We start from the raw sequence: 135,670 nt of genomic DNA, 5'->3' as shown, positions 1-135,670 counted from the left end.
TCTTGACAAATACACGCATAGGATGGGAATAGAGGGATATGGTCCCTGGAAGGGTAGGGGGTTTTAGTTCAGACGGGCAGCATGGTCAGTGCAGGCATGGAGGGCCGAAGGGCCTGTTCCTGTGCTGTAATTTTCTTTGTTGTTCTTTGAATAAAGCGAGCATCCGCAGAATGCAGAAGAGACCCAACCAACCCACATGCTGTCCCCCACTTCACACTCAAATGCTAACCCCCCCTACCCCCCATGCAGAAAGAGAATCTGCCCCGGGAGGAGGGTAACCGCCTGGCTATGCCTGTGAGCAGTGCCAGAGGGACTGCCAGGGTGCGCGGGACAATGCCAGACAAATCCCTCAGCAGTAGTGATTCATGCCGGAGTGATGTCATGCTGCTGAACATGTGTGGGTGGGGTGAGGCTGTGGGGGGTGGAAGGATATGTCGTGGGCAGACGTAACGGTATTTAGAGGTTAATGGATCAAACTTTATGGAAATCGGAATCACACCCAGCAGGTAGGACTTCCGCCCCTGGGGTCCTTGATCTCCGCAAAACCATCCACTGGCTTGTCAAGTGTCTGAGTGGCACTCAATGTGGAGGCCTTTCCTGAAAGAGGCGATGAGGGTGGTGCCACAGGCTGGAGATCCGGTAGGCGAGACCCCATTCGCCTCCATTACATGCAGCCCAATAAATGTAGTTAATTGTCAGGCATACTACTGCCACAAACTTTTCAAATCTGTTACTGAAAAGGATGAAGTAATTGTTCTCTCATCAAAAGATCTCAGCTGTTACGTTGCTTGGTCATCATGTCCCACAGGCAAATCAGGTTTGTGAGGGAAAGGTCTAGCGGGTGACCTGCAGTTGTAAAACCAGGCTGCAGCATGAATCTCTTGCATCAAAATATTGTGATTTCAGATGCTTTTTAAAAGTGAAACTAAGGGGTTTAATGAGTCCTGGTACACATTAATATTCAAGTAATCACCTGCAACATTAATTTCATCGTCAAATATGCAAAGTTAAAAAAATACATAATTCAAAAATATTTTCTACATTTACAGAAATGGCTCAAGTTTGACTGGTGAGTTGTGCAACTCGGGAAGGCCTCGGACAATTCACCTTTTGGCTTGTGCTGAGATGACGGCTCTTAGCTTGGGTGGCAAAAGGGAGTCCACAGTGAATCCCTACAATCCTTGGTTTAGAGAGTGGAGGAAATGGACAAAATTGACCTTCTGGATTAGTATCCAACTTTTGAAATTGAACGTGTGTCCATATCTGACAAAGTCCAGGGAAGACTGGCTGGGGTTTTCCACCAGCCTTATTTAATTACAAGTTATATCAATCCGGAGTTGGGAGCTGACTGCAGTCTGTAGTGGTATAAGATTCACTGAAGAAGGTTTGAGTAGTGTTTCGGAATGCCACCTTGATTTGGTTTCTTGCCTTTTGCTTGTATTGTCTTCCGCCTCAATGAGGTTTCTCTTACTCTGAGTGAGTTGGAGATGGCCAGCATTTAGTCTTCTTGAAACTATTTACTTAGATCTATTTACATCCAAGATCTCATGTTAAATACATTGTTCTCTGGAGATGGACTGTTCTGTGTCTTTCACCCTTGGATTCTCTTAGTCATCTGACCCTGATGTCGTGCATAATTATATATGTTCAACCTTTAACCTTTAATCTTGAACCTTTTACTCTACAATATGAAATTGGGTTTATAAAGTACATGGGGACTCTTGGACTTTGGGAGATTTTTAATAAAAGATTTGTTGAGATTACTTTAAATCTTTAGTGGAGATGCTACCAACCAACTCTCTTTTTTTAAAAAAAAACGTACATTTTAACCTCAAGGAGGGAACTCAGCACTCTGCAGAGCAAGAATATAATAGTTTCAGCTAGGCTGTATCAATGCTAATGTATCAACGTGTCTGCATGGATTTCCTCTGGGTGCTCCGGTTTCCTCCCACAGTCCGAAGATGTGCAGGTTAGGTTGATTGGCCATGCTAAATTGCCCCTTAGTGTCAGGGGATTAGCAAGGTAAATAAGTGGGCTTACGGGGATAGGGACTGGGTGGTACAGGATTGTGGTCGGTACAGACTCGATGGGCCGAATGGCCTCCCTCTGCACTGTAGGGTTTCAATGGCTTCTAAATATATAAATTGAAAGAAATTGCAAAGATGTGCTGGTTTTGAAAATCCAATTGCTAAGACCATAAGATGTAGGGGCAAAAATAGGCCATTCGGCCAATCGAGTTTACTCCACCATTCAATGCGATCGTGATTGTTCAGAAGTCATAATGCTCAATTCCACTTTCCCGCTTTCACTATAATCCTTAATTCCCTTCTGATTAATAATCCATCTATCTCAGCCTTGAACTTACTTAACGACCCAGCCTCTACAGCCCTCTGCTATGAAGAATTCCACAGATTCACTACGCTCTGAGAGAAGAAATTCTCATTTCTCTCTTAAACGGGCAATCCCTTACTCTGAGATTGTGCCCTCGACTCTCCCACAAGGGGCAACAACCTCTCAACATCTACCCTATCAAACCCCTTGGGCGGCACGGTGGTACAGTGGTCAGCACTGCTGCCTCACACGCCAGGGACCCGAGTTCGATTCCTGGCTTGGGTCACTGTCTGTGTGGAGTTTGCACGTTCTCCCCGTGTCTGCGTGGGTTTCCTCCGGGTGCTCCAGTTTCCTCCCATATTCTGAAAGACGTGCTGGTTAGATGCATTGACTTGAACAGGCACCAGACTGTGGCGACTAGGGGAATTTCATAGTAATTTCATTGCAGTGTTAATGTAAGCCTTACTTGTGACTAATAAATAAACTTTAACTTTAACTTGCCATGAGCTTCGAGTGTTGAAAAGATGAACATTTTTTTGGATATAATTCCAGCAGATTTGTGGACAGCTGACCCGTGACCATGATGATTAATTATCTAATGTACCATTTTCCCTGGCTAAAGCTTCGATGTCCATTTTTCTACAGCGTTATAATGACTGGAGCCTACAATAACTTCTTCAGGATGTTTGACCGCAACACAAAACGAGATGTCACGCTGGAAGCCTCCAGGGAGAACAGTAAGCCACGGGCTGTGCTTAAACCACGCAAAGTCTGCACGGGAGGCAAGAGGAGAAAGGATGAAATTAGTGTTGACAGTTTAGACTTTAACAAGAAAATCCTGCACATGGCCTGGCACCCAACAGAGAACATAATAGCTGTGGCAGCGACAAACAATCTCTACATATTTCAGGATAAAGTGAACTCTGAGATGCAATAGGTTTCCAAATACCTTTGGTGTAATTATAAACCGGCCTTTTTTTTTCTGACCTTTCTGCCAATGATCTTCACAAGGTTGTATTCATCTTAGTGGAATTGTGGAGTGTGGTTTCTCATTAGTGTGTATCACTTGTCAGTAAGAATTGTTTTCCTTTATGTCAGTCACCAGGGGTGAGCTCAGCACTGCAGAGTGGAAACACAGAAGAGCACACATGGCTACCATCTACACAGTCACACCTCTTTCTCCAGTCGCTCAAATTTTTATGTTTCAGGCACCATAGAAACTTTGCTGGTTGCTTGAAACTTTTCACCGAAGATCTCTGAATTTGTACACCAGGACACAAGTAGAACTTGAGATCTGACTACCTATTCACTCCTGATTTATGGTCCACCTTTATGGTGGGTTCAGTCGGCCTTGCATCAGTAAATAGCTTTCACCAGGCACCTGAGAGGTTTAAAAAAAAAAGCTACTGTCTTTGTTTGCTGTGTCAGCCTGCCCAAAACGTAATTTTTAATGTACTGCTATTCGAATCGACGCAATGCTTTGTTGCAAAATGGATCACCCTGTTATTAGACAACTCAAGTGGGTTCAGCCATTCTTCTATTGTCACTAGCTTGGCCTGGGAGTTTAAAAAAAAAATCCATCTTTCCTTTGCTGATTGTCATGAATTGTTGGAAACAGGATGAGTTGGAACATCTTCATCCCAAGCCCACAAAGAAGAGCCAAAAAAATACTGACTGCTGCCCAATTAATGCAATTGATAGCAACTTGGCAGTTTGACATTAAGTGCAGTTTAAAAACTGGCACAGTGCAGAGTAGAGCACTCATTTTGAAGTTAGGAAGGCATTGGATTTTCAGAGTAATGTTGTGGGAGCTTTGCATTGAATCTGAACAATTTTGCACCTCACCTGAAACTTTTTGACGTGGTCACTGGCTGCAAAGTGGGGAAAATGAATCATAGCCCAGCACTGCCACTGTTAAGAAAACAAACAGAAAGGTTATGCAATTTTTTTTTTCAAAAGAGTATCTTCCAAATTGTAAAATAAAAAAGGCGGCCTCTCCTCAGTAATTCTCCAGAGCAGATAAAATGTAATGGCCTACCCAGTTTTGTATCTGTGTGCCAAATTGAGCCACAGAACAAAATATTACAGAAATCGAGGAAAAGGTGTTTTAACTGTTTATGGGGATGCATTGTTTGTGTCCTATTGCAAAATTTGAGAGAAATTTTAAAGATTTAGTTGGAATGTAGAGCATAATGTTTACAGGCTGTACATTGTTAAATAGAACATGCTAATAAAATCATTGATTTTTTTTGTAACGAAGTCAAAGACAATGGGAAGATAATGTTACACAGGTTTGATTTTTTTTCTGCTACTTGAAATAAAACATCAGAAGACACACTGCCTTTGGAGAACCTGTCATGTATGTTGACAGTTCTTTTTTATTTGTGTGTTTTTGAAGGTTAATAATTTCTCGGAAATATTCATTAAGGGGGCTAAAAAAAATGGTCTGCTAGACGGTCTTTGCCGTCTGAACACTATTTAATTCTTGCACTCATCACTTCTGGGTTTAAGAATGTCCTGAGATCTTTGGTATTTTCTCACGTTTTGTTGGCTTTTGCAGTAACCCGAAATTGTGTGTCCCGGAGTGGGGAAGGGAGTACTTCAACCGCACCTGCGTCTTCATCCAAAAACTCTGATGAGTCATTGAATTTAGAAAGATTCTGTCCAAATTTGTACACTAAGATTGTTCATCTGCAAAATTAGTTTTGATTCATAAAAGCACAATGCAGTTTTAGTAAGTTAATCTGTGTTGGGAAAGGCAATGAATGTTGTTGGAATATTTAGTGCATCCTCGGGTTACTCTTCTCTAGGTCATCAAATTCACTGAGAAGCTTCATTGGAGGCTATATCCTATTCCACTTGCTGGGGGGACGAACATTAAAAAGAAGAAAAGCATACATTTAAAGCAAATGTATTGAGTGTTAAAATGCAAGCTGCAGGAGACGCCTACATGTAAGAGCTAACTTCAGCTATCGCTATTTCTAAGGGGGCGAACTTTGAAATTTGCTGGCAAAAGGGGTATCTGTATACCTGACCAATGCTTTTTACTTCTGATGTAAAGTTGGAAAATGTTTGTCAAAGACAGAAAGGTTATCAGGTTTGCTAATATCAGGTTTTCAAATAAAATCTAATATCAGCCTTTGCATAAAGGTGTACTTTGCTGTTTTGTGCTGAGGTTCTTTTAGCCCATATCCTTCATTCATAAGAGTTCCTGGATTATGGTGGCCTGGAGTCCAAAAAGTACAGTGGCAATGTTCTTTTGAAGCTCATTACCAATGGAGGAAATTTAAGTAGTTAATTAGTTACACAACAACTTGATAAAATCAAACCTTTTATTACTGGTGACAATTTGCACAAACTATTACGACAAGAAATTGTACTATCTCGTATCAATGTTTCCATCAAACGTTTTATTCTTTTTAAAAAATTCATTCGTGGGACATGGGCACCGCTGGCTGGCGAGCATTTATTGCCCATCCATAGTTGCCCGAGAACAGTTGAGAGTCAACCACATTGCTGTGGCTCTGGAGTCGCATGTAGGCCAGAACAGGTAAAGATGGCAGATTTTCGTCCGTAAAGGGCATTAACTATGAACCAGATGGGTTTTTCCGACAATAGTTTCATCGTCATCAATAGATTCTTAATTCCGGATTTTTTTTTATTGAATTCAGGTTCACTATCTGCCGTGGCGGGATTTGAACCTGGGTCCCCAGAACATTAGCTGAGTTTCTGGATTAATAGTCTAATGATAATACCACTAGGCCATCGCCGCCTCTTTCTGTGGATGGATGGCTGATTCAAACTTTGCACTTTTTCCCAGCACAGGGTTGTCTTCCCACACAACCAACCCAACTCAGCTCAATATCTTTCTTCATCATTTCCATTGTCCTCGGCACCCCTTTGAACTTGATCTTTCCAAAATATAAAAATCTGTCATGTTTTTTCCTGTTGCCTCCCCTTTTGCATCAAATAAAATTTAATAACCTTCCATTGCTTACTTCTGAAACCTTTGCAAACTGCAAAAGCCATTTACTACTCTTTGAAATTTAACAGCTGGAAAACAAAGTTCTTCTCTATCTCCTAATGCAAATTTCTAAACTTTACTTATGAACCCACTTTACCTTAGCTGCACTGCAAATGCATGCATTTATTACCACTACTGCTTTTTTCAACTCTCCAAACAAGCTGTCTCCATTAACCTTTCCCCAGTTTAATTAAATCATTTACATACATTATGGGGGTGACTTTCTGACCTTGCGGCGCTTGACGCGGAATGTGCCGATCTTAAAAAATAGCACGTGGCACTGAACGTCTTGTGACCACCCGAGTCCTGTCCCCCATAATTTATGTTCACAGGAGTCTTGGATGAGAAATCTATTCTATTACTATTTGACGGAGTATCCTCAAGTCTTCCACAATGTAGGCTAGCTGGCCTACATTGCCAGGTCTGTTCTTTCTGTTAACCCTAATGTGCCATATCCTATTCAGAATTGTTTAAAAATTGAGGCAAATCTAAAAGTATATTGGCAGATAGTGAAATAATTGATGAAAGATGATTCAGGTCTTGTGTTTTATAATGATTCCCTGATGATCAAGAATGTATTATTTTCCTTTGCTATACAAGCTGCAAACAAAGCAACATGATACTTTAACCAGGCATCAGTTCAATCAATCACATTTCCTCAAAGCTGGACCTGAAATTTGAGTTTTGCCAACTCAAGTTCAACAAAGAGCCGTGATATGGTGTTGGTGCAGTTTCCGAGGTGGTCTGTACTGCCGAAAGTTCAGACAATACAAGACTCACGAAGCCAGTGTCTCAGTTTAAAGACTTAACTTTTATTTAGACCAGCAGCCGCTTGGAGAAATCATCAAAGGGTCAGTGCAACTCCTGAGATGGAACAACTAGATCTCTCCAATGAGCTCTGATGTATACAATTCAAAACAGATCAATTATAGGTTTTCATATCAATTACTCCCGCCTTTCATTAGCTTTAAATCAATCATCTTCAATATACATAAATCAACAATAATACCTGTCATATGCCTCAGCCAATCTCATCTCATCCTCTGCCATAATGGCATTTTATTAGTCCATAAAATCCGGAAGCTAACTCCTGTCTTAGCTGACTTCACTTCCTGTATTGTCTAGTAACCTCAGACGCTAGTCCAAAGTTCAAATGAATGTTCCCATGAGTTCCCCTTTCGGTCACTGCCAAACCAGGTTAATAAGTGACTCCATGTCTGGGCATGCATCCAACTTATCTGGACAGTGAATAAACCCCAGTCATGAAATATGACTAAGTGTTCTAAATGTTCTCTCCATCCAAAACTCTACTGATAAAACTTGCATATTCTCAAGGCATTCTCTTAGAATATGGCTTTGCCCTAATGCCCTTTACCATGGTGCTTCGTAGCAAATTGCCCTTGGCTAAAGTGAACAATATACCTTTAAAAATACATTAATACATTCAAAATATCAACATATGTGTTTTAAAATCACTTGTTCAAATCTCTTACTGCTTCTCGTGTGCAAACTGCTTTCTTGTTAGCAGGTTTAAAAGTCATTTAATTTAATGCTGGTAGTTCTACAAGTGCCTTAATGTTTAATGGTTTAAAAATCTCCTCTGCTAGGATTCTTCCTCTTACATGGAGTTTGCAATATATTGGTTTGAAATTATGAAAAAAAGCCAAGGTTTGGTACATCTTCATTAACTGAGATTTTCCATATGCTTTACAAAAAGGTATTAAAGGAATTGCAGCCTTGGATCTCAGTGATGATACTTTCATGCATGCACACAAAACGTGACGGGGGAGTGGTTGGGGTGTGATGTCAACTTCTCAGGTGAAAATTAGTCTGATTTGATTTGATTTATTATTGTCACGTGTATTGGGATACAGTGAAAAGTATTGTTTGTCCCCGCTATACAGACAAAGCATACCATCCATAGGGGAGAAGGAAAGGAGAGGGTGCAGTATGTAGTGTTACAGTCATAGCTAGGGTGTAGAGAAAGATCAACTTAAGAGATTGAAATAAAATGTTATTAGAGTTTAAAAGAGCACAGTAAGCAGTCTCACAACATCAGGTTAAAGTTCAACAGGTTTATTTGGAATCATGAGCTTTCGGAACGCTACTCCTTCATCAGGTGAGTCACTCCGAAAGCTCGTGATTCCAAATAAACCTGTCAGACCTTAACCTGGTGTTGTGAGACCTCTTACTGTGCCCACCCCAGTCCAACACCGAGTTTAAAAGAGTTAGAGTACGGTTTTGAAAGCATAGAGTAAAAGATGGAATTAGAGCATATGCTGGGGACAGCTCGCAAGAAGTTGCCACGCTCCAGCGCCCTCTTTAATTTTTTTTTTAGTGGCCAAACTGAGGAAAATCCAGTGTGGGCATGCGTACCATTTTTCTGGCTACATCACTTTTCAGACAGGACATTCAATGGACATCATTCAATGGAACGCATGGACAAGTTCATTTGAACTTTGGGCTAGCGTCTGAGGTTACTGCGCAATACGGGAAGTGGAGTCAGCCAAGACGGGAGTTGGCTTCCAGATTCTACAGACTAATCAAATGCCATTATGCCAGAGGGTGAGATGTGATTGCCTAGAGTATTCCAACCCAAAATAAGAGGGGAGGGGACTGTTGAGATGTGCAAATAAAGATCCTATCCTGATTGCAATTTTCATGGAACATGCACAATGCATGTTAGTCAAAGTTTTCTAGGCACTGAACGACCAACTCTGACATTCTATTAAAAGGATCTCCACTGCCTGCTCTGTAAAGGGAAGTTTTTCTTCCCAAAAAAAACTCCTTCCTTGACACAGGAAGAGAATTCCGTTCCCATTTGGCTCTTGCAGCACAGCTATGGACCTATTTTGAAAATCTTCCCCATTAATATGTATGTGTCGGAGCAGAAATAAAAACAAGAAATGCTGGAAACACTCGAGCAGCAGCTCCGGAGAGAGAAAAACTTGAGTTAATGGCTGGAATTTTACTGCGGGTTTTGGGATCCAATGCTGGGACAAAATGAGTGTGCCAAGCCCACGCTTAAGGGTGGTGGAACTGCCTCAGCAATTTTACTGGAGGCGCCCTCTGAATTGGCAGCCTTTGGGCTCGCTATCCAATTAAGGAGAGAATGCCTTGACTTGGGAGATGCCCTTGGAGATGTAAGTATGAAATTAAAAATCAGACCCGGCATGCCCCTCCAATGACCCATTGGGTCCGGGGAGCAATCTTACCTGTCTGTGGCTCCATCTTTGAGCCAAAGGGACTTGAAACTCCTAATGGCTGCAGAGAGGCTAACTCCACACTGCTGGCATCCACCCCATGTGTCCTTCATTATTTGGCTGTCCACCTCAGTCCCACAGGCGGTTGATGTTCAGGTGGTCTCATTGCTGGGAAACCTTTCGGGAGACAGGAATCCATCAGTGAGCCATCCCAACCCACATTCCTGCTATTTTACTGGACCTTCCTCCTCCCAACCCATCACCTGGGGCCTGGAAAATCCTGCCCAATGATTCAGGTCGATACCCTTTCATCAGAAGTTGTTCTGACTAAGGTCATTGACCCGGAAAGTTAACATTTTTCTCTCTCCACAGCTGCTGCCTGACCTCCTGCAATTTTTGTTCTTCTTTAAGATATTTGGCACCTGTGGTAAATTGCAGTTGTATCTTTGCAGAATTTTTCACATACAATGGTCCGATGTTCACGTGAAGCGGTAAGTAGGACCTAGAACATTTTGCTCTAGTCTTCTCAAAGAAAGGTCATATTACTAGCCCCGAAGAAGGTAAACTTGATCTTGCATCCAGCTTCAATGCAGAAATTCTCTGTTGGTTGGACATATTTATGTTGTATTGCCAATTTGGTTATTATTATAAAGTGTCTTTATGAGAGCTGAAGGTTGGGAAGATGAGCACAAACATATTTTACTTAAGGTCAGATAATTGCTAACAAGTCATACAGTGATGGAGGCTTTTGCACTAATAGGCTAATGGAAATTTATGTTGATGCCAGTTCAGTGGGCCTCAAGAATGACTCTAAGCAAAGAATAGGCCGTACCCACTTAATGCCCTCTTAAGGGCCTCATCCCACTGCCACAGCTATTCAACAAGTGGCGGGCAGGGAGGGAATTCGTCATGTGGGAAGGCCAAAAAACAAATCCTTTTCAGTTTGCTTGAGGACAGAGGGGTTCCTTGTTCAAAAGCACTTAGTGCTTATGGGATTTGGCATCAAGAGAGTTTGGGGGGGTGGGGGGCACTGAAATGTGTGCCCCTGCCTTTGAACTGCCTCCCTCTAATGCAACTCCCACCTGGCCCTCACTCACCTTTGACCTTCATTAATCCTGGGCCTCTGGTAGGTGCATTATTGGCAGCTGCCTCTGCTTCTGGTGGCCCTGATGGCAATGGACAGCTGGTGGCATCTGGTCAACAGCTCTAGGTGGGTATAATTTGCGTCCCTGGAGTCCTAATCCGAGGAAGGCTCCACTCTAATGCCCGATTGGCATTTATACCGCTTAATATCAGCGCGCCTTCAACTGGGGCTCCCGCCAGTTCTCCGGGTGAGACCCACATTGCAAACATTAAATTTTGTCCAATGTTACTGGTTCAATGATTAGGTTAGAGTGCAGTTTACTATGCAACTATTCTAAACCTTGTTAGCTTCGTATTTGGACTGAAATTATAACATAATCTGCAAAACTGGATGACAGAATTACTCAATCATTTTTGAAATAACATTTTCAGTTATTTAAGAAAATAAAAACATTCATTTATATAACACTTTTCGTCCCAAAGTATTGTACAACCATTGAAAGGATAGTCACTGTTGTAATGTAGGAAATGCTGCAGCCAATCTCCACACAGCAAACTCCCACAAACAACAATGTGATCATGACAAGACCATCTGTTTATGATGTTGATTGAAGGATAATTAAAACTCCCCTGTTCTTCTTTAATATTGTGTCCGGAAGCCTATTCCATCCACACAAGAGTACAGAGAGGGTCTTATCTCATCAGATGGAGGGACCAGTGGATGCCCACTGTGCTGCACTGGTGTGTCAGGCTTAGGTTGCTGTGCTCATGTCTCAAACCAACATCCTTCTGACTCAGGGATCAGAGTGCTACCGAGTGAGCGAAAAGTTGACACACGTTGTGTGGCACAGGTTATGTGAGGGGGCGTAGAGGTGGCATCGGTGATCTGAGGTGGTATGGCTGACATTGGGGGTGGGAAGGGATGAGGTTTAGGGGATTTTAAACTGTTGGAAGCTGTGTCAGGGAACCGAAGCAGGCCTTTTCACTGGCCCACCTCAATACCCACATTCCTCGCACACCCCAGCTTGGCTCACAACATGCACTGTAAACCCGATTCTGGTGTGAAAGGACAAAAATAGCTTGTGAAGTCACACGCGGGAGAGGTGTGCAGTTTGTGAGCAGTGCAAGTGTGCAGGTCATGTTCCTGGAATAGTTAACATGATAAGAAGTTTAACAACACCAGGTTAAAGTCCAACAGGTTTATTTGGTAGCAAAAGCCACACAAGCTTTCGGAGCTCCAAGCCCCTTCTTCAGGTGCTGAAGAAGGGGCTTGGAGCTCCGAAGGCTTGTGTGGCTTTTGCTACCAAATAAACCTGTTGGACTTTAACCTGGTGTTGTTAAACTTCTTACTGTGTTTACCCCAGTCCAACGCCGGCATCTCCACATCATAGTTAACATGATCCAGGGCAGCTAAACATCAATGATACCAATTAACTAATGACATGTGCCTGGAAGGAAACACAAAGAGCAATTATGAATGGATTTTCTATCAAACTACCAGGGAGTGCAATGATTCTAATAGAGTCATAGAGGCTGATGAGATTTTTAAAGAAATGCATCTTAATCATGATCATCTTCCAAGCTACCTGCTGCTATCTGAAATTGCAGTCATGACAAATGATCCTAAAACAACAATTCAATTGCAGTTTATTTATTTTAATATAATTTTCCCCTTTTTTTTAGGGTTTCTCTGGTTTCATCTGTTCTTACTAAGGAAAGCCAGATTTGCTCTGCCACTTCAGTGTGATGTCTGATACCATGCTGGGTCAGCTTTGAGAGGTGGAACTGGTTCAGTCACTTCTATTCACTGGTAGTCCAGTGTGTCGCCTCAAGGCCATGTTGAAAACTGGTGAGGATTGTTCCTATGGGAGGTGCTCAAAGTGGGAATGACAGTTGAACATATTACCATCTGCTTGGGATACTAATGCTTTATCGCTCAAACTAACAGACCACCCACTGAGGTTTTGTTTTTCAATTGATACTTCACTCTGGGAGGGGGAATCCTTTTCCCAAGCCTACCATTGTGCCAAAATGATTCTTTAATGCTAAAAGGCAGTTTCATATTTTAGCATAACCCACCACTTAGTTTAATATTTACTGGAATATATATTTTAAGTCCATTCAATGCTTCCAATGAATAATTTATTATTTTGGACTGAAATTGACAAATCAAGTGTTACTAATAACTAATATTAATAATTAATAGTGACCATTGCATTTTCTGCAGTTACAGATTGTGGTGATATTTTGTGCCCAGCATTTTATGAATATGAGTTTGAACAAAGAACAATACAGCACAGGAACAGGCCCTTCGGCCCTCCAAGCCCGCGCCACTCCCTTGTCCAAACTAGACCATTCTTTTGTATCCCTCCATACCCACTCGTTCATGTGGCCATCTAGATAAGTCTTAAACGTTCCCAGTGTTTGTTTTAGTTTTTTCTTGGTTTTTCTCCCATCAGTTTTTAATCCCTTGTCTCACCCCTTCTAGGGTACCGTACTGTCATCAGTTCCCACGAGCCTCCTGCTCTGGCACATCACCAGACTGATCAGGATTGTATAAGCCTGGACTGAGTTAGAGGGCATCACAATGAAGCCTGATCATGAGAAATATCGGACTGGCAGAATTAGTAAGACCCATGGTGGCATTCCTTTTGCTACCCACTGGGTGAGATCAGTGAAATTTGCGCTCATTGAACCTGGCCCTTCTGGGAAGAATCTGGTCAGTTCTATTCTGCCGCTCAGTCACTTCAAGTTATGAGACCTTTTCTAGTCTTTTGGACCCTTCCACTACCCACATTTCCCACTGAGTTTCAGGAATGAATTTGGATACATGGTTTGCTCCTCAGCTATGTTGTCAACTGTCATGTCCTGAGACAACATTTACTTGCTCACTGGCTTCACAATAATGATACTTGCCACTGCTTCCTAGTGACTGTACGTTCTGCTGGATTGTCTGTATTCTAGTTTATACCGTGTCCTCCATTTTCTTCTCCCACACTGGGATTTTTGCACTGTATGCCGCACTAGCTGTGTTGCTCCTGCTGATTTCCATCTTGTTTTGAACGCTGAATTATCTTCCTTTTGCTGCTTTCTATTTACTTCATGTGACTACTGACTCCACTCATCCTTCAATCCTCTTCCATCATCCTCCACAGGCCTGGATTGGTCAGGTCCTACTGCTTCTCCTAGTCGTATGTGTTCTTCAGCTCCTTGCAGTGGTTCCTTGGACCAACTCCCTCATGGATTTGCCTTTCACCATCGCCTGTCTCCCTTGGATTCACTGCTCTTAGTTCTTGAGTTTTTAAACAACATTTTTGTTTTCCATTTTTCAAGCTAGAATACTGAAATAAGTTGCCTTTGGTTTATCAGAAATCCTCTCTTACTACATTCACTGACCTTTGGATGACAGGCCAGGATGTTGAGTAATCTTATATGGTGTAGTCACCTGAAGCATCAGAAGATGTAGTTTAATTGATGGCCATAACACCTGATTGACAGGTGAGAAGACATCAGCAAAAGATGGGTAGACATCTTGCAAAGTCTGCATGGCCTTGCGGTGCCTGTGAGGAGAATTTGATAAGGAGTAATGTTCATCAGACTCCTGTTTTGACAGAGCCTTGAAAGGTGTGGAATGGAGCCAAAAATGTGGCTTATGTGGGTTGCTTCAAGGATTGGATGCTGTGGCCATAGTGAAGGTCACCATTGAAGAAGGGAGGAAGGGCCAGGAATAGAGTGACTGACTGTAGTGTCCACTTGCCATAAAGTTACCCAGTGACTTGATGATAATGTATGTACGAAGGGTATGCTAATGTCTGCACCAATTTTGGGGAGTTGTCATGAAACAGACCAAATTGGGGTTAGTGTTTGTGCTTAAACAAAAATCTATCTTTCTTCTTTTCATGTGTGTGAAGTACTCTCCTTTCAATAAAGTTATCGTTCTTTCTCTTTACATTATTAACTATTATTGTTGTATCTTTACTGTTATTATAATCATAATTCAATCAATATTCAATAAAATTGTTGTTTTAACACATTACTTGTCATAGTCACTCAGTCCTGGTATGTCCAGAGTACAGCTCCAAACCTAAGTGAGGCTCCGACCAGGACTCTCATGATTTCTTACCTTGCCCACCACATTGTCATGGAAAGAGATCACGCTGAGCAGCTTCATTGGAAAGTCAATTTTCACCAGCAGTTTAAATAGAGCCCACTGCCCACAAGGTCGACTGCTTTGGTGAAGTTGTGGTCTCTCTCTTGTTCGCAGCCTTTCTCTTGCAGCTGCCTGCAAAAAAATCATGTTGATTGTGGATCTCCCAGTTTTGCAACTACACTGAGAATCAGCATGCATACATTCAGCCGGGTTCTCAGTCTGACAAGGTCAACACGGGCAAATATTTTCAGCAGGGAGATGCCCCGATAGTTTTTGCAATCACCATGGTCACTCTTAATCTTGTACAGGGTCACAACCTTTGCATGTCACATACTCTGAGCCAATTGCACCCGCCTTCCAGCAGAGACAAGATCATGCAGACACTTCAGCTTTCCTGTCCTTGATGAGCTCGGGTGGAAAGCATCATCCATTGGAGCTTTGCCAATGGAAGCATCAATAGCTTTGCTAAGCTCAGCTCCTCCAAGATAGGCAGGATCTGTGGGATGGCCAGAGCTTCCTCAATCACTCCCTCTGTTACCTTGTTCTTCCTTGAGTACAACTCAAGGTAACCTTTCACCCATGTCTCCAACTGTTTATTGCAGTCAGTGATGCCCTCCTCAGCCTTTCTTCTCAACACTCCTGTCATCTTTGCTAATGGACCTGTTGCTTTTTTGATCCTTTAATTGGAACATTGTTGAGAACTTGGCATTCATCTCAACCTGGCTTCTTGTGCGGTGTCTGCTCCCTTCACCTAACCACTGGTGGTAGTGCCTTCAGATATCTAGGCCTTATGCTTCATTATTCCTTCCTTAATTTCTGGCTGGCAAACCCCTCTAATTCCTCCTCAAAAACTATCTCATTTCCCATTTTAGTCACCCCTTCAAACTCGTCCCGCAATCTCTATTTTTGTGAGTTAATTTTCCTTTAAAGTGTCTTTGCGTATCTTTCAAACATAAATGCAAGTTGTGTTGAGCCATTTTGGAGAGCCCCTTTTGGTTTTCTCCCAATGAGTTGATACAATCTCAGAAAATTTTGTCTAATTATTAATGTTTAAATCTCTGGGCCTTTATTGTTCTGAAAGATCCTTAATGTGTTATGATGATTACCAGCCACAGAGTGCAGTCAAAAAAACTTAAGTGACTACAAGGAGAATATTTTTTAGATTCACACTTAAGATTTTAAAATCTTATATTTTAAAAAATCTAAAATTCACGAGAATGTGATTATGTATTGACTCGTTTTAACTTTGTGTTAGCTAAACCGTGGGCGGCACAGTGGTTAACACTGATGCCCCACAGCTCCAAGGACTTGGGTTCAAATCCCGGCTTGGGTCACTATCTGTGTGGAGTTTGTACGTTGCCTGCGTAGGTTTTCTCCGGGTGCTCCAGTTTCCTCCCACAGTCCGAAAGACGTGCTGGTTAGATGCATTGACGATGCTAAATTCTCACTCCAGCACCTGTTCGGGTACACCGAGGATGACGACTAGGGGATTTTCACAGTAACTTCATTGCAGTGTGAATGTAAGCCTACTTGTGGCACTAATAAATAAACATTGCTTTACTTTTACTTTCACAGTAACTTCATTGCAGTGTTAATGTAAGCCTACTTGCAACACTAATAAATAAACTTTAACCATGAACACCATGTTTCGGCCACTTAAGGAACAATTAAATCAAATCTATTAAAAGTGTACTGAAGTAGACTGTGAATACTGAAAGGCAACATTTAAAAAGCATACCACTGTAGCCACTTTGCAAAATCCTACACCTACGAAGCTTTCTGTTGCTCCCATTCCAAGGAATTACAGAGGACTACCAGGCAGTTTGTTCCCAATGCTGTTTCGAAATTCAGTAAGGCGTGTTCAACTCTTATGTGCAAATCTGCAGCATCACTGTGACTCCTCCGCTGTGTGAGAGTCTGCTGTGTGCAATGGGAGTTCGTAAGCCTCAGTCTGCTGCTCCACAATCAGTGAGTGAACTCACCGCAACAGAGGCTTGTATTGCTGGCCTGACTAAGCTAATGATAGTGGTGTGAAGGAAAAGCGCTGAACGAGTGGGAGGAAGCTGCCTGCCTGTCTAGCCTTTTTGTTATACATATGGGGAGCAATACAAAATATAAAAAGTCTTTAGAAAAAATAAAATCAAAAGGCAATAACTGTTTAATCAGTGTGAAAGCTCACAGGTTACACCGATGTGTACAATGTAATTGGATTCTGAAGCAACACCCTCTGCTAGTTTCAGGATAAATTGCAAGTAGAACATATCGAGGAGACACCAATGGTGGTCCCTGTAACTATCAAGGAATGTTATTGCTGTAGCTCAAGTTCTAACATATTGTGACCATTTCAAGAATTACACTGCCATCTTGTGGCTAAAAGCCTGATGTGTGGGTAAGAGGAGCCTGAGGGGATAAAGGTTCGCAAACACTTCAATCTTGTTAAAATTCAATAGCAGTTTAAATAACAAAATAAAACTGGAGTCCACAGTTTCCTAAAATATACTCCCCTCTTCAGCTTTGGTGATAGCTTGGATGTTCCATTTCTCAAGAATTGTGGATTTAAAAAATCATTTTGAAAACCAGGGAAACACTTTCCAGTTTGTTTAAACTAATGGGGAGTAAAATTAGGTAAACATCCCTCAGAATACGTCACAATAATAGTAAGATGATCAATACATAATCACATTCTCCTGGATTTTTCTGCAAAGTATAAAAGTGACACCAGGCTGTTCCCATGGTAATGAAGTGCCTTCCCTATTAAATGTTGTTAGGGAGGGTGTTCCAGGATTTTGACCCAGCAACAGCAAAATATTTCCAAGTCTGAATGGCGTGTAGCTTGCAAGTGGTGGTATCCTTATGATCTTCTGCACTTGTTTTTCTAGGTGGTAGAAGTCACACATTTGGAAGATGATGCAAAAAGAAGCTTGGTGAGTTGCTGCAGTGCACCATGGAGGTGGTACACAATTCAGCTACCGTGCATCAGTGGGGAAGCAGCTGTTAAAGGCAGTGGATGGAGTACCCATTAAACAGGCTGCTTTCCCCTGAATGGTGTTGCTTGACCACTATTTAAGAAGGTTTGTAGAGATAAGCCAGAGAACTATAGGCCAGTGAATCTCACGTTAGCAACAGGGAAACTATTGGAGGAAATTCTGAAGGAGAGCAGCTGTTTCCACTTGGAGAGGCAGGTATGATCAGGGATAGTCAGCATGGTTTTGTTAGAGGGCGGTCACGCACAACAAATATTATTGAATTTCTTGAAGAGGTGACCAGGTGTGTAGCTTAAGGTAGTGCAGCACTTGATGTAGTTTATATGGATTTCAGCAAAGCCTTTATAAGTTTCCTATGTGAGACCTTGTCAAAGAAGGTAAATGCACATGGAATACAGAGAAATTTGATAAAGTGGATTCAAAATTGCCTCAGTTGTAGGAGACAGCAAGATGCTTTAGTGACTGGAAGCCAGTGGCGTACCAGAGGAATCTGTGCTGGATCCCCTATTATTTGTCATTTTTATAAATTGGTGGGACGGTAGGATTAGTAAGTTTGTGAATGACACAAAGATTGGCAGGGTGGTTAACAGTGAAGTTGAGTGTCTAGAGGTACAAGAAGATATAGTGGGATGGTAAATGGCAGATGGAATGTAACCCTGGAAAGTGTGAGGTGATACACTTTGGAAAGAGTAATTTGACAAGGAAGTATTCAATGGATGGCATGACATGAGGCAGTTATTTTTGGTTTGATTTATTTTGGCATACAGTGAAAAGTATTGTTTTTGCATGCTATACAGACAAAGCATACCATTCATAGAGTACATAGGGGAAAAGGAAAGGAGAGATGCAGAATGTGTTACAGTCATAGCTAGGGTGTAGGGAAAGATCAACTTAATATAAAGTAGGTCCATTCAAAAGTCTGATGGCAGCAGGGAAGAAGCTGTTCTTCAGTTATTTGGTACGCAACCTCAGACTTTTGTATTTTTTCCCAATGGAAGAAGGTGGAAGGGAGTATATCCAGGGTGCGTGGGGTCCTTGATTATGCTGGCTGCTTTTCCGAGGCAGCAGGAAGTGCAGATGGGGTCAATGGATGGGAGGCTGATTTGTGTGATGGACTGAGCTACATTCGCAACCCTTTGTAGCTTAAAGGGACCCTGACATGTTTATCCATAGATCACTAAAGACCAAAGAGCATGTTGGTGGAGTGGTGTAAAAGGTATATAGGACACTTGCCTTTATCAATCAAGGCATAGATCACAAAAGCAGAGAAGTCACATTAGAGTTGTATAGAACTTTGGTGAGGCCATAGCTAGAGTAGTGTGCAGTTCTGGTTGCCACATTATAGGAAGGATATGAATGCACTGAAGGGGTGCAGAGGAGTTTCACCAGGATGTTGCCTGGAATGGAACATTTAAGTTAAGACTGAGGGGTGACCTGATTGAGGTGTTCATGATTTTGAGCGGCATGGACATAAATAAGGAACAGGTGTTCCCCTTAGTTGAAGGGTCAGTCACAAGGGGATACAAGTTAGAGGTGATGGGCAGGAGGTTTAGTCGGGATACAAGGAACAACATTTTTACTCAGAGGCTGGTGAGCTGACAACTATGCCTCACAGACTGCTTCCTATGCCTTAGCTTTGGATTGTACTGAAGACACGTGGGCTCCCAGGCATGTGACCTCCACAGCACAGAACTCAGCACAAGAGGGGCCTTAGCTGCATAGAACAGACAATTAATTCAGCTGAACTGACAACTCATTTTCATGCCCAAACTCTGGTCATCAGAGCAATTTTCACCCAAGCAGCTGTTAAAAAAAGCATTGAAACAAGCATGTTAGACATACCCCCCCACCCCTAGTCACACTCTGCATTAGAATCAGAGCAAGAAGTTTAACAACACCAGGTTAAAGTTGGACTTTAACCTGGTGTTAAACTTCTTACTGTGTTTACCCCAGTCCAACGCCGGCATCTCCACATCTTGGAATCAGAGCCCCAGGCATACCAAGAAGAGTTGTAAACTTTCAAGTAGAGGCCAGCACCCACTTTGAAAGCATATTTTCTTACAAACCCTGCATCCAAGAAAGATTATGGTTATTGCCTGTGCAATTTCCACCCTTACCTCCACATCCTTGGATGCACCTCATCAGGTCCTGGTGACTATCAACTTTAAATATAATATCTTGTCTTTATCAACATTCAGTATCTCAACAGCCTTCTTCATCGGTAAAAAATGATAAAGTATTTAAATATCTCAGCTATGCCCTCTGCCTCCACTCCCTTTCACTGACATTTTTAATATTTATGTCTCTCAAAGACATTTGTCCTTTTATGTAAGCTACCAGCTTCTTCTCATACTTTTTTCATTTCCCTTCTGAACTTCCTATATTTAGCCTGGTTCCGAATTGTTTGATCAACCTGACATGTCATATGCAATCATATTTTTCTGCTTCATCTTACATTTTTGTTACCTAGGAAGCTTTGGATTAGTTTGTCCTACCTTTCTCCCTCATGGGAATGTACTTCCAACTGTTTATCAACCATCTCCTCTTCAAAGGCAACTCACTGTTCTGTTATAGTTTTATGTACCAATCTTGATTCCAATTCATCTGGGCCACTGCTCACTCACTCTAGGGCGGCACAGCGGTTAGCACTGCTGCCTCACAGCACCAGGGACCCAGGTTCAATTCCAGCCTTGGGTCAGTGTGTGTGTGTGTGTGTGTGTGTGGAGTTTGCGCGTTCTCCCTGTGTCTGCGTGGGTTTTCTCCGGGTGCTCCAGTTTCCTCCCACAGTCCAAAAGATGTGCAGGTTAGGTGAATTGGCCATGCTAAATCCTCCTTTAGAGTACCCAAACAGGCACCGGAATGTGGTGACTAAGGGACATTCACAGTAACTTCATTGCAGTGTGAATGTAAGCCTACTTGTGACTAGTAAACCTAAGTTTTACCTTATCGTTCTCACTTACTAATGGCTGCTGTCACCAGCTCTTTAATTATGATTCCACAGTGGTTCTGTGCAGCTTACTGGCTTCATGGAAACAAGGGCTAACATCATGTGCAGCTCTGGCTCAGCATTTAGGTAGCAACTGAAGCCTGCTATCCTTGTGCCCAAAAATAAACATACCTGAACTTCCAAGGCCGTATATGTAATTCAATAAACAGATTTCCTTCCAATAAACCCTTAGAGATTTCTGACAAGACACAAATAAAACACTGGGACAAATAATAGAAGCAACTTTTTTTATTCAAAGCAAAAGTTTCATATGCAGGGGAATGCTTATAAAGGTAGTGGTGCCAATACAATCTTTAATACAGAAGCTAAATATTAGCTTTTGTGGAAAAAATACATTTGTGGGTGATACAGTCACCATGGAGTGTCACAATCAGGCACTTAATACACCCAGATCTTGACAATTAGTGGTCAAATGAGAAGAGGTAATGTAAACCAAAAGCTAAGCACTTGCATGGTTTAGGTAAGGCAGTTAAGCTTCAAATACGTGGTTTGGTTCAATACCAACTCTATGCTGACCAAAGTCAACTTTTCTGGATCATATAGTGAGCTTCTATCCTTTGCAAAATGCACACTTTACTCAGAGGTTTTCTACTCAATGTTACACTGCTCACTGCCCTTGTTGAAACTTTTGAATACTGCACTCACACAACAGATTCTACAGCCACAGTGAAGGGTCATAGTCAGGCACTTAATATCCTGATTAAGAATAAAGCAATCAACAAATAGCTAAGACTCAAGCTGCTCAACTCTTTTTGCAAAATATACTGGTAATAATAACTTCCAGTAAAAGATCTTTGGCTGATCAGATGATGCACAACATGTTTTGAAAAACACCGAGAAGACTCTTGAATTATTTATAGCACTTCTGTCACCTTCTTGAGTTTTGGCAAGTTTGTCAGAAACATATCCACTGGTTTTTTTTAAACTATGTAACTACTGAGTTTGGCAGCTTCCTGAAGTTTCTGAATTCAAGCCATAGATAAATAGATACAGTATCATGTAGGGCACATTAAATATCATGTATTACAGATGCCAACACTTGCTCCCTCCCAAAAAAAACTACAAGTCTTACTTTCACAGATACTCTACTTGCAATGCAAAATTGCTTTTGAAGAAAAAAGTGCAATTTGATTCGTGAAGAAAAATACCACATATGTTACATCAGCATGTTTGTCAGCATTTCACAAAACACTTCACCCTCTCCTAATATCTGCCTGCAAATAATTAGGACAGAACACAAGATGGTTCAGATCATATGAATGCATGATCATGAATATTCGTACCCGAAAAACAATATCACTCTTACTGTAAGATGTACTGTTTTAATATCAGTGAACCGTCACTTAAAAACTAACTTTAAGGCCAGAAAGAGAAACAAGTCTTTGAATACAGATTTATGTTTGAACCGCTTACCAGTCCATCTTGATGGGAGTAGTTAAACCTCTGATGGACAGAAACACAGTTCCCAATCTAATGCTTTTCTCTTCCTCTTAGCATATTTTCTACTTTCTATGAAAAAAAAACCTGAGGTTTTGAGCCACATGCTGGCTAAGCAGACCTCAAAAAAGTTACATTCTTGGAAAAATTTATCCTAACAATAAGATCAATTAAAGTGCTCTTTATATTCAAAAATTCACTGTGAACTCAAGAGTAAGATTGTACAGCTGAATGGCCTATTCTTCTGTTGCTTCTAACTGTATTTCATTTTAATCTATAAAAAGCTTGATAAATTTTATTTTTTAATAGCTGTACAGTGTTACCCTACAAGAAAAAACAACAAACGTTTTTCAATGATCCTTTGGGACTCCCAGGCCCATTCCCCATCTTAATTGACAAGGGTATGTAACACTTATAGATGGAATAGTGATAGCATCATTTTTTTGCAACATGCACTGTCATGCTATTTTGGTCAGAGGCGGTTAAAGCAAAATTTCATGAACATCTACTTACAAAGTTCTTACGAGATCAAACTCCTCTTGAACATCTAAAGCGATTAAAAGAATACCTACAATTTCTCCCCATAGCTAACAATGAACCACAAACCACAAAACCAAGCTGCCATTAAACTGGCACTATATCAAGCTAAAAATTGCCCTTCCAACCTTATTCAAATTTCTCAGTCAGTAGGAATTTAAGTGCTATTCCAAGGATGAAACATCTTCCTGTCAATGAGAACAGATTATTAATCTTCCAAATTGGCCACCATCACAACCTGTGCTATTTTACAAAGACATTACTTCCACTCTGATAGTGGCAGCTGAAAGAAAGGAAATATTAAACTAACCAAAACTCATCCGCCATGGAGCTTCCATATTATATTTAAATAACTCAACCCTGCTGTCCATAAGGGAAAAAATGCAGAGTGAAATTATCAAAGTATGAAAAAAAAAGATTTGTATTTATTTAGCGCTTTATGACCACAAGACATCCCAAGCGCTTTACAACCAAGGACATACTTTTTTTTCCGAAGTGTAGTTACAATTGCAATTATACCTTTGCAGATAATTCTGGGCGATTACATTTGTTCATGTTTTTGGTGAGAACTTTAATGTAATTGTGGTATGGGATGATTATATTTTGTCCATATATTTATACAACAGAAGCAATGGGGGTAGGGGGAAGAAAGGGTGGGGAAAAATCTTTATTTTAAAACAAGCCAATTTTCATATTTATCGTGGAATTGTCTTAAAAATGTTAACTTAAATTGCCATTATATAAATTTGAAGTGCTGACTGTTGAGACTGTCTCCAGTGATGCAACAATATCACTAAAGGTGACCATACCACTTTAGACCATTCATTAGAATTAAACAATTGAAACATCCCATATTAAAATACAAGTATTTCTGTATAGAATCTAGTGTTAATTCAGTAGCATGCACACATGTATAGCTTTCATATCTAAATTAAGATGCAATTAAAAAAAGAGCAATGTTGCATTATCACTTTATCTCAGCCTCACAAACAGGAATCATAATTAAGGTAACAGAGCAAAGTGCAATGAATGAACCCTTTCCCGAAACGTACTCATTTCCTGCTCTTTTCTTGCATGTAAAAGGCAAAAGTTGAACAAATCCAAAATGCCACATTGAGAATGGACATTTTATCTACAAAATATTTATTCAGCAAATATGTGGATGCACAAATACATGCAAGCAGGTTAATCTAGGGCACTGCATCATCCCAATGCATGCTTCCCTATTTACTGTTAGCTCATTTATGTGTTCAATGCATTATTGTATATTTAATACTGGTTTACTTAATGAACGGTTATCCTTAAATGGTTTATAAAGATCTTAGTATTTTACAAATGCAAGCCACATTTAGATAACTATCAGTCTTCCCATTTACTTAGCAAAATAAGATTGGGCTCAAACAATAGTTGATACCTGCACAAAGACCATTCAGGGTCAAATTAAGCACAAGTCCCATGTCCTACAATTCATAAATCCATTTTTGACTCTTCTTCCCACACTAAATCTTACCAGGATGATTTAGACCAGATAGCTTTTAAATTGGATTTGGTAAATGCACATTTCTATTGCCTGAGACATGTTACCATATTTTTTCTATGGAAAGGACTCTGGCATTGCTGAGGAACATTCAGTAGCATACCTCTAAAGGAGTTAAAGGCAGGAGTTTATCCACCAATAGGTAGATATTAACAATTTGTGCTTCAAAGCAAAATTTGCCTTTAGATAGCACATAACATTGGTGCAAATAAGAAATTGAATGCAAATTTGAAAGCTTGCTTCACTATACCTCTCCAGTCATGTTCAATTTTGACGTGTCTTGCCAATGCTGGTGTTAGCTTCGACATACAGTTGAGGCATCGGATGGCTTTCAGCTCAAAGACTGGCCATTTACTGCCTAACTTGCCCTCCAAAATGGTACTGAATTCCACCACACTTCCTTGACCCAAGTTCAGCAGAACATTCTTGAACTCATTACTAGCTTTCAGTACAATATCTTTAGTTGCATCATCTTCAACGGTTTCATTCCCATTTGTACCATAAGGCATTCCCATGGTTATTTCAAATTTATAATGACAAAACTTTTTAAGATGGCAGGTATGCTTGGTGAGAAATTTAAGCCGACAGAGATCTTCGTCCGTCTCAGTCACATTTTTGGGATCACACTCAGGATATGTCTCACCATACAAGCATCTCATCCAATCGCTTAAGAAATATGGAAGCATATTGATTGCAGACTCCGCGCTGTTGTCGATCTGTGTGATACGGACGTATTTGAACCTTCCGGTCCATGTTACTCTGTGTCCCTCAAGATGACCACAAAGGATCTGAACCTCAGCCATGTTAGTCTCTTTCCAGGCACGAGGCCCACAAACAAAGCTGTACTGCTGCCAGGTCAGAGTGGAATTGTACACCTTCATACCTTCTGATCTGTACACATAAACCCAACAGAACATCATAATTGCAGTGAGCCAAACCAGGATGAGTTTGACAATGGAGCTCTTCGTCAGGGACTTAACTAGCCCTATTAATGTGCCAGTCGCTTTTGTCCACATGTGGAGGATAACCGGAATTGTGCACAGCGTGAGGGTAACAATGACCTTGATCAACTCCATGGAAATGAACCATTTTATTAATTGGATCACAAACATTAATGCAATACCTATAAGTAGGATTGGCAGGGCAAAGAGAAACAGGAAATAGCCCACTGACGCCCGAATAAGACCCAAGCCTGTGGACGTCTTCAGGAGGTATACAGCCAGTTCACACCACATAAAGCAGACAAGGTAAGGAATCAAGTAGCAGTAAGTACCTTTGAAGTTCCTCAATTGTGCCATTCTGAAGAACAAGTAAAACAAGAAAAAGTACAAGAAACAGGGGACACCAATGTTCAACAAGAAGACACTACCTATCGGAATAGTCATAAAGGGTTCCCCAAAAATTCTTAAGTAGGACCAGCTTTCAGGAAGGGAGTGAAGGAACCCTATTACTGAGCATGCAACCTCTGTAATGAGAGCCCTTCGAGTGTATGGTTCTGCACTTGTACTCAGACTCATGTAAGATGTAATCAAGAAGAAAATTGCAATGACTGCCAGCTCTGAACAAGGAATCCAATCTTTGTCTGCCATGGGAAAGGCTAGGATCACAAAGAACACAGAGAGCATGAAGTGGATGTTGGGTTCCAAATGACTCCAACTAAAGTTCACCTCAGCCTGTTCAACATCGAGGTCTGGCTCAAAGCGCAACAGCAAGTCAGTCATTGTCTTGAAATTGTCCCATGCTTTGCTATCCTGAAAGACTTTCAAAGTGCAGATTACCATGGAAATGAAGGAGAGGTAAAAGATAACTAGAGGGATGATGAAAGCAAAAAAGTCGATTGTCAAGTTGCTAATTATGAAAAAAAAGACAAGGGCATTTACATGGTGAAGTGGAACAATTGTATGCAGCCAATGCATTCCAGCTTTGGAGGCAAAATCTATTAGGTGTTCCTTTATTTCCATTAAGGCATGAAGTGGATATTTCACGATCTGTAGAAGAAAATAGACAAAATAGCTTTAGAATATGTAAAAAAATGAATTATACGGCTCAGGATAAAAAAATCTAAAACCATGATCGAGTTCAAAATGATCAACAAAAATGAATCAGTTGGCAAGCAAAGGCTTGCAAACAAAGCAAACCGGTGACACCATTGATGGATTAAAAATGTAATAATCATTATACAGTGCACTCAAGCCTACAAATGTATAGGAGCCCACTGATAAGCAGTGAAAATCAAGAACAAGGGATAATCAAAACTCCTTTCACAGCAGCCAGCAAGAAATTTTAGAAAAGACTCATCAGCAATCCTGTTTAGTTAACTCTTTGCTACAGCAATATTTAAAACTGTAGCAAAATTTACAATCATTAACAGCCACTTGGATGCAGCAGAATCATTTATGTTCCCCAATCTTTGCAAGAAGAATGCAATAGTTTTTCTCTGTAAACCTGAAATTCTGATAGCTTAATAATTTAATGCCTTTGTCTTCTGTAACAAAGTCTAATACCCTATAATATTAAAAGTACCAAAGAAAGAATGACCCATACTGATCAACTGTTGCTTAAACTTGTTGCTTATAATAAACCATTTGCATTCTTAACTCTACCTTCTGCTGCAATGGCAAATCTTCAGGTGGTTTCCCTTCAAGGCCATCCTCTTCCTGCATTAACAAGTTAGATGGGATAATGCCCTTTGCATACTTCTTTGTCATGTCGACAAAATCATCCAACTTCATGTCCTCATTACCTGAAGTAGTGACAAGAGTTTAGGTTAACAGAAACACAGCTGTATCCTTAACATTCCTACTACTGCAGGAGCTCCAATTCCTGCAACATTTTATTTACGCTTGATGCAAGACTCTTAGCGCTATTGAAAAATACATGTAGCATTTCAGATATTTCGTACTTGAATGTGAAGTACAAAGTGAACTTTACCAGATTTAGCTCTGACAACTTGATTTAGCCGAAGTTTCAAGAATTATCCCACTGCATTTGTTCCACACCAGAATCCTTGTGATCACAACAACTCATTAACAAGTCATGAGAATGGTTATTGCAAGAGTAATTCAGCTGTAACACCAAACCTCCGCCCACCCCACTTTCTCCAGAGCACTGTAATTCTTCTCTCTTTTGATGGTTATTCAATTGCCTTTTGAAAACTTTAGTTGTATTTGCCTCCACCACATTCACAGGCAGTGCATTCCAGATGCTGATCCCTTGCTGTGCAAAGTTATCTCATGCTTTCACTAGTTATTTAGCCAATCACCTTAAATTTGTGTCCTCTGGTTCCTGAACCTTCGACCAATAGAAACAGTTTCTTTCTAACTACTCTGTCTAGACCCTTCATGATTTTGAACATTTCAACCTTCTCTTCTTTAAGGTGAACAATCCCAGTTTCTGCAATCTACCCACATATCTATCCCTCATCCTCTGAACCATTTTCATAAATCTTTTCTGCATTTTCACTTGTGTGATACAAACTTATTCCACATGATACCTATACCCAGTGATGCTTTCAGTGATTGGCGAGAACCACTGGAATCATCAATAACGAGAACACAATTGTCATCGACTAGGTCATTTGTTTTGTCTCTATAATGCTTTTGCTCGAGAAGTTGTGGAGGTGGGCTGGGAGGATTTGCAGTGATATTGATTCTGGAGGCATTAGGTTTGTTCCCATTGCCACTTTACAAATCCAGGTAAAATAGAGGACACATTTAACTTAAGTGTCTGGCCTGAATTTGAACTAGAAGTTAAGAGAACAGTGTGCTAATACACTTTGCCATCCTGTCTTCTAAATGATTAACCTCAGACGGGCATCTCAGCTATGCTAGCCATGTTATGGTGGTCTCACATATCAATGCCAGATAATCTCAGACCAACGTAAAGCGTGTGTAGTGACACAAGTCCAAATATTAAGCAGGATCACTATGGTACTGGGGAGTTTATGTAGGTGGGGTGATCCTTCTGCAACTCAAAAGCTATTCCCTTGATGTCACTTTGCTTCCATCTATCTTACTTCACTTTTTCCTGCAAACATTTCTCCTTTGGTTTCAATGAATTCTCTTGCCTCAGAAAACACTGCAAAGCAGAAACTGTTTGAAAACAACTGGCAATCCAGATAAAATGATCGATGGTACATTATAAATCACTGACTGAATGTCCATTTTCTTTAACAAGCTATTGTATGAACTGTGGAAAATCCTCCTGCAGTATTGATTTGATTTTCCCACCCCTGGTATTTCACAGCACTGCAGTGTACTTTGGTACAAGGCAGCTTTTCTTGAAACAATGCGAAAATTAGATCAGAATGAATTTGAAATAAGTTAAGAGAATTGAATTAAGACTATTTAACTTTAACCATGTATAAAAAAGTACGCTTTTAAGAGCAACAAAACAAAAATAACAATCGCAGGTTAGGTCCTTACTTTGAATATTGACCAGTCGTTCAAGCACTCGCCTCTCTTTTTGTAGCATTTGTGGGACAGGGCCCGGTTCTGCTTTGCTACCTACATGATAAAACCAGTGCAGGTTAATCTGCTATCGTAACACACAGTCAATGGAGATTTGAAAATGTGTAAACCTCTTCTACATTGTTGGTTTTTCAAAACAATCTCAACTCGTGTTCCCTTGTGTCCTACCTTCAGCGTTGACGTGGCTAACATTTTCCAGGATTTCAGAGACAGCAACCTTCTTCTTTCGGTTTGGATTCAGCTTCTGGTACATGATTAATGTAGCCTTCCGCACAGCCCGCTCAAACTCACTCTCGTCTGCGAGCTGCCTCGCCACTTGCTCGTTCTCGGATGTGATACCTTTAGGAAAAAAGCAGGCGTCAAGCAATGTTTCCCTGAAAACTGCACGAGCACACATGGTCATGCAGAAACCTGGAGGTACCATCCAAATCATTTGCAGGTTTTTCCCCCTTAAAATACTGCACGTGGTTATGCAAAACCCATAAAGATACTGCACATTCAAATAAACAGACCTCAATATAACAAAAAATGTTTAGGGATGCTATTGTCGTCAAGTGCTCAAAATTTATGAACAATGTAAACCATCTGAAAACAAATGATTTTTTAAAAAAAATTGTTACTCCATCCTTAAAGTTACAAAGCCAATGCTCAAAATGGACCGGGCAAACCCAAATCCATTCCTACCCTGATCATTGACTCTGCTCTAGTCTGGGAGATCAATCTGCCTGATCATTGACTCTCCCCTGCCAAGTGAGCATGATTGATTTGATTTATTGTCACAATGATTATTGTCACAAGGTATTGTTTCTTGCGCACCATACATAGAGAAGGAAAGGAGAGGGTGCAGAATGTAGTGTTACATTGTTCTCTTCTACATGCATATTCAATCTTTGGCAATTGATTTTAGAATTGAGTCAAGGCAGGCTGTAAATTGACAATCTGCTCATTTAAGTCACATTTACCATCTATTTCCATTCTCCTTTTCAGGGGTGCAAAAGGCATTGGATAGGGGAAAATGAAAATCAATGTTACAGCACATTTAATTACAAGGTATCGAACAATAGGGAAGCCAAGAATGATCCATTTCTTAGTTAGAACAGAGATCGATCAGATCAAGACTCTTTACTGAAAGTAGGTAAATTCAGGTATCGCTCGGAATTGAAGTCCACCAACTCTATATTCACAGAATATTAATGGCTGAGTAATCATGAAAAACACTGAAGTCTTTAAACATTTTCTAGCATTAAAAAAAAGAGATAAAATTTGTAACACTTTCACAAGGCCAGCAAGAAGTATCTTTTTGTAGGTCAGTGAGTCATGGCATAAAGCTTCCTGACCCCAGCAAGTCATCAGGCTATCGGGAGACATTCAACCCCAATTTCATGTCGTCTTAACGTGCACATTAAATATGCTGCCCTTTCCCCCACTTTCATACAGAAATGAGCAAGAGTATGTGCTTCTTTCATTTGTACATTTTTTGTCAGTGGGCTTGCTTTATAGCAAAGTGTAGTGTTTTTGGGGCTGGGGATTAGGAAAGCATAAGAGCAATCTGTCATTCATAGAATGAATAATAGAATCCCTACAGTACAGAAGGAGGCCATTCGGCCCATCGAGTCTGCACTGACAACAATCCCAACCAGGCTCTATCCCTATAACTCCTCATATTTACCCCGCTAATCCCTCTAACCTATGGCACGGTAGCACAGTGATTAGCACTGCTGCTTCACAGGTCCAGGGTCCCGGGTTCGACTCCCGGCTGGGGTCACTGTCTGTGTAGAGTTTGCACATTCTCCTCGTGTCTGCGTGGGTTTTCTCCGGGTGCTCCGGTTTCCTCCCACAGTCCAAAGATGTGCGGGTTAGGTTGATTGGCCAGGTTAAAAAAAAAATTGCCCCTTAGAGTCCTGAGATGCGTAGGTTAGAGGGATTAGTGGGTAAAATATGTGGGGGTAGGGCCTGGGTGGGATTGTGGTCGGTGCAGACTCGATGGGCCGAATGGCCTCCTTCTGCACTGTAGGGTTTCTATGATTCTATCAGGACACTAAGTGCCAATTTAGCCTGGCCAACCAACCTAACCTGCACATCTTTGGACTGTGGGAGGAAACCGGAGCACCCGGAGGAAATCCACACAGACACAGGGAGAATGTGCAAACTCCACACAGACAGTGAACCAAGGCCGGAATTGAACCCAGGTCCCTGGAGCTGTGAGGCAGCAGTGCTAACCACTGTGCCACCATGTCGCCATTGTTCTTCTATGTTATTCAAATATATTTTGATCCAACCTAATGGCAACAGAGAAAAGGCACATATTTCTTTAAATCCAAAGTTTGTAGCAATGCTCACTTGAGACATGGAAGTGGACATACGCAAATCTTTGAAGATGGCATTGTCAAGGGTTAAAAATCTACTTTTGGGCTATAGAAATGTGATTACACTTAGAAAACCCGTTTCTGACAGATGTGTTAGGACACTATATTTAATATAGGTCTTTCCTTCTTCCTAATTTAAATTTGTGCGCTCCAGTCTTACACTTATGGATTATACTATTTCATATTTATATACTTTAGTTAGATTCTTCCTTTTAGCACAAGTTGGTCCCTTTAACTTGCAAGTGGGTGTTCAAAACATTTGAAGGGGCCACACACTTGCCTGCATGTTCCAAAGAAAAATTAGAGGGAAGAAAATCCTCATTACCTATAATTGTATCATAAGGCCATAAGAAATAGGAACAGGAGTAGGCCATTCAGCCCTTCAAGCCTGCTCCGACATTTAATAAGATTATGGCTGATCTAATACTTACTAATTTCACTTTTCTGTCCTATCTCCATAACCCTTAATTCCCCTACTGATTAAAAACCTATTGATCTCACCCTTAAAAATGTTCAAGGACTGGGTCTCCACAGCCTCCTGAAGTTCTCCCAAGGCCCTTTATGCTATGGCTTTCTGCAGTCTCAATTTAAATAAGAATCCACCTTCTCATTCTTTCTTCAAAAATGAACAATGTCACATTTTCCTATGTTGATTTTCATTTGCCAATTTTCTGCCGACTCACGTAACCTGTCAACACCTCGCTAAGAAATTTGAGTCCTCGTTAGAACCTGCCTTCCCTCCTACCTTTGCATCATATGCAATTTTGGCCACTGATCGCTGTGGCACTCCACTGATTACTGCACTCCAACCTGAGAAAGATCCCGATTGTAACTCACTGCTCATGTTAGCCAATTGTCCATCCATGCCAGAATATTACCTCCAACACCATGAGTTTCTATTTTACGTGGTAGCCTTTTGTGTGGCACCTTATCAAATGCCTTGTGAAAATCCAGATATACAACATCGACCGGCCCTCCTCTATCTACTCTGGTTGCTACCTCCTAAATGAACTCTAGCAAATTTGTCAGACTTGATTTCTCCTTCATAAAACCATGCTGACTCCGCCTGATCAGATAAAGGGTGGAATCTTACAACCATTCACGCCGGTAGGATTTTCTGTTCCCACTGCAATGAACAGAGATTTGGCTGGGTGCCAAATTCTCCATCTTCCCTTGCAGTGGCACTGGGGCATGAGCAGATAATAAGATCATGCCTATGACTTTCCAAATGCACTGCTATTCTCTCCTTAATAATTGATTTCAATGTTTTTCCAATAATTGTAGATCAACTGGCCTGTAGTCTGACATTTTGCCTCCTTCCCCTTTTGAGCAAAGCTACCACATTAGCAGTTTTCCAATCTTTTAGCATGGTCTGCAACATTGAAACAAGTGATTCTACCCAAGTCCTCCATGTCAGCATTTATCCTCTACCAGAGCTTCCTCCCACCATGCCTTATCTAAGGCTCACAGCACATCAGTTTACAGATTTCTCCTTTGTTTTCTCATCCAGCTTCCCCTTAATACAACTATACTACTCCCACGACATTTTCTTCTGGTAACACATTCCACATTCTTAACTTTCTCCTGAATTCCCCGAGGAATTTATTGGCGAGTATCTTATAATTAAGGCTCCAAATTCAAAATCCTCAAACAAGTCGAAACACTTTCTCGATGTCTACTCTATCCAACCCTTTCATAATCTTAATTACCTCTGTCAGAACACACCACACCCTTCTCTTTTCTTGAGAAAAGAGCAATAACCTGTTCAGTCTTTCCACACACACACATCCTCAGCTTTGCGAATATTTTTTGCACCCTTCAGTGTCTTTTTAGAAGTACTGGAGACCAGACTACATCAACTTTGTTGCCCTTCTTTGAAGTTTTTACCCAGTTCCTGCATATTGTTTTGCGGCTCAGAATTGAAAACAGTTTTAAAACATGGTCTGAATAGGTAGTCAGTATTTTGCTACGTGTAGATATATGATAAACCTGTGCTCCAATAGTGTTGTCCATGTAATCATTCAAAGAGCATTCATTTATATGAAATTGCTTCACTATATTATCCAGATATTTAAAAAATGGTATTTCACCTTTACTCCCACATTCCATTCTAAGCCTAACTTATAAATAAATTTACCTTTCCTTTCTTCAAGGCAAACTTTAAGCAATTTTACTGCCTCTTTCTTGCCCTGTTTGGCAGCTTGGATCAACCAGTTTACAGCTGTACAGTTGTTCAGTTCTTCATCCTTATTGCCAGCGAGTTTCAGGTAATATTTACCAACCTAATGGCAACAAAGAAAAAGCACATCATCTTTCTTTAAATCCGAAGTTCGTAGCAACGCTCACATAAGAGACATGGGGATGGACATATGCAAATCCTTGAAGGTAGCACTGTCAAGTGTTAAAAATGCAGTCCGGATCCTTAGCTCTTTAAATAGAGACAGCGAATACAAAAACAATGAAGTTATGCCTTCATAAATCAGTGGCTAGGCAGCAGCATCCTGTGCAAGTGTGGGCACTGTATTTTTCGAAAGATATCACAGTTTTAGAGAAGATGCAGAAGAGATTTACTGGAATGGTAGTGGGGATGAGGAACTTCTGTTACAAGGAGAGAGGCTGCTCTTCTTAGAGCTGTTAGAGCTAGAAAGTTAATGGGAGATTTATTAAATGTTCAAAATCATAAAGGGTTTGATAGTTTCTCTTTATTGACAAATACCTGTAAGCAGGGTAAGAGTAAACTGTACAAAGATTAAAGGTAATTAGCAAAAGAAACAGGTGAAATGAGTAGATTTTTTAAAAATGCAGCAAATTGATAAGATCTGTTGTGCACTGTCTGGAAGAGTGGTGGAAGCAGATTCAATCATAGCCTTCAAAAAGGAAACTGGATAAACACATGAAGGGGAAAAATTTGAAAGGACATGGGGAAAGAGCAAGGGAATGAAATTAATTGAATAACTCTTCCAAAGAATTGGCCCCTTATATGCTGTATGATTCCATGAATTACTGTACAGATACATTTCTGGAGCAACTAGAATTGAGTGGACAGGCTTTACTTTCCACTTATGGTTTGTGCATGTCGGAGTATGGTAGTGGTAGCCCAGGTATCCTAACTCAATTGCAACGCAATCTACTTACTACTAATTAAAAACTGATCATCAGTCGAATGTAGTAACCCAATTGTAAAAGGAAATCCAGTTTGAACAGTGCATTGCACATCAAAACCAACCTTAAACCATCTGTTGGAGATTGCTTCAGCTAAGGTGATAAAGCACGCTTCATTTAAAATGGATGTGATATGTCCAAACAAGTCAGGTAAACTGGAACAGTCTCACCTCCCCCAAGCTAAAACATGCCACCTTTATTAACAGAAGATTTTGACACATAACAATGTAGTATAAGCACTGCATTGCACAGGGTTCGTGTGTATTTATTATGTAATTAATTTGGATTCACAGCAACACTGTCAAACAAAAGGGATATGGTCAATACTGAAAATTGTCACAAAATCTAGAGACAGGTCTTGCCTGCATTTTGAAGTGAAATGCTGATATTCTTCACAAGTCCATCAGGACACTGACATCAAGCACAACACTATAAAGTTCATCATTTCCCTTTCATGCAAAATAGTTATTTCTGGAACTCTGGCAAAAATCAATGGCACATTTTTAGGCCCGTTACGTCGATGGAAACAAAGCCTGTTAGGTAAGGAAAGATTTCAACTTTGGTTAGACAATAAACATAAGAAACATGTAGCCTGTTGAGCCTGTTCCACCATTCAATTAGATCAAGGTTGATCAAGGTCAACTCCACCTACCTGCCTTGGTTCCATAAACCTCCACATCCTTCCCAAAACAATCCATCAATCTCAGTTCTGAAAATTTTCGATTGACCTAGTCTTGACAGCTCTTTAGTGAAGAGTTCCAGATTTCCATTCGGCTATATGGACATCACTGTAATGTCAGCCTAGCTCCACTTTTAAGATTATGTCTCTTTGTTCCAGGCTCCCCCACCAGAAAAAGACATTTCTCTCTATCTACCTAATCAACTCCTTTGATCAGCTTAAACATTGCAATTACCCCTTAATCTTCTATCGTCAAGGGACTGTCGATGCAATCTAACCCAACATGTAACTCTTTTAGCTCAACTATCATTAAGGATGAATCTGTGCTGCATCTAGTCCAAGGCCAATACTCCCTTCCTGAGGTTCAGTGCCCGGAACTGAAGACCAGGTTAACCAGAGCTCTATACAACTGTAGCGTAACTTCGACCCATTTATTTCCTAGCTCTCGAGATAAAGGTCAACGTTCCATCAATCTTTTTAATTACATTTTTGTACCGGTTCACTAGCTATTTCTGTATCTGGACTCCTAAATCTCTCCGCTCCTCTACACTTCCCATTTAGAAATGACCGTCTGATCAATCTACCTTGGATCCAAAATGGATACTATACCAAATTTTAAATGCCAGTTGCACACTCATTTAATCTATCAACCTTTGAAACTTCCCGTTCCCATCTACATTACTGTGCCACCTAATTAAGTGCCGTCAGCAAACTTACATATTCAGCTCTCTAATCCTTACATAGGGACAAATCTTCACTAAACCAAAATTCCAACACCACACGGCAATCTGGAAATGTCCTGGTAAGCAAATCTGGGCGTAATGTGACACTGCACTGCAGTAGAGATCAGCTTCTTGCCAGGCAAGGCCCTCTGAGGACTTATACAGCTGCCTGCTGTGTAACAGGAGGCAATGTGCATCATAGCAAAATGAAATAATCATTTGCAATTACAGCAATGTAAATGGGAGCTCAAAACACATTTATATACCTTTTAGGAGAAAAAAATGTGGTCATTCCCCTATTCTCAGAAAGTAAATAAAACATCACTACTTTTCAAAGTCACAGCTCAAAAATAAGCATCTTTGATGAATTAGCCAGAAACACCACACAAGTTTGCAAATTGTTTTTAATGCTAAATGAAGGGTTTTAGTCTTTAAGGCAGCTTTCAATCGAGACAAAATCATTTTAATTTACTGTGCAACTTGCACAATAATACACCAATACTTGAATCTTCTTGTTTGTCATGCCTATTTGCTTTTACACCTATTTTAATCAGTAATACTGATGCCTTTCAATATATCCTCTCACCAGCAATACACAGTTCCTACCATTAATTCCTAATACAGCCCATGTTCCACTTTATCAGGAAGTTGTGTTAATTTGTTTAATTTTATAGGGCAGCACAATGGTTAGCACTGCTGCCTCACAGCGCCAGGGACCTTGGTTCATTCCCGGCTTGGGCGACTGTCTGTGTGGAGTCTGTACGCTCTCTCCGTGTCTGCGTGGGTTTCCTGCGGGTGCTCTGGTTTCTTCCCACAGTCTGAAAGACGTGCTGGTTAAGGTGCATTGGCCATGCTAAATTCTCCCTCAGTCTACCCGAACAGGTGCCGGAGTGTGGTGACTAGGGGATTTTCAAAGTAACCTCATTGCAGTGCTAATGTAAGCCTACCTGTGACACTAATAAATAAACTTTAAAGCTTTAAACTTTAATAAGCAGTTGACCTCACTCCTATACCTCCAACAGCCTGCTCGTCCTGTATGCTCTCCTCGTCTTTGCAACTGTCATCTGTCATGCTCTCTCCACTCTCAGTCAGTGCCACACTGTGCTCCACATATCTCCCCATCTTTCACCAGCACTCCTGGGTCTCTTTGATTACCTTTTCTTGAAGCATCTGGCTCTCCTGCTCTTTTTAGACCATCTTAGAATTAATTCTCAGCCCTTTTTCTTTGCTGCATTGGAAACTGGCGTGACTCAAGTGTTCTGGTTTCACTTCTGGCCAGTACTTCTTGTAGCATTTTCAATTTGTCCCCCACTATATGGATTCTGTCTACCTTTCATCACCATTCTTTTCAGGCCTACACAGACCTGGTAGAAGGAGGTTTGTGGGATGGAAGTGGCAGTAATGGGCAGGAAATCAAGGGGCGCAAAGGGAAACACGGTGTGCTAAAGGAGGAGTGGAAGTGGCACTGAGGGAATTCAAAATACTTGGAGGCAATAGGGAAAGCAGGCGCCTCCATGGGACAGAGGCAACTGAGGCAGCCAAGGATCGAAGACAGAGGTGAAGGGAATTTAAAGTGCAATAAATGCTTCACAAAGACAATTACAAAGAAAATTAGTCAGCGTTGCAGAATAGAAGGATCCTGGGTGGTGGTGGGAGCAAAGGTTGAGAGTCAGAGTGGATGAAGGATGCTTGCAGCCCAAGAGGAGGACCTCATGAAGTACGGGTTGAACTAAAAGATGTAGGTTGTTAGGAGATAATGTGAAGTGGGGGAAAAAAATGTATACACAACAAGTGATGAAATGGTGGAAGCAATGAGAGCAAGGGAATGCAGCCAAAAAGAAATTGAAGGAGGGAGTTAGGTCAGTGGAATTTTCTATCTTGTGTACTTCGATCTAAGTCAGACTCATTCCAAAACGTACGGGGGCCCTATCTTAAATATACAGGTTCCATAGAATCAAATTTACCGCTACAAGGCTTTCATAGAATGTACATTACTGTCCCTGATATACTGTGCAGAAAGGTTTGCACCCCTTCTTCCTCTTTTTATTTCCTTCTTTTTCTCTTTATCCTTTTGCTTTTCTTCATGTTGAAGTACTGGGTTAGGTGAACCACCTGATTTTTTTAATATACAGTGAAACGATCGTGCTGTACTGTACCAGTTTCATAGGTATGTTGTGTTTAAAAAAGGAAAAAACTCGAAAAAAAAATTTTTTTTAAAGTAGGCATTAATAAACCAGCATCCAGAAAGGCAAAAGAAAAACTCAAAATCGTTTGAGGAAAACAAGACAGCCGCCAAGAATTTTGAGGGGAGCCACGGGTGGGGGTTGTAATGGGCAGAAGGGAGAAAACAAAAATCGGTCTACAATTGTGAACATCTATGGAATGATAAGTGGGGAAAATCATATGGATTAAAGCTTCAAGTTGACTTTTTTCTCCCAACTTCATGATGTAAAATATATGGCAGATCAGTACATGAGGGAGAATGAGTTTATATAATTATATGTTCATACTTTAACTTTTGGACTATTGAAGAATTTTTACAGCAAATAGCTAACTCTACCTCAGTCTGTGCCTTTGCATCACCACCTCTGGCTTTTTCTTCTTGTTCCTCTATCGATATTTCTTGTTCCTCATTCAACACATTTGCTGGAAATTAAGGCACAGCAAAGGAAACCATTAACACCAGTTTAGCAGGATATAAATTGTACCCAATTAAGTTTGGCTGATGAAAATCAACAGAATAGTTTAACAAAACAGTCACAGAACATAATCACACCATGCTGCAAAACAACATATTAATTACACAAACAACTTAACAGTTAGAAAAACAAATTACACACCCAAGAAATAACTTCTAAAGAACAAGGCATTTTAAAATAGCTAGTTTCATTTACATTATCTCCCCCCCACCCTAAAATCTACAGCTGAAGATGCAATCCTGGGACACACCCTCTGAAAACAATTCACTACCTCATTCAAATGGTTTTAGTCCATATGCGTCTATACTATTTATTATCCAGTATGCAAAAATCCCAACAAGGTGGCACAGTGGCTAGCACTGCTGCCTCACAACTCCAGGAACCTGGGTTTGATTTCCTGCTTGGGTCACTGTCTGTGTGGATTTCTTCCGGGTGCTCTGGTTTCCTCCCACTCACCTGAAGGGGCTTGGAGCTCCGAAAGCTTGTGTGGCTTTTGCTACCAAATAAACCTGTTGGACTTTAACCTGGTGTTGTTAAACTTCTTACTGTGTTCCTCCCACTGTCCAGAGATGTGCGGGTTAGATTGATTGGCTATGCTAAATTGCCCCTTAGTGTCCCAGGATGTGTAGGTTAGAGGGATTAGCAGGGTAAATGTGTGGGGTTGTGGGATAGGGCCTGGGTGGGATTGTTGTCAGTGCAGACTCCTTCTGCACTGTAGGGATTCTATGAGAGGGAGCCCTGCTGAGTTTAGCAATGGGAAATGAACCAGATACGAGAAGTAAGCATTGGGGAACATATAGGCAACAGTGATCAAAACATAGTAAGGTTTAAGATCAAGAAAGACACAGCACGTAGTAAATTGGGCAAAACTGACTTTAAAGGAATAAAGAACGGAAATAGAAAAACTGGAAAAGTTGTTGAAAAAAAAACAGAACACCAAAAAGAAACTTTCAAAAGAGTGTTCAAGAAAATCCAGGAAAAATATGTTCCACTAAAAAGAACAAGCTAGTTCCAGTAATATCATACCATGGATGACCTCATGTGATGAAGCAGCAGCGCTCCGAAAGCTTGTGCTAACAAATAAACCTGTTGGACTTTAAGCTGGTGTTGTGAGACTACTTACTATGGATGAAGAAGTAAAGGAAAAATTGAAACAAAGGAAATTACATAGGCCATATGTGAAAAGATGCCAGAAAGAAAATGGAAAGGTTAAGAAACAATTTAAACAGCAAAGAAAAGTTACAAAAGTAAAATATTAAAAAGCAGCATGCCATAGCCACATAAATATTAAAAGAAAACAAATCAGGATAAGTATCAGGATATACATAATAAACCAGGTAATGACAGCAAAATGGCAGAAATAATAATTACTTTACCTCACTATTTCCCAAATAGCCTAACATGGTGGACGTAAAGACATTTAAATAGAAAAAGGGGGAAACAAATGATAAACTAATCAAGTTTCTTGTCTGGATCTGCACATATTAAAATTTAGGGAGACAGCAGATGCACTATTACATATAATTTATTGAAAAAGGATAGTGCCAGATGACTGGCTTCCAGCTAATATGATTCATATATTTAAAAGGAGTGTGACAAAATGGGAGTATAACTGGCAAAGGAACATCAATATAGATATGTCTGAGGTGTGTCTGGTAGGAAGAATAAGGATGCCACACATTCCTCGGAAACTAAGGGCAGGATTTTCCACATAGCTTCAGAACCTGCTGCCACATTCAAATGGAGGTCAGAGCCTTCAATTTGTAACAGTCACTCTCAGCTGTGATTTTTTCAAATTGGCCAGTTAATGGCGAGATGGTGGGTTCACCAGCCAATCAAGAACAGGTGCCAGGTTCTTGAAGCCTGACAGGAGGCCTTGCAGCATGGAGGGAACAACAGGTTGTCTTTTTAGGCAAGTGACAGGGAGAGTGCCCAAGATAGAGAGAGGCACTTTCACTCCCAACATTTTTTCTCAACAACCTGAGCAGTTGAACCACCATTTTGGAGGGAGGATGGCCTGAGAGGCAGGTGAGGCCTTCCCAGTTTGCAACCTGAATGCCCCATCCAGGCAGCTTGACTGATCCCCAATGCCTCTAGGGTTCCAGAAAGTGACTGGAAAATTTCAGTCAGCTGACATTAGGCTTTCTAATGAGGGCAATTGGCTATCCACTGTTTGTGAGAGAGTTGCTTGCCACCAATCTCACCTCTGGTAAAAGAAAAGTCCAGAGTTGGGATGGAATTGGGGAACCAGTACACCAGTAGCTCAAAATTCTGTCTTCCCCTGTCCCCCCCCCTTCCCCTTTCAAGGTCCACCCCATCATAACCAAAACTTTCAGCCCTCAGTGTCTAAATGGGGTAGATGAGCAAATAGATCTAAAAGCACAGATAAGTTAGTCACTAAAAATAGTGACTCATGTTATTAGAGTCATGAAATAAAGTATCGAAGTTCATTTCCATGAAGATAAATTGAAAATCAGAGACGTTGTGTTAACCTCGTATAAAACCTTGGTTAGATACATTTGGAGTACTGTGAACAATTCTGGTCTCCATATTATAAAAATGACATGGAAGTAGTGCAGAAGGTGCAAAAAAAATTATTATTATATCAGAACCGAGAGGAAATATCTCTTAGCAATGATTGAGCAGGTTGTGGGTCCATTGTCTGGATGAGAGAAAGCTGAGGTGTAACCTGTGTCCTGAAGCTAAGACCTCCCTCTATATTTTGTAATCAGCATGGCTATTTTATAAAGTCTTTAACACTGGACAAAGGCTTTAAGGTTGAAGCCATTGCTGATTACGACTAAAACAAAAGGAACTTACTGGCATTCAGAACAACTGCCATCTCATTATATCTAAAGTGGTGATAATAATTACTATTACTGCAGAAATCAAATCCAAGAGAATTGCACAAAGAGCGTTTACATTTCTAAGGCCAGGCCTGGCCAATGGAGACAAGTCTGCAAGGACAAAGGGCCTTGAAATTCTTTTGCAATTATTAGTGGTTGAAACATTACCCATCAAGAATCCAGACCACAGAATATACATAACCCGTCTAAACCAGTGGAGAAGTGAATTAGGGTTAGTCACTTGAACTACCACACCACCACCACAAAGCTGCTGGAATCTGTAATATTGCTTTGGCAGTCTGCAAGATGTGCCGCTCCACATCTTCCAACTAGCAGGCAGCAACTCAGAACTGCTGCTGTCCAGGTTTAAATGCCTGCGCCCCCTCTACACGGTTCTCACGGAAACATTTGAACCAGCGTCTACAAGACGAATCAAACTCCACGAGCCCATCTTTACTGGATGCAGCATCAGATCAGCATCAGTCTTCATTCAACCTGCCGACTCTGAAAGAATACACCATTGGACTTTGATCTGGACTCACATGAAACGATAATTCTTATTTTCTCTGTGGTCTTTGCTCTGTACCTCTTTTTTTTATCCCACTTTTATTGTACGAGTGTAAAAAGTGGCAATGTAATGAACCCTCTTCCTACATTTTGAGTATATGTAAAATAAACTATCCCTCTAATTTTAACCTACTGCTAATTTGCTGTGGAGTTGTTAATAGGGTCACACCAAAATTGAGGGGTTGGGGAAAATCAAAATAGCTTCCCATTTGCCGACGGGTGATGAGCAGAGAAATCAGGGCTGTTTAAATTAAACCCCTTTCTTTCCGTAACGCCTGATTAGAGATGTTGAAGATATAAAAGGATTGGATAGGCGAGATGTAGATAAGCTGTTTCCACTTCAGATGATCAGAAAATATAAGCTAGCCAGTAATATATCCGACAGGGAATTCAGGTGAACTTTCTTTACCCAGAGAATGTTTAAAATGTGAATGCTACTAACACAAGAACTAGTCGAGGTGACCAGCATATATGCACTTAAGAGAAAGCAAAATAAATAAAAGGAAGAAAGGAATAGAAGGATTGGGTTTGTAAAAGAGGTAAGAGGAGACTTGCATGGAGCATAAACATTGGCATAACGCTTACAGATTAACACAGAGTGTTGCCATGTTATTCACAGGAATTTTGCAACCTAACTCATTCTGCAATTCATGATTACAAAGTGTTATGGAGTTCCCCAATTTGAAAATAGCATCTTATGGATTAACAGTGAGTGTCAGTATGCTGTTCATAGGTGTTTCACAACCTAACCCATTCTGCAATTCATATTAAGTAGTTCTCCAAATAGCATATACTTGACTTAACCTTCCTCTCACCTCTGGCTTTTAATGTCTCTCTTCTATCTGATCATTACTACAATTGGTGCACTTCATAACTATTGCTCATTTCAACTCCAAATATGCTTCTTGTTTTAAAATCAAGACCGACTGCATCATTTCCGATTCAATCTCTGTACCTCCTCCATGTTCTTATTCAAACAAGGTCAATATTTTCTAATTGGCTGCTCCTCAACCTACTTCACTTATTCTATTCTTTGTAACTTTGGTGGTGCCCTGCATCATGGGTTTGCCTTTCAAGTTTCAAAATGTCAAATATTTGACTACAGTACTTTAGTCAAAGCAATTTAAACCTAAAGACTCCTTCCTCTCATTTTCTTCTGCTCACAAGCAATGCTTCTATACAAATTCAGTTCAACCCAACATTATCTCGATTGATGCGTTATGAAAAAAGTGCAATAGATTGTGATATTTTCTATTAGTTTCTACAATTTCTGACAGCAATGACAGGCCAAATGCCGCAACTGTCAGTGTTTCAGCTTTTATGCCACATATTTCTTCAGGGTCTTACAAAAACACAACATTCACAAGTGAATTTACCAACACACTGCGTTTACCAAAGGCAACATCAATTTAATTTTAAAAATCTATCATCTTCTCTCCGTTGTTTAGAATTTTAGATGAAACAAATAATTACCCACGTCATAAATGTCTACATTTTAAATAACCATGGCCCGTAACTTCCGGCCCAGAATATTTTGTAAGAAATTTGAAAAGATGAGGCAATTACACAAATGTGCAGCTGCTAAATTAAAATGTTTAGTTAAATGTTAACATGGTATCAAACATTTGTATTTATAACATTTTTTGTTAATAAATGTTTTCCATTGAACTTTACAAAATTCTACTAATGCTTTATTGAAACATTAAAACAAACATTTAAATATTAAATTATACAAATGCTTTATTGAAACATTAAAACAGAAGTTAAATATGAGAATTATAAATTAAGCAAGGCAGAACAATACTAACGATAAACACATTTAGATTTTCCACAGCCCAAAATGTAAACTCTCCTTTGCTCAACCTCATGCACTAAGGTATCCAAATTGTGGTCCGAGAGGTTCTGACCTCACACCTTCCCAATCAAATCTTCAGTCTCCGTATTCTAAATTAAAACATACAAACACTTAAACATTTCACACATAAAATTATATAACATAATACAGATTTAAATAGCTTCTCAGATTTAGAATAAGTAACAAAACCTATGTTCATTTATACATTAAATACTCATCTTCAATCAAAAAAAATTACATTTTAAATGAGCCAATAACAATAGGATTAAGTACTTAAATAAATAGCAAAGATTTTTAAAAAGCTTCAACACACCTTTTATAACAGCAGGGAAATCCTTCTCTGTTTTCAAAGCAAAACTGCTATTTCCAAGCTGGACCTCACTGGGCGTTCCCAGTCTGGCCGCGTCATAAGGGGACATGATTAGGTTCCTCCTGCGTTGTGCTGGGGCCTACAGAGATGGTTCTGCTGAAGGCCTAAGGCTGCTACTCCCATCGGGAGTTCAGGCTCAATTTTTAAACTCAGGTAAGTGCGCAAAAAATGATTTTATTTCTGGCGGCCCAAGGCTTTTCACTATAGATCTAAAGTCATGGGCCTACGTTTTTTGACAGTCAATTGAGGACAGATTATTCAAAATGAGCACATCTGAGGCAAGCTTTTCCCATTTATGTCGTTACCAAATTTGTTGAGATAGTCTTTGCACTGTATTGTGTATTAAGACTATTGAATTTTAAAAGCTACAAATTCAAACAGGTTGCAATATGGGGTAGAGACAATAGTACATATGGTACAGAAATATTTGGCCCAACTGGTCTATGCTGGTGTTTATGTTTTACACAAGACTCCTCCCACATTACCTCAATTAACCTCATCAGTCCTTTCTCCCTTATGCGTGTATCTAGCCTCCACTGAAAATGCATGTTTACTATTTTTCTCAACTATTCCATGTGGTAGCAAGTTCCACATTCCCAGCACGATGAGCAAATAAATTTAACAACAGTCAAACTTGGTGTCAAATATTGGGGAAAAACCAGTGATTTAAATAAAGCATCAAAAAATGCCATTGCTAAATGGTGGTTCTGGCGACGAAAACTTTCCAATGATCAAGGTGTGTTTTCTCAACAGCTTGCATTTATATAGTGCTTTTAAAGTAGCAAAAAGCCCCAACACATTTCAACCAGAACATTTTGATGAAACTGCAACAAGAATGCATGAAACTCTTAACACTGATTTTTCTGGATAAACAATTACAAAATACTACATAAAGAAATTTCCAATAGTTTCTTGGAAGAATTTGGGAAGTTTGTCATCCCAGTTTGTTCCTACAAGAGAAAAAACAACAACTAGCATTACCTATAGTGACCAAGTTCTGTATTATATATAGTCCAGCACAACATGCATGAGCTTCTGGCTGGCTCCAGATATTTTAGTCCAATATAAACAACTTTTACAAGTTGGTACGCAAATTAAGACCCACCACTGCTTAACAACACGTCCAATAAATTAAATTCAATGTTTAGCATTCAGCATTCCAGAATTTTACAGTTTAGAGATTACAATCCACAATTCCAACCATTTCTCATTCTCAACCATGATCAGTGGCCTAGCAAATAATAAATCTTACATGCATGTTTTATATCAAGAAGCAATACCAGATACTAAAAAAAGTGGTATCTCAAAAATCTTCATTATTTATCCTCTTCCCTACTCATTCTCACTAAGATCTTCTATTATGATCAATGCTAATCGAGTGCTTTCTGAACTTCCTCATGGCTGTTCACATAAAAACGTTGACAAAAGGATTTTCAGCCCACCCAGGTTGCCCTGAAATCTCCAAGGATTTTAAGGGGGCATTAAAAATAAAATCTGACATGGGAAAAGTGACCGTTTTGTTGAAGCCTACACAGATGCAAATGGGTAGCAAAGAGGCTGCTCACTTTCCTTTTGCTGCGTGAGGATCGGGGGTTGGGGGAGACAGGAGACAGTAAAGGCAAGGATGGACACGTCAGGAATCCAATGGTGGGAACGCAAGGGTAGGGTGATCGGAGACTGGAAATCATGCAATGAAACCTTCTGGAACATCTGCAAATGGAGTTGACAAACCCTAGCTAATAATTATTGCCCACCGAGGCTGAAATAAGGATACAGCGAAGGTTTGAATTGCGATTTTGTATGGGAGAACGGTTAACAACTTTGTTAAAGTTGATTACTGCTATTTGGCGAGATTACTTTCAGGACCTTAACCAATGGCATAATAAAGGAACATTTTAAAATGTTTAGAGCCAGTGTTAAATAACAAAAGACAGAGTCAGAAAGAAAAAGTGTCAGAGCAATTTTAAACATTTCACTATCATAATGTATAAATAGATTATGAACAATCTGTACAAACAAACTAGCAGTCAGACTAATAAAATACACAAGAGAAGGTCCTATTGTTTTTGAATATGAGTAAACACTGAACTTTGACCATTTTGCACAAATTTCATAGACAGGTGACAACTCCTTCAACACCTGTTGAACCTGTCAAGAAAAGGATCTTATTTTTCCTTTACATCTGCCAAAGGAAGTCCTAAAAGGCTTTATTATTGTCTTATAGTCTTGGATAAGTGTATAACCAGCACAATTGAAACAGTACTTTCAAAAGATCGGTAAATTCAATTCTTTTGGCTACAAAGGGCTTTAAGAGTTTAAATTTATAACTCCACAAGATCAATATCAAAAGGTTTGTAGCAAACAAAAAGAACCAAATTGTATCCCATTCTTTTGCATGCAAAACAAAGTCTGGAAAGGGGTTAGCAGTCAAGTTGGTTCAGCTAATCAAATAGCTTCAGCTTCATATATGGAATAGCTCAGATTTTACTGTACAAATTGGAACTGTTTCATAGTCGGTGAGTCATTTAGCTAGAATCTGCACATAACCTGAATAGAAACAAATGCTGTGAAACTGCACCAGCAAGAGTCAACTCGACTGTCGGACCTGCTGAGATTTTCCAGCATTTACTGTTTTTGTTTCAATTAGAATCACATTCTCCTCATTCCAAACCAAAAGTTTGAAGAGCTACAGAGAATTAGCAAAACAAAATCCATATAGGCGAGATACGACAGTAGATTTATATGGAAAGGTTTCGACTGATCAGTAGCAAAGAAAGATTTGCATTTATGTACTCTTACAACCACTGAATGTCTCAAAGTATTTTGGTGCTAATTAAGTATTTTTCTTCTGAAGTGCAGTCACCGTGTAATATAGGAAACAGAGTAGCCAATATGTAGTAACACAGTAAGTACTCGCAATGTGACAGTGACCAGATAATCTGTTTTTGTCACGCTGATTGAGGGATAAATAATCATTAGGACATCAGAGATAGCTCTCTGGCTCTATATCAAAATAATGCTGTTTTATTTGCACCCAAGAGGGCAGACAGAACCTGTTTAAAGTCTCATCTTCAAAACAGCATCTTCTAGCAGTTCTGCATTCCGTCAGTACTGCACTAGAATGCCTGGCCTGTTTTTCTGATGCTCAAATTTAAAGTTTTGAATGGGATATGCTGATGAGAATTTGCAATCAGGCTGAGGAGAGCAGGGAAGAACTAATAACAAAGGCTGTTCAAAAATGAACTAACGAACTTGGAGCAGATTATCAATTCCTGCTGAACACCACCTTTTACCTGCAAAACAATCTGATCCCCCTTTATTTTGCTTTGTCCCCTATCCTTTGCTAAATTGTCATTCGACAAACAAAAAAACACGACAGATTTACTGAGGAGAACAACAAACTTATCACTTTCTAAACAGATTCAAGTTGGCACACGAGTTTCTTTTACTTCACCAACGGTCCAGGTAACTCAAATCCAATCACAAATGAAGGAGAGAAAAATAATGTTCATTGCTGTGTCATTCATATCAGCACCACACCCGGAGGCTTTTTACAGCCCATTAAATACTTTTGCAATGCTTTGTGGTAAAATGTGGGAAGCACTATCTAAGCACAGCAGGAACCTTAGGTGAAGGGGAGGGAACGGTTACAAACTTAAACAGAAAGTTCAAGTTAACCACAAGACTTTTTGATCTCTGCTTTTTGCCACTATGATGTGGAGGGCCACTATTCCACTATTTGCCACTATGGCAGTCCTCTCTTAGTAACAGGCTCTTAAAGATTTGTTTCTTTTGGCCCATTTACTTCACATTTTGTAACAAGCATTATTCTCCTTATTTCCAAATCCCTACGTGGCCTCAGCTCTCCATTATTTCTAATCTCCTGCAGCTCCACAACCCTGAGGGGCTCTCAATTCTGGTCTCTTAAGACCATAAGAAATAGGAACAGGAATAGGCCATTCAGTCTCTCAAGCCTGCTCCGCTATTTAATAAAATCATGGCTAATCTTGAATATCTCAGATTACAATTGTTTCACCACTGGCTCTATGCCTCCAGTTGCCCAAACCTTAATCTGTGAAATTTTCTCACTAAACCTCTCCGTCTTTTGACCTTTCTTTTCACCTTAAAACCTACCACTCTGACCAAGCTCTTGGCTTTTTTCCCTCATATCTCTATAAGTAGCTGGGTGACAAATTCTGCTCCCATGAAGTACCTTGGAATTATATATTACATTGAAGGTGCTATACAAAGAAAGGTTGCATAAAGCAAAGGTTCATTACTATTTGGGGAGGTGAGACTTTTTGATTTGCACAAATGGATCATCATCGAGTCCTATTTCTATTAATTATTTTCTATTCATTCATGGAATGCATGGAATATACATACATATAAAGCATTATTTTGATGAAAGTGTATTAGATGCAATGTTTCACAAGCACGGAAGTCAGAACAATGTAAGTGTTGTAATTGGAAGTTACTATACTCAAATGGATGGGATTTGCAACCAAGGTGTGTTTTGTTTTTTTCTTATTTTGGGCATGATTCCAGCATTCATTCTTCTACACAGTGCTGTTCTAACTATACCTGCCAAGAGATTTGCTGTCATAACATGTCATGTTTATCTGTCATGTGCCCATTCTCCCATTATCCACTGTAGTTCATCGACAATTGCTCTGTGATGTCCAGCACCCAACCACATCTACACGACCCCTCTTTCTGTTGCCCTCCACTTTTCCCTTCAGAAGAGGTGTGTGGAGCTTTTTGGCTCAGATCAAATGGCCAAAATATGGATATTTTATTTCCTGGATGTCATTTTTTAAGAGTTCTTTATGTTTTTGCAATTACAAGCACTTCTTCAATTGGCTTATGGTCTGTGTACAGAATTTTTTACCATCTTAGCTTCCATATTTCAAAGGCCTCTATTTTCTTCCAGAGATCTTTGCTTATTGTCCAGGTTTCTGAGGCACACAGGAATGTGGATAGAATGCAGCATCTTATGAGGTTTATCCTTGTTACAAGCTTGAGTTTTCTTGTTGATAACACAGTTCATCTTCACAAAATTACTTCTGCACATCTCTATCCTTTTAATTTTGCATCTACCATCTTCTGTTATCATTTGTCCTAAATACACAAACTTATCTACTTATTGCAGTGTGACACAATTACAGACTATATTTGCAGTCTCTTTCATTTTGCTGTCCCTTTTCTCTGTGTGCCTCTCTATCTTTTGAGCACTTATAAAAGAATGTGAGAATTTGAGAAAATTCCATGTTTTCAAGATGTTCACAAGGAAGATGACAACAAAGAAACCATCCATTCAACCCAACAGGTCTGTACATGTATTTTATACTCCTTGAAATGTATTAAATGATTCTGAAATACTCCTCATGGTTGCAGATTTCACATTCCTATCACGATCTGAATAACAAAGTAGTATCATTTACATCCAAAACGTTAACTCTGTTTCTCTCCACAGATGCTGCCAAACTTGCTGAGTATATCCAGCATTTGCTGCTTTTATCCTAAATTCTCTATTGGATTTAAGTATTAGCAATTGCCTTTTATTCATGGCCCCTGGTTCTAGACTCCCCCACAGGTAGAAACAGTTCTATGTTCACTATTTTACAAGTGATTGCCCTTTACAAGTATTTCATATGCTGTAAAGTGGACATCAAAAGCACTATTTTTGCTTAGGTCTTTAGGATTATGAAAGGGTAGATGTGGGCACAAGAACAGTTCAGTGGTTGGGAATTCTGCACTGAGCAACTTACTTCCTGACTCCCCAAAACTCATCTACAAGGCACAACTGAGGAGTGTGACAAACTACACTCCACCTGCCTCAATGAGTGTAGCTCCATCAACCTCAAGAAGCTCAACATCATCCAGGACAAAGCAGGCAATCTGATTGCCTGCCTGCTCCCCACCCCACTGCTGTCATACCCACCTCCCTCCACTGCCGACGTGCAGTTGCAACACTGTGTAGTATCTACAAGTTGCATTGTGGCAACTCACCTCCAGCAACATCTTCCAAACCCATGACCACTACCATCTAGAAACACAAGGGCAGCAGAGGCATGGCATCACGACCACCTGCAAGTTCCTGTCCAAGCCACACACTATCCTAATGGAATTATATTGCCATTCCATCACTGTCACTGGGTCAAAATCCTGGAACTCCTTCCCGAACAGCCGTATCTACACCACATGGATTGCACTGATTCAAGGAAGGCATCTCATCACTATCTTCTCAAGGGCAACAAAAAGACTGGCCCAGCCAGCGACACCCACATACCATGGAATGTTTTTTAAAGCATCATGCCAATTCCCAGCCTTCTTGTTTTTAGAAAAAAAATGAGTCCCAGCCTGTGATTTTGCATATGCTATAAAACAGTGGAAAATTAGATGTGTATGCTGACAATGCACTCTGCATTGTGAGCATAAGATCCACCCTTTGATCTCCAAGTTGATCTATAATATTAACTAACATCTTTTTCTAAAAGCCAATTGCAATAACTGACTTTTACATCCAGCATTATGATTATGAGCTTTCTAATCTGATTAAAAATGCAAATCTGCCTTTTTGCTTTGCAGATTGGTACCGACTTCTCTAATTTCTTTATTACAAGTTACATTCTGACGCCACTGACAAAAGTGCCATTTCACACAGGATTATTTCTGGTAATAACTTGGTTTTGAAATAACTGCACAATTTCAATCAAAAATTAATAACTCAAATGACAATTATCAAAAAATACAGTTAGATCAATGAACAGCAAGCAAATTTGCACAAAACTGCAACTACAATTGTAAAATCAATGATGCAGTTAATTTCTATCAACTAGGAATTCTGTTGTTCGTAGTTCAACAAGTGATGCAAATAAAATTCCTAATATGTACACATATATAAACAGCACATAAAGGGTACATGATTGAAAGCATACCACATTTTCATCCTGCCAAGAAATGCATACAAAGCTCTTTTACCTTGGCAAACAAAAGATTTGTCAAACTTTGGAAAATGTACTAATCCTAATTCAAGGTGCACACCCATTTGGCACACCCAAGACATTCAATGTGGATGGCACAGTGGCAGTGGGCAACACAGTGGCACTGCTGCCTCACAGCACCAGGGACCCAGGTTCAATTCCCAGCTTCGGTGACTGTCTGTGCGGACTCTGCACGTCCTTCCCGTGTTTGCACGGGTTTTCTCCGGGTGCTCCAGTTTCCTCCCACATTCAGAAAGATGCGCTGATTAGGTGCATTGGTCATGCTAAATTCTCCCTCCCTGTGTACCCGAACAAGCGCCGGAGTGTGGCGACTAGGGGATTTTCACACCAACTTCATTGCAGTGTTAATGTAAGTCTACTTGTGACAATAATAAATAAACTTAAATGTTGTGACTGGGACAAATTTTCCCCCTTCCTCTGAGATTTGTAATCCCAAAGCGCTGATGGCTCGGAGTGAATACTGACCGTCTTCTGACGCCGGGCAGGCGGGCGAACCGTCCTTGCGCCGCCCATCTCCGGCAGCGGCATTCAGCTGGGACTTGCCCGGCTGCGGGCTAGGCTGCTGATCTGTCTGCATCTCCTCCGGGGCGCTGCTGCAGTCTGACTGACTCCCTCGCGTCCGCACCAGAGTAAGGCCCCGCCCCCCCCTTCCCCACGGGCGTTGACCTCACCGGGCCGCGTTCTGATTGGTGGATGGGCCCGCGCCGCAACGCTGTGACGCTTCCTTGTGACGTCACGACGCAGCGGGCGACGTGAATCACGGTCCCTCTAACTGCTCGATACCCTCTTCCCCTCTCAAATTGAATTCTTCGGCGCAAGTAGATGTTTTATTGAAATCGACCAAACCTCCTCTATTGAAGACCTTGGCTTCAGTGCCCCCCCCCCTGTGATTTTATTGATAGATAGCGCCAAAGAAAGGAAGGTGGCTGTCGTCCGAACGGCGTAGGAACTTCCAGACGATGCAGCCACCGGCCGTTGGAACGCCGGGCGCTCCGGCTGCGCGCGCAGCCTCGCGTACCCGCCCCGCCCCGCCCTCTGGTCTGGCCCCGCCCCCTGGGTAGTCTGATCTCATTGGCTGGTGCTGGGCTCGCGCTTGTTCCCGGGCTGCGCTCCGATGAGCGTGGAGATGGAGCGCGACTCGGAGGAGATGGAGCGAGGCGGCGGCGGTTGCCCTCCGCCGGCCCTGGCGCGGACCCAGTTCACTCTGTCCCCCTTCGCCGCCCTTCAGCTGAGCCGGAAAGCGGCCACCGCCGTCAGGGCAAACCCGACCTCTTGCTGTGCCAGCAGAGGAGGGCGCAGTGGCGCCGCCGTGACGGCCTATAGCGGCCACAGCGCGAGCAGGGAGTCGGCCCCTTTCATGGAGAGCGTGCCGGTCACTGTCTCCTTGGAGAATCTGGATGGTCAGCACAGGTACGGCGGGAGGGGAGCCGGGGTTGTCACTGCACTTACCACAGCACAAAAAACTGGCCCTTCGGCCCGACTAGCCTCTGCTGGTTGCACAGTCATCACATTCACCGCATCTCATTGTCTCACTCTCATCAAATCAACATAGTCTGTCTCAGCTTAAGACAGTTTGATTTATTATTGTCACATGTATTGGGATACAGTGAAAAGTATTGCTTCTTGGAAAGACATGCAGGTTAGGTGCATTGGTCATGCTAAATTCTCCCTCTGTGGACCCCAACAGGTGTGGTAGCGTGGCGACGAGGGGACTTTCACGGTTACTTCATTGCAATGTAAGCCTACTTATGACACCAATAAATAAGCTTAAACTTACAGACAAAACATACCGTTCAAAGAATATGGGAGAAGGAAAGGAGAGGGTGCAGAATATCGTGTTGCCGTTGCAGGTAGGGTGAAGAGAAAGATCAGCTTAATTTATGATGGGACCATTCAAAAGTCTGAGGACAGCAGGGAAGAAGCTGTTTGAGAGGTGAAGGGGGAGTGTAAGGAGTTTGTGAAAGGGAGGAAGAAGATGTAGTACCCAAAGCACCAGGGAGAAACCACTCAAGTTTCACTGTTTGTAGCAAGGGAGTAAGAAGTTTAACAACACCAGGTTAAAGTCCAACAGGTTTATTTGGTAGCAAAAGCCACACCAAAGCAAGGGAGCCAGTCACTCGGGCCATCCATCCCTTTTGAGACACCAACTAGTTCAGCTTTGACTGCAGAGATTGGATTCCACAACCACTTGCATTTATCCAACAACAACTTGTATTCATTTATTCAATGCTTTTAAGGTAATAAACCCCCAACAAGGTGTTTTGCAAGTGTATTATAAAATTAGATATGTAATGAGATGTTAGTACAGATGATCAAAAGCTTTTTTTTGAAGAGCTAGGTTTTAAAGATTGTTGTAAAGGAAAGTGAAGGGGTGTGGATTCAAGAGCTATGGACCTAAACAGTGATGGAGCAATTAAAATCAGGGTTACTTGGGAGACCAGAATTAGATGCGCCCAAATATCTCAGTAAATAATTCTCTACTTGATTGGATAGATAAGAATAGAACCAACTGAGAGCAGTTTTGATTTGATGTGATTTATTATTGTCACATCTATTAGTATACAGTAGAAAGTATTGTTTCTTGCATGCTATACACACAAAGCATGCCGTTCATAGAGAAGGAAAGGAAAGATTGCAGAATGTAGTGTACAGTCATACCTAGGGTGAAGAGAAAGATCAACTTAGTGCAAAGTAAGTCCATTCAAAAGTCTGATGGCAGTGGGGAAAAAGCTGTTCTTGAGTCAGTTGGTATGTGACCTCAGACTTTTGTATCTTTTTCCCAATGGAAGAAGGTGGAAGAGAGAATGTCCAGGGTGCGTGGGGTCCTTAATCATGCTGGCTGCTTTTCCGAGGAAGCGGGAAGTGAGACAGAATCAATGGATGGGAGGCTGGTTTGCGTGATGGATTGGGCTACATTCACAACCCTTTGTAGTTTCTTGCAGTCTTGGGTAGAGCAGGAGCCATACCAAGCTGTGATACAACCAGAAAGAATGCTTTCTATGGTGCATCTGTAAAAGTTGGTAAGAGTCGTAGTTGACATGCCAAATTTCATTTGAGAAAGTAGAGGCGTTGGTGGGCTTTCTTAACTATAATGTTAGCATGGGGGACTAGGGCAGGTTATTGGTGATCTGGACACCAAAAAACCTGAAGCTCTCGACCATTTCTACTTCATCCCCATTGGTGTAGACAGAGGCATGTTCTCCACTACGCATCCTGAAGTCGATGACTGTCTCGTTCATTTTGTTGACATTGAGGGAGAGATTATTGTCGTCGCACCAGTTGATCAGATTCTCTATCTCATTCCCGTGCTCTGTCTCGTCATTGTTTGAGATCCAACCCACTACGGTGGTATCATCAGCAAACCTGAAAATCGAGTTGGAGAGCAATTTGTCCACACAGTCATAGGTGTATATGGAGTATAGTAGGGGGCTGAGGACACAGCCTTGTGGGGCACCGGTGTTGAGGATGATCATGGATGAGGTGTTGTTGCCTATCCTTACTGATTGCGGTCTGTGGGTTAAGAAGTTAAGAATCCAGTCGCAGAGGAAGGAACCGAGCCCCAAGCCACGAAGTTTGGAGATGGGTTTCGTAGCAATAATGGTATTGAAGGCTGGGTTGTAGTCAATAAATAGGAGTCTGACATAGATGCCAAATGACATTGGTGAAGGATTGAAGGAGAATGGAATGGTCAACCATGTGAGAGGCTGCTGACAGGTTGCGAAGGATGTGGAGGAACAGTTTACCTTTGTCATGGTCATATAGGATGTCATTAGTGACCTTGAGAGACATTGCGGTGCTGTTGCAGGAGCAGAAATCTGATTAGAAGGACTCAAACATGGAGTTCCAAGAACGGTGGGAATGGATTTTGGATGTGACAATATGCTCAAGGGCTTTGGAGAAGAAAAGTTTGGTCATGGTAGTTTGCAAGGACTGTGGAGTGTAGGGTTTTTATCATGGCGACAGATTTAAAGAAGTGATCGGCAAAATCTGGAGAGAGAGAACCATTAACCATCAGTTAACATGGGGACCAGAAGGGGAAATTGGGTGATCAGCAGTTTTGTAGAAATAGGGTCATGGGAGCAGCAAGTGGGTCTCCTGGACAGGATGGACCCAGGGAGGGCATAAAGGAAGATAAATAAATCAGGAAAAAAATGTGACTTCAGGGTTAGGGCAGAGGCCACTTTGGAGCTCTCACTTTTTGTTAGCACTGCAGCTGGGGGAGAGGGGCGAAAGCTTAAGGTGATTTGATGTATGGACAAGAAGTCAGGGGTTATCTTTGCATTCTAGGGTTATCTTGGAATCGTGAGCAGTTTTAGAAGATGAGCAGAACCTGTGGTCCAGCCCGATCTGGCAGTGGAATTGTTTACCCCACACATGAACTGGAGGAAGCGCAGATAAGGGTAATACAAAGCGATGAACAAGGCGAGAGAGTAATTGTTTCCTACAGCTCACAACATAGTAAAACATTCCAAGGTACTTCACAGGATCATAGACCAACTTAATGTAGAATCGCATAAGTAGACATTAGGATGGAGTGGCCAAATATCTGGTCAAAGAGCTCAGTTTTCAGAAGCATCTTAAAGGAGTAAGGTGAGAGTAAGGAGTGATGTTTAGGGATTTTGTTAATTGCATTCTGGATGCAATCATGTTTATTGTGACAATTGGGGTTTATGTTAAAGATTAAATTTTAAAGATTGAATAAATTGACTTGATTTCATGCAGGAGAAAAAAGTCTGCAAAATAGCCAGAACTTGAGTTGGTGACGGACGGTGCCACTAACATGAGCAGTGCTATTGTTTTCCAGTGATCCAATAAATACATTTTACTTTAACAAGATTCATTTATTGGTTTCAACAGTGTCTTGAGGGAATGCCATTTTGCTATTCACTCTGTTAATAGTAATTGGATGGAAAATATAACTGATCATTTGATCCACTAGTTTTGGGAAGCAGAATGATTATTTTGCTTTGATGTTTAGCAGGGAAGCAGGTCAATGTCACAGGAAGGTGAGAGTAGGAATTACATAACTGCATTTAAATAAATGAGAAATATTAGGTCACTATAGTCAAACTTAGAGACTAAGACCCTTTGTTTATGAAGCTGTAACAAAAGCCAACTAAGCGCCAATGTTTAATTCTAGAGGATTAGAATTGAACAGTCGAGAGATTATGCTGAGTCTTGGTTGGATCACATTTTGGAGTATTGTTTTAAGAATTGGTTGCCATATTGGAGGAAGGATATAGAGGGGCTGGAGAGAGTGTTGAAAAAAACTCACCAGGAAGATGCCAAAACTGAGAGGTTTTTGAGTTGATTTATTATTGACACATGTATTGGTATACGATGAAAAGTATTGTTTCTTGCACTATACAGACAAAACATACCATTCATAGAGAAGGAATAAGAGGGTGCAGAATGTTATGCCAGTTAGGAAAGGTTGAACAGGTTGGGTCTCTTGGAGAGAAGTGATCGAATAGAAATTTTTAAATTACAAAAGATTTTGATGGAGCTGCCACATTGTTTCCAGATTTGATGTAGAGCAAAATTGGTTGCCATCGATGTAAGTTGATCATGAAGAAATCAAATAAGGAATTCAGAAGAAACTTATTTACATGGAGAGTGGTGAGAATGTGGGATTTGATGCAATAGGGAGTGGTTGAGATGCATACTATACCAGTAGATGTGTCTAAGGAGAAGCATGTAAAAGCAGAAGGTGATAGCTGGTGGATAAGGAGGAGATGGAGTGAAACATTGCCACTGGCAAAACCTCTTTCTTTGCTGCATATCCCAAGTAATTCTGAGGCAAATCCTGTTTTTTTTTTGAGTACTTTGGTTGTAGAATTTCTATTGGTGTTTTGTAGGTCCCATGCATCCATTTTTTTCACATGGAAACTGCAAATCCTCGACTTGATCACATACAATACCACTGCACATGAAATTTTGTGTTAAAATCATTTACCCAAATAACAAAATTTTGCATTTGATGTTGCATTATGACAGATCTCTGCTGACAAAATAATTGTTATGTAAAATAGCTTATTGTTTGAAAATATATCATAACTCAGTAACACTTCAGAGTTCAAACAACAGTAATACACTATTGAACTTTCCTCCCACTTTTGACAGCTGAATCACATTAAGTTGTAGTTTATGCTGATTTTCTTTTCAAGACTTGTTCAGATTTTCATGCCTATTGCTATTATATATTTCTAGTGTGTAGAAGTTTATATCTTGGCTTTTTCATCGAAAAGCCTTGTCACTGGTTTTTCAGCAAGTTTTGACAGTACAAATATATCACTGTCAGGAATTTTTTATTTACATTGGTAAATGTCTGAAGCATATCTTGCTGACACTGCAACATCTAATACAGTATTTTCTTTAGGATGCATTGACATCAAAATTGTTATGGGATGTTTTCAGGGACAGTGCATCCATTGTTCTGTTTACATTTGTGTGGGGATTCATATTAACTATAGAAACTGGTGGATAAATCAAACCACCACCACATTTGGAGTTTGACTTGGGCTTTGAGATAAGCAGTAATTGGCTGCTGTGACGGAAGTTGCATCTGCTTTTGAATACATTTTATAGTACAATTTTGGAGCAATTGTCTGGATGCTGCTAAGGTGTTTGTTTTAGTGTAACGGAAAATATAAACATTTTGAGGCTGCACGTTTTTGCTTTTCTCTTTTTTGTGGGGGAAGTGAAGTCGAGATGTGTGAATTACTTAGCACTATTCATCAATGGCAGCTGGATGTTGAATTTCACAGCCTTTCTGAATTCAAGTGTTTATTTGTTCTTTACACGTTTCAAACAAGAGCTGATTTAAAAATAAAGTTAAGTTTCTCCTCATTAAAATAATTGGCATTTGGCTCTAGGCAATTCATGTCGCTGTTACGCCTGTTCTTTACACAATCATGAAAATTCTGCTAGTTTTCTAAGCAAAACAAATCCCCTTCAGAAATGTAATCTGCACTCCCAAATTTAATTTGTCTTTAACAATTTTTGCTGATAAACGTTTTCACCAAATACAAATTCTGCATATTTTCTAGTTAAAGATGGTTCTGACATTTACAAATGTGCAGCAAAATCTTTCCAGTGCAACTTTTTTGATAGAGAAAAATAAGTTTTAGAATTTATTGATGAATTCTAAAACTTTGCATTTTTTTCCCCATCAAGGGGAAAGGATGGCCAAGGATAAAAAATACAGTTTGGAAATTGTATTGACTTCGTAGACAGTATACAATCACACAAGGCTTCAAATCAAGAAGGTACAAAAACACAACACAATTCCAAGCTCTCTGCTTTGCCAGGGTAAATTGGCCGTCACAATAGAGATGCATTTTGGTTTTATTAAAGTTAGTGTTTCATTGGGTAATGGAGGTCAACAAGTCCGCTCAGTCCACGTAGTATACATACAGTGTTGTTAGGAGGAAGTTCCACAATTTTGATTCGGTGACAGCGAAGGTGTGGCTATATATTTCCAAATCAGGATGGTGTGCGACTTGTTGGCATTTCCAGCTGTCTGCTGCCCTTGTTCTTCTAACTGGTAGAGCTTGAAGGTTTTGAAAAGTGCTATGAAAGTGAGTTGGCTAGGTGTTTCATTGCATCTTATAGATGGTATACACTGCTGCCACTGTGTGCCAGCAATAGAAAAATTGAGCGTTTAAAGTAGTGGATGAGGTGCAGATTAAGCAGATTGCTTGATTTCTCCTGCACGGTGTCAAGGTTCTTGAATGTTGTTGGAGCTGCACTCATCCAAGAAGTGGAGAATATTCCTTCTCACTCCTGACTTGTGCCTTGTAGGTGGCATAGTCTTTGGGTGTTAGAAGGTGAATTACTCATCTCAGAATTTCCAGCCTCTGACCTGAACTTGTAGCCACAGTAGCTGATTCAGTTAAATTTCTGGCCAATGGTAACCCTCAGGATATTGTTAATATAGAATTCAACGATGATAATGTCATTAAATGCCATGGGGTAATCTTAAATTCCCTCTTGTTGGAGATGGTAATTGTCTGGCAGTAGTATGGTATGCGTGTTACTGGCCACTTAGCAGCCAAGCCCAAATATTGTCCCGGTCTTGTTGCATGCAACGATATCTGATTCAATATCTGAAGTGTTGCGAATGTGAACTGAGCACTGCAATCATTGTGGAACATCTCCAATTCTGACCTTATGGTGGAAGGAAGATCATCAAAACAGCTGAAGATGGTTGAATCTGGGACATTATGCTGGGGAACCCCTGAAGCAATGTCCTGGGGCTAGATGATTAACCTTCAATAAATGCAGATATCTTCCTTTGTGCTGTGGAGTTTTCCCTCTAATTCTCACTGACTTCAATTTTACTAAGGCTCCTTGATGCCAGACACCAATTAATGCCTTGATGTCAAGGGTAATTGCTCTTGGCTCACCTCTGGAATTAAGCTCTTTTGTCAGTGTTTGAGCCACAGTTGTGGTGAGGTCTGGCACCAAGTGGCCCTGGCAGAAGCAAAACTGAGCATCGATGAGCGAGTTATTTAGATCTCTATAAAATAAAAGAAAGCAAAATAAAAATTAATACTATTTTCATGCTCACAAACAGAGCTTTCACATTTTAAAAATACTAAACTGCCTCTGAGGCTTTACCTTGGATGCAGAAGAAAGGAATAATCTGGATATCCAACTTGATAATTTCTTTCAGCATAGACATTTTCTTGTAACTGCTTAATCACTTAGCTGTATCATTTTTTTGGTTGTTTTTATTTCAGTGTTTGAGCAATCCTAGTGCTGCAGTGTAATGGAGCTAAAATGCAGCCAGTGGTTTTTGCCTCTTCAAAAAAAGGACAACAAAAAATTTAAAAGAAACCGTGCGTAAACATTTTTAAAAATTTGATCTAGAACTTTTTTCCAGCTCTGCCATCTTGAGTTTTACACTGACATCAGCTTAAAGGTCTTGGCCCTGATTTCATGTATTAATTGGTGTCCTCATGTATTCCGAAGGAATGGCTCCCATTAAGCTCCAATGGAACTAATTCGCCTGATATATTTTCCAGCTTTGAGTCCAGGATCCTGTTGCAAAAATTACTACATTGACTTTTGATTTAAGACCGCCAGGAAAGGGAAAATTTTCTCCAGAAAAATGGATCTCAACTTTACTCAAATTTGAATAATTTCAACAAGTGTCAGACACAAAAGTAAACTAAGAAAATGTTGTGATGGGGTTGGGGAGGGAGTATGCGGACTCAGTTGTTGACTAAGGTAAATTTTCTGTTTAAACACCAAAGCAAATGTTATTTTATTTGCTTTAACGTTCTATTTTATGTCACAGCTAAGACAAGCCAGCCCAACCCTTTTGTCATTTTTGATGTTTTTTTTAAATAGTGTTAGCTCATGAGGACTGTTGACTAAGGGATTTGCTTCTTGATTTGAATAGCAAAATAATGAGTAATTTTAAGTTTGTTTTTCTTTCCTGGGGCTTGTTTTGACTGCAATTTTTATTAATTTCAGAATAGTGTGTGTGACTACAGATGCTAATGGAGGTACATTGTCTTATGTTGGCCAGCTGAATTCGGATGTGAATTTGGAACTGCAGGCTGCAGGTAATGGTCTCATGTACAGTTGTTGGCGATATACATTCCGTCAAAGTGGGTCTTATTCTGTGTTGGGATGGGGAAATAAGTTCATAGTAAATGTTTTTGTTCATTTGCTAACTAGTCGGTACTGCCCAGCCTGCAATTTGTTACGCCAAGGGATTGATTAAGCGTCATGATATGGGAATGCACATGGGTTGGAAAAATTAAAAGTGCAAAAACGGATGTTGAGCTTAGCACAGTGGATGCATTGTCACCTCTGAATCAGAAAATCATGGATTTGAGTCACAGTCCGTAGACACTTGAGTATGTAATCTGGACTAGTGTTTCACTGTAATGTTGACAAATGCGGCACTGTCAGTTGCTATCTTTTGAATAAGTCTTCCCTTTCAAGCAGCTGTAAAAGATTCCACTGTGCCATTAGATAAGACAATGGAACATTTAACAGACGGAGGAGGTTTGACAGTGTTGAAGTGCAAGGAGTGAATGGTTTAGGTTGGCACTTTGTGAATTGAATATAGCATGGAGGGAAAAATATGCAGGATGCCACTTTGTAACTCAGGAGGAGCACAAGAAAAAAAGTGCAAAGGAGCAATAAACATAACAAATGTCTATGAAACATATGAAGTTTATTACAATGGGAGGAGGTGATAGCCTGTAATTGGTTGGTGAAATTGGAAACTTAGTGTAGTGTGTAGTTGGTACAAGCCATTGCTTTTGTTTATTGGAGCTTCAGCATGCTACATTTGTTCTAATTTTAAAATGATGTGTATTGCACAGGTTTTAGCATTCAAATTGTTGAACCTAAAAATGAAGACTTTAGTTTATAACATACGAGAAAGAAAATAAAGGGTTGCTGTTTGATTTTCAGGTGCTCCTTCTTCATTCTCACTGATTCCTTTATTAGGTTATACAGTCACGTAATAACATTACCTTCTTTATTTGTGTTGAATATTTTCAGGGTTTCTTTCCTTAGATAGACAGGATAGCATAAATATCAAACTAAAAGATTATAACACATAGCATTCAATCTCAAACCAAGAATTAATCAGATCAAAATAGTAGACTAACCATATGTCAATGCTGGACTTTAAAATTTTGTTTTGCAAATCAACACCTTTATTTTGCAACACTTCTTGTGCAACAGTGATTCAAAAACAGAACAAAGAAAACATACAGGAAGTGAGTGACACCAGTTTTGATTGAAGTTTCCATAATAATCAAAATAATTTTTATGGAGTCTATATATTAATGATTTCACTCCTTGGGGAAATCAAGTTTACAATAATTGTGCAAACCATTTGTAAGATTAAAAAGAAACCTGGTTTGCTGACATTTTTATGTTAGTTATTACAGCTCTTGTTCCCCAATGTTAATAGTGCTTTCGAAATCATGTTTTTCCTTTATTTACCTTGTATTACTGTGGGCCAATGCATTCGTGTGAAATCACCAAAGTAACCATAACATTTCAACACACCGGATTTAGTCTCTGCTAACAACAGAACATGGCATTGCTGGATTATGCCCATCATGCTTTAGTAACAGGGGGCAAGGTGTCATCACCCATGAATTAAAGTTGTCTGCCCTGCCGTCTGAAAAATCTTTGTCCATCACCAAAATACAATTCCCAATTTGCAATGATAAACTAAGATCTGATTCATCTCAAATTTCAATTATTTGATGCAATGAAACACAAATCAGGCATGCATTAGCAGTTTAGGTAAATTAGTAGAAGACCAAGTAAATCTGCATGGTTCTCTTATTTCCAATTGTCTCCCCTCTCCCCCCCTCCTTGCTCCCCACCCAGCACAAAATTAAAATGACTGACACAGGGTGACCTTGCTTGAATTTGTCACCTCCATCTTTGCTTTTTTGCGTGCTACTGGTGGTGTTTTGCAGATGAATTTACCCACCTGCATATGTTATGAACCCTAAAAAGAGCAGGTATGAAACACAAGCTATTGGGGGGAAAAACTTAATAGTCTAAGTATAAGAATTTCTATTCTGTTTCTAGCCATCGATTTAATTCCTTTTCCGGCGCACAGTCTGAAATCGGAGGAAACTGTTTGCAATCTTGGAGTTGTATTTGACCCCAGGCTAAACTTTCAACCACATCACTATGACTGCCTATTTCCATATCTTTAACATTGCCTCCCTCTGCCCCTGCCTGACCTCATCTGCTCAAACCCTCATCCATGCATTTGTTATCTCGAGACTTGGCTACTTGCTCTCATCCTTTTCCCCTGTACAGTTTCCATGTTGAACACTCAATGTAAACTTTACCTAAATGATACTTTTGAGCTTTGTCTCAGCCTTTCTTAAAGCAAGTTTGGAAAAACAATGAAGTTGATTATTGTTATAAGCTGTACAGGAATAAGCAGACAATTGCTCAAGCTGTAAAATTTACTTCCAGTGAACACTGTCTCAGCTGGAAGCAAAAATGACAAGTTCAAGTCCAGACTACTGGAGAAGACTGAGGCTTTTACAGTACATTACAAATTTGAACAACTAAAGTTTCCAGGACAGATGGAGATTATTTTATTGTTTTGTGACATGTAGTTTAATTGATTCACTTTTTTTTCTTAACCTTTTTTATTGGCATTGTGATTAGATATTCCAAGCTAGCTGTTTTGATAATGGTTTCTCTTCGTTAGTTTGCTAGCTAGTTTCACTGCTTTACATTCCCTCCTTATTTGGATTTGCTAATGTTTCACTTTGAGTCAACCAACAAAGTGTAACGTCATAAATGAAAGTGATGAAAAGGTATTAACGGAAGTATGTACAAATGTAAGCTTTCTAATGTAGGTACTTCACACTGAATGTTTTAAAAATGTGTTTCAGTGTCTCCACAGTCCTTGCTGCAGCGAGATGGTGCTCTTTCAGCTGGCAATCCACTGCTTCAGATTCACCCTTTGGATGCAGGATCGCAACGTCTGCAAAATGTTATTCTGGAAGGACAAGGAGAAGGTAGCAGTGGTACAAAGGAAGTAGAAAATGATGAACCAAAGGTATTTATGTAGGATTGGTGGAATTAGTGGATGTTACAGAGTAGGATAAACTTCCCAAATCAAAGTAATTGATTATCACTATTTTAGATGCCAAGTATTTACAAAAAGATGAAAAATTTGTTTGTTGTGAACTTCAATTTTAATTTAAAATAGGAACTTGCATTAATATGGCATTGGTGGAAGTACCAATCCTGCCCATGATGATATCCTGATTTTATTGGTGCTGTGTCTTTCTTTATATAGCTCACCAGAGCTTGTTCATATCCAGAGTAGACATGAGAGGACATTAAAGTGAATAACTTATTGTTTAAATTGCACTAAAGAAGTGAAGTGTTGGCAAACAGATCAATTTAATTCAAGGTGTGTTTAAATAAAAGGGATACAGTTCTTTTGAAGAACTGGTAATTCTATTTGTGTGGTAAAATTGTTGGTTAAAACCTCTCGGATATCGTAGTCATAACATCACAGGGAGCTGTTGCTTGAATGGATGGAAAAAGAATGAGGCCTACTGCAACAATGCAGTCCTACAAATTGCATTTTGGGCATTGTGTTTTATGAACAAACTATTGAAATCTAACCTCTTTTGGATGAGACTATACCCCATTAGCAAGTTAACCTATATATAAACTACCTTATTATGTCATACTCAGCACAGTACTGGGCAATGATCATCTCCAGCAAGAGAGAGACTAACCGTCACCCCTTGACATTCAATGGCCTTACCATCCTTGAATCCCCACTATCAACATCCTTGGGATTACTATTGATCAGAAACTGAACTGAAGTAGCCATTTGTGACTACAAAGATGTCTAGGAATCCTGCAGTGAGTAACTCACTTCCTGACTTCCCAAAGCCGGTCCACCATCTACAAGACACAAGCCAGGAGTGTGATGGAATATACTCCCATTGCCTGCATGAATGCAACTCCAACAACACCCCAGAAGCTTGATACCATCCAAGACAAAGCAGCACACTTGATTGGCATCCTATCCACAAACATTCACTCCCTCCACCACTGATGCACGTTAGCAACAATGTGTACCATTTACAAGATGCACTGCAGGAACTCACCAAGGCTCCTGAGACAGCATCTGCCAAAAGGATCACTACCATCTGGAAGGACAAAAGCAGTAGATACATGGGGCCACATGGAGGCTCCCCTCCAAGTCACTCACCATCCTGACTTGAAAATATATCGCTGTTTCTTCACTGTCATTAGGTCAAAATCCTGGAACTCCCTCCTTAATGCTGTTGTAGGTGTATCAATACCATGTGGACTGCAGTGGCCCAAGAATTCTACTCACTATCACCTTCTCAAAGCAATTAGGAATGGACAATAAATGCTGGCCTTAACAGTGAGGCCCACATCCCTTGAATGAATAAAACAATTTTGTTTGAATGTTTTAAATAAGGATGGTTACTTGGATTTTTTTAATAGCCTGACTACTGTATTGACTACTGTAAGAAAGTAAATAATTATTTTTAATTTTGAGAATAAACACTGATTGTAGGATGAGCTTCCTTTGCCAATGCATTAGTTTGCGTTTTTGGGTGTGTCAATTTTTCCAGTTATGGTTATATCCCAAAACATGCACAACTGGTTTGCTAAGAAATTGCACCCTTTGGCCGAAGCTTTTAATAACTAGGTTGGGTGGAAGAGCGGAGATTGGGTTGGGGGGTGGCGGGGGGGTGGGGAGGAAAGGAGGGAGGGATTGGGTGAAAGTGGAAACAGGATGGTGAGTGGGGCGCAGGATGGGGGAAGCACAGGGCTGGAGGGTGGGAAGGGGGTGGAGGAAGAAGGGCGAAATGGGAAGCAAAGGGCAGTGAGAGGGAAATAGCAAATGTTTGTACTTTGTGCCATGTTTTATTTATTCAATGCTTTCTGTGACTGAACTGAAACAAAGCAGCAGTTGTTTGCAAAAGAAGTCCTGCTGTCTCAGTGAAATTTGGTAGTGGACTGACTAATGCACTAAGCACTGGAAACATTGACAAATTTGGCTTTGGTGTAGAATTCTGTATAGTAGGAGTGAATGAGAATCGGTATGCTGGGAAATTGTGGTTAGATTATATTTGCATAGAATCATTTCAAGAATTTGAATATATATTTTTTATTTGTACAAATATTTTTATAATAGGCATTGTTTACACAGGCTCAATTAATTTTAAAGTGAAATGTATTGGAACGGCACGTCTGCTGTGGATTTCTTTTGTAGATTATTAACAAATGATCAAATAGTTGAACCAGAAGTAGAATTTGAGGAGCAAGTTTAATTGACATGGGCTTGGCATTCTAGAACAATGAGATCTTGTAATTATAACTTCCAGTCTATTGATTCAATATTTGTGTGCATTGGCAAAGGTGAGTGCATAAATGCTGGTAATTTTGTGTGTTTGTTATTATAACATAATAGCAGGGGCAGAGGGGGGGTGGAAGTGAATCAGATTGGAAGAGAAATGTTACCAATTGTTTTGCTAATTTCACAATGTGTAATTAAAGTGAAAATAGTTGTGGTAGCAGAGATTTTGCTAAATTTAAACCTCTGACAGATAGTGTCATTATCTTGGTAAACCAAATGCATGAAGCACTGTGGCTCCTGCTTTTGATATTTTTGTGTGGCTAAAATTTGACAATTTGAAATCGCCACGAATTACCGAACTTGTTTGAATGATAATGCATAAAGTGCTCTTAATGGTAAGTTCAATTCTCAAACAAACTAAATATCAAACTTTCAGCACTGGTGAGCTGGCTGCACATCAGAATTCAAGGTGGGAATGGGGGAGAATCACAGCCACCTCTTCCTCCTGGTAGCTCGTTGCATTTTTCTTCTATCAAAATCGTGCCTTAATAAAGGGAGTTGCTTATATTAGGAAAAAAATGAGTGAGTCAACATTTGGTGCAGTATATTTTGTACCAAGAAAAGTTGAGTAGTTTAATTAAACCTGGTGAGAAGGAGGCTAGTTGGTTATAGGAGTTAACAGGGATGAGAGATTCTATTTTCTTTTTATTCACTCTTAGATTCAAGAGAAGCATATTGTATTTTATTTTGCTGCTTTTAAAATTTTTTGTTGCCTCAAGTTTGAACCAAGAAACTAGATTTGTCCATTGTACAAATCGCCTCTTGTGCCACCTTGTGGCAATTTTGATTTCTAGGTTGTGAAGTCTCTTCTATTGCGAATGTAATGCATTACATCACTGTAGCTTCTTGCTCGAGGTAACTAAAATTGTATTGTCACTGTAATTAATATCTTGTTGATATAGTGAAATTGTAATATAGCTCCTGTTGTGATGATAAATGTTAGGCATTTCGGGCATTCCAAGTACTCCTAAGTATGAAGTTCCTACCACTATAATGAAGGTGTTCATTTAGTTCTTTTCACAACCTCAGTGCACCCCAAAGAACTTAATAGCCAGGGAAGCAATGTTGAAGTGTAGCCGCTGTCATATGAAACATGGCAGCCAGTTTGCACACAGCAGAGAATTTGTTTTTAGTGATATTGGTTGAGGGCTAAATGGACAGGATGCAGGGATGCTCTTTCTCAAATTAATGATATGGGATCTTTTAGGTTCAGCGGAGAGGGCAGCCTTGGCTTCCCTTTTATGTCTCAACTGAAAGATGGCATCTCCAGTAGTGCCACTGAATTTTTGTGCTCAAGCCTCTTTGTAGTGAGACTTGAATCCATAACCTTTTGGCTCAGGTGGCACAGTAACTTCATTACAGTCTGTATGTAAGCCTAGTTGTGACTAATAAATAAACTTTTTAAAATAAAACTTTAACTTAAAAAACTTCTGGATGCTCATTAATATTGGTTAATATTGGTTAAAAAACAGGAAATGCTAGATGTGTTCAGCAGCTCTAGCAGCACCTGTGGAGAGGAAAACAGACATTTCAAGGTCGGTGACCTAAATGTTGTCTATATTTCTCAAATTCAGCAGCAGTGCTGAACTCTCCCAATTAGCGAAGTCGGGGTTAATCCAGATCATTTACCCCAATTTCACCATCTGATTTGGAAAGACTAGATCTATCCAAAATACCAACCCATATTTTTCGATCCAGACTGAGAATGTGAAATTGCTGGTGGGGGAAAAAAAATCAATTGGTGTAAAAGCAGAAAGGCCTGTGGTTGGTGCCAAACGCAGTTTTCAGATACGGGGGAGTTCAGCTTTGCTTCTGATCTGCTGTGCGATACAGGAAAACATCTGTTTCTGAGATATCTCTTGGTAAAAATGAAGAGAAACAAAATCAATTTCCTGCCACTGCCCTCCTACACTGTGAATTAAGCTAAGTGGCAGAAAAGGAATTGCTCAATGCAGTGAGAACACTGGCTAAATTAAGGAAAAATGTTGTACACCTCAGAATGATTTGGTCATTTGAAAGCTGATAGTGTTGCAATTTGATTGCAACACGGGTTTTGATGTCAAATGATAATGTAGTGCAAGTAACAGCGTGATAATATTTCAAGTCCTGATTCATCCACATCACCAGCATTTAAAGCAGTGTAGTTTTAAAAATAGAACATGCAGTAAGGCATCTCTGGTAGTGAGATTCTAGGCAGCCATTTGATCTTGAAGCTGAATTGACATTCAGAAGCAGTTTCAATGTCACTCCTTGCATAAGGTGGTAGTAAGAAATGCTTGATAGAATTACCGTGTTTTAACTCAGTAGAAATGATCAGTTATCCATTTACGGATTCTGAACTTTAATACTCGCCCTCGATGCTGGTATCTTTTGTTCATGACAAAGGAGGATTTTTTTTTTCATGGTAGTTAAGTATGGACACATTTTTCTGAAAAATATATATTTTAGCCCAGGGCAAGGATATGCCCTTAATTTTACATCTGAAAAAAAAAACAAATTTCAGTCAAAACACTAATGCCAACTGGCATCAAGGTTGAAAAAGTGCACGGAATAAAACGAGGTTAGTCAGGGAATAATTATTATTTGGTACCAAGCCTGGATTCTACATGATTTTTGGCTGTGCTGTATACTGAGTGATTTTTCACTTGATGGGGATGGTCACGTGGGTCTGGAAGTCCAGAGGTCCAGGCCAGTGATCTAGAGACACTAGTTCAGTTCTCACCATGGAAAGTTGAGAAACATATTTCAGTTAATCAAATATATTTGGAATAAAAAGCTAGTAACTGTCGTGGTGATTATGTAACTTCTAGATTGTTTAAAACTCATCTGCGCTAATGTCCTTCAGGGAAAGAAGTTTGCCATGCTTACCCCGCCTGACCTTTGCTGTGGGTCTGGAGTCTTTGGTGGTCATCACTGGCAAGGCCAGCATTTGTTGCCTATCCCTAATTGCCATTGAGAAGACGGTGGTGAGCTGCCTTCTAGAACCTTTCTGTAGCAGTTTGGTCCAGCCCTTTGACTTGCTAGGCCATTTCAGAGGGCAGTTAAGAGTCAACCACGTTGCTGTGGTTTGGAGTCACATGTAGGCCAGGCCAAGCATTACAAAGATCATGACTTAAAGGACATTAGAGAGCCAGATGGATTTTTGCAACAATCATAATTTCATGGTCACCATTACTGAGATTAGCTTTTAATTCCAGATTTCTTTCAATTGATTAATTGAATTTAAATTCCACCAGCTGCCATGTCAAGCCAATCAGTTGTCACCATTACCTTGTGGACAGTTTGCCAGCATCACCCACATAGAAGCCCCACAATGTAGGAGGCCATTCAGCCCATTGAATTTCCATCGACTCTCCAAAAGAGGATCCTACCCAGGCCCCTTCCCGTAACCGTCATATTTATCCCGCTACTTAACCTACACATCTTGGGACACTAAGGGGCAATTTAGCATGGCCAATCTACCTAACCTGCACATCTTTGGACTGTGGGAGGAAAGCGGAGCACCCGGAGGAAACCCAAGCAGACAAGGGGGGAACTTGCAAACTCCACACAGTCAGTCACTCAAGACCGAAACTGAACCTGGGTCCCTGGCTCTGACTTAATTAAAAATCAATTCTGTATAGTTTTAAAAAATATATATTTATAGTTAAATGTGCAAGGGATGTAATCAATGGTAAGGCTAATTTGAAATCTGAATTTTATTGAAAAACGAGAATGAGATTTTGTTCAGAAATTGCTTCATGTATTGAAATGTATTTATGCCAGCTGAGATAGCATCAGCCTCACCAGCCTGACGCTGACATCTTTTTGCTTCAGAAAAGAAAAGGTGGTTGGCCCAAAGGCAAGAAGAGAAAACCTCCAAAGGATTTTGCTGCACCACGGGCTCCTACCACAGGGTAAGGAAATGGTTTCGCGTTGAGTGTCAGTTGTTGGTGATGCTATACACACGCATTTATGTTTGCGAGGTGGATCTTTGACAGTGGCTGACAGTTCAGCCAACATAACCACTTGTACTGACATCTGTCCGTTCAGTCATTAAATTGTACAGTGTACCATGCCCACCAATACAAATTGATTTTTTTTAAAAAATCACATCCCCTGTAAATTAATGATAATATTTGTGTCCAAGTCATTGATGAATCCTTGATTGTATCTAATTGAAAGCAATACAATCAGGTTTGCAACAATATATTCCTGAATTTTGAATTAGTGTCCAACGTTTTTACTATATTAAATAAAAGCATGAACCCACTGGTTGTTCTTACGTCAGTGCGAATTCATCATAGCTAGAATCATAGAATCCTACAATGCAGAAGGAGGCCATTCGGCCCATCAAGTCTGCACCGACCACAACCCCACCCAGGCCCTTTCCCTATAACCCAATGCATTTACCCTAGCTAGTCTTCCTGACACTAAGGGGCAATTTAGCATGGTCAGTCCACCGAACCCACACGTCTTTGGACTGTGGGAGGAAACTGGAGCACCCGGGGAAACCCATGCAGACATGGGGAGAACGTGCAGACTCCACATAGACAGTGACCAAGCCAGGAATCGAACCCAGGTCCCTGGCACTGTGAGGCAGCATTTGAATTTGAGAATGCCCAGGAATAAATGTTGGTAATCTAAATCCACATCCTCTCCAGCATGTGTCCCCGTTATTCCTGTTCCATATAAAAATAATGCATACAAGTCAGAACGTGCAATTGTAAAAATCAAAGGAAATAAAACAAATGCTTTTAGATGTGTTTAGTATATAGCTCGCCACATCTATGTATCAAACACCTCCCAAAAAATTTGCAAGTATGGACACGAGCACCAATTTTAACAACTTGCTGCACAAAATATGGGAAAAGGATGACATTCAAGCGTTTGGAGATTGAAACTAAATTGAGTTTGAAAGAAATCTGTGTCAAATGAGTGCTGTTAAATAATGTAGATCAGTCTGTCCTGTAACTTTAGTGTCCTCACTGATCATCAGTAATACTGTGCAAAATAACCAAACGTATATATACTTACGAGCAATAAGCTACCTTATGCGTAGGTGCACCACAAACATGTTTTATGAAATGTTTGATGTAAAATTGTATCATTTCCATTATTTGTGTTTTTGGTATAATAATTGGATAACTTAATTGGACTGTCTTCTGATGCACTGCCATTTTTCATTGTCTTTCCAAATGCCTTGTGAAAATATGATCAGATTTATTCTTTCTGTAGTCTCGCTAATATGGTTTTTAATTTAATGAGCCTGGTAGCACTGTTCTTAAGAATTTGTTCCTTTAATCCCTTGTAACTGCCTGACAGGTATGTGTTATTCCTGAATGAACAGAGAGCCAAGCTGAAAATTGAACATCCGGACCTCCCTTTTACAGAGATCACAAAGTTGCTGGGCACTCAGTGGTCACAACTCTCTCAGGAGGGAAAACAGGTGAGAAATGGCATGTTCTTTTATCGGAGCCACTTCTTATTTTCCCATCTAAATAATAAAATCCCTACAGTGCAGAAAGAGGCCATTTGACCCACCAAGTCTGCACTGACTCTCTGACAGTGTGCCTTACCCATGCCCTCATTCTTCAACTCTGTCCCCGTAACCCCACACATTTACCATGGTTAATCCATTTAATCTACACATCTTGGGACACTAAGAGGCAATTTAGCATGGCCAACTTACCTAAGGTTTCAAAGCGATCTTTCACTGTTCACAGTGCTCAGCAAAAGTATATACCAGTGATAAGGAAGGATGGTAGAAAAAGAGATAATCAGCCATGGATATCTAAGGAAATAAAGGAGGGTATCAAATTGAAAGAAAATGCATACAAAGTGGCAAAGATTAGTGGGAACCTAGAGGATTGGGAACTCTTTAAAGGTCAGCAGAAAGCCATGAAAAAAGCTATAAAGAAAAGTAAGATGGATTATGAGAGTAAATTAGCTCAGAATATAAAAACAGATAGCAAAAGTTTCTACAAATATATAAAACGAAAAAGAGTGGCTAAAGTAAACATTGGTCCTTTAGAGGATGAGAAGGGGGATGTAATAACTGGAAATGAGAAAATGGCTGAGGCATTGAACAAGTATTTTGTGTCGGTCTTCACAGTGGAAGACACAAATAACACCAAAAATTGATGACAGGAAGGCTATGGCAGGTGAGGACCTAGAAACTATCATTATCACGAAAGAGGCAGTGTTGGGCAAGTTAATGGGGCTAAAAGTAGACAAGTCTCCTGGTTCTGATGGAATGCATCCCAGGGTACTAAAAGAGATGGCGGGAGAAATAGCAAATGCACTAGTTGTAATTTACCAAAATTCGCTGGACTCTGTGGTAGTTCCTGCAGATTGGAAAACAGCAAATGTGACGCCACCATTTAAAAAAGGAGGTAGACAAAAGGCGGGTAACTATAGGCCAGTTGCCTTAACTTCTGTAGTAGGGAAAATGCTTGAATCTATCGTCAAGGAAGAAATAGCGAGACATCTGGATATAAATTGTCCCATTGGTAAGACGCAGCATGGGTTCATGAAGGGAAGGTCATGTTTGACTAATTTGGTGGAATTCTTTGAGAACATTACATGTGCAGTGGACAATGCGGAACCTGTGGATGTGGTGTATCTGGATTTCCAGAAGGCATTTGACAAGTGCCGCACCAAAGACTGTTACATAAGATAAAGGTGCACAGTGTTACGGGTAATGTATTAGCATGGATAGAGGATTGGTTAACTAACAAACCAAAGACTGGGGGTAAATGGGTGTTTTTCTGGTTGGTGATTAGTGGTGTGCCTGAGGGATCAGTGTTGGGACCACAATAATTTACGATTTACATAGATGATTTGGAGTTGGGGACCAAGTGTAGTGTGTCAAAATTCGCAGATGACACTAAGATGGGTGGCAGAGCAAAGCGTGCAGAGGATGCTGAAAGTCTGCAAAGGGATATAGATAGTCTAAGTGAGTGGGCGAGGGTCTGGCAGATGGAGTACAATTTTGGTAAATGTGAGGTCATCCATTTTGGTAGGAATAACAGCAAAATGGACTATTATTTGAATGGTAGAAAATTGCAGCATGCTGCTGTGCAGAGGGACGTGGGTGTCCTTGTGCAGGTGCAGCAGGTAATTAAGAAGGCAAATGGAATGTTGTCCTTCATTGCTTGAGGGATGGAGTTTAAAAACAGCGAGGTTATGTTGCAGCTGTATAACGTGCTGGTGAGGCCACACCTGGAGTACTGTGTACAGTTTTGGTCTCCTTACTTGAGAAAGGATATACTGGCATTGGAGGGGGTGCAGAGGAGGTTCACTAGGTTGACTCTGGAGTTGAGAGGGTTGGCTTATGAGGAGAGACTGAGTAGACTGGGGCTATACTCATTGGAATTCAGAAGAATGAAGGGAGATCTTATAGAACCATATAAGATTATGAAGGGAATAGATAAGATAGAAGCAAGGAAGTTGTTTCCACTGGCGGGTGAAGCTAGAATAGAACATGGCCTCAAAATAAGGGGGGGCAGATTTAGGACTGAGTTGAGGAGGAACTTCTTCACACAAAGGGTTGTGAATCTGTGGAATTCCCTGCCTAGTGAAACAGTTGAGGCTATCTCATTGAATGTTTTTAAGGCAAGGTTAGATACATTTTTGAACAGTAAAGGAATTAAGGGTTATGGTGAGCGGGCGGGTAAGTGGAGCTGAGTCCACAGAAAGATCAGCCATGATCTTATTGAATGGTGGAGCAGGCTCGAGGGGCCAGATGGCCTACTCCTGCTCCTAATTCTTCTGTTCTAACTTGCACATCTTTGGACTGTGGGAGGAAAGCGGAGCACCTAGAGAAAACCCACGCAGACACGAGGAAAATGTGCAAACTCCACATAGACAATCACCCGAGGCCAATCCCCAAACAAAACATGTCAGAGGATTCAGAGAAGGAAGAAAAGGGTGCGTCCTGGAATTTGCCATCAGGGTTCACTATAGTTGATCCTAACAGATCTTGATGCTCAGATTTGGGATTTATCCACTACAAAACAACAGCATTAAAAACAATTATTTCCAATATTTAGGCCCAGACAATTCAAACAGGAATAGTTAAGCAATCTAAATGCAAATTGGGCCAAGGGCTTTAAGGGAAATGTTACCTAATGCTATTGTCGGATGGCTGCATGTGGCCCTTAGTCTGCTGGCTTTGACTTTTCAGTTGAATGCCAATTCACTAGATGGCACTGCTCAACAGACTTTCATTCAGTGGTAGTCGCTGCTATTTAAAAGGACTAAGTGGGAGTAATTATTGCTTCTAGTAAGAACTGCAATTTGATAAAGATGAACAGACTGGATACACACCAGGAAAATGGTGATCCCCAAGAGATGTGAAAACATAACCGTAAAGTGTACCTCCAGAGTGAATTTACACATCCAGGCCCAAATTTAGGCTCTGGGTTTGAACTTGTGTTTTACGAGCTTCTCTTGTAAATCAAGCAGGGATAATCAAGGCAATCAAACAAAACGGATTCTGTGAAAACTTATGGACATTCTGGAATCTGCTGAGATCCTTGGATGCAGTGAGATGGTCAATTTTCAGGCTTGTACTAAAGTAAAGCACTGCTTGTGCTGGAAATTCGAAATACAAACAGAAAATGCTGTAAAATACTTGGCAGATCAGGAAGCATCTGTGGAGAGAGCATCAGAGCTAAATGTTTAGGTATATGACTTTGCTGAAAACCTTTGGCTACTGAAATGCAAACTAGTATAACTACTAAGATGTCCTGGCTTTTGTCTAAAATACAGATTGTAAATGGACAAAAATCTATTTATCACTAAAGTAGAGGAAGGAAGACCAATCATAATCCAAAATCCAAGACCGCAGTTTTCACCTCAGCTGTAAAAGCCTTCATAATCAGGGCCTCTGATTTATGATTTCCAGAGAATGTATTCCCAAAACATGTTCCGTTTTTAAAAGAAGACCTGGGAACCACAAGCAATAAAAACAGGCTCCTGACTTTTCAATTAGTGTATCCGAGTGGCATCGATTTTATAAAGAATTAAATACCTGTTCTTTTGCACAGCATTTAACAATGTAACGTGTTAAGGTTTCCTTACAGTTGGATTAAAAAATACCCCAGACTGTTTGGAGGTATTTGGGCAAACTATTGTAGAAGCTTGATTGGTGTAGGAAATAGGATATTAGCTGCACTAAATTAACAATGGTATCGATGTGCCAGGGTAATCTTAACTCTTGATGCAATCCCATTGAACAGGGGATGTAGATCGATCTCCTGTTGTATGCTGGCCCTGTAGTTTGAGTAAGAGACTTGCCATCATTATAACAGCATTTGTTTTAAAGACATAACTGACCAAGGCAAAATGTACAAAGCTTATTGATACTGGCAGATTCGGGTCTCTCAGCTATACTAGTGATATTATTTGCTGACCACTTCACATAAGAACATAAGAACATAAGAAATAGGAGCAGGAGTAGGCCATCTAGCCCCTCGAGCCTGCCCCGCCATTCAATAAGATCATGGCTGATCTGACGTGGATCAGTACCACTTACCCGCCTGATCCCCATAACCCTTAATTCCCTTACCGATCAGGAATCCATCCATCCGCGCTTTAAACATATTCAGCGAGGTAGCCTCCACCACCTCAGTGGGCAGAGAATTCCAGAGATTCACCACCCTCTGGGAGAAGAAGTTCCTCCTCAACTCTGTCTTAAACCGACCCCCCTTTATTTTGAGGCTGTGTCCTCTAGTTTTAACTTCCTTACTAAGTGGAAAGAATCTCTCCGCCTCCACCCTATCCAGCCCCCGCATTATCTTATAAGTCTCCATAAGATCCCCCCTCATCCTTCTAAACTCCAACGAGTACAAACCCAATCTCCTCAGCCTCTCCTCATAATCCAAACCCCTCATCTCAGGTATCAACCTGGTGAACCTTCTCTGCACTCCCTCCAATGCCAATATATCCTTCCTCATATAAGGGGACCAATAAATGAGTGACTTGCTTTGTTTTTCCTACTCCTAGTCCTCTTGCGTTCAGTTATGATAGTGATATGTATTTTACTTCTCCTGTTGACGTTGATGAATTTACTCTGTAATAACAGATTTGGTTTTCACTAAGCTTTCTTTCCTTTTTGTGAATAGAAGTATATTGATGAAGCAGAAAAAGACAAGCGGCGATACATTGAGGAGCTAAAGGCGTATCAAAATTCAGAAGCTTATCAAGCTTTCCTAAAGAGAAGAGCAATGAACAAAGTAAAAAACCTGTGTGGTAAGAGTCCAAAGCATTTGCTTTTTTATTGTACTTGATGCTTTAAACTTGCAGAGTTTATTTTGAAATGTTTAAAGGAAAAAGTCAAACGTGTTGCAAAGAGGGGAGAAAATCAATAGTTCTGCCACAAACAATATTCTGCCGATCGTTTGGATCTATGGATAAAAAGCAAAATATCAATGTTCAAAATCTTCAGTTGAAACAATACGGTTTTAGGTGTTCACCAACACATTTTAGTATCTGAGAAGAAAAAAAAGTTAAGATTTTGGGTGGAGACCTTACCAAATAACTGAAGAAGAATCTCCGTCTTCAGCATTGTATTTAATTTCCTCTGGAGAAATCCAGTTTATTACTGTGCTTGATTAATTGCTTGATGGGGAGGCAGTACCGCAGCAACTTCATCCAGTATTTCCTAGGTAACTCTCATTGGTGGTGACATAACTGTGCATAGTCTAGTCGCGATATGATACTGTATGTTACTTTATCATAACTGTAGCGTCCTGTATTTGCAGCTGTGCTAGCATTCTTGCTGCTGAAGTCAGACGGTTTAAGGTTCCAGCTCCAGTGTACTATTGAGGGAATGCAGCATTGTTAGCGATGTTAAACTGAAAAATTGCCAACCTATTCCAATGGTTTCATTGTCTGTTAACAGTAAGTAGTCTCACAACACCAGGTTAAAGCCCAACAAGTTTATTTGGTAGCATAAGCTCTCGGAGTGCTGCCCCTTCATCAGGTGAGTGCATTCACCTACACTCACCTGAGGAAAGAGCAGTGCACCGAAAGCTCGTACTACCAAATAAACCTGTTGGACTTTAACCTGGTATTGTGAAACTACTTACTATGCCCTCCCCGGTCCAACGCTGACAACTCCACATCATTGTTAAAGTGGAAGAGAAGGGAGTTTTTGTATTCTGGCAATAACTCTCAGCACATCCAACACCTCTTTAAATCGATTAAGCAGTCACTCATTTTATTGCTGTTTTTAGGATCTTGCCATAGTGCCACATTTACCTATGTAACAATAGGCACACCGTGCATCCGTGTACTTAATTTCATATGAAGCAGTTTGACTCCCTGGTTCAGGCATCATTACAACACTCAGCACTTTGTTGATTAATTGGTCACTGGGAAATTGCATGCGAGTGTCGGCAAGATGCTTGGCTGTGGACGTTGCAACCAAGCACCATTTCTTACCACGAGCGCATTTCCAACTTTAGCCAACTGTACAGTACCCGATTAATACAATGTCAGCAGTCCCATGGTATTGCTAATGACAGGGTGATAGATGCTCTGTTTTGCAATGTATACCTGTAAGATGCAGCAATATCCTTTTAAGGCTGCTCAGTATAATTGTTTGGGAAAGAAAGCCATTGAGGAATTGATGTTTAGTCAGGGCAGTTTGGAAATCAGAATATGCTCATCAGTTTAAGATTTCGGGAGCACATCACATCTTTTGGATTGTTTAGCGTTTGTACTTGTGATGAGTGCAGCTATTACTACATTAAAATTATGTAGTTTTATCACTTGACAGATGTCTACACCATCTTTTGCTATGTAGAACTTATAAATGTTACACATTTTATAAATTTTAATATCAGATATTTTTGAATTTGTGATTATGGGGGAAATTTGATGCTATCTCACGAGAGTGGAAGGAAGTAACTACTTCATAGCTAGCTAGACAGGCATGTGGAGCCACATAATCTTGAGCTAATATTCAATTAATCAGTATTAGAAATTGCAGTGTTTACATGCCAAAGAGGAGTTAATGTACTCTAGGCATCCTGCTGCTGTATGGCATCCAACTGTTCAGGATTAGTTTACAGTTAATGCAATATTTTGTTCCAATCAGGTGTGGAGTCTCTGGAAACTGAATTTGAAAGTGAAGCAATTTCACTGCCAGAAATTGGCGTAAGTAGAATTTTTATTTCATTAAACTTAATATGCAGAAATGGATAAACATTTTTTTTGCAAGGAAAGGGTAGTGGAAGTATACTTGTAGAGTTGTTCATTTTGGTAAAGGGAAGGAACTTAATTTTGTGTAGCACTATCCATGACCTCGGTGTGCTGATAGCGTGCAAGTACCTTTGAAGTATAGTCATTGTTGTAAGGAAATATAGCAGCCCATTTATAGCGGGGAAAAACCTGGGAACTACAGGTCGGTGAGCCTCACATCTGTGGGGGTAAGTTGTTGGAAGGTATTTTGAGAGACAGGATCTACGGGCATTTCCAGGACTGATTAGAAACAGTCAGCATGGCTTTGTGAATGGAAAATCGTGTCTCTCAAATTTGATTGAGTTTTTTGAAGGGGTAACCAATAAGGTAGATGAGGGCAGTGCAGTTGATGTTGTCTACATGGGCTTTAGCAAAGTCGTTGACAAGGTACCGCATGTTTGTGGGACTTGTTGCAAAAGGTTAAATCTCACGGGATCCAGGGTGAAGTATCTAAATGGATACAAAATTGGCTTGATGACAGAAGCCAGAGGGTGGTTGTAGAGGGTTGTTTTTCAGATTGGAGGCCTGTGACCAGTGGTATGTCTCAGGGATCGGTGCTGGGTCCATTGTTATTTGTCATTTCTATTAATGATTTGGATGAGAATATAGGAGGCATGGTTAGTAAGTTTGCAGATGACCCCAAGATTGGTGGCATAGTGGACAGTGAAGAAGGTTATCTCGGATTGCAAAGGGATCTTGATCAATTGGGCCAGTGGGCTGATGAATGGCAGATGGAGTTTAATTTCGATAAATGGGAGGTGATGCATTTTGGTCGATTGAACCAGGGCAGGACTTGTTCAGTTAATGGTAGGGCTTTGGGGAGAGTTACAGAACAAAGAGATCTAGGAGTACATGTTCATAGCGCCTTGAAAGTGGAGTCATAGGTGGACAGAGTGGTGAAGAAAGCATTCGGCATGCTTGGTTTCATTGGTCAGAACATTGAATACAGGAGGTGGGACATCTTGATGAAGTTGTATAAGACATTGGTAAGGCCACACTTGGAATACTGTGTACAGTTCTGGTCACCTATTATGAAAAGGATACTATTAAACTAGAAAGAGTGCAGAAGAGATTTACTAGGATGCTACCAGGACTTGATGGTTTGAGTTGTAAGGAGAGGCTGGATAGACTGGGACTTTTTTCTCTTGAGCGTTGGAAACTTAGAGGTGATCTTAGAGGTCTATAAAATAATGAGGGACATAGATCAGCTGGATAGTCAATATCTTTTCCCAAAGGTAAGGGAGACTAAAACGAGAGGGCAAAGGTTTAAGGTGAGAGGAGAGAGATACAAAAGTGTCCAGAGGGGCAATATTTTCACAGAGAGTGGTGAGTGTCTGGAACAAACTGCCACAGGTAGTAGTAGAGGCAGGTACAATTTTGTCTTTTAAAAAGAGTTTAGACAGTTACATGGGTAAGATGGATATAGAGGAATATGGGCCAAATGCGGGCAATTGGGACTAGCTTAGGGCTTTAAAAAAAAAGGGCGGCATGGACAATTTGGACCGATGGGCCTGTTTCCATGCTGTAAACCTCTATGACTCTATACACAGTAAAGTCCCACAAACAGCAATTAAATGAATGCATTATGTATGTTATTTTTGGGAGTGTTGGTTGAGCGATCAGTTTTGGTCAGGACACTGGTGAACTCCCCCACTTCTCTTCAGATAGTGTATGCGATATTTCTACCTGAATGTTTAAACTGGTCCATGATTTAAATCTCATCTGAAAGATAGCACCTTAAACATAAACAGGAGCATTCCCCCAGTATTGCACTGAAGTGACTATCTGGTTGGACTCTGTGCTCAAGTATCTAGAATAGGGTTCCAAGCCAAAACTGATACACAACCTCAATAGTATGCTGTCCTTTTTATGGTAATGTCATATAAAAATGGCTCATGGTTAATAGTACCCCAAGGTGGTTTCCTCATGATTGTGAGAGGCCTCCAACACTTGGAGATGTGCAAATGTTTTACATGAGTTTGCAAATATCTTGAGCTGCAATTTGTATGCTTCAGCAAATGGAGGAAAGGTTTCTGGAAATATTGTAAAATGTTCCCTTCATTCTGATTATAATTATTCTGAGTTTTAAAATGTTATTTCACACAAACTGGCTAGATAGGATAAATATCCCTTTTTCACATCCTCTTTTATGCAAATCCTGAGTGGTCTCATAACCAAGGACAGCGGTAATCGAACTGCCCCCTGGCCTTCCTACATTTACAACTTTTGACTGTCCATTGGGGCATACAAAAGCGACACAACTCCTCAAAGAACAAAGAAAGAACAAAGAACAGTACAGCACAGGAACAGATCCTTCGGCCCTCCAAGCCCGTGCCGCTCCCTGGTCCAAACTAGACCATTCTTTTGTATCCCTCCATTCCCACTCCGTTCATATGGCTGTCTAGATAAGTCTTAAACGTTCTCAGTGTGTCCGCCTCCACCACCTTGCCTGGCAGCGCATTCCAGGCCCCCACCACCCTCTGTGTAAAATATGTCCTTCTGATATCTGTGTTAAACCTCCCCCCCTTCACCTTGAACCTATGACCCCTCGTGAACGTCACCACCGACCTGGGGAAAAGCTTCCCACCGTTCCTCGTTGTGACATCTCACAGAAGCCTGGCTCAGATCAAGAGCTTTAGAGGTGGAGGGAATATACTCCTGTTGCTGCACACATGGGTTTCCCAAACCTCTTTATTTTCTTCAGACATTTAGTTTTGACCCTGAAATTATTTGGTTGACTAGAACAAGCCATAGTCCACCACTATGAGGTTATATTTATCAGGAAAGGCATCACTTTTCCCTTGAAAAGAGAAGGCTGAAGAGTGACCTCATGGAGATCTTCAAAATTATGAAAGATTGTGATAAACTAAACACAGCCAGAGTGTTTCCACATGTTGAGTAAAACAGAACTGGAGGCCATTGATGTAAAATAGTCACCAATTAAGGGCGGCACAGTGGTTAGCATTGCTGCCTCACAGCACCAGGGACCCAGGTTCAATTCCGACCTTGGATGACTGTCTGTGTGAAGTTTGCATATTCTCCGTGTCTGCATGGGTTTCCTCCTGCACTCCAAAGATGTGCGGGTTAGGTTGATTGGCCATGTTAAATTGCCCCTTAACGTCAGGGTGATTAGCAGGATGTGAATACATGGGGTTATGTGGATAGGATCTGGGTGGGATTGTTATCGATGCAGGCTCAATGGGTTGAATGGCCTCCTTCTGCACTGTAGGGTTTTATGATTCTAATTAATCAAATAGAAAAATCAGAAGAAATTTCTTCACCCACAGAGTGGTGAGAATGTGGAATTTGCTACAAGGAGTATTTGAATAGTATAGATGCATTTAAGGGGAAGCTAGGTAAGCATACAAGGGAAAAAGGAATAGACAGTTGCACTAACAGTTAGATGAAAGGATAAGAGGAGGTTTGATTGAAGCATAAAGACCAGCGAGGACTGGTTGGGCAAAATGGTTTCTGTTCTATATATATATTCTACTTAATTATGCACAAACTAGATGCGAATGGACATCACTATGTAATTATTTATTACATTTTCAATTACCATTAAAACAAAACCTAACTTGCACAGTTTACTTCCACATTATGGTAGAAAGTTGTGTTATAATATTTTAGCCACTTCAAAACATTGTACAAATCATAGAGTGAATGTTTTATATTCGCTAAGCACAAGGCAACCTTTTTATGCTTAATATGACATTCTTTAATAATTGACACAAATGGCTCAGTATTTTATACATTGGTTCAATTTCAGTTCTGGTTTTGAAATCCTGCTTTTGTAGTTCTGAAAATAACTAGCCGTCAAAAAAAGGCAACCTTGTAAGTGGGGTAAATTGAAGGGTAAATAATTGGGTCTTTTTGTTAAGCAGGGTGAGGACAACAATGGCCTGTACTGCAAAACATGTAATCAGTACTTTAGCTCATTACATAACAAGAAGGAACATCTTTTTGGAAGACAGCATTTGCAGAACTTGACAGGTAAAAGATTTCAACATGTTTCCTGATTTCTGGGCACGTAGATTTGAAAATATTTCAGTAAAATCTAAATAACATAATGGTATCAGAAAGGTTAGAGATTAATTCAACTCTGCAACTGCACAAGACTTTATGAAATATTATATATAATGTATGTGTATATATATATATGTGGCTTTTCGATTAGTGTGAGTAGTCTTGCACTTGTTTGCATAAAGGCTTACATCATGTACTCAGATTTCTGTTGATGCTACATAGTCAAATATCAAAATCATAGAATCCTACAGTGCAGAAGGAGGCCATTCGGCCCATCGAGTCCACGCCGACCACAATCCCATCCAGGCCCTATCTCCATAACCCCAAGTATTTACCCGAGCTAGCCCCCCTGACACTAAGGGGCAATTTAACATGGCCAATCCGCTTAACCTGCACATTTTTCGGCTGTGGGAGGAAACTGGAGCGCCCGGAGGGAACCTATGCAGATACGGGGAAAATGTGCAAACTCCACACAGACAGTGGCCCACGCCGGGAATTGAACCCGGGTCCTTGGTGCTGTGGGGCAGCAGTGCTTGCCACCGTGCTGCCCTATCAGTTTAAAAAATATTGTGAACAAAACAACCTACAAACATTCAAATTAAGGTTATGTTTTTCAACGTGCTATATAAAAGTATCCTCAGAAATAATGAAAATTACAGTCCCATGTCCGTGCTGAATGAACATCTGACTCGAACAACTAGCTGACTTAATCAATGCATAGCTGCATTCCAACATGACGCAATGTGTAAAATATATAGTCAGTAATTTGCTTGTATTATTTCTTCACTGACAGAAGTTTTTCAAATGTTTAATGCAATTCTTCATGTCAATGATAAAACTCCACACCGGCTTTTGTGTAATGTAATATATGAACAATTTTTGTATCTGATGTGATATAATGCGTGCACAACTTTATGACTAACATGTCATGAGATCAGGTCCAGTGATATATATATTTGACACTGCAGAAGGACTAAGTAAACCATTTTAATTCCTTTCAACCTTGAGATGTGTTGTGGTGCATTTTGAATTTGTGGGGTCAAGTTTATTGCGTTTTTGTTGAGATTGCTTTTTTTATTAGTAACGGTGTCATGACTTTATTGCACACTAGAGCCGAAAAGTGTAGAATCATCAGATTATATGTATGTTGACATTTATATTTTGGAGGGGCCTGCATATCTATTAGCTAAAGGTAATTTGGATCAGATTTGCTATTCCAAAATACATCTGAATTGATTGCCAAAATAATGGTCTGGATTTTGTAGTGTTAAATGGTAAGGCATTATGACATGGTAAATCTGGCAGAAGCCCTGCTCCTCCACCATGTATGCTGTTGCAGTCTGACACTATAATCACGAATGGCATGAAGTTTGAGTAATTACCTTCTAGTTCCACACGAAAAACAGCTGAAATTTTAACAGTAAGATGTGATAATTACTGCTGGACAACCTTTAGTACCCTGAAAAGTTAATTTTAAAACTTATGGAGTTTTATTCCCTCAGAAGAAACTTGATATTGGAATTTTCTTTTTTGGTGTCTTTGTCTGTATTTCCTGATCATTATTTTGCTTTAAACTCATTTATCTTTCTTGATTTTTATCTCTGCTTAGACTCTGCATGGTTCAGTTGGAGCCTTTATTCTGATTACTAAAGAGCCTTGCTGTTTCATGCCCTCTTCATAGATACCCTAAAGAGGGCACCACATTGAACAGATACCAGATGATGGGAAGTTTCTGTTGACAAATCTGGGCAGCAGCTTACATGCAATATCTGTTCCCTCTCATCTGAGACAGAAATCTTAGGTCATTGAATTTAATTCTGGACCCAGCTCATTTTCTTCCTTACTTATATTTAAGATTGCATTTGAAGTACTTTATAATGCGAAATAATATGTAATCCTGATGCACTGCTGTGAGCTACCAGTCTCTTCCCACTTCAATTGCCCTTTTCCACTTTGCTCTCATATCCCATTTTTAACTTTTCCCACATGCATCCATCAAGTCTTTCCTTAAATGCATCAGTACTCTGGACCTAAACTACTCCATGCAGCAGCAGCCATTCCACGTTCTCACCACTGCAAATTAATTCCTCCTGAGTTCTTTATTAGTGTTGATATATTTCTGGCCCCTTTATTGCAGACTCGCCCACAACTAGAAACACATTGGACATGGAGAAAATTGACCTAGCAAACATTTTGTGATTTATTGGATCTTTTATCAGGTCTTCTCTGAACACCTACAGCCTACTCACCCCTTCTTGATAGCTACATGCCCTCTATTCTGGCAATATTCTAGTATGTTTTCTGCTCTTGTTCTGCAACATGGAGATCAGAACCATACATATTACTCGAACCAAGGTTCTGTATGCATTTGACGTGACCTCCCTGCTTTTGTTTTGTATTCCTTCAAAAAAATGAATCACTGTTCTTTGTTTGCATTTTTGATGGTATCATTAATTTGCACCAATACTTTTAATGATTTACATATCTGAGTGCATAGATCTCTTCCTTTACCTCATTGTGTTGCCTACTATCCTGAAGATGTGTTGCCTACCATCTGAAGATGTTAAATATTTTATTCACTGGGACTAACATGAGGTTGTCCTGTGGCAATCCTGTTTCAAGGACTTAAATTGTAGTTTTATTTAAAAAATCCACCGTAACTTGCGATACAATTGCATCTTTTCTAAGATGAAGCATATCTTCCTGCAGCATAGGTTGTAAAATCAACAGTCATGCGAACTATGCAGTATCTTTTCAGTGATCACTGACCCTGGCACCCATCAAAAAAAAAAGAGCTACCCATGTGACAAAGTCAATGTAAAGCTCAATTGCAATTATCAAAATAGACTTGAGCACTGGAAAAGGGCCATGCCATCCCTCGACCAGTTTTGACTTCCACGACAAAACTAACGAAACTAGTGAAACTTTGGTTAAGAACTGACACTGGTATTATCCAAGTGGTCATTCTTCACATTTGAAACTACATACCGATGGAATTCTCCCCAAAAAATCCGAAGTGTCAAATTCAGGTGAAAACTGGAGTAAATCGCGCTGGTTTTTCCAGCATGTTTCCCGAAATGAATCTCCCACATTCTGTGCACCGCAGAGGCTACCAGCATGAATATCATTAAATTTCAGGGGGCAGGGCCTATTCCTGCCAGAGAGGCTGAAATCAGCGCGCTGAGCGGGCCACTGCACATCAGCCGATCTGTCAGTGCTGAGATCAGCGCTGCACACAGTGACCCTGCACTGAAGGCCTCCCGATTGCTGGCGAGCCCCATGACCCCCCCCCCCCCCCCCAACGCCAGTTCTCTGCACCCCCACGGCCCGATTGCTGCCTCCCCTACCCCCGACCATTCTCGGGCCCAGCCCCAATGTCCCCCCTCCTGACGGCCCGCTGCGATATCCAGCTCCCGCGCAGTCCTGACCCCTGCCCACCTTGATCGCTGCCCTCCCCCTTCCCCCACCAATCCTGACTGCAGAGTGACAGCGGGACACTCCACCCCCACCAATCGCCCCCTTGGCCCCACCCCTTGACACTGCCCCATGCCCAATGGGCAGTGCCCAAGGTTCCCCTTGGCCAATGCCCAGGGGACACCATGTTGGCACCCCACCCTCTGGGGGGGCCCCGATTGGCCACCTTCACTCCAGCGGGGTCGGGCCGCTGGTTCTCCAAAAGTGGGGAGCTACGGTAAACCCCACTGGAGTGAAATACTCCTGGTGGAGGTAGGGGTAGAGGCTAACAGACCTGGCGACTTCAGCCCCGGACCCACTAACCACATTTAAAATATATTTAAATTAGAATTAAAATACTTATCCCGCCGCTTTCCAGTGTGGAGTAGGCTCCGCCGGAAATCTGCCGCTGGGAGATGTTATCATGGCGGGAATCGCCTGCCGCGGGATTCGCCCAGCCCACTGCGCTAAAAAGTTAGCACAGCGGGATGGGAGAATCACCCCCAGAATGTTTGTCCATGAAGGTTTCGGTAAATGGATGTACAATCAAATATGATCCTTTCATTCTCTAATTTGCTTGTTAATAACCACCTTTGGGAGCCCTTGCTTATTTCCTCCCTCTTCTCAATTCCTTTTTCCAATCGAGGGTTTTTAAGGTCAACTGTGTACCCCATCTGACACTCCAAATGAGATTAGCAAATTGAGTCAAAATGTGGGTCTGTACCTGGGACCTTCAATATCTGTTAGGATTGATTACCTCATCACGTTACTGCAGTTACCCACTGAACCACCAGAATGCTCCAATGTTCTTTTCTTGGGTGTTTTCACTCTCACTTCAGGCCACAAGTTAGATTTTGTCTTTTGGGAATAATCAGACTGTTCTTGTGACAGAGCTTCAGTGTTAACATTTTCTGACAGCTCCCTGCAGCACCGCAGACAACGCTTCCTGACCAGCTGAAGCATTAAGTCAGTGCTGTTAGTAAGCCACATCACTGTGGAGATTGGTGTGTAACTGAAGCTTTTGGTTTCAAAGGAGAGAAGGAACTCTGAAATCTTGCTGGATGGGGGCCTGGGGCAGTGGTGGGCATGGTCTGGGAATAAAGACAGTAGGAGGTATGAAAAGCAACTGTACAAAAGATTTGAAGAGTTTAGAAAGCTCTCTTGTGAGTAATGTAATAATGAAAATATCTTACTTTTGTAGGGGGGGCACAACATTAATGTCGCTGTGGTCCAAGAGCATGATTGAATTGCCATTGGTAGAATACAATTCTATTATATACAGACACCACAGTATTCTTTCTTGCTTCAGATTGTCTTGCATTATTATTTGCACAAAACTGGATCCAGTCAAAGCAGCAATAGCTTGTCGATATAACTTTTCTATCCAAACCTCGTCCACTTTAGAAAACTTCAGGTTCGGATTTGCATCATATTTCATCTTGATTGCAATATGTATTTCTGCTGCACAGACTGGTTAGACAGCAGTAGCTGCTGCATTGGTCTGAGCAAGGCAATAGCATGATAATACTTCCTGCCTTGAACCTGTTCTGTAACCAGGAGAGAGCTCTTTCAATGCCTTTAAGAACATAAGAAATAGGAGCAGGAGTAGGCCATCTAGCCCCTCGAGCCTGCCCCGCCATTCAATAAGATCATGGCTGATCTGAAGTGGATCAGTTCCACTTACCCGCCTGATCCCTATAACCCCTAATTCCCTTACCGATCAGGAATCCATCTATCCGTGATTTAAACATATTCAACGAGGTAGCCTCCACCACTTCAGTGGGCAGAGAATTCCAGAGATTCACCACCCTCTGAGAGAAGAAGTTCCTCCTCAACTCTGTCCTAAACTGACCCCCCTTTAGTTTGAGGCTGTGCCCTCTAGTTCTAGTTTCCTTTCTAAGTGGAAAGAATCTCTCCACCTCTACTCTATCCAGCCCCTCATTATCTTATAGGTCTCTATAAGATCCCCCCTCAGCCTTCTAAATTCCAACGAATACAAACCCAGTCTGCTGAGTCTCTCCTCATAATCAACACCTCTCGTCTCTGGTATCAACCTGGTGAACCTTCTCTGCACTCCCTCCAAGGCCAATATATCCTTCCGCAAATAAGGGGACCAATACTGCACACAGTATTCCAGCTGCGGCCTCACCAATGCCCTGTACAGTTGCAGCAAGACATCTCTGCTTTTATATTCTATCCCCCTTGCGATATAGGCCAACATCCCATTTGCCTTCTTGATCACCTGTTGCACCTGCAGACTGCGTTTTTGCGTCTCATGCACAAGGACCCCCAGGTCCCTTTGCACAGTAGCATGTTGTAATTTTTTTCCATTTAGATCATCCAATTTGCTATTATTTCCTCCAAAGTGAATAACCTCACATTTGTCAACGTTATACTCCATCTGCCAGATCCTCACCCACTCACTCAGCCTGTCCAAATCTCTCTGCAGACCTTCTACGCCCTCCACACGATTCACTTTTCCACTTATCTTTGTGTCGTCTGCAAACTTTGTTACCCTACACTCAGTCCCCTCCTCCAGATCGTCTCTATAAATGGTAAATAGTTGAGGCCCCAGTACCGATCCCTGCGGCACGCCACTAGTTACCATCCGCCAACCAGAAAAGCACCCATTTATTTCCGACTCTCTGCTTCCTGTCGGATAGCCAATCCCCAATCCACGCTAACACCCTACCCCCAACTCCGTGTGACCCAATCTTCTTCAGCAACCTTTTGTGAGGCACCTTATCAAACGCCTTTTGGAAATCCAATAACACCGCATCCACCGGTTCCCCTCCGTCAACCGCACTAGTCACATCTTTAAAACTGATATATTGGGAGAGCCTCCATTAACTCAAACATGGTGATTTTCAGAACTCCTCAGGTAGTATAAGGGTTCTAATTTCTCTTAGATGCCACACTTGATTTGTACACCACATGTGTTGAGGCCAAGGAATTTGTAACTGCCTTCTCCAGAGGATCTAATGTTGAAACTTTCTGGACCGAGGTCGGGCTCCAATTCCAGATTTACATTCTGATTTTGGTGTTTAAGACAATGCTGTATCAACAATCCTTCAACTTCAAAATCACATAGACATTATCTGATGTGGATGAATTGCACAGAACCCGTGCCTGACCATTTCTACAGATGTAACAACTGTGATTTTGAATTCAAACAGGGGACTTTGAGAAAGAATCAGCTGAACTGTCTAAGCAAGAGCAGCAGCAGGGTAATGAAGACTCGGCAGATGATGCTGATAGTGCAGAGCTGTCCCAGTTATGTGGCCTGACCTCAAAACATAACTATACATCACTTAATCTAAGTCTCCTGGAGGAATATATTTTCAAGCAGGTAAAATGTAAGTAGAAATAATTTTTACTTTGCTCCCCCCCCACCCCCTCCGATCAGCTATTTTAAGTCCTCTGAACGGAGGACCTCTTGGATTGCGTCAGAATCTAGCCTGAAGTACTGGAGCGAATGTGTTCTCTCGGATAAAAGGGTCCTGGTTGGAAAAACATTGTGCAATCATGACCCTTGTCGGTGCATCAACCACGTTAAACCGTTCATAGTTTGGCACAGTTGGCATCAATTTGTCTGGTGTGGCAAATAGCTAAATTTTGCATTGGTGGTTAGGAAATGTCCGAGGTTAAGATTCAAGCATTTTACTGAGGCAGATTTGATTCTGCATGTGATGTATCAGACATGACCTTACATGGTGCTGATGTGTGATACCTGAATTGGAAATGTTCACTCTTCTAAGTACTGGCATTCCTCCTTTCTCAGCATTTCTCTTTGAATATAAAAGTCAATGTGTATTTATTAAGATAGAAATAAATCTGAAACAAAATTGAATATGGTTAATACATGACCCATTAGCATCTTAAAGAAGAAAAGAGGACGGGTTAAAGTTTCAATTTGAGAGCTTTCCTCAAATCTGAAAAATATGTACAACCAAACTATTAACCAATTTCTCCTTTGGATGCATGCTGACAGACCTGCTGTGTCTTTTCAGCACTTTCTCCAATGTTTCTTCATATTCGACAATATCAGAACCCTAGCATCCTTAGAGTGAAAATTACATACTTTAAAATATTACCAGTGTCAGCTGTGACCCAGTGGACTCTTGCCACTGAGTAAAAAGGGCTGTCTGCTGTAGTGTTACTCACACTTGCGCATAAAATGTAGACAGACACAGCTGTGCAGTCCTGAGGGAGCGCTGCACTGTTGGGAGCGCTGCACTGTTGGGAGCGCTGCACTGTTGGGGGCGCTGCACTGTTGGGGGCGCTGCACTGTTGGGGGCGCTGCACTGTTGGGGGCGCTGTCTTTTGGATCGAATGCAAAACTGAGCCCCTATCTGCCTCAGGCACTGTTTCAAAAGAAAAGCAAAGGATTTCATCCCAGTGTCCTGGCTAATATTGTCCCCTTAATCGACATCACTATAAACAAATAGAACATAGAACAGTACAGCACAGAACAGGCCCTTTGGCCCACGATTTTGTGCCGAGCTTTATCTGAAACCAAGATCAAGCTATCCCACTCCCTATCATCCTGGTGTGCTCCATGTGCCTATCCAAATGATAATGATCTGGTCATTATCACATTTCTGTTCATGGGACCTAGGTTTATGCAAATTGGTTGTCCCATTTCCTGCATTGCAACAGTGAATATGCTTCATTGCCTTTAAAGTGCTTTGGTTGTGAAAAGCACTACAGGAATTAGTCTTTTCCTTTTGATAATAGTAAGGTCCTTAAAAGGACCTTTGTGAGTAAATTAAATGGTTAGGTCATGTCTTAAACTTTGCTACTTGACAGCAATCTCGATTTGAAGTATGCAAATCAGGTTATTTTCAGATCACTACCATTAGTTGATTTCAGTACAAGTCCTCTCACTTTGTTCATTGATGGAATCTCTGTTCAAAGATATGGCAACGGAACCTGTCAAACTGCTGAAAAATAGTGCAATCTGGAAGAATAATTATTCTGCCTCTTATGTGTAATGAAGTCATAAATACCTTCCAAAGTAGCAGATTTGTACTGCTATTGCACATATCAACCAGCACAATTCTTCTGCTGTTATGACTTGAGAAAGCGCCATAGATGATATTTCTCTGTGCTGACGTCATTTTTACTGGAATATATTGCAGCAGCTTTAATAGTTTCACGTTTAGATTTACTGCAAGAAAGGTTTTAAATGAACTTTATGCATTTTATTTTCACTTTGCATTCTCAGTGGATTGTATAGTTGGCTAAGAGTGCATACCAGAAACCCAAATGTATGCTGCAACTGATTTGTCAATGCATTTAAATTAATGGTTGGCAAAATCATTCACAGATCTTGAATTTCTCACATGTGAGACTCCTTGCCAAAAATGCCAAGTCAGAAAATTATTCCTTTTAGTTCACCCATTTAAGGGTGTATCTAAGAGGTTTTTGTATTAGTGCCACTGGGATGAAATTGAACATCAGGAACAAATAGCTTCAGAGCATACAACCAGCGTGAAACAACGATTGACTGATTATACAAAAATGAGAACCCATTTGACAGTTCAGTGAGTTTTATGGTAGGGGGGGGATTGGAGAGAATTGTGACATTGGCCGTGTTGTCTCTGGTTTGGCATTGCCAGCAGTACAATTAGAGGCTAATGTATGATAGCTTGGGCTTTGCCCAAAGCATTATTTACCTACGTACCATCTATAGCATTCCATTGCTTCTAATGGAGAGGTTAAAGAGACATAGCAGTTCATTGTATCACTAAATTACATTAAATACAACCTCTGACAATTTAGCAGCAACTTTCCTGAAATAAAATTGAGTTGACAAACTTAGCACTCTGGAGTCCTAACAGCACAAATCTTTCTTGTATAATTTGTTAAGTTTCTTTCTTGTGTGATACCATTGCCAGTGCAATGTAATTGGGAGCTCTTGAACTTGGTAAAAGAGTGTGAAATCTTCCTGTGGTAAATTAGCTACAGTGCATTCAAATCCGTGTCCATTCTGTGTAAATGAGTTAACTTTTCAGTTTGACGACTTTAAATGCGAAAGGTTAGAGATGCAACAGGGGTTGAGCAAGGGGTGAGTTGGTGGGACAAGGACAACAGATGGAAGACAGGAGAGATGGAATGGCAGAGTCTTAGGAGCCAAATGGAATGGTGATGGGGCAAGGAAAGAAAATGTTTGAAAGACGGCACACCTGCTCTGTATACCTTTTCAAGTATCAGATTGTTCCCAGTGCAGGATAATTGCCCAACGGAAGTTTGAACATCTTGGGCAATTGCCATGCAATCCTTCTGTGAGGCTTTCTGGTGGGGCAGGGGTCTCCCATCACATCTTTGGGGTACCTCCATGGTACGGCGCCCCAGAGATTAGAGGTTATGGGCCAATAAGTTTGTTTCTCTCTCCAGATGTTGCCTGACCTACTGAGTATTCCCAGTATTTTCTATTTTTATTTCAAATTGCCAGCAACTGTTTTTCCACACTGTGTAATATCTATCTGGAGTTTAAGGTCCAACTAAATGAACTACTTTGGGGCTACTGCAAAGGCTACCGTCATATTTGTTTTTCAGTTGGCGTGTCAGTTTTCATGCCTTGTGTTTACATCTTGTATTAGGTATGATTCCAAAATCTTGTAGGACAGAAATAGCCCACTGGCCCATTATGTACGTTCTAGCCCTTTCTAAGAGCTACCCATTTAGTCCCATTTTGTTTCTCTTTCTCCAAAGCCCTTCATTTTTTCATTTTAAGTCTATATCCAATTTGTTTCCAGAAATTACAATTGAATCTGCATCCCCCAACCCTTTCAGGCAGTACATTCCAGATCATCATAACTCTGCATTAAAAGCAGTTTTAATACTCTTTTAAAATCTTTAATTTTGAACAGCTGTGTTAAATCTCCTCTTAGCTTTCTGTGCTTTAAGTCCGAGCTTCTGTAGTGTCTCTACTTGGGTAAAATACTTAATATCTGATACCATTGTACTAAATCTTCTCTGCATCCTTTCTAAGGCCTTGACATTGTTCCAAAGTGTGGTGCCAAAGCTGAACTTCCTTAGTCTCTCTTTTGTGAATCCCCTACATTTTAACAGTTTTATCAACCTGCCCAAGATTTGTGTATGAGAGTCCCAGGTCTGTCTCTGTTCCTGTCCCTTTAAAATGGTCTCATTTAGTTTATAATGTGTCCTAATTTTTCCTCCGAAATGCAGCATTTCATTCTTCTCCACAATTTCACCTGTCATTCGCCTGCCCATTTAGTCAGTTTACATGCTTGTGACATCTATGCTACTATCGAACTAAGATTTTGCAACAGCCCCCCCCAATAATAAATCACATCAGTTTCTACAGAATAAACCACATAGCAAGAGTGAGCACTTTAAATGGTGAATTCAGAACATTTATTAACCATTTTTAAAAAAGGTAACAAGACCAAGATTTTTTTAAAAGTGTCAATTAACAATAATTAGCAGAGGGGAAAGCTTAATTTTGACAGTTGAATAGACTTCTCACCAGCCTCCTCAGACCAAGACATGAAAATGCGGATAACATGTTAACCCAAGATGATGGGCCTGATTTTACCATTTTGAGTCTAAGTGCCGAATCTGGGCGTCAAATAGATTCGCACCTGGAATCCTCTTTCCAGCGCGCCCATACGCGTTTTGCCAGTTCTGGTCCGATTCGCGCTGTGGGCGGGGCTTAGCGCTGGCGGACCGATCGGAGCTCTGAACTGCGCATGCGTAGATCGAAGAAAATTTGACAGAGCACGCCCGGGCGCGAAAGAAAAAAAAGCAGAAAGTGGAGAGAGTGGCTCTCTGACGATCATCCTCTGGTCGGTTGGGGGGGGGGGGTTCTGCTGCCAGTCTGCAGCCGATGGGTGGGGAGGGAGGGGGCAGGGAGGTCTGCTGCCACTCTGCGGGCGATCCCTCCTCCCCACCGGAGGAACGAATCCCTCCTGCCGGAGTGAACGTGCGGCCATGCCATCCCTCAAAACCTTCAGGATGAAGCGATTCCTCGCTAAGAAGATGAAGCAGAACCAGCCAATTCCACAGTGGATCCGCATGAAAACCAGCTACAAGATCATTACAAGTCCAAGAGGAGACACTGGAGAAACACCAAGCTGGGCCTGTAAAGGGATACGCCATCACTGGTACACTACCAGCCACAGATTACTCTTCCCTGCAGGGGCAAGAGAGTGGGAGAGATGGCTGTATGGAGAGGCCGGCAACATAGAGCTGAGTGGGCCACTGCAAATGCACTGATCTGTCGGTGTGGAGATCGGCACATGCGCAATAACCCCGCACAGCTGACCTCCGGATCGCTGGCTAGCCCCGCAACCCCCCAACGTCCGCCCCTCCCCCTGTTCCCACCACCACACCCAGATGGCCAGCCCTGATAACCCCCTTCCCTCCCTCTGGCACCAATCCCTGTGCAAAGTGGCAGCGGGACTCACCCAAGTGATCACACCTTTCCCCCCCCCCAGTGTTAGTTCAGACTACAAATGATGGTCATACCAAAACAATTGATTTCAAAACTGCCAACCCTATGTTTCCAAGTTTGCTGTCAGTCTTTGAAATTGTAACCCCTCTATCCAAGTCCAGGTCATCAATAAGAAACATTCTTTATACTGACCTGTGGGGACATTAATGTATGCTTCCTTGCATTCTGAAAAATAAGCTGTCTGCTCACTGTCCCTCAGTTAATTTTATATTCATGCTGCCATAATCATTTAATCCCATGTACTTCATTCACATCTTATTGTTAGACACTATCAAATGTACCAAAATTTGCAGTTGTTGGGAAAGAGCAAGGAATCTAATTGGATAGTTTTTTTCCAGGCCCTGGCATGGGCACATATAGCCTCTTCTGTGCCCTAAGATTCCATTAAACCTCTCTTGCTATTTCATCAAAGCACTTAATCAAGTTTATCAGACACAACTTGCCTTCAACAGATATGTGTTGCCAGACATTGGTGGCATTAATGAATCATGATCTTTGGCCATCATTCTGGGAGCTCTCATTGCAAAAAATGGTGAGAAAACAGCCATAAGTAAAGACATGGGGTAAAATCCAAAATGAAAGTTACAGTCTGTTTTTATTTGCCTCCTAGTAAGAGAGTTAGAACTTGGGGAACTTGCAAAATCTTTGGAGCATGCACAAGAGGAACATGAAAATTTAAACAAACAATTGGAAGGATTTAAGGTAAATTGTATTTTTTCAATATTCATTACTTTACTTAAATTTACTAAATGTCTTACTCAGTGGCCTTGCAAATGTGTATAATACATATACGTATTTAAAAATAATGCCAGTAATGTGTATGCTGGATGTTTGATATTTGAGGTAGCATTCATTATGTTGTCTTTGATGAGAAGGTGATAAGAAACCACTCCCTGAATTTTCAAGCTGACTTTGCTGAGCCAAAATGGTTGACAAAGATTAAAAATTTGCAACATTAAATTGTTAATTTCATACAACCTTGTTTATAATTATTTAAATGGGGCTCTCGTCTGATCCGTAGCTGTTCCATGATTTATCAGAATTGTCAATTTTAAAAATTGCACCTTGTTTCCTATCTCAGAATCAGAAGGTAAAGTTGGAAACCGATCTTGCAAACTTGAGAGCCTATGGAGCATCCTTGGAATCACAACTGGAAAGTTTAAGAATGGTCCCGATGCTCTTTCAGTTCCACATTCAAATAATGGATAACGGTAAGTTATAAATTGCACTGACTATCAGTTCTCTTTGTTCTTATTCATTTTCAGGCTGAGTGTTCCTGGCAAAGCCGGCATTTATCCCTAATTGCACTGAGAAGGTGCTGGTGGGCCACCTTCTTGACCAATGTAAGCGGTGCTGCTGTAGGATTGGAGTCACATATAGGCCAGACTGGGTAAGAAGGGCAGGTTTTCTCCCCTGAAGAATATTATTACATCAATTGGGTTTTTACAACAATCTGACAGATTTCTGGTCTCTTTTACTGGTACCAGCTTTTTCTTTTAAGTTTTAAGCTGAATTTAAATTTTCAAACTGCCACTTGTTCCATGAACGTTCGTAATGCAATGACTCAAACATCTGCATGGTGAAGTACATCTGTAAACTGCATTAACTCCAGCTCAGCAACCCTGTGATATGTCTGCATTCTTCCAGTTCTAGCCTCCTGCACATTGCTAATTTTCATCACTCCATCGATGCTAGCTATGCCTTAAACCTCTCTGCTTCTCTACCCTATCTTCCATTGGGCCTTGATGAGTGCCCTGTCATCAAGGTTTTGTCACCTAGAATCCCTACAGTACAGAAGAAGACCATTCAGCCCATTGAGTCTGTACCAACCACAACCCCTATCCCCGTAACCCCACACATTTACCCTGCTAATCCCCCTGACACTAGGGTCAATTTATCATGTCCAACCGACCTAATCTGCACATCTTTGGACTGTGGGAGGAAACCTACGCAGACACGGGGGGAGAGTGCAAACTCCACACAGACAGTGACCCAAGGCTGGAGTTGAATCTGGGTCCTCGGCGCTGTGAGGCAACAGTGCTAACCACTGTGCCACCCACCTGTCCTAATATCTCATGTGGCTTGCTGTCAAATTTTGTTTGAAAGCACTCCAATGAAGCACCTTGAGACAGTAGCTATGTGCTAGGTTCACGAGCAATAGTGTCATCAACAATATCGTCTGCAGCTTTTCTGATTGTTCCCTGATGTTATATATAGCATATTTTAATCCATAAATCATAACCGTTTTAGTTTTTATGAGACATGAAGTGCCACTGGATCTTACTCTAACCTGTTTTCTAATCCAGAACCATCCTAAAATATAAAGATCACAACCATCTTCACCGCACTATTTTCTCCAATGCAAACTGTTGTCTTAAACCACTCAGAACTGTCCCTACAACCCTCGCCTTCAGCAAGTGTGAGGAGTTTATGGATTTTTTTAGTCACCAAGATTGAGGCCATCCAATCAGCTGCTTCTGCCACTTTCCTTCCTCTCCACCAGGCGGAATGTTCTCTTGAGGCTCTCCTCCTGCCCCAGCCCTGAACTTGTCTCTTTCTCAAGTTACTCTCCTATTTCTCCTCATACCCTCTCCGAGCTCATCTTGTCCATGAGACCCAACCCCTGATTGCTTCATCCTATTCCCATTAAATTACTGACCATCCAGCTTCTCCCTCTAGCTCCCATGCCAGCTGACATTGTCATTGGTTTTCTTTCTTTCTCAGGTTCTGTGCTCTCTCTTTTGAATCTGTTTTTAACCACCCCTGTCCTCAAAAAATAAAAGCAGTCCTTGCAAACTCCCACTCTAATTCTCACCTTTGTTTCTTTTCCTATGACCTTGAACATGTTGTCGCTTGCCACGTTTGTGGCCATCTTTCCTGGAACTCTATGTTTGTATCCCTCCGATCAGATTTCTGTCCCTGCAAGGTACTGAAAGAGCTTTTATCTAAATCACAGATGCCACCCTGTGCATCTGTGATAAAGGCGGATTAAATGTCCTCTTCCTTCTTGATCTGTCTGCAGCCTTTGACACGGTTGAATGTGCCAAGCAGGATGGGGCTGCACCCGTGTGGTTCCATTCTTATCTATCTAATCTACCTAATCAAAGAACCACCATCAATGGCTTCACTTCCCATTCCTACAGTGCTACCTCTGGTGTCCTCAATGATCTATGCTTGGACCCCTCTTTTTTCGTATCTGCAAGCTGCCCCTCAGTGCCACATCCATAAATACGGTGTCGTTTTCCACGTGATTGGCACCAAGTTCTACCACACAACCACTTCTCTCAATACTCAACTACCTCCAAGATGTCTGACATCCAGTCCTAAATCAGTAGATAAATTCACTCGAATTAAATATTGGGAAGAATGAAACCAATGTTTTTAGTCCTAGCCACAAGCTCCACTCCTTTGCCACCAAATCCATCCCTCTTCCTAATAGCTGTCTGAGGCCAGAGCAAGCTCTTTTCAACTTTGGAATCATATTTGACCTTGAGATGAGCTTTCAGCTGCTCATCCATACCATCCCAAGACTACCTATTCCACTTCCCCGGAGCCTGTTCTCAGTAAACTTAAGGTAATCTAAAACCCTGTTTCCAGTGTCCTAACTCGCACCAAATCCCCTGTCTTCAATGACCGTTGATCTATATTGGGTCCTGGTTAAGCAACATGTCAGTTTCAAAATTCTCATTCTTTGTTTTTAAATCTTTCCATGGCCTGGCTCCTTCCTACTTCTGTGACCTCCTCCAGCCCTACACGTCTGCATTCATCTCATTCCAGTGAATATCCCCAGTTTTAATTGCTCCACCATTGGTAGCCATGTCTTCAGCTGCCTAGTCCCTTAGATATGGAATTCCCTCCCTAAACCTCCCCCACCTTGCTACCTCACTTTCCTCCTTTAGGACACTCAAAACTTGTCGACCAAGCTTTTGATCATCTGCCCTGATATATACTTACGTGACTCTAATTTTGTTTCATCACACCTCTGCAAAGCGCCTTGGGATGTTTTATTATATTGAAGGTGCTGTAAGTTGTTGTTGAGGCAGATGTTAAAATCAAGTATCTCTGGGTACATGTTATTATAAAGTGATCTTCTGACTTTTTATCAAGTTCGCAAAAATGTTCTGATGAATTTAGACAAATCTAACATTAAAATCTTTTGTTTTATAATGTAGGAAATTGCATTCGGCAGAAACAGTTCGTATCTCTGGATACACTCATGAAGTAAAGGTGAATATCCATAAGAATCTAATAAACTAATGACTCATAATATCTCGTGTTGATTAGCACCAATTCATGTTTGTCGGCATATATTTGGCACAGATGACAGCTTGTGAAAAATCAAAATAACATGAGACTTCCATCTTGGTAATGGTCTTGCTGCTTTTCTAAATTCAGTTTGGGAAATTTACCATTTTAATAATGTCCCAATAATAAGCCTAAACCCTTTCCCCGACGTAAAATGAATAGTAAAACTTGCCAATAACACATACCAATTTTCACATGAGAATAAAACCTAATCATAGTCATGTATTTGGACTCTAGTTTCCTATATGATAGGGCGGCACAGTAGCACAGTGGTTAGCACTGTTGCTTCGCAGCTCCAGGGACCTGGGTTCGATTCCTGGCTTGGGTCACTGTCTGTGTGGAGTTTGCACATTCTCCTTGTGTCTGCGTGGGTTTCCTCCGGGTGCTCCGGTTTCCTCCCACAGTCCAAAGATGTGTGGGTTAGGTTGATTGGCCATGCTAAAATTGTCCCTTAGTGTCCTGAGATGCGTAGGTTAGAGGGATTAGCGGGTAAAATGTGTAGGGATATGGGGGTAGGGCCTCAGTGGGATTGTGGTCCGTGCACTCTCGATGGGCCCGATTGCCTCTTTCTGCACTGTCGGGTTTCTATGATGCACTGTTTATTTTTGTCCTGGAGGAACCAGCAAGCAGAAGCTAAACACTGTCTGTATGGAGGGAAGGGAGAGTGGAGAATTATCATTCTGAAATGCAGACATGGGCTCTTGTACCGCATAGGTTTCTGTTTTCCCCCTTTTGCCATGTCTCAGTCAGTGTTACAGTGGGAGGAGAGGAGAGAAACGCACATAGCAAAGCATGACTAATTCTGAAAAAAATCTGCTTGTTTCCCAGATTAAGTACCAGACTGTAGGGAGCTCAAGCTACCTTGATGCTTGCCTAATGTAAAGGTAGAGGAGGCAGGTTTTGTTGTCAGTGATGGATGTGAAATAATTGCGGCAACTTGGCTCCTTTCCAGACGGCGCTATGTGTGGGATTCCTTTCAGTTTTTTAAAGCTTTTTGCTAATTATATTTATAGTTACTATTAATCTGTTTCCTTATTCTCCTTGCATGCAGAGTGTTAAGCACCATGTCCATTGTAAGTTTTTGATATGTCAAGACTTGCTACAAAATTGTCCAATGTAAATGGGATAATATTTTTAGCAGCTGTTTTCTCAGGTGTTAAATCCTTTAAGCCCAGTAAAGATGAATGTTAATAATGAATGCAATTTTAACTATTGCAATCATTTTAGACGACAAGGTTTATGTGTATGTGTTCCTGTTGCAATGTGTTAACTGATGTCTTTCAACAAATTCTGAAGCATGCTTAAGAAAGGGGAGGTCAGGTTTTAGTGGGTCACCTGCCTTACTAGAAAAAATAATAATAGCCCTTGAGACATTCAGCTAAGTGACCATCTGAAATCTTTGATTTGTAGGCAAACCCTGAACTTTAAGAGCTGTGTGAAGCATGTTGTAGGTGTTTAGCAAAACTACAATGTGGAGTTGTCTTAAAATGGTACTTGTATTTTGTGGTGCCAATGTGAGCAAGTGCAACCCCGTTAACTGAGGTGTCAGTGATGGAATTTTCAATCTTTTAAATTATTCCAGAAGAGACAGTTTAAAAAAAAAGATGGATTTAAAAAGTCAGTTTATTTATGAATTACTGTTTTTATTAATCTTGAAATTTGAGTTTGTGTACCTCTCCTGATTGCTCCACTGGTGAGCAGCTGCTCCACACACAACGTTAAGGTGCCAAATTTGATTTCTAGCCTGTGCTAAGTTAGCTGGTCTTGATTGCGGTAGCATCAGTGCCACTGCAAATGACTAGTCTCTGGCTTAAGGAGGGGAACAATCAACTGGGGCGGCATGGTGGCACAGTGTTTAGCACTGCTGCCGCACAGCGCCAGGGACCTAGATTTGATTCCCGGCTTGGGTCACTGTCTGTGCGGAGTCTGCACGTTCTCCCCGTGTCTGCGTGAGTTTCCTCCGGGCACTCTGGTTTCCTCCCACATTCTGAAAGACGTGCTGGTTAGGTGGACTAGCCAGGCTAAATTCTCCCTCAGTGTACCCAAACAGTTGCCAGAGTGTGGCGACTAGGGGATTTTCACAGTATCTTCATTGCCGTGTTAATGTAAGCCCACTTGTAATACAACTAAGCTTTAAAAAACTATAGCTTCTGAGTATTTCCTGCAGGAAGCACGTACATTTGATGTTTAGTGAAGAATGGGTTCTGCTATGAATTGCCCAATGATGCAGTAGCCTGCTAGATTCATTATCGATGCTCGCACATGAAAAATAGCCACTTGGCTGAGGTACCAAAGTCTTCCGGGAACAGTACTTGAGTAAGAAGCTAGCAGCTGCTTTATAAGAGGAGGAAAGCAGTAAGTGACAGCAATTATTAGCTTTTATTTGTGCTTGAGGGTGGGCTTGATTTCAAGCGTGCAGGTAAGTGTTTGTAGCTCTTGCTAGGATTGATCTCAGATGCACTGTATACAACCCAACAATGTTATAAGTGTGTGAGTCCACATACACCGTCCTAAAATCTGTTTGAAACAGGTTTTTACATGTAGCCTTGCTCATGTTATATCTGCAACTTGCCATATGAGACGATACTTGACTCAAATTCCTCTGTGTGCTCCTTTAGGTGTAGTGATGCTTACCTCTACCTGTAATATTTCACAGTTTACTGAGTGTGTCTGCTCTTCTTTTGAATAGAAGCTGTAATGTGCCATGGTCCCTGAATCAAAGCCAGATAGGTTGTGCAGCCCAAGTTCGTTTTGACCATTCATAAGTTGCTAAGCGAAAATAATTTAAATTGTAACAAACTATTTATGTATGATTTTACAGAAACACTCCAAATTGCAAAAGCCTTTTGTTAACAGTACTGTAGACGAAGAATAAAGACGTTGAAGGATGAAGAATAGAAAAGATTCTGAAGAAGCAGCTCAGGTCAGATGTGAATGCTGAATTTCACTGGGTTTCTACCTGTTTCTAGAGATTTTGTCTGTTGAAGTTGACTTTTATGAATTGAATTCATCAGTGTTTTTTTTAATGCAATGGTTTTTGCTGTTCAGTAGGATCTAACGTGCTCTGTATTCTGTGATAAAAAGCATGTAGCAAATGCAGTTTGTTTTTACTATATACAACATACTGTATCAAACCATGTGGTGAAGCTTATACTTTACAAATGCACATTACTAATAGAATTATCAAACAAGCCATCTTCACACTTAATTATTACTGGCTAAAGTGTGACCGGTTTGATCATTGTATGGGGCAACTTATTGGGCCTTTTAAGTCCAGTAGTAAAAGTTGTTTGCCACAGTCATGTAATATCTAACCATAGTGTAAGTGAATGTTATTCCTCCTTTTTTTCCCCCCCCTAGAGTCTTTCCTTTTGGACAGAACACTACAGTTTTGGTGGTTTAAACAAATTATCCTGTGTTTTGCATGTACAAAGTGGCACAGCATTTTTTATTTCAAGTACAATGATAGAAAGAAATATCTTTTACAACACGGTTTGAGGGAAAGTTGTCTCCATTTGTGTTTCTACAAATTGTGAACTGTGGTTTGCTTTCCCTTTAAAAATAATTATGTACTTTATTGGAAAACTACTTTGTCCACTTTTTTTGAAATTGCAGTAAGTGTGATTTTGACGGAACTTGTGTTATTTGCTGCCCACAGTTCAAAACATTATCAAATGTTTTGTACAAAATGTACATGTGTATTATACTAGTCTTTTTTTAGATGTAAATTGGCGAGTGATTTTTAAAGCATATATTGTGCTGAACTACATTATTTCCAATAGGTGATGAACGTTATATTGAGCACTGTTACTCTTGTTGCCAACCCAGAAGGCAAGATTTCCAGTAAATGGCCATTGTCTTATACACCCATCAGTTGGTGCTACCGTAGTGAGACTTCTTAATTGCACTTTCATATATGAATCATATTGTAGAATGTGTATTTTTAAATGATGCTTAAGAAAACTATGAACCTGTTTTATAGATATAAAGAAGTATGTTTTGGCGTCTTAAATGTTTACTGAATCATTAAGAACACAAAGTGTTTTCTATATAGTATTGCTACATTGGGACAAAAAAGTACTGTATATTTATTTTTATTGTGAAAGTACTGTCGAATGCAATAAAAACATTTTTTTAAATGCTTGTATTTATTGCTTTGCTGCGAAGGAAAACTGCAAAATTGCAGTTGTCATCAACTATTTATAATGCTGCTTTCCATAACCTAGTGATGTACAGATCAATATTTGCACTTCAAAAACAGCTGATAATAATGGGGAATTGATGCAAAAGGAAGAAATAAAAGTCGATGCCACTGACAATTGGCCAAGCAAATATATTTGTGGTTAGATAGTAGGATGGATTTGCGTGAAGGGATTTAATTTGATTTCTTGTAGGAGGATAAAGCATCAACCATTGTGACTCGTAGGCTTTCTTTATTCCACTCAATTTTTTTAAAAAAACTTTCTAATCAAATGTTTGCGCGCCAAACTTGAAGAATATAATTAAAGGAGAAAGTAACATTTTCCATTTTGGTCACCAGTGCAGCAGAGAGAAATCTCCTGCTGCTCTACCCCAACATTGTGCCTTGCTCCAGTCGTCCGGGGGGGGGGGGGGGGGAAATAGTGCAGCAATGTAACTTTTTGTTTTCACTTGCTGCTCCAGCCAACTTCGCAGCCTTTTGACTTCATTCTGCTAACCAGTGTAGTGTTAATTTGTACTGAATCACAGACAATTTAACAACAAATTCATCAGATAATATGTAAAGGCAGATAATGAATATGCATCATAAAATAGTATAAGGGTATACCATATAATTATATTGGTACTCTTGGTTGTGTTGTATCATTTTGTCGATTTGATCTTTGAACATAAAGTTAACCAAGCCCAATGTAGTGTGTGTGTGTGGACACATCAGAGTGTTAACTGAAAGATGTGGAACAGTGTGATGATTTGCTCAATTAGAGAGCAGATGTACTGCTAATACTGATAGACAACAGAAGTCACTACGATATACTGTTTCTTTTCAAGGTTAAATTTCATTTAACATTTCTGCTCCAGAGGTAACTGTGCAAGATTGCCTTTTCATGGTGCTAATGCTGAACTGATGATTCATGGCTGTATTACTATTAATCTCTGCTTTTGTTGTTCGTGCAGGACAAAGGGTTCCACTGTAGCAATGCCAAATCTGCAGTATAATTGGAGCGTAATTAGTATTCCTTTGTGAAAACAAGGGTCATCCGCCATTGTGACACACACATTTTCTCCACCTCATTGAATTCAGTCTCTAGCTAGTTTTCTTTTAAAGCTGTCTGGTGAACTTAAGAACTGATCAAATTGAGGGGTGCTGGTGACAGAGAGCAGAACATGTTTCCATTTTGTTTACCCGGTAGTAGCATCCCAATATAAGCCCTTTGAAAATGGCTATTCAATTAGTCCCACTCCCCTACTCTTTATCCATAGCCCTGTAACTTTCTCCTTTTCAAGTATGTAAACAATTCGCTCTTGAAAGTTAATATTGCAGTTGCTTCCACCAGCTTTTCAGGCAGTGCATTTTGAATCACAGATTAAAAGATTCCCAATTTCTCTCATTGAATTGTTTTCCAATTATTTTAAATCCTGTGTTCCTCGAGTTACTGATTCTCCTGACACTGGAAACAGTTTGCCCCGTCTACTCTGTCAAAACGTCTCGTAATTTTGAATCCCTATTCATTTCCCCGCCATCATCTTTGCTCTCAGTGGATCAATCGCAGCTTTTCTACTCTCTTCACGTAACTGAAATTCGCCGTCCGTTGATCCAAGGTTCCATCTAACTTTTGTTTTCTGAGGGTGGTCAGCTTGTTGCAGTGTGCGGTCCCTTTAAGATTGACCTGCAGCCGTACACACGACTATCTTGAGGGGAAATTTACTTCGGTGCGACCTGTTTATCCTCTATGTGGTATGTTCCCAATTACATCATGGATGTGCAGCTTAGAGGAAATGTTGCATCTTGCATCCCAGTAAATCTAAAATGTGGTGGCCAAAATTGGACACCATACTCTGGCTGAGCCCTAACCAGTGCTTTATAGACGATTTAGCATAACTTCCTTGCCTATGCACTCTATAATTTGATTAGTAAAGCTCTATTGAGATGATTGACTGACTTGTTAAAGTTAAAATTTATTTATTAGTCACAAGTAAGGCTTACATTAACATTGCAATGGAGTTACTGTGAAATTCCCCTAGCCGCCACACTCCGGCGTCTGTTCGGTTCAATGCACCTAACCAGCACGTCTTTCAGACTGTGGGAGGAAAGCGGAGCACCCAGAGGAAATCCACGCAGACACGGGGAGAACGTGCAAACCCCACACAGGCAGTGACCCAAGCCGGGAATGGAACCCAGGTCCCTGGCACCGTGAGGCAGCAGTGCTAACTGCTGTGCCACCATGCCGCCCCTACTGTGGGTTTTCATCATTTTACTGTTTTTATTTAACATTCAATCTTTACTGTGTGTGTGATAGTTAAATCCAACAGTAGATGGCAGTGTTTTGTTGAAGCTGTGAGACTAGTAGAACTGTATTTCCATAAGAATAGTTTTGTTGAATGGGATTCCTCCTTTAAATCTCCAGGGAGTAGTTAAGTTTTTACAGAATTATTGTACTACAGTAATCCCACGACATAAAGCGGTTTCCAGCAACTGTGATGGGAAGAATAATGGGATATTTTTGTGGCTCTTGCAGATTTTCTTGCTTCAGATATTTGAAATGGTTGCACTTTTCCTTTTTAATATTGTACAAAAGGAATTGTATTACTTGATTTGAACAGCAGGAATATTGAGATGTTTGCATATTATGGGGAAATGTGGTTTATCTATGTCTATATGGATCTAAATATAACATATACACTAAGCAGAAAACAGGAGCAATTTTAAATGCTTCTGTTTTACTTTTGAATGTGACAATCTAGGACCATTATTTTACACCCTGTAATGACCTTATCTATTGCAGACATACATGAGAAATCACAATTAATTATTTTGTATAAAATGTTTAAACATGATATAATTCCAATCTTTGTTGTCGTTGGAGCATCGAATTTGGTCTCAACATGTTTTGAGGACCGTTAAATATTGTGTGAAAATAAAGGTAAAGTTGCTATAGTTCCAGATGGCGTTTGCTACCAAATAAACCTGTTGGACTTTAACCTGGTGTTGTTAGACTCCTTACTGTGTAGTCCCAGGTGACCAGAGGTTGCTCTCTCCTTTGAGCGGGAGAGCTGACTGGTGGTGATTTAACCTGAGGATCTCCATAACTCAGCTGAGGGGCAAGGTTAAGAAGGCGGGGCCTTCATGAATAACTTCCGCCAGTTGAACCCACGCTGTTGGTGTATCTCTGCATCACGGACCTGATATCCAGCCATCTGCGCTGAACAGAGTAAAAATAGCCTATATATTCTAATGGCAAAATACTGAGTTTAGTTCCTTTTTTGAATTTATAAATGTCTCATGTCACATTGCCATGTTAATTCAATAAGCACTACCTCAACCAGTTTGAAAATATCCATCAATTTTATTTTAAAAATGAAGTTGACAAAAAAATGGAGCTATTCCTTAGTGCTTTTTGATTTGATTTATTATTGCCGCATGTATTGGGATACAGTGAAAAATATTGTTTCTTGCACACTATACAGACAAAGCGTACCGTTCAGTGTACATAAGCATGATGTGGAGATGCCAGCCTTGGACTGGAGTAGGTACAGTAAGAAGTCTCATAACACCAGGTTAAAGTCTAACATTTATTTGGTAGCACGAGCTTTCAGAGTGCTGCCCCTTCATTAGGTGAGTGGAGGATGTGGTTCACAAACAGGGCATATATAGACACAAACTCAATTTCAAGATAATGGTTGGAATGCGAGTCTTAACAGGTAATCAAGTCTTTACAGGTACAGACAATGCGAGTGGAGAGAGGGTTAAGTACAGGTTAAAGAGGTGTGAATTGTCGCAAGCCAGAGATAGAAGCAGGGAAGTTGTTTCCACTGGCAGGTGAAACTAGAACTAGGAGGCATGGCCTCACAGTAAAGGGGACCAGATTTAGGACTGAGGTGAAGAGGAACTTCTTCACACAAAGGGTTGTGAATCTGTGGAATTCCCTGCCCAGTGAAGTAGTTGAGGCTACCTCATGGAATGTTTTTAAGGCAAGGATAGATAAATTTTTGAACAGTAAAGGAATTAAGGGCTATGCTGAGTGGGCGGGTAAGTGGAACTGAGACCACGAAAAGATCAGCCATGATCTTATTGAATGGCGGAGCAGGCTCGAGGGGCCAGATGGCCTACTCCTGCTCCTAGTTCTTATGCTCTTATGTAGGACAGTTAGTGAAATTTTGCAAGCCCAGGCAAGTTGTGGGGGTTACAGATAGTATGACATGAACCTTAGATTCTGGTTCAGGCTGTCCTCGTGCAGAACTTGACTATCAGTTTCTGCTCAGTGATTCTGCATTGCTGTGTGTCTTGAAGGCCGCCTTGGAGAACACTTAACCGAAGATCAGGATCAGAGGCTGAATGCCCTTGACTGCTGAAGTATTCCCCTACAGGAAGGGAACACTCCTGCCTGGTGATTGTCGAGCGCTATCCATTCATCCATTGTCTTAGCGTCTGCATGGTCTCGCCAATGTACCATGCCTCGAGACATCCTTTCCTGCAGCATATCAGGTAGACAATGTTGGCCGAGTCGCAAGAGTATGCACCTGGTGGATGGTGTTCTCACGTGAGATGATAGCATCTGTGTCGATGATCCGGCACATCTTGGACTTCAACCCGGATAAGTGGACTTCAACCCGGATAAGTGTGTGGTGATCCATTTTGGCAGATCCAATGGGATGAAGCAGCAGTATAATATGAAGGGTACCATTCTTAGCAGTGTAGAGGATCAGAAGGACCTTGGGGTCCGGGTCCATAGGACTCTTAAATCGGCCTCGCAGGTGGAGGATGCGGTCAAGAAGGCGTACGGCGTACTGGCCTTCATTAATCGAGGGATTGAGTTTAGGAGTCGGGAGATAATGCTGCAGCTTTATAGGACCCTGGTTAGACCCCACTTGGAGTACTGCGCGCAGTTCTGGTCACCTCATTACAGGAAAGATGTTGAAGCCATTGAAAGGGTGCAGAGGAGATTTACAAGGATGTTGCCTGGATTGGGGGGCATGCCTTATGAGGATAGGTTGAGGGAGCTTGGTCTCTTCTCCCTGGAGAGACGAAGGATGAGAGGTGACCTGATAGAGGTTTACAAGATGTTGAGAGGTCTGGATAGGGTAGACTCTCAGAGGCTATTTCCAAGGGCTGAAATGGTTGCTACGAGAGGACACAGGTTTAAGGTGCTGGGGGGTAGGTACAGAGGAGATGTCAGGGGTAAGTTTTTCACTCAGAGGGTGGTGGGTGAGTGGAATCGGCTGACGTTGGTGGTGGTGGAGGCAAACTCGTTGGGGTCTTTTAAGAGACTTCTGGATGAGTACATGGGATTTAATGGGATTGAGGGCTATAGATAGGCCTAGAGGTGGGGATGTGATCGGCGCAACTTGTGGGCCGAAGGGCCTGTTTGTGCTGTGGCTTTCTATGTTCTATCTTGCAGAGGTTGCTGTGACAATTCACACCTCTTTAACCTGTACTTAAACCTTTCTTCACTCGCATTGTCTGTACCTATAAATAATTGATTACCTGTTAAGATTCACATTCCAACCATTATCTTGTAATTGAGTTTGTGTCTATATATGCCCTGTTTGTAAACCAAATCCTCCATTCACTGATGAAGGGGCAGAGCTCCGAAAGCTCGTGCTGCCAAATAAACCTGTCGGACTTTAACCTGGTATTGTGAGACTTCTTACTGAGAGTACATAGGGAGAAGGAAAGGAGAGGGTGCAGAATATAGTGTTACAGTGTTACAGTCGTGGTCTAGTTAAAATTTTTAATTTAATTTGCCTGAATGTGATGTTCTTAATTCATATAAAATGTGTTTTCCTCCTATTTCCACCGATTTTTGTATGTTCTCTTTCTCATCTCCTGTTGATGGTGTATGTTCCAAAGGCAGGGTATTGACCTTCCTTGCATCATGCTAGACAAGAGGAAAATCTTCATCAAAAATGTCAGTTTTTCTTTCAGCAATACTTACTTTAGAGTTAATTCCCTTGAGATTCACAGCCCTTGCTGTGCAATGATTTTATCTAAAATATTAGGTTGGATTGTTAGGATAATTAAGTATAAACCAGAAAGCAGCAATGTGTCTTTCAATAAGACTGTAGTAAAGCTCTGTTTCGAACATTGTGTCTAGTTTTGATTGTCTCAGTTGAGATTTTGGAAAAGGAGGACCACTGGAATAACCCTCATTTAAAACATATCAATTATCCTGATCGGATCAAAATGCGGTTTATTTCCTTTGGAGAAATGGAGAGTCTGAGTTCGGGCAGATTTCATTGAAGTAGGGCAGATTGTTTTAATTAGATTAGGGAGAAAAAGGGACCATATGATTGTTAGGCAAGGGTAGAACAAGATTGTATAACAGGAGCTTCTTTTCCCAGGGACCTGTATATCTAAAGAGCAAGTTAGCAGTCCATAAGCTGAATGAATTTGCTCACATAAAACCATAAGACATAGGAATAGAATTAGGCTTCACACCTTCAAACTTTTGAAAAATGAGTTGGAGCAGTTCCAGACTGGGGCAGAAACCACAATATTAACAAGGTGGGTGAAATACCCCAGTAATAAAAAATCTTGGACTAGCCTTGATTGTTTTTGGGAGTGAGGGAGAAATTTTACAGAGGTGTTTTCTCTTCCTGAAATTGGCTTTGCAGGTTTTCATCTTTTGGTGCCGCTCCCAGGAGTTCATATAGTGGTTTGGCCGCTGGCTAATAGAGCACCATGGTTCTGTTGCGCAGGCTCTATGAACCGACTGGTCTTTTCCTGCCCATCATTTCAGTATCTTGTGACAATGAAATGTAATCAGGAAGATGATTGTAAGAATCACACCACTGCTTTTTTCATTTTAAATTAATTACAAGGGCTTAAATGCTATCCTAGAATCCAGCTGCTTCAGATTAATTTAAAGTTATAGAGAGATACAGCACGGAAACAGGCCCTTCAGCCCAACTCATCCATGCTGACAAGATTTCCTAAATTGAACTAGTCCCATTTGCCTGCGTTTGGCCCATATCTCTCCAAACCTTTCCTATCCACATACCCGTCCAAATATCTTTTAAATTTTGTAATTGTACCCGCTTATATCACCTTCTCTGGCAGCTCATTGCATATGTGCACCACCCTTTGTGTGGAAAAAATTGCTCCTCTGGACCCTTTTAAATCTCTCCTCTGTCACCTTAAACCTATGCCCTCTAGTTTTGGACTCCCTTACCCTGGGGAAAAGACCTTGGCTATTCACCTTTTCTATGCCTGATAATTTAATAACCCTCTGTAAGGTCACCCCATATCCTCCTATGCTGCAGGGAAAAAAGTCCCAGCCTATCCAGCCTCTCTTTACAATTAAAACATTCCAATCCCGGTAACATCCTTGTAAATCTTTTTTGCACCCTTTCCAGGTTAGTGACATCCTTCCTATAGGAGGATGACCAGAATTGTATGCAGTACTCCAAATGTGGCCTTACCAATGTCTTGTACAGTTGTAACATAACATCCCAACTCCTGTACTCGGTGCTGTGACTAAAAGCCTTCACCTCCCCTTCTACCTGTGCAGCCACTTTCAAAGAACAATGTCCTTGCACCCCGAGGTGTCTCTGTTCAACAACACTCCCCAAGGCCCTCCCTAATTTCTAGGTTGTATCAAACTAGGAATAGAACTTCCATTGTCAGAAAACCCACTAAAATGCATATTTAATGGTGGCCTTGAATACCTTTTGCTTAATCAGTATGCGTGCTAATGGCATCATGGCTATTCACTTTGCCAGGATGCTGGTTATTAGAAAAGGTACAGCAATCATCTGAGGATGCTTCAGCATCAACTCTTGTGCTGGCAGGCTTAGCAATCTTTCCACTGTAGTCCCAGCATAGTATCATCAGACTTACTGTTTTGAATGACATTGATTGGACAAAACAAAAATAGATGTTACAGTTCATGACAATTCTGAGCAGCATTTTGATTTAGTGAGTTTTTTTTATGGCAAGCAGGCCTTTTTAAAATTCTTAGCGGTGCCTTGCAAAAAATGAATCCAGCATAGTGTATGCATGGCATGTAGACCCAGTGGTACTGAATGATATTGTATTTAAAATGCCTGTAGGGATTCTACATTGTACAAAAAAAAATTAGCCTGCGCTATCAGCAGTAGATAACATGATATTGCAGAAATATCTGTGCATGCATTTGAATGAGACATTTACCAGGGTTAAAATTGAATATCTTGTCTCTCTTTTGCAAAAATAGCTGTCTTGATAGCACAGGGGAGAGTAACATTGAAACTGAGGATTAATAGGGGAGTCAGTGACCTGGTTACTGGGACTGCCAGCTTGAGGAAGGACATTTGGGCTTAGAAGCTGTTAAAGGGATGATAGGGATCATTAATAGAGAATAAATATAGCACTATACTAATAGGAAATGTTGGCACTGATAGTATATAGAGTGAAATACAGTGACCAAGTCTCTCTGCAATTATGACAGCCAGTGTGAATTCTGCAGGGAATATCTCAGAAAATTATTCACTCTTTCCAAATTGTCTTTGTGTTTCTCATTGGTGTCAGTTTTTTCTTTAACGGGGGCTGGGAGAGTGGCAGAGAAGAACCTTGGAGAGAAAAATAAGATTTTTGAACCTAAGCTAAGACACTACTTCTGTACAATATTATTGTTGTTGCCATTGGCTTCCTCATTTTGCCCTTGTTCCAAACTGTCAGACACTCAACCAATGTGAATCTTGCAAAAATGCAAATCCACCTCATCAGTGAATGCACGTAGCCTTTCAAAGGCAAGTTGCTTCAGAATAGATTTTGCTGTTAAAGGTTTGTCTTTTGATTAAATTCAGTGTCAGCACTGTTTACCCACAGTGGAAAAATTCGTAAATGGAGATGCTGTGATCTGAGGGGTAGGACGGTGGTTAGCACTGTTGTCTCTCAGCTCCAGGACCCGGGTTCAATTCTGACCTTGGGTGACTGTCAGTATGGAGTTTGCGCGTTCTCCCTCTGTCTGCATGCGTTTGCTCCAGTTTCCTCCCACAGTCCGAAGATGTGCAGGTTAGGTAGATTGGCCATGCTAAATTGCCCCTTAGTGTTCCAAGATGTGTAGGTTAGGGGGAATTAGTGAAGTTACGGAGATAAGGCAGCGGGGTGGGCCTGGGTAAAATAATCTGTCAGATAATTGGTGCAGACTCGATAGGCCGAGTGACGTGTTCTGCACTGTAGGGATTGAGTTTTTATGAATCCCAAGAAGTGATTTCAATAACATGCTGCCAGATTCATTTAATTAGTATTTTAATAAAATTTGCTTTTTTTTCAGCAATTAAAAGCATTGTTGCAGAATAGGAAGAATGTGTAATTGAGCACAGAAAATAATTAAAGGAAACTCAATGTTTTGGGATGTAAAGATTTAAGGAGGGGCAGCATGGTGGCACCGTGGTTAGCACTGGTTCCTCACAGTGCGAGGGACTCGGGTTCAATTCCAGACTTGGGTCACTGGCTGTGTGGAGTTTGCACATTCTCCCGGTGTCTGTGTGTGTTTCCTCCAGGTGCTCCGGTTTCTTCCCACAGTCTAAAGATGTGCGGGCTAGGTTGATTGACGGTGCTAAATTGCCCCTTAGTGTCAGGGGGATTAGCAGGGTAAATGAGGGTTACGGGAATAGGACCTGGATGGGACTGTGGTCGGTACAGATTCGATAGGCTGAATGGCCTCCTCCTGCACTGTAGGATACTATGATTCTATGAACAGTACTGTAATGGTTTTGTGACTTTCCTGAGCCCAGGAGTTAACCCCAGGCCGTGGACTAGTAAACCAGAGATCAAGGGTGGAATTTTCCCGTCTCACCCACTACAGGAATCGTAGTGAGCAGGACATGGACCATGCAAAGGTCCATTGACCTCAGGTGCGATTTTCCAATCTTGGGGTGAGCGCAACTGGAAAATCCCACCTTGAGTGCCCAGATCCCAGGTGGTTTAAGAATTTGAATTTCATTTCTAACAATCTGGAAATAAAAAAGTGATAAGAAAAGTAACATGAAACTGTTGGCTTGTCGTTTTTTTTAAAAAAAACACAACAGATGTAGTAATGTCCTTAAGGGAAGAAAATCTGCCCATCTTACTAAGTCTGACCTAGTTGTAACTCCAGTGCAACGCAATGTGGTTGATTCTTTATTGCCTTCAGAAATGGCCGAGCAAACCACTTGGTTCAGGACAGCTAGGAATGCAAAGGCAGACAATTGGCAGGAGAAGGTCACTGCTACACAGCAGACGTTTCAAAAAAGGTGTACGAGGAAAATGAAGAATGCCTCAATTCATTTTTTGAGTGTCACAAGTAGGCTTATATTAACACTGCAATGAAGTTACTGTGAAAATCCCCTAGTCACCACGCTCCGGCACCTGTTCAGGTACACAGAGAGAATTTAGCATAGCCAATGCACCTAACCAGCACGTCTTTCGGACTGTGGGAAGAAACTGGAGCACCGGAGGAAACCCACACAGACGCGAGGCCGGAGGGGGGGGGGAATGTGCAGACTCCGTGCACACACACTGACCCAAGCCGAGAATCAAACCCAGGCCCCTGATCCTGTAAGGCCACAGTGCTAACCACTGTGCCACTTGAAACCACAGCAGAAGTTTCTGCTGTGAGAATCACTGCAGAGCGTGTTAAAAAGTGGTCAGTGGTTATTAATAAAAACTGAGCAAAATCATTTGGCCTGATATGCGCAAGTTTATTAAAAGAGAATGTTATATATTATACTAGGATTGGAGATGGGATGAGTAGCAATAGGTGGATTCAAGATTGTTTCCTTATCCTATCACGTGTTTGGGCGTTTAAAATGCTTTCAGATCTGAGGCAGAACCCATCGCAATGCATTGGCATTCCCATTTGATTCACTGAAATATAAAGAAATGTTTTGTGGCTGCTGTTCTTTGTGTTGGTTCCTTATTTTTGTGCCATGTTGCTTTTGGAAGACACCAATGCATGCTTCTCCACAGGACGTGACTGTGTTGTTAGTTTGTTGAAGTTTGGAAACAAATTGCTAATCCCCTGATAAAGGGGTTATGATGGGGAGATGCCGGCGTTAAAGGGGTTATGCCCAGGGGAGTACCGAGACTGGCAACAAGTAAGAGGCAAAAAAACCCCTTTTAAAACAGTCTCAGAACTTTGCCTATTCTATCATGAAGCTGCTTTCTTAGGAAGTGTACTAAAGTGTTGTCATAGAAGCCCTACAGTACAGAAAGAGGCCATTCGGCCCATTGAGTCTGCACCGACCACAATCCCACCCAGGCCCTACCCCCATATCCCTACATATTTTACCCACTAATCCCTCTAACCTACACATCTCAGGACACTAAGGGGCAATTTAAGTATAGCCAATCAACCTCACCCGCACATCTTTGGAATGTGGGAGGAAACCGGAGGAAACCCACGCAGACACGAGGAGAATGTGCAAACCATAATCCCACCCAGGCTCTACCCCCTTAAACCCACACATTTACCCTGCTAATCCCCCTGACACTAGGGTCAATTTAGCATAGCCAATCCACCTAACCTACACATCTTTGGGCTATGGGAGGAAACCGGAGCACACGGAGGAAACCCACGCAGGCACTGGGTGAATGTGTAAACTCCACACATTGACCGGAGGCTGGAATTGAACCTGGGTCCCTGGCGCTGTGAGGCAGCAGTGCTAACCACTGTGCCACCATGCCGCAAGAATTGTCATTGATTTTTTTTTCTTGCATAGTATATTTCTTGACTCATACTGGGGATGATTCTCTGCTGCTTCGTGCCACTGAGAATGCCTTGCGTTTAATGCTAGTTTGTTGCAGTGCATCTACAGAATCAGCTTGAGCACTCCTGAGAGCAGATTTATAATCTTTTGTGAGAAATCATTACATTTTGTTTTTGTTTGTCCCTTCTATGATTTTGTTTGTCTAGCAATTTTTTTAAACCAATCTAACTCCGAGTATACCGATTATTAATATTAAAAATCTCGTTCTAGGTCACACATTTTGGCATAAAGCAGCTGTTTTTTTCTTTCTCCTATTGCCCTATTTTTGTCCCATGGACCTGTCATATCTCTCTGCCATTCTCAGATGATTTCTGTTATACACAGCATATTATACTCATCTCCCACTGATTCCTCCCAGCTTTGTCTCCAGGATACTTGGCTTTGTGCTATCCAGACATTCACTTGAGGCCTATTCAAGTGTAGCGCTTCCCTCATTTGTCTGTGCTCCCCACTGGTTTTACAGTGACCTCCAACAACATCCTGCTCACCTGCCAGCTTTGTTTCCTTTGCGTATCTATTTTAAAACTGTTTACTAGAACCATCTTTTTCTTTTACGTTTTCACCAGATTATCAGATCTGGCAATCGCGGCTTTGAACAAATAAACTAGCAGTGATTTGTTGTCTTGCTCCATGTTACTGATGATAACCCTTATAGTAACATTTATGATAGCAGAACTAGCAAGATCCAGGTGGTTCTTGCCCCCTGTGTTTCTGCTTGTTGGAACCTGCTCACTTTAAATTGGTTTCTGCAGCTCCTGTTGCATCTGAATACGTCATGACTTGACTGCTTTGCAGTGCAATTTGCTACTGATACAGATAATGGGATTCAAGTCCAGTTCTCAACTGAAATGCCACATTTGCTTAATAAGTTTATAATTGTGCAGAAGGATAGAAATTTGAATGAGCATACAATGCCCAACTGTATGCATTTATATAATATTTTTAATGTGTTAAAACATCCCAAGACTCTCCACAGTAGTGTTGTCAGACCAAAAATTATATTAAGCCACAAAGGGCATGTTCGAATTGGTGACTTACTGCTTGGTTAAAAAGTGTAGGTTTTGAGGGGCATCTTAAAAGAGGGAAGACGGTAGAGACAGAGGGGTTCAGGGAAGGAATTCCAAAGCTTCAATGTCCAGACAGCAGCAGACATAGCCGCCGATGGAGGAGGATGGACTATTTGATTTGATTTATTAGTGTCACATGCATTGGGAAACAGTGAAAACTATTGTTTCTTGCGCGCAATACAGACAAAGCATACCATTCATAGAGTTCGTAGGGGAGAAGGAAAGGAGAGAGTGCAGAATGTAGTGTTACAGTCATAGCTGGGGCGTGGAGAAGGATCAACTTAATAAAAGGTAGGTCCATTCAAAAGTCTGAGGGGAAGAAGCTGTCCGTTTGTAGGTGATCATAGAATCATAGATCCCTACAGCGCAGAAGGAGGCCATTCGACCCATCGAGTCTGCACCGACCACAATCCCACCCAGGCCCTACCCCCACATATTTACCCACTAATCCCTCTAACCTACGCATCTCAGGACTCTAAGGGGCAATTTTTAACCTGGCCAATCAACCTAACCCGCACATCTTTGGACTGTGGGAGGAAACCGGAGCACCCGGAGGAAACCCACGCAGACACGAGGAGAATGTGCAAACTCCACACAGACAGTGACCCGAGCCGGGAATCGAACCCAGGACCCTGGAGCTGTGAAGCAGCAGTGCTAACCACTGTGCTACCGTGCCGCCCTGATCTCAGACTTGTATCTTTTTCCGGTGGAAGAGGGGATGTCCGGGGTAAAGTGGCAAGAGAAGAAAATGCAGAGTTCTCACAGGACTGAAGGAAGTTTTAGGGATGTGGAAGGGCCAAGATCATAGAAGAATTTGAACCCCATTATAAAGTGAAGGCCTTGCTGGGCTGGGAGCCAATGTCAAGCACAGGTGATGGATGAACAGGATTTGGTGCAAGCCAGGATACGGACAGTATTTGATGAGCTCATGTTTGTAGTGTATAAGATGGGTGACTAGCCAGCAGAGCACTGGAATAGTCATGTCTGGGGTTTAAAACAAAGTGTGGATGAGGAATTCTGCCGCAGACAAGCTGAGGCAGGGGTCAAGGTTACGCAGCTGGGTAATATGCCCAAAACAAATTAAGCACCTTTTATGTTTTGTTCACGTGAGAGGCAGAATATAATCTAGCCATCACAGTGGGAAACTTGGCGGCTGAATCCATTTAGTTGCACATCAGGCTCCTGCGATTAAATTTTAAGCAAGAATGAGCATCTGTGGGGGAAACTTGCCCCGGGATGTCAATCAGGCTCATTATTGTACCAATTGACATCAACTACCCCTGAGCTCACCAAAATCTAGTCGTGGCTCAGCGGTTAAATGTAAATGGCACAATTTTCCCATACCTCCTGAAAGTCACCAGGTAAACCTTGGGTTTGCCACCATCTTCTTGGGGTAGTGGGTTCCTCTGTTAAGGGCCCTGAAAGCCACTTCTCACCTTTGCCACCGAAACCCCCCTCTTTCCCATGACTCCCAACCTGCCTTCTGTCACATGAATCTGGGCATTCAGTGACAATCACCGGTAATACCCCTGGGGCAGCAGCATGGAATCGCTCCAGGCAATGGCTGGCAGCTCCTGGCGGGTGGGATTTCTATCCCCAGAATCCTAAATTCTGGTGAGGTCCTGGAGCTGGCCAGTTAAATGCCCAGTAAGAAGTTTAACAACACCAGGTTAAAGTCCAACAGGTTTATTTGGTAGCAAAAGCCACACAAGCTTTCGGAGCCCCAAGCCCCTTCTTCAGGTGAATGCCTCACAAGCAGTTAATTCAGTTAGGCCTCTCCCACCGAAGCATATTCTCCATCCTGTAGCCAGCACCTACATTGGGAACATTAAATTCTTCCCAAAGTTTGTAATTTGATTCTAGTTTATTTATTAGCGTCTCAAGTAGGCTTACATTAAGAACACTGCAATGAAGTTACAGTGAAAATCCTCTCGTCGCCACACTCCGGCGCCTGTGCGGGTACACTGAGGGAGAATTTAGCATGGCCAATGCACCTAACCAGCATATGTTTCCATCGTGGGAGGAAACCGGAGCACCCGGAGGAAATGTACACAGACATTGGGAGAACGTGCAAACTCTGCACAGACAGCGATCCAAGCTGGGAATTGAACCAATCCCTGGCGCTGTCAGGAAGCAGTGCTAACACTGTACCACCGTGTTGCCCTAATATTTTCTAGTGTTGCCTCTTCCAGTTCGCAGGCTGAACATGAAAGAAATTCTGATTTCCACTTTTATCTTCAAAAAGTCTTTTGGTGTCATTCTTTCTCCCATGGACAGTCTCCTGTCTCGAGTGAACAGCGTGATCAGATTTACCTCTCTGGCAATCCAGCTGCAGAATGGAAGGAAAACTTCTGCATCAAAATGGGCTTTTTTTCTTTTAAGCTATGTTGCCTGGTTTGTTTCGTAAAGGTACCTAGAACCCTACCTGCTTCCCTGAAAATTAGTCTGCAGAACCTGTCAACAAAGTACTTCAAAGCTGAGAAGTGGCTGCCAGCCTTCCTCAAGCTATTTTGTAGCAGTAGGCATCTCCTCTGGGAGAGAAGGGGCCAATGAGAAAGACGTGTCTTTGGGCTGCATTTTGTGCCCCCACCGGGTGTGTTTTCAGCAGAGGTGGGGGCATCGAAAATAGGGCAGATGCTCACCCCATCACTTTCCTGCCCATCCCCGAGCTCAGCCCCATAAAACCTGGGGATGGGCAGCCTGCCCACCATACTTAAATTGATAATCTGTGGTCAGTTGGGCTTGGTACCAAGCCAATTGACCCTAATAATATTCTGCCCATCCCATAAAATGGTTGGCGTAGGCTACCAAGAGGGAGGGGGCAGGAAGGAATGGGGTACTATCTTTGATTTGATTTATTATTGTCATATATATGGGGATACAGTGAAAAGTATTGTTTCTTGCACGCTATATGGGCAAAACATACCATTCATAGAGTATATAGGGGACAAGGAAAGGATAGCGTGCAGGATATAGTGTTGCAGTTACAGGTATGGTGAAGACAAAGACCAGCTTAATATATGATAGGACCATTCAAAAGTCTGATGGCAGCAGGGAAGAAGCTGTTCCTGAGTCGGTTGGTATGTGTTTCCAGACTTTTATATCTTTTTCCCGTCGGAAGAAGGTGGAAGAGAGTATGTCCGGGGTCCTTGGGGTGCTTGCCCTTTGCGGAATGGGGTGGGGTAGTGCCCTTAAGATAGACCCCCCCCCACTTTTTTTCCTACCTGCCTGCAGCAAGAAATCCACCACCCCACTCCCCTCCCTAACCTGCCCAAGAGCCTGGATGTACCAGTCTCCATGGTCCATTGGGCCGCTCTCATAACAGTCCCGACAGCGTCCACGAATGTGTGCATGTCGCTGCCAGGACTGATGGACCTGCCAGCCAATCGGATTGGCCAGCAGCTCCTGATGGCGGGACTTCCCCCTCAGTGAGGGGCAGAAGTCCCACATTGTCCCTGCCTCTACTTAGCCTTCGCAAAGGGGAGCACTTCAGCGGTCACGGGCATTCGGCCTCTGATATTCGGGTAAGCGTTCTCCAAGGCGGCCTTCGCGACACACGACAGCGCAGAGTCGCTGAGCAGAAACTGATAGCCAAGTTCCGCACACACAAGGACGGCCTCAACCGGGATATTGGGTTTATGTCACACTATTTGTAACTCCCACAGTTGCGTGGACCTGCAGAGTTTCACTGGCTGTCTTGTCTGGAGACAATACACATCTTTTTAGCCTGTCTTGATGCTCTCTCCACTCCCATTGTTTTGTTTCTTAAAGACTGGATTAGTTGTAAGTATTCGCATTCCAACCATTATTCATGTAAATTGAGTCTGTGTCTTTATAAGTTCTGTTTGTGAACAGAATTCCCACTCACCTGAAGAAGGGGCTTAGAGCCTCGAAAGCTTGTGTGGCTTTTGCTACCAAATAAACCTGTTGGACTTTAACCTGGTGTTGTTAAACTTCTTACTGTGTCTACTTAGCCTGCCCAGCCAACTTTGCTTCTGGGAGGGGGTGAGTTATCTGCCCACCATCCTCGCCCATGCTACCCACCCACCCTTAATATTCTGCTCTGTCATTCCCTTAATACTGAGGAGGGAAAACACTTTGGTTTTAATACCTAAACACAAAAGGGTGATTTCTATGTCTATTTGTATTAAATGGTGAAACCAGTTACACCTTATTGATTCTGATGAAGGGTCATCCAGACTCGACATGTTGGTTCTATTCTCTCCATAGGTGCTGTCAGACCTGCGGAGACTTTCCAGCATTTTCCGTTTTTGTTTCGGATTTTGTGCACATTATTAGATTTTTTCATTTTCAAAATTTTATGTGTTGGACTTTTAATATAACTTAAAATTGAAGTGTTTTAAATTCTAACAGGGGGCATAACTTCCACCTACCCACATGGGCGAATTAATTTTCCTCCTACATAGCTCTCAGTAGCACCATACATTCCTGCTCTTGATCTTTTGGATAGTCAAAGAAAAGTCTCTTTTAGCAAAGGCGCAAAGTTCTGAATCCTTTTCTACATCATGAGTTGCCAAGGGTTTTCCAAGTATGCCTATTACTGCACTGCTGGGTTGGCAGTTTCCGAGTGATATCCGCTGAACATGAGGATATTTTGTTAGAAAAGAAAGGGCTGCATTCATGCAGTGCTATGATGCAATTTATCTTATACAAATATTCACCCAAGCCATTTCGGCGTGTACTCATGATAAAAGCCATCAGTCACTTTTAGCAGTAGCTGCCACGGCAATCTGCTGGTGATCTTGATTATATTTTCTTGCTCAGAGGAAGAGGCAAGCTCTTGCATCTGACAAGAAAATCATAGCCAAAGTGTAGCTGTGCGTGAAAATGTGATAAGCGGGTTTTAATAATAAAACAAAAAGTCTCGGGCAATGAATGATAAGGATTGACAATTTTAGAATGAAGAGGAAAGTGGCAACAAAATATTTGGAATCCACAGAATCACCTCCTTGTAACTGTTACACTGGAGTAATTAGATGTTTATCTTTAAAAATCATAATGAGGCAATATGGATACATTGGGCCCAAGGCTGGAAAGGCTGACTTCCTGTTCCTAGTGAGAAACTTAACTGACCCCAATATCTGGAAATCTTGCTATGTGCAAGTGCCACTTTATAAAATATTTGATCCCGAGTGATGTTGCTCAAAGACGCATGTTTTAAATTTTTCCTCAGGTGGAGTGTTGCGTACAGTTCTGGGTCTCGTGTTGTAGGAAGGATGTTGAAGGCATCGGAGAGAGAGTGGCTCCAACGATGAGGAACTTCGGTTATGAAGGTAGAATGGAGAAGTTGGGTCTCACTTCCTTGGAGAGACGAAGGCAGAGAGGAGGTTTGATAAATGTATTCAAGTTCATGAGGGGGCCTGGGCAGAGTAGATTGGGAGAATCTGTTCCCACGTGTGGAAGGATGGAGAACAGGACGGCCGCAGGTTCAAAATAATTGGCAAAAGAAGCGAAACGAGAGAGAACTTTTCCCACGCAGTGAGTTGTTAGGATCTGGAATGCACTGCCCGAGTGTGTGTTGGAGGCAGGTTCAATTGAGGCATTCGACAGAGAATAAGATGATTGTTTCTTTTCAAAAAATCTGCAGAGCTAAGGAGAGCAGGCAGGAAAATGGCACTAGGGAAAATGCTCATTCAGAGAGCCATTACAGGTGTGATGGGCTGAATGGCTGCATCCGAAGTTAATGATTCTGCAAAAAAATATTTTTTGTAACTCCCTTTGTCTGCCATTATTTCTACCGTAAGAAGTTTAACAACACCAGGTTAAAGTCCAACAGGTTTATTTGGTAGCAAAAGCCACACAAGCTTTCGAGGCTCTGAGCCCCTTCTTCAGGTGAGTGGGAATTCTGTTCACAAACAGAACTTATAAGACACAGACTCAATTTACATGAATAATGGTTGGAATGCGAATACTTACAACTAATCCAGTCTTTAAGAAACAAAACAATGGGAGTGGAGAGAGCATCAAGACAGGCTAAAAAGATGTGTATTGTCTCCAGACAAGACAGCCAGTGAAACTCTGCAGGTCCACGCAACTGTGGGAGTTACAAATAGTGTGACATAAATTCTGATTCTAGGATCGCATGATAAAGACTCAGGAGGAAAAAAGCAGAAATATTTATGTGAAATAGTGTGACATAAACCCAATATCCCGGTTGAGGCCGTCCTTGTGTGTGCGGAACCTGGCTATCAGTTTCTGCTCCGCGACTCTGCGCTGTCGTGTGTCGCGAAGGCCGCCTTGGAGAACGCTTACCCGAATATCAGAGGCCGAATGCCCGTGACCGCTGAAGTGCTCCCCAACAGGAAGAGAACAGTCTTGCCTGGTGATTGTCGAGCGGTGTTCATTCATCCGTTGTCGCAGCGTCTGCATAGTTTCCCCAATGTACCATGCCTCGGGACATCCTTTCTTGCAGCGTATCAGGTAGACAACGTTGGCCGAGTTGCAAGAGTATGTACCGTGTACCTGGTGGATGGTGTTCTCACGTGAGATGATGGCATCTGTGTCGATGATCCGGCACGTCTTGCAGAGGTTGCTGTGGCAGGGTTGTGTGGTGTCTTGGTCACTGTTCTCCTGAAGGCTGGGTAGTTTGCTGCGGACAATGGTCTGTTTGAGGTTGTGCGGTTGTTTGAAGGCAAGAAGTGGGGGTGTGGGGATGGCCTTGGCGAGATGTTCGTCTTCATCAATGACATGTTGAAGGCTCCGGAGGAGATGCCGTAGCTTCTCCGCTCCGGGGAAGTACTGGACAACGAAGGGTACTCTGTCCACTGTGTCCCGTGTTTGTCTTCTGAGGAGGTCGGTCCTCACTGTACCGCAAGCCCACGGATAACCTCACGATGCTCCACTTCTCCAGCTTCCACCCTAAACACGTTAAAGAAGCCATCCCCTACGGACAAGCCCTCCGTATACACAGGATCTGCTCGGATGAGGAGGATCGCAACAGACACCTCCAGACGCTGAAAGATGCCCTCATAAGAACAGGATATGGCGCTAGACTCATTGATCAACAGTTCCAACGCGCCACAGCGAAAAACCGCACCGACCTCCTCAGAAGACAAACACGGGACACAGTGGACAGAGTACCCTTCGTTGTCCAGTACTTCCCCGGAGCGGAGAAGCTACGGCATCTCCTCCGGAGCCTTCAACATGTCATTGATGAAGACGAACATCTCGCCAAGGCCATCCCCACACCCCCACTTCTTGCCTTCAAACAACCGCACAACCTCAAACAGACCATTGTCCGCAGCAAACTACCCAGCCTTCAGGAGAACAGTGACCAAGACACCACACAACCCTGCCACAGCAACCTCTGCAAGACGTGCCGGATCATCGACACAGATGCCATCATCTCACGTGAGAACACCATCCACCAGGTACACGGTACATACTCTTGCAACTCGGCCAACGTTGTCTACCTGATACGCTGCAAGAAAGGATGTCCCGAGGCATGGTACATTGGGGAAACTATGCAGACGCTGCGACAACGGATGAATGAACACCGCTCGACAATCACCAGGCAAGACTGTTCTCTTCCTGTTGGGGAGCACTTCAGCGGTCACGGGCATTCGGCCTCTGATATTCGGGTAAGCGTTCTCCAAGGCGGCCTTCGCGACACACGACAGCGCAGAGTCGCGGAGCAGAAACTGATAGCCAGGTTCCGCACACACAAGGACGGCCTCAACCGGGATATTGGGTTTATGTCACACTATTTCACATAAATATTTCTGCTTTTTTCCTCCTGAGTCTTTATCATGCGATCCTAGAATCAGAATTTATGTCACACTATTTGTAACTCCCACAGTTGCGTGGACCTGCAGAGTTTCACTGGCTGTCTTGTCTGGAGACAATACACATCTTTTTAGCCTGTCTTGATGCTCTCTCCACTCCCATTGTTTTGTTTCTTAAAGACTGGATTAGTTGTAAGTATTCGCATTCCAACCATTATTCATGTAAATTGAGTCTGTGTCTTATAAGTTCTGTTTGTGAACAGAATTCCCACTCACCTGAAGAAGGGGCTCAGAGCCTCGAAAGCTTGTGTGGCTTTTGCTACCAAATAAACCTGTTGGACTTTAACCTGGTGTTGTTAAACTTCTTACTGTGTTTACCCCAGTCCAACGCCGGCATCTCCACATCATTATTTCTACCACCATCATTTTTGTCTGCCTTCTGGGTGGCACGGTAGCACAGTGGTTAGCGCTGCTGCTTCACAGCTCCAGGGTCCCGGGTTCGATTCCCGGCTCGGGTCACTGTCTGTGTGGAGTTTGCACATTCTCCTCGTGTCTGCGTGGGTTTCCTCCGGGTGCTCCGGTTTCCTCCCACAATCCAAAGATGTGCAGGTTAGGTTGATTGGCCAGGTTAAAAAAATTGCCCCTTAGAGTCCTGGGATGCGTAGGTTAGAGGGATTAGCGGGTAAAATGTGTGGGGGTAGGGCCTGGGTGGGATTGTGGTCGGTGCAGACTCGATGGGCCGAATGGCCTCCTTCTGCACTGTAGGGTTTCTATGATTTCCATCTTCTCAGTCTCCCTCTTTTGTCTACGTAAGCACAATCTCCATGTATCGCATTGTTTTCTGTCTTTCTATCTCTCCCCGTCTCTGATTTGTTGACAGATCACAGCTCTTATCCTCTGCTTGCCCAGTTATCAAGATTCATTGTTTCTGCTGTATTGCCTTTCAAGGATACTGTTGTGTTTGTGAACTCAGCTGAATGATTAGGAATGAAATGATATATTTTCTGATGTGGCACAAAGTCACTTGTGATGAACAACTCATCGACTCCTTCCTTAATTGTGCCGTTGCTTTTCCCATTAAAATTTTTCATGATTCACTTCACCAATCCCCTTCTTCCTTCCCACAAAAGGCAGCTTCTGCCAACAACCACAGAGGCACCTTTAAATGGATTCTTCTTGAAGATATCACCAGCCAGAAAGCTCCAGATGGACATCACGGTGGCACAGTGGTTAGCACTGCTGCCTCACAGTGCCAGGGGCACAATTCCCGGCTTAGGCCATTGTCTGTACGGAGTCTGCATGTTCTCCCTGTGTCTGTGTGTATTTCCTCCGGGTGGTCAGGTGTCCTCCCACAGTCAGAAAGATGTGCTGGTTAGGTGCATTGGCCGTGCTAAATTCTCCCTAAGTGTACCCGAACAGGCGCTGGAATGCGGCGACTTATTCCCGACGGAAGGGACAAAGGGCCATCTGGACTCGAAACGTCAGCTCTTTTCTCTCCTTACAGATGCTGCCAGACCTGCTGAGATTTTCCGGCATTTTCTCTTTTGGTGGTGACTCGGGGATTTTCACAGTAACTTCATTACAGTGTTAAGCCTACTTGCGACACTAATAAATAAACTTTAAACTTTTGAAAGGTGATTGAGGGCTCAGTGAATCCCTAGAGGTGAAGAGTTGAGACACTTGTATACCCATGCCAGCTGTGCCCACCATTGAGCTATTGCTAATGAGCTGCTTGGGCACTGGAGTGTGTTATCTGTGAAATATTGTATACAGACACTACACCCAGTTTATCACATTTACTCAAGTGCTTTCACTTTATGGGACAGACAAAGGATTCTGGTTGAAACTTAGCTTGATTAAAAGCACTCACACTTTAAAAGAAACAACTCTTATGTAATAAATTAAGTTGACTTTCCCCAAACTAGGCTAATTGCCTGAGAAATAGATATTAACCCATTCTGGTGAAATCGATTGGGCTGTTGGATTCAATTCACTGAGCTCACGGTGACAGATGAACTCAGGGTCCTCTTAGCACGAAGGTGGATCTCGCACATCCTCTTGCATCGTCTCAGGTCACAGCAAGTTTGGTGGAATCTTCGCTGGAGTTTGTCCTGAAAATGGCTGTTTTTATCCTCCCCCTTCTTTGGGGGAGAATAAAAACTGCCTGGCTTTTGCCCAATGGGGTGTTGGGGGGAGATCACTACACCTAATGAGGTTAGGCCGTCCTCGTTGTCCTCGTTTTAGGATATGCAGGGAATCAGGCAGAAACTAAGAAATACACAATCATAATGTCTTCTGGCTGAGTACCCCCTGATGCATTTTGGGCCATAACAATTCTTCCATTGTAAAGTTTGAGCCTCTCTTTTCAATATGTAAGAGGCCTGGGTTCGGGTTTCGGGTCATGATGGCTTCTCTATTGTTAAGGTGAAATACCCTTGTTCGATTTGCGAGACAGTTCTGGTTTGTGTCCCTGTTGGCTTTTGACCTGAGATAACCTTGGAGAAGCAGTTTTACTGTATTAATTTAAAAGTGTCCAATTTTATGCTGGGCTTAATTTCTCAGACCATTATCCATTTGACCACAAGTGGTTGGGGCATTGTGGGGCTAGGGGGAAGAGGGGATGAGATGGAGTGGAAGGCATTAGGACCTCCGGCATACAGTGCGATATGCCACAGGCTGAGCCTCAAAACAATATTCATTGGGTCTGGGATCTACTTTAATAAACAGCACTGTGGGCGTACCTGCACCACATGGACTGCAGCAGTTCAATTAGGCAGCTCACCACCACCTTCTCAAAGGCAATTAGGGATGGGCAATAAATGCTGGCCTAGCCAGCGATACCCGCAATCCATGAATGAATAAAGAAAAGGTTACATGACAATCAACCAATTATCAGAGAAAGATTAAATGCATTACTGCTAACATGAAGATGTGTTTTTAAATTGCTTTATAAATGATTTGAGGGTTATCTTGAAAAGGACATTAAATTTATACTAACGTAAAATATGCATTTCAATGCAAGTTCTTCATAAAATTGTAGGAAACATTTCTCAAATGGCTGTACAATCATTTAAAAATATACAATGACATCAATAGCTTTGCAATTTAGATGAATCACTTTAAATTCTGCCAGCTTGATAAATATATATCTCATGAGAAATGTAATATTTGAATCGATTTTGGGCATGAAATATCTTGTACTTTGTGACATCTGTCAGGCTAGCAGCATCTATTTGGTTCGTGCTGACGTCACTCCAATGAACACCATTGTCTGCTGTTGTTCACTTCGTGGCCAATGATGAACGATTTTTCTCAGTTCGGACTGATCTTCAGTCAATTAAGCTTTATGTTTTATTTAGAGAGATCGTTTTTTAATGGATACGAATTCGTTTTTGTCACAAATGTGGCTGTTAACTTCATATCTGTAACAAACTAAACATTTCCAGTGTTTTGCTTCCAATGCACAAATACTGACTATTATATATTTTACAAATTCCAATCATTTTGTGATGTTAGTGTACCTTTAAGTATTTTTTAAAATCACATACTCTGCAGTTGTAAGCAAACTTTTTCAGTTTTTCTCATAATTGCCGGGCGACTCTCTATGAGAGTCTTTATTGCTGCTTAAATGGGGGTTTGTTTATTTTTACTGGGATGTTTATGACTCTGCATTGTTAGGAGAAAAACTGGTTGGCAGGTCAGGTGATAGGAGATCTTTCATTTTCTGTTGGCTGCAAGTTTGAGTTTTAGTTTTAGAAGGGGCATCAAGCTGAAAAGAAGTCTCTCTCTCCCAGGTTTTGGAAATTCTGCTGGTCATCTGAAAGCAAGGTCATTCCTTTCTAAAGGGGGGAATCTGCTGTTGGTGGCTTGCCGAGAGTCCCTGATGTTTTGGGAAGCTGTCCTGACTTCAAACTGCTCTAAGTCTATCAAGAGAACTGCAGACTTCATCCAAAGGACTCAATTCCAGTATCACGCGAGCCTTAGTCTATGCTGTATTAAACCTGCTGGAAGGGTCTTATTTATGGGATTGGTTTGATTGGGACAGCTCTTCTATTTGTTAAGGGTTGTACATTACCATGGTTGCTTTGGTATTGTTTGTAATTGATAGAAGTTATTGCTAATATTCTTACTATACATGTTAACTATATTCTTAAATAAACTTTGTTTGATAAAAGCTCCCTGGTGGATCATTTGAATCATACCTGAAGTGAAACCTATCGTGCTTATCCTAGCCACATTCCAGACGCAAAACTCACGATCCAGGCAGGTTCCATTAAACAATTTGGAGTTTCTGACCTGAACCATAACAATTTGTAATGTTGGAAAGCTTTTTAAAATTACATATAAAAAGGTTAGGTGCCTTCATACAGTTTTGTGCAGAATAAAATGTAGGTTGGTGACACAAAATTGAGAGTGTTTAGAATGCCAACAGGACCTCCACTGCACTCATAGCTTCAATTTTAGTTTATGTCCCCACTAACATTTTTACAGTCCGTTCCTTAATCATAGTAAACTTTTAAAAGACAAACGAGGGTTCAACATCCTGGCAGAAGGTGTTTTACTTTGAATTGGGGATCAATTTTTTTTGGATGATTACATATCTGGGTTTCTGAGGCAATAGAAAATGCTTTACGAGCGGCAATTCTGTTCTTGCGAAATGGGATTAGACAGGCCAGTGTGTACACGAATGTCTTTTAGCATGTGCTGCTTGAAGGTATCCTCAATGGTTCTTTGATCGGTATTTTGACATGTATGCTCAAAATGGAGATTCATGACAGAGACCATGAGGGAGTTGTTCATGGTTTGATTGCTTAAATATTAATAAATAACCAAGAGTTATCAGATGAAGAATTATTAAGTGGGATTGTGTGGCAGATGCACAGATACTTGGAAGTAATTGCGTGGACAATTACAGATGGAGCAGTTACATATTGGCAGAAATTGTATGGAAATTATGCACATACTTGGGAGTTAATAGCAAGCAATAAACTGAATGAAGGATTGTGGTGATGCCATTAGTCATGGAAATGAAGCTGAATGGTTTATTACCATCCCCTGGAGTCCTGGGATTCTGATCATACCCTTGGGTCTATTATTTATGATATCCACAGTATTTAAATGTTGTGCACTTCTCTTATTCCTCCCCCCCCCACCGCCTCATCAGTTTGTCTCCTGCAGCAACTGATTACCTGGATGCCAATTGCCAGTTCGCCTGTGATGACATTTATACAAGGGAATCGATAATTATCATATAATTGCCGCAGGTTTACTAAGGACAATAACCTGCAGTCGTTGACGAGGGAAGTCTGTACACAATATTGAGAGGAAATGTCAGCAAGGATCAGCAAATGCTGTGGTTATTGTAGTTGGATGAAAGATGTACAAAATTCACTCAAGCTTACAGCCCTTGTCAGCCACGGGTCTTTACGCACGAATAAAATAACTTGTCGTATTCACAGATTGTCGGTAAGTTTGTTTCAATTTCTTTGTCCAAAGTTGTGCAGCATAAATAAAATATTTAGATCATGCAGACATTTTAAAGTGAGAAAATTACTCTTTTTGCATGAAGTAGTGAAAATCTTTTTGATATTATTTAAAGTAAAGTTTATTTATTAGTCACAAGTAGGCTTACATTAACACTGCAATGAAGTTACTGTGAAAATCCCCTAGTTGCCACACTCCAGCGCCTGTTTGGGTACACTGAGGGAGAATTTAGCACGGCCAATGCACCTAACCAGCACGTCTTTCGGGCTGTGGGAGGAAACCGGAGTACCCGGAGGAAACCCACGCAGACACGGGGATAACGTGCACTCTCTGCACAGACAGTGACCCTAAGCTGGGAAGCGAACCCAGGACGCTGGCGCTGTGAGGCAGCAGTGCTAACCACTGTGCCACCGACCAGTCACTCCTGATCCTTGCCGTGCTGGAACAATTTTTTTTTAAATGAATTTACGTACTTATTTCTGAGTTTTTAAAAAAAATGTATAGTTTCTTTTTACATCAATGGTTTCTGAAGTACAAATTATGATGAGTTGATTCGGAAGAAATTTCATAAAGATGCTCACATTCGAGAGGGGACTGGTTGGAGACAAACTGTTCCTGTTCAGGGGAAGGATGTAACTGGGTGACACCAATTTAAGGTTAGTTGGCAAAAGAAGCAATGGTGACATTACAAAAAACGTTTTTACTCAGCGGAGTGGTTAGGATGTGGTATGCACTGCCTGAGAGTGAAGAGAAGGCAAATTCAATAAAAAATTTCAAAAATACGATTGGATAATTATCTGGTGGGAAAAGAATTGCTGGAATGTAAGCGAAAGGCAGGGAATGGGTGAGTTGTTCTTGCAGACAGCAGACACATGCACACACACAACAGGTCATGTGGCATCCTGTGCCATGCAAACGTTCCAAGTGCAATTGTACAAACGTCCGTGCAGAACAGTCACCGCTGTAGGAGGAACACTTTGAGGTGATTTAGCTGGAATATTGCAGGTGCATATGCACCATGTTACAGGATGCAGTCTGAAACAGTGGTGGGGGAAGAGGGGAAAGTGTTAAAACACTTCTTGAAATTTCTGCATTTAAAAGAAAAGTGATTTTTAAAATTCATTTCAGGATGTGGGTGTCGCTGGCTGGGCCAGCATTTATTGCTCATCCCTAACTTCCCTCTATCTCAGAGGGCATTTGAGAGTCAACCACATTGCTGTGAATTTGAGGTCACATGTAGGTCAGACCAGGTAAGGATGGCAGATTTCCTTCCCTAAAGGGCATTAGTGAACCAGATGGGTTTTTATGACTTTCAACAATGGTTTCACAGTCATTTATTTTTCATAGAATTCAAATTTATTATTTCTTTTATGGAATTCAAATTTCACTATCTGCTCTGGTGGGATATGAACCCAGGTCTCCAGATACTGCAGTGGGTCTCTCGATTACTAGTCTCGTGACAATACCACTACGCCACCATCTGCCACACTATTACTTTTGAAGGAACGTGCTTTAGATCACTTTGCTGGAACACAATTACCTAGTGTTCTTCCGGAACTAGTTGCTTCTGCAATCTGACCAGTGAAAATCAATTAATTTTTGGCTTGCCTTTATAAATTTTCACAAGAATATTGCAGTGAATAGTGGCAAAGTTATCTTTAGACTTGCAACTCACTTCCACCACTTGGACTTCATGTTGGAAGCTTTTGCCCAATGAGCCCTCTTTTTCCCTTTAAGATCTGTTTAGTTGGCAATGAAACTCCTATTTGAAAGATGGACATTTTGCAGCGATACAGTTTTGTTTAGTATGGGAAGCTGATGTCGAAAAAAACCCCTGAAAAATAATGCAACCTGCAAATTTTCCTACAGTACTAACATAGGCTAAGTAAGCCAGAGAGAGCAGCACTGTAGCTGCATGGGTTGAAATGCCACCTGCTGCATTGCCAATATTCTCCTGGCAACACATGAAGTAAACTTGGTAGATGGTGTTTAATTTTTTTTATATACTTGGGTCGCGACCCAAACATTTATTATACACACAACACATATGTAGTTTGGGAAATGGGAGGCTTTTGGATGACATAAGTCCAGACAGCAAATCTCTGAAATGTTTCCAAATGATCAATGCAGCTATTGTCTGTTCAACAGTGTTTCAATCTCCGTGAATGGTGTTGCAAAATGCAGATTTTTGTCTTGTCATTTAAAACAGATTTCACATGACAATTTCAAATGTATGTCCGTATTTGTTCTCAGGTCCATTTACAGTGTTATGCTGAAATCACGGTAGTTATTAGGGGCAAGGGATTTGTTAACATTCAGAAGTCATCTTCACAGTTTCATGAAATCATAGAATACCTACAGTAGAGAAGGATGCCATTTGGCCCATCAAGTCTGCACCGACCACAATCCCACCCAACCCCTATCCCCGTAACCCCACGTGTTTACCCTGCTAATCTCCTGACACTAAGGGGCAATTTAGCACGGCCAGTCAACATAACCCACACATCTTTGGACTGTGGGAGGAAACTGGAGCATCCGGAGGAAACCCACGCAGACACTGGGAGAATGTGCAAAATGATCCTGGGGTGGGCAGCTGTACAATTCAAAGGATTTGATTGGGTACGACTTGCGACTTGCCACTTCAGGCTTGGTGTTTATTCCATGTTATGACTTAATGGCTATGTCCTCATTATGGAGCATGTTGACATAGTTGTATTGCCACTGGACTCGAAAACCAGAAACCCAGGCTAATGCTCTGGGGGCGAGTGTTCAAATCCCACCACCGTAACTGGTGGAATTTAAATTCAACTAATAGCCTACGGAATTAAAAGCTAGTCTCAGTACTGATGGCTATGAAACTATCATCGATTGTCATAAAAGCCCATCTGGTTCATTAATGTCTTTTAGGGAAGGAAATCTGCCGTCCTTACCCGGTCTGGCTCCAGACCCACAGTAATATGGTTGATTCTTAACTGCACCTCTGAAATAGCCACTCAGATCAAAGGCAATTAGGGATGGGCAATGGATGCTGGCTTTGCCAACGATACCACATCCCTTCAAAAAATAAATTTAAAGAAGTTACAACTGAGTTCCAATACTTGACCTTTCCGATATGATACCATGGATGCAGCAAACACAAGTTTTAATTATTTAGAGGGAGTATGTGGTGTTTGGACTTAAATGTTTGACAAATTTCCATAGAAACATCACTGTTGCCACTTACTGCATGGCTGATTTTAGCAAACCCATACCTACAGTGAGCAATTTGAAATGACTTGATGTGATTCTATGGTATTAATTGTTCCGATAAAATAAACAAATTACCTATTTGTAATGTGTGAACAGCACTAACAGCACTACCATGCCATTCTGAGTATCTTTCCTCTTCCCTGTTACAAGGCTTCTGTCTTCCTTCCTGGTTCGACCTCTGCCTGTCAGCTTTTTCTATTGACGCATCAATTTACATCAAGGCAATTGGGTATAAGAAATCCTAACTATGATTTTTCGCAGCGCATTCATGTACAAGCTACAGCCTTGAACCCCAAAGAATATGTCCCTGAATTGAATCAGTAAATGGAGTCCTCCATTTTCCAATGGCTTTTCAAGTCACTCTATTGTGACCAAAAAAAAGATTGTAATCGTAAATATATATTAGTTGCTCATAGCTGAAGGGACTGTTGCTTCATGATATTGCCAGATGTATAAAATAATTACACATGCAGGCAACCCTATTCAACTCCTACATATAAAATTCTAAAAATAAATGCTCTGTTAATGAGGGATCATGACTTGACATATTTTGAGGGCAACATTGAGGTGAGGGAAGTCAATATTGGGGAAAGGGATTCTGTAATTTTTGGCAGTTATTTGAACTTTGATATTGCCGTGACAGGTTGGGATGAGGATGATATAGAATTAATCATCCATTCTGCCCTTTATACTGTACGCTAATCCCAATATCGGCAGAGTACTGCACCAGTGATGTTTTTCTACTTCCTGCAGCTGCTTTTATGGCCTCTGAGGAATACATTTGTGCTGAGCTCCAGGTTGCATTCAGCTATGAACTCATAGGCATTACAAATAGATTTAAGACTGTTGAAACCGATTTCATGTGGGGCCATCCCAGGCAAGGCGGAGAAGAAAACTTCTTCACTTTATTCCTGAATAAATTCAAAGTCACCCAGGGTTACAACAGCACCGGTCACTTCCTGTTTGTGACTTGTAGAATCCCGTACAAACTGAAGTTTTGTTGAGACCAGCAGTGATAGTCAACCATTGACATTGTTCAACTGCCATGATACTCTTTGGGATTGGCAAAGGGAAAGAAAAATGAAATGTGCAACTAATCAAAGGAAATCTCCAGGTAATTCTTCTGTAGCTCCACAGGTCAACGCACAGGCTACAGTGGCCAATACACATTCTAAACACCAGTAACTAATAATTTGCTCCCTTGAGAGGACATGGTGGACATTTGGTTTAGCCATCCACTGCCAGACCTTCTGAATGGACAAAATAAAGTACTATCATGTCCTACTCTCATCTGCTGAAACTGTGCACTATTCCAGGATAATCCTAAAGTGTAAACATTATCCCCAGTCTGCTTTTCCTTGCTACAATCCATCTTCTATTAACCTTTGGCCTAACAACCCTTGAAAACTTTCCCAAATCCAACCTCCCTTTCCTCTCCAAAATGCTTAAACTTGTCACCTCCCTTCAATCAGGTTTCTGTCCTTGCCATAGTACCAAAGTGGATCACATCAGTGTCTCAAATAACTTCCTATGTGACTATGATGAAGGTAAACTATCCCTCCGCATCCTCCTTGACCTGTCTGCAGCCCTTGACGCAATTGACTACACCATCCTCCACTGTCATCCAGCTGGGTGGGACTGCTCTCACCTGGTTCCATTCTTATCTATATAATCACAGCCGGAGCAGCACTTGCAATTGTTTCTCTTCCCTCTCCCATAGTTACCTCTGATAACCCCTAAGGATCTACCCTTGTCCTAACACCCCTATGCTCACTGACTTACATTAATCCCCAGTCAGGCAGTGTCTTGATGCTAAAATCCCCCCATAGTCTCGTCCCTCCCTCACTCTGTCATTTCCTCCAGTCCCACAGCCCTCTGCGATATCAGTGCTCATCTAATTCTAGCCTCTTGCTTCATCACTCCATCAATAGTGACCAGGCCTTAAGCTGCCAAGGCCCTAAGGTGTGGGATTCCCTCCATACGCTTCTCCTTTTCTCCATCTCACTTTTTTTCCTTTAAGATGCTCCTGAATGTTGTCTCACATGGTTCAGTGTCATATCTTTCATAAGAATGGAAGAAATAGGAGCAAGAGGAGGCTGCTTGGCCTCTCGATCCTGCCTTGCCAATGAATAAGATTACTGCTGATCTGATTATAGTTAGCCCCACTTTCTGGTCTACCCCCAGAACCCTCAACTCCCTTTTTCAGTCACTCTTAGCCAGCATTTATTTCCCATTACTAATTGCCCTTGAAAAGGAGATGGTGGGCTGCCTTCTTGAACTGCTGCAGACCATGTGAAGCAGGTTCACCCACAGTGCTGTTAGGAAGGGAGTTCCAATATTTTAACCCAGTGACAGTGAAGGAATGGTGATATATTTCCAAGTCAGAATGGTTGGAGGGGAACTTCCAAGTTGTGGTGTTACCATGCATATGGTGCCCTTGTCCTTCTGGATTGTAGTAGTTGTGTATTTGGGTGGCATGGTGCCACAGTGGTTTGCACTGCTGCCTCACGGGGGGTGGGGGACAAGCTTCAGTACTATTGCCAGAATATTGTCGGGGCCCATAGTCTTTGCAGTATCAAGTGCCTTCAGCTGCTCCTTGTTATCATGTGGGGTGAATTGAATTAGTTGAAGACTGACATCTTTGATTCTCAGAGAACCTCCGGAGGAGGCCGAGGTGGATTACCTATTTGGCACTTCTGGCTTCAGCTTTATATTTTGTATTGATGTGCTGGGTATCCCCATCATTGAAGATGGGGACATTTGTGTAGCCTCCTCCTCCAGTGAGACTGGTAGATTTGTCCAACTCGGTCTTGAATATATTCAATGATCCAGCCCACTGCTCTCTTGGGGTAGAGAATTTCAACATCTAAAGACCCTGTGAGAGAAAAATCTCCTCTTTATCTCCATCTTTAATGGAAAATCCCTTATTTTGAATCAGTGCCTCCCTGTTCTAGATTCCCTGATGTGGGGGAAACAACCTCTCAGCATCTACACTCTCAAACACACTCGGAGTTTAATGTCTCTATAAGATCACCTTTCATTCTTCTAAATTCCAATGAGTAGAGGCCCAAGTTGCTCAACCTTTCCACACCAGACAACTCCTTCATCCCAAGGATCAACCTCCAATGCAAGTATATTCCTCAAGTAAGGACACCAAATTGTACCCAGTATTCGAGGTCTGGTTTCACCAAATGCCCTGTACTGGCCAGATTCCATCTATCTTCCTAATTACTTGTTGTACCTGCATGCCAGCTTTTTGCGAGCCATGTACAAGAACATTCAGATTCCTCTGTACTGTAGCATTCTGCGGTGTGTCTTCATTTAAATATTCTGTTTTTCTGTTCTTACAATGTTGCATTTTCCACACTATATTCCATCTGCCAAATTTTTACCCATTTGCCTACCTTGTCTATATCCCTTTACAGACTCTTTGGCCCTATTTTATCATTTAGATTTTAAGTGCTGGGCGGACTTGAAACTGGGAATGTTTTAGATCCGACTTTTAAACCCGTTCAGAGGCGCCCCTAAGATAGAGACACTCTGCCTGCAAAAACATCAGTGATTCCGAAACGCGCTGCACAAGCCTGTGGACGGCTTAACGCACCTGAAACCCTACAGCTCCGATCGGCACCTCCAACTGTGCATGTGCAGAAAAAAAAGATAGAATTCTGTTCCCCTGCCACATCCCTCCCGGGCCGGATAATGCCTGCCCTTGGCCCCCACAGACATTG

At 41.4% G+C, this 135,670-nt stretch overlaps 3 protein-coding genes across 11 annotated transcripts in view; 2 read left to right on the top strand and 1 right to left on the bottom strand.

The window, feature by feature from the left end:
- The window catches only part of LOC144492104 (serine/threonine-protein phosphatase 2A 55 kDa regulatory subunit B gamma isoform), a 348,625-nt gene extending 344,407 nt beyond the window's left edge, over nucleotides 1-4,218 (top strand). For all 7 annotated transcript variants that reach the window (XM_078210211.1, XM_078210209.1, XM_078210213.1 and 4 more), the window contains one exon: nucleotides 2,977-4,218. In XM_078210211.1, coding sequence (XP_078066337.1) covers nucleotides 2,977-3,268 — 292 coding nt within the window. In that variant the 3' untranslated portion in view covers nucleotides 3,269-4,218. The remainder of the gene's footprint in view (nucleotides 1-2,976) is intronic.
- A 16,778-nt stretch (nucleotides 4,219-20,996) lies between these two features.
- wfs1b (Wolfram syndrome 1b (wolframin)) lies at nucleotides 20,997-51,679 on the bottom strand. The gene is made up of 7 exons (XM_078210208.1): nucleotides 51,501-51,679; nucleotides 38,252-38,337; nucleotides 33,266-33,410; nucleotides 28,931-29,101; nucleotides 28,718-28,798; nucleotides 26,897-27,036; nucleotides 20,997-26,281 (listed from the first exon to the last, which is right to left on the bottom strand). Exons 1-7 carry the CDS (start codon nucleotides 51,610-51,612, stop codon nucleotides 24,476-24,478), a joined length of 2,541 nt encoding a protein of 846 aa, XP_078066334.1. The 5' UTR covers nucleotides 51,613-51,679; the 3' UTR covers nucleotides 20,997-24,475.
- Nucleotides 51,680-52,140: 461 nt separating this feature from the next.
- On the top strand, nucleotides 52,141-102,606 carry LOC144492052 (SWI/SNF-related matrix-associated actin-dependent regulator of chromatin subfamily E member 1-related-like). 3 transcript variants are annotated; one of them, XM_078210206.1, is made up of 13 exons: nucleotides 52,141-52,445; nucleotides 60,519-60,610; nucleotides 63,443-63,609; nucleotides 69,784-69,863; nucleotides 71,272-71,395; nucleotides 76,077-76,203; nucleotides 78,056-78,114; nucleotides 82,083-82,191; nucleotides 88,854-89,033; nucleotides 94,770-94,861; nucleotides 95,241-95,370; nucleotides 98,332-98,386; nucleotides 101,286-102,606. In XM_078210206.1, exons 1-12 carry the CDS (start codon nucleotides 52,150-52,152, stop codon nucleotides 98,382-98,384), a joined length of 1,509 nt encoding a protein of 502 aa, XP_078066332.1. In that variant the 5' UTR covers nucleotides 52,141-52,149; the 3' UTR covers nucleotides 98,385-98,386; nucleotides 101,286-102,606. The 3 variants fall into 3 exon arrangements, with proteins under 3 accessions (XP_078066332.1, XP_078066331.1, XP_078066333.1); XM_078210205.1 differs by having other exon boundaries at nucleotides 82,080-82,191; nucleotides 101,286-102,600; XM_078210207.1 differs by lacking the exons at nucleotides 78,056-78,114; nucleotides 82,083-82,191 and having other exon boundaries at nucleotides 101,286-102,600.
- The last annotated feature ends 33,064 nt before the right edge of the window (nucleotides 102,607-135,670 follow it).

Source organism: Mustelus asterias, chromosome 1, assembly GCF_964213995.1.
Source record: "Mustelus asterias chromosome 1, sMusAst1.hap1.1, whole genome shotgun sequence".
NCBI classification, from domain to species: domain Eukaryota; kingdom Metazoa; phylum Chordata; class Chondrichthyes; order Carcharhiniformes; family Triakidae; genus Mustelus; species Mustelus asterias.
Note: the sequence above shows the minus strand (reverse complement) of the source record. Positions and strands in the feature narration are given on the sequence as shown.

Bases quoted from the DNA above. Each gene is read 5' to 3' on its own strand.
- LOC144492052 (XM_078210205.1), top strand. From the start codon at position 52,150: ATGAGCGTGGAGATGGAGCGCGACTCGGAGGAGATGGAGCGAGGCGGC. The intron at 60,611-63,442 runs GTAATGGTCTCA...AATGTGTTTCAG, and splicing joins TTTGGAACTGCAGGCTGCAG to TGTCTCCACAGTCCTTGCTG. The intron at 95,371-98,331 runs GTAAGTTATAAA...TTTATAATGTAG, and splicing joins CATTCAAATAATGGATAACG to GAAATTGCATTCGGCAGAAA.
- wfs1b (XM_078210208.1), bottom strand. From the start codon at position 51,612: ATGCAGACAGATCAGCAGCCTAGCCCGCAGCCGGGCAAGTCCCAGCTG. The intron at 28,799-28,930 runs GTAGGACACAAG...TTTATCATGTAG, and splicing joins TAGCCACGTCAACGCTGAAG to GTAGCAAAGCAGAACCGGGC. The intron at 26,282-26,896 runs GTAGAGTTAAGA...TTTCTTCTACAG, and splicing joins ATTTGCCATTGCAGCAGAAG to ATCGTGAAATATCCACTTCA.